The sequence below is a fragment of the Coregonus clupeaformis genome, chromosome 6, assembly GCF_020615455.1.
Source record: "Coregonus clupeaformis isolate EN_2021a chromosome 6, ASM2061545v1, whole genome shotgun sequence".
Taxonomy (NCBI): domain Eukaryota; kingdom Metazoa; phylum Chordata; class Actinopteri; order Salmoniformes; family Salmonidae; genus Coregonus; species Coregonus clupeaformis.
This window is the reverse complement of record NC_059197.1, coordinates 37,048,566-37,191,177: the sequence shown is the minus strand read 5'-3', so window position 1 is coordinate 37,191,177 and position 142,612 is coordinate 37,048,566. Positions and strand designations below refer to the sequence as shown.

General features: G+C 45.0%; 6 protein-coding genes across 13 annotated transcripts; 4 read left to right on the top strand and 2 right to left on the bottom strand.

Moving 5' to 3' along the window:
- The first annotated feature begins 23,456 nt into the window (after positions 1-23,456).
- Positions 23,457-39,036, top strand: LOC121568159 (remodeling and spacing factor 1-like). Its single transcript, XM_045216820.1, has 16 exons — positions 23,457-23,887; positions 25,015-25,106; positions 25,197-25,289; positions 27,148-27,353; positions 28,243-28,415; positions 28,569-30,036; positions 30,341-30,467; positions 30,610-30,813; positions 31,050-31,154; positions 31,250-31,329; positions 31,432-31,480; positions 31,578-31,684; positions 35,470-35,537; positions 36,104-36,278; positions 36,450-36,673; positions 36,833-39,036. Exons 1-16 carry the CDS (start codon positions 23,734-23,736, stop codon positions 37,144-37,146), a joined length of 3,639 nt encoding a protein of 1,212 aa, XP_045072755.1. The 5' UTR covers positions 23,457-23,733; the 3' UTR covers positions 37,147-39,036.
- Positions 39,037-45,983: 6,947 nt separating this feature from the next.
- Positions 45,984-52,543, top strand: LOC121567880 (methylosome subunit pICln). 3 transcript variants are annotated; one of them, XM_041878230.2, is made up of 8 exons: positions 45,987-46,701; positions 47,190-47,326; positions 47,414-47,518; positions 48,072-48,182; positions 48,361-48,366; positions 48,469-48,642; positions 52,081-52,183; positions 52,308-52,543. In XM_041878230.2, the coding sequence occupies exons 1-7, from the start codon at positions 46,583-46,585 to the stop codon at positions 52,146-52,148; spliced, it is 720 nt and encodes a 239-aa protein (XP_041734164.2). In that variant the 5' UTR covers positions 45,987-46,582; the 3' UTR covers positions 52,149-52,183; positions 52,308-52,543. The 3 variants fall into 3 exon arrangements, with proteins under 3 accessions (XP_045076916.1, XP_041734164.2, XP_045076915.1); XM_045220980.1 differs by having other exon boundaries at positions 45,988-46,701; positions 52,081-52,147; XM_045220981.1 differs by lacking the exon at positions 48,469-48,642 and having other exon boundaries at positions 45,984-46,701.
- A 1,906-nt stretch (positions 52,544-54,449) lies between these two features.
- Positions 54,450-57,590, bottom strand: LOC121567879 (aquaporin-11). Its single transcript, XM_041878229.2, has 4 exons — positions 57,041-57,590; positions 56,420-56,730; positions 56,195-56,311; positions 54,450-55,948 (listed from the first exon to the last, which is right to left on the bottom strand). Exons 1-4 carry the CDS (start codon positions 57,361-57,363, stop codon positions 55,860-55,862), a joined length of 840 nt encoding a protein of 279 aa, XP_041734163.2. The 5' UTR covers positions 57,364-57,590; the 3' UTR covers positions 54,450-55,859.
- Positions 57,591-58,308: 718 nt separating this feature from the next.
- On the top strand, positions 58,309-80,580 carry LOC121567877 (serine/threonine-protein kinase PAK 1). Of its 5 annotated transcripts, XM_045220353.1 has the most exons (15): positions 58,309-58,459; positions 64,428-64,476; positions 72,512-72,721; positions 73,030-73,124; positions 74,592-74,739; positions 74,889-74,926; positions 75,523-75,636; positions 76,165-76,381; positions 77,008-77,071; positions 77,187-77,348; positions 79,212-79,329; positions 79,446-79,545; positions 79,769-79,965; positions 80,055-80,192; positions 80,402-80,580. In XM_045220353.1, the coding sequence occupies exons 3-15, from the start codon at positions 72,535-72,537 to the stop codon at positions 80,486-80,488; spliced, it is 1,665 nt and encodes a 554-aa protein (XP_045076288.1). In that variant the 5' UTR covers positions 58,309-58,459; positions 64,428-64,476; positions 72,512-72,534; the 3' UTR covers positions 80,489-80,580. The 5 variants fall into 5 exon arrangements, with proteins under 5 accessions (XP_045076288.1, XP_041734160.2, XP_045076283.1 ...); XM_041878226.2 differs by lacking the exon at positions 64,428-64,476; XM_045220348.1 differs by lacking the exon at positions 64,428-64,476 and having other exon boundaries at positions 72,509-72,721.
- A 1,987-nt stretch (positions 80,581-82,567) lies between these two features.
- Positions 82,568-106,306, top strand: LOC121568158 (glycerophosphodiester phosphodiesterase domain-containing protein 5). Its single transcript, XM_045216814.1, has 17 exons — positions 82,568-82,649; positions 92,084-92,144; positions 92,322-92,427; positions 93,064-93,167; positions 93,274-93,367; positions 93,812-93,871; positions 93,997-94,095; positions 94,247-94,340; positions 101,837-101,982; positions 102,739-102,821; positions 103,475-103,625; positions 104,098-104,316; positions 104,484-104,641; positions 104,723-104,867; positions 105,208-105,290; positions 105,439-105,518; positions 105,894-106,306. The coding sequence occupies exons 1-17, from the start codon at positions 82,568-82,570 to the stop codon at positions 105,986-105,988; spliced, it is 1,860 nt and encodes a 619-aa protein (XP_045072749.1). The 3' UTR covers positions 105,989-106,306.
- Positions 106,307-108,222: 1,916 nt separating this feature from the next.
- On the bottom strand, positions 108,223-141,634 carry LOC121568157 (unconventional myosin-VIIa). 2 transcript variants are annotated; one of them, XM_045220343.1, is made up of 48 exons: positions 141,562-141,634; positions 135,184-135,297; positions 134,843-134,995; positions 133,208-133,392; positions 132,987-133,108; positions 132,731-132,873; positions 132,412-132,525; positions 132,066-132,219; positions 130,268-130,344; positions 129,679-129,798; positions 129,419-129,561; positions 129,089-129,299; positions 128,372-128,507; positions 127,958-128,064; positions 126,613-126,750; positions 126,337-126,495; positions 125,974-126,066; positions 125,138-125,232; positions 124,892-124,976; positions 124,502-124,720; positions 124,286-124,369; positions 123,486-123,719; positions 123,157-123,360; positions 122,645-122,821; positions 120,293-120,382; positions 119,903-120,030; positions 119,686-119,812; positions 119,379-119,498; positions 119,012-119,185; positions 118,604-118,831; positions 117,877-118,044; positions 117,414-117,531; positions 116,891-117,017; positions 116,305-116,474; positions 116,037-116,224; positions 115,768-115,895; positions 115,384-115,541; positions 114,985-115,138; positions 114,691-114,846; positions 112,731-112,836; positions 112,341-112,454; positions 111,985-112,072; positions 111,655-111,761; positions 111,183-111,368; positions 110,861-110,977; positions 110,595-110,678; positions 110,314-110,433; positions 108,223-110,182 (listed from the first exon to the last, which is right to left on the bottom strand). In XM_045220343.1, the coding sequence occupies exons 1-48, from the start codon at positions 141,577-141,579 to the stop codon at positions 110,090-110,092; spliced, it is 6,534 nt and encodes a 2,177-aa protein (XP_045076278.1). In that variant the 5' UTR covers positions 141,580-141,634; the 3' UTR covers positions 108,223-110,089. The 2 variants fall into 2 exon arrangements, with proteins under 2 accessions (XP_045076278.1, XP_045076277.1); XM_045220342.1 differs by lacking the exon at positions 141,562-141,634 and adding an exon at positions 137,838-138,025.
- Between the last annotated feature and the right edge of the window lie 978 nt (positions 141,635-142,612).

Genomic DNA, 142,612 nt, shown 5'->3' with positions numbered 1-142,612 from the left:
TTTCTGGTTCTTAAATTTGGAGAGACCTACTTTGGTATTTCTTTAGATGTTGCCGAGCCCGGATCGGACCACACAAACGTTATACTATATAAGTAAGAACTTGGCTTACCTTTTAAAAGCGGCCGCTTTTGTTTGTATGGTCTGTCCAAGCCGTTTCACAACTGCAGATGTATACCGTCTCTGATCCCTATTTTTCAACTCCTGGCAAGCTCGCCAAATTATGTCGTGGAAATATTTGACTAAGAGACAATCAACTCAAAAATATCTTCCAAGACACCGGAGCTTGTGAATTCAAGAATTTAGACTTTATTGCATACAAAGCCGAGTTTGGTCCATGGAGCCACAACTGTCTTCCTTTAGCTTAGAGCTCCCTTTTATACACACAAATGCATAATCATGTTACATAGCATATACAGTCCCTCCCCTTAGGGCAAATGATTAACTTATTTTAGTACCACTCTACCTTAGCTTTCAACGTCCAGATGTCACCTGTAATGTACTCCAAAAGGTCATGGGCGCTTTTCCACAGGAAGCCTCTTCCCTAATCGCATTATATTGGTAGCAGACCCTTTCCCTAATCTCATTATATGGTTGCAGACCCCTTCTTTACAAATAATATACGTACATACATTAAGGCATTTATCATTTACCATCCTCCCTGGCCCTTGAGTTTATGTGCATGTGGCCATATGTCAGGTCATAAGGTCATAAGCAAAACAAATGATAACACTAGGTCCATTGTTACTCCAATCTCCACACAGCCATCACGAGGAGTTGTATCTCCATCACATGTCATTGACATGCCCAGATCATCTGCAGGGAGTTTATGATAAACACATAAATGTCTCTGCTTTGACCTCTCCCTACATTTGCCTTAATGATACATAAAATAATACCATACTACCGTACCCTGTTCAAATTCACTTACATATTTTGTCTTGTCTATTCACCCTCTGAATGACACACATACACAATCCATGTCTGAATTGTCTCAAGGCTTAAAAATCCTTCTTTAACCTGTCTCCTCCCCTTCATCTACACTGATTGAAGTGGATTTAACAAGTGACATCAATAAGGGATCGTAGCTTTCAGCTGGATTTACCTGGTCAGTCTATGTCATGGAAAGAACAAGTGTTCATAATGTTTTGTACACCAGTGTACATGTAAGGTGATATGCTGCCTGGTTGTATAGTGTTTTAGGAGGGTTAGATTTGTCAGGTCTGAAGAGAGTCTGGTTTAGATTTGTCAGGTCTGAAGAGATCATTGGTTAGATTTGTCAAGTCTGATGAGAGTATGGGTTTGATTTGTTAGGACTGTTACGATTTCCAAACCATCTGTTTGCCTGATGATGTCTAAGATGTTCTGGACTGTCTCTGGCATGTTTCCCTGTACTCAACAGGAGTTTAAAAAGAACACACTACCTCAAATAGCCCTGCTGTATACCATTTCGATAACTTTTTAAAACTGTATTAAACCTTTATTTAACCAGAAAGTCCAATTGAGATCAGAATACATCTTTCACGAGGGAGACCTGGCCAGACAGAATGTATATAATGTTGTTGTATTATGCACCATGATTATTTATTGGTCCACTTCTACAGGTTTGCCCTGCAGGCCTGGCGATGCTTACAGGCCTTTGATTCTCCTATAAGGCTTATATTACTGTCATAAGCATGATTCCTATCCTATAACCAGCTGTAACCGAAATTCAATTGGTTATTCAAAACTGCTTGAAATATCATCACCCACACCATCAAATTGATAGCTTTTCAGTGGCGCAGCTGGCTAAGGTTTTGCCAAGCATGCGGTCATGTGTGTTTGCGAGAAATAGGTTCCAGTGTAGGCTTGTGAGGAAGGAAGAACTACTGTTAAGCAGCAGCATGACGCCTCTTACACAGCCTTATCACCATAACATATAACTACCATGAAACTATGAGAATGAGACACCCAACCCTGTGTTCATGTTTCTGGCCTCCAACCAACGTCCCCTGCTATTAGGATACCTTGGGAATCTTGGTAATGACACCTGCACATTGGTGTACTTTCCAACACAGTCTTTGTCTGTGTCCAAAATGGCACCCTATTCTACTACTTTTGACCAGAGCCCTGTGGGTCAAAGGGGACTGAATGTAGCAGACATGAGTCGTTCATGGTCATGTGATGAGGTTGCCCCGCCTGCGAACCTCAAAACCAGTGTCTGCCCTCTGCCCATTCGCTCTTGGCCCAAAAGGGGATTTTTCCTCATGGTCTAAGATGTTTTTTGCTCCCGTGGGAGACCCGGGTTCATATCCTGCGTGTTACACAACCACATGTGGCTCATCCTCTCTGTTCTATGCTAGTTTTGTGATGAATAGTCCAGCTACGACCATCACCACTGGACAGGAACTAGAGCCGCACTGTGGGATGAATAAGAACACTCACACATCATTCAAAAGCTCAGAGGTTGTCAATCCATGCTGAGACAGTGTTCTGTATCAACTTCCGTCCTAAATGGCAACCTATTCCCTATATAATGAACTACTTTTTACCAGGGCCCATATGGCTCTGGGCAAAAGTAGTGCACTATGTAGGGAATAGGGTGCCATTTGGGGCACAAAATCAGTCACTAGCCTGCTTTATTGGGTAGAAATAGCTGCTACACAACATCACAGGGGGGATGTGATTAATAATATAACAAAACAATCACCACAATTATCACAACACTGTTTAGATTTCCCAAGGGGAAGCAGGGTTAATGATGTGGTTTTAGCCTCTGGTTAGGATGGAGGAGGAGGAGCAGGAGGAGGAGAAAGAGGGGAAGGATGAGAAGGAGGAGGAAGAGGAGGAGGAGGGCCAGATGTCTGGCCACTGTGACTTCCTACCATTTGTTTTGTGCATTTCCCGCTCTGTCTGGCAGGAGCCCATACACACGTGCTGCTATCAGGCAGGTTCACACACACACACACACACACACACACACACACACACTTACATTTTACATTTACGTCATTTAGCAGACGCTCTTATCCAGAGCGTCTTACAAATAGGTGCATTCACCTTATAGCCAGTGGGATAACCACTTTACAATGTTTGATTTTTTTTTTTTTTTTGGGGGGGGGGTTGGAGTAAAGGGAGGGGGGGTAGAAGGATTACTTTATCCTATCCCAGGTATTCCTTAAAGAGGTAGGGTTTCAAATGTCTCCGGAAGGTGGTGAGTGACTCCGCTGTCCTGGCGTCGTGAGGGAGCTTGTTCCACCATTGGGGTGCCAGAGCAGCGAACAGTTTTGACTGGGCTGAGCGGGAACTATGCTTCCGCAGAGGTAGGGGAGCCAGCAGGCCAGAGGTGGATGAACGCAGTGCCCTCGTTTGGGTGTAGGGACTGATCAGAGCCTGAAGGTACGGAGGTGCCGTTCCCCTCACAGCTCCGTAGGCAAGCACCATGGTCTTGTAGCAGATGCGAGCTTCAACTGGAAGCCAGTGGAGTGTGCGGAGGAGCGGGGTGACGTGAGAGAACTTGGGAAGGTTGAACACCAGACGGGCTGCGGCATTCTGGATGAGTTGTAGGGGTTTAATGGCACAGGCAGGGAGCCCAGCCAACAGCGAGTTGCAGTAATCCAGACGGGAGATGACAAGTGCCTGGATTAGGACCTGTGCCGCTTCCTGTGTAAGGCAGGGTCGTACTCTCCGAATGTTGTAGAGCATGAACCTAGAGGATCGGGTCACCGCCTTGATGTTAGCGGAGAATGACAGGGTGTTGTCCAGGGTCACGCCAAGGCTCTTCGCACTCTGGGAGGAGGACACAACGGAGTTGTCAACCGAGATGGCGAGATCATGGAACGGGCAGTCCTTCCCCGGGAGGAAGAGCAGCTCCGTCTTGCCGAGGTTCAGCTTGAGGTGGTGATCCGTAATCCATACTGATATGTCTGCCAGACATGCAGAGATGCGATTCGCCACCTGGTTATCAGAAGGGGGAAAGGAGAAGATTAGTTGTGTGTCGTCAGCGTAGCAATGATAGGAGAGGCCATGTGAGGATATGACAGAGCCAAGTGACTTGGTGTATAGCGAGAATAGGAGAGGGCCTAGAACTGAGCCCTGGGGGACACCAGTGGTGAGAGCACGTGGTGCGGAGACAGCTTCTCGCCACACCACTTGGTAGGAGCGACCGGTCAGGTAGGACGCAATCCAAGAGTGAGCCGCGCCGGAGATGCCCAGCTCGGAGAGGGTGGAGAGGAGGATCTGATGGTTCACAGTATCAAAGGCAGCAGACAGGTCTAGAAGGACAAGAGCAGAGGAGAGAGAGTTAGCTTTAGCAGTGCGGAGAGCCTCTGTGACACAGAGAAGAGCAGTCTCAGTTGAATGACCAGTCTTGAAACCTGACTGGTTTGGATCAAGAAGGTCATTCTGAGAGAGATAGCAAGAGAGTTGGCTAAAGACGGCACGCTCAATAGTTTTGGAGAGAAAAGAAAGAAGGGATACTGGTCTGTAGTTGTTGACATCAGAGGGATCGAGTGTTGGTTTTTTGAGAAGGGGTGCAACTCTCGCTCTCTTGAAGATGGAAGGGACATAGCCAGCGGTCAAGGATGAGTTGATCAGCGAGGTGAGGTAAGGGAGAAGGTCACCGGAGATGGTCTGGAGAAGAGAGGAGGGGATAGGGTCAAGCGGGCAGGTTGTTGGGCGGCCTGCCGTCACAAGTCGCAAGATTTTATCTGGAGAGAGAGGGGAGAAAGAAGTCAAAGCATAGGGTAGGGCAGTGTGAGCAGGACCAGCAGTGTCATTTGACTTAACAAACGAGGATCGGATGTCGTCAACCTTCTTTTCAAAATGGTTGACGAAGTCATCCACAGAGAGGGAGGAGGGGGGGTGGATTCAGCAGGGAGGAGAATGTGGCAAAGAGCTTCCTAGGGTTAGAGGCGGATGCTTGGAATTTAGAGTGGTAGAAAGTGGCCTTCGCAGCAGAAACAGATGAAGAAAATGTAGAGAGGAGGGAGTGAAAAGATGCCAGGTCTGCAGGGAGTCTAGTTTTCTTCCATTTCCGCTCAGCTGCCCGGAGCTCTGTTCTGTGAGCTCGCAATGAGTCATCAAGCCACGGAGCTGGAGGGGAGGACCGGGCCGGCCGGGAGGATAGAGGACATAGAGAGTCAAAGGATGCAGAAAGGGAGGAGAGGAGGGTTGAGGAGGCAGAATCAGGAGATTGGAGGGAGAAGGATTGAGCAGAGGGAAGAGATGATAGGATGGAAGAGGAGAGAGTAGCGGGAGAGAGAGAGCGAAGGTTGCGACGGCGCATTACCATCTGTGTAGGGGCAGAGTGAGCACGGCGCTTGTAACGCCAGGGTAGTGGGTTCGATCCCCGGGACCACCCATACACAAAAATGTATGCACGCATCACTGTAAGTCGCTTTGGATAAAAGCGTCTGCTAAATGGCATATTATTTTTATTATTTATATTATTAGAAAAGGATACAAAGTAGTGGTCGGAGACTTGGAGGGGAGTTGCAGTGAGATTAGTAGAAGAACAGCATCTAGTAAAGATGAGGTCAAGCGTATTGCCTGCCTTGTGAGTAGGGGGGGACGGTGAGAGGGTGAGGTCAAAAGAGGAGAGGAGTGGAAAGAAGGAGGCAGAGAGAAATGAGTCAAATGTAGACGTAGGGAGGTTGAAATCCCCCAGAACTGTGAGGGGTGAGCCATCCTCAGGAAAGGAACTTATCAAGGCGTCAAGCTTATTGATGAACTCTCCAAGGGAACCTGGAGGGTGATAGATGACAAGGATATTAAGCTTAAATGGGCTAGTGACTGTGACAGCATGGAATTCAAATGAGGAGATAGACAGATGGGGACAGATGGGTCAGGGGAAAAATTGAGAATGTCCACTTGGGAGAGATGAGGATTCCTGTGCCACCACCCCGCTGACCAGATGCTCTCGGGGTATGCGAGAACACATGGTCAGACGAGGAGAGAGCAGCAGGAGTAGCAGTGTTTTCAGTGGTAATCCATGTTTCCGTCAGCGCCAAGAAGTCGAGGGACTGGAGGGTAGCATAGGCTGGGATGAAGTCTGCCTTGTTGGCAGCAGAACGGCAGTTCCAGAGGCTGCCTGAGACCTGGAACTCCACGTGGGTCGTGCGTGCAGGGACCACCAGGTTAGAGAGGCAGCAGCCACGCGGTGTGAGGCGTTTGTGTAGCCTGTGCGGAGAGGAGAGAACAGGGATAGGCAGAGGCATAGTTGACAGGCTGCAGCAGATGGCTACAATAATGCAGAGGAGATCGGAATAAAATGAACTAAACATCTGGGAAAGGAGAGAGCGGGGCCTCCCTCACCACAACTCCCAAATATAACTCTCCCAACTTCCACCTCAGAAACTATAATTGTTGTAAACTACAGCGGTTCAATGTTTTCTAGGAATAGACTAACCTAGTTTATTCAGCTAGCTAACTAGGTGCAGTATTATTCCGTGAAAAACGTCCGGGCACCTCGTCATAAGACGCCACAGCCAGCTAGCATGCCGGTCTCCAACAGCAGGGTTTAGCGCCAATACTCAGCCACAACAACCACCAGTGTATCAACATGCAAGCAGATCGTTCGTGTCTGTGTCTAACGTTGTGGGTTAGTCCCGACAGCTTGAGCGAGTCCGTCGTCAACTTATTCAGCCAGTTAGTTAGCTAGAATAGTTAGCAAACTAGCTAGCCATTGCTTTCAGACAAAGAAGAACCCCTACTTTCACGGCACGAACACACAGAGAGAGCCAAACTAACGTTAACTAGTCACCCATGTCCCGAATTCCTTGAGCGACTCGGGCTATCAATATGTAAAAACAAAACACAAGTGTAGGTTATGACTTACCCCTAGCAGCTACTGTTAGCTAGCCAAGTGCAAAGCTAGCCACTGAATTGACTCAGCCAGTTCGCGTCTGTTCGCTCGGTCGTTCCAGCTATTGTTTACAAGTAGCTACCCAGGTTGCAACAAGCTTGCTAATTTTCAAGCACAGTAGCACAGTAGCCACTTGCTACCTAACGTTAACACACACACACACACACACACACACACACACACACACACGACACACACACACAGGCCAAATCTACACTGGAGTTGCTTACCAAGAAGACATTGAATGTTCCTGAGTGGCTGAGTTACAGTTTTGACCTAAATCTGATTGAAAATGGCTGTCTAGCCATGACGCCCAACACCTTGGCAGAGCTTGAATAATTTTGAAAATAATTATTTTTAAAGAAATGTTCTATTTGTTTTTTTAAATGTCAATGAAATCCCTTTTAATCCCACTTTGTAACACAATAAAATTTGAAGAAATCCAAAGGGGGTGAATACTTATGATACCCACTGTAGATGTAGGCTTGCATTTTCTTGAAGGATCCCCTAATTTGTGTTTGTGTGCTATATGATACAGTGTTGAAAAACTTACTTAGGAGCTCATCGCTCCTTTGGGAGCATAGGCCATCGACAACTCTTCTCCATCACTCTCTGTTCTGGGCAGTCTTCTCCAGCTCGTTCCACCCCATGCCTCTTCTCCATCACTCTCTGTTCTGGGCAGTCTTCTCCAGCTCGTTCCACCCCGTGCCAGATGGTTTTGAAAAAGGGCAGTCATCTGTGACTAGTACAGCAGAGGCATGCATGACTAATGTTAATTCCTCAGTGTCCAACTGCTTTTACCACAGACACAATTATCCTTATGAAGAGAGATTTAACGAACTCAAACAGATGCCTTCTACTGCAGCGGTGGACCAATAACAGAGCATGACCTCTGATTTGACCCTTGAACCTTTTCCTATATAGTGCACTTCTTTTGACCAGGGCCCTTGGACTCTGGTCAAACGTAGTGTACTATACAGGGAATAGGGTGCCATGCCCCTACGGGCTCTGGTCAGCAGTAGAGCACTATATAAGGAATAGGGTGACATGCCCCTATGGGCTCTTGTCAAAAGTAGTGTACTTTAATAGGAAATAGGGTGCCATTTGGGACGCAGCAATTTTCTTCTCACTGATGATGATGTAGTACCTTCTGCTTTACATTCAAATCCATCACATGTTTTTTTGTCCAGACTGTGAAGTTGTCTGACTCTGGTCATGTCCTTTCTCCATTTCTCCTTAAATTCATCTGTTTGATTCATGGGAAAAGGGGCTTTCCAACAGTGATACAAAATGAATGACTGGCTTTTTATGGCCCACTGGTGCCCTCTGAAGGAGAAAGAAGTGTTTTTGAAGACTGGGTAGAAGAAGAGGAAGAATGGAGGACAGTGCCATATTCTTCATTACAGATGTTCTTAACACAGAAACGTCAGAGAGAGAGAGAGAGAGAGAGAGAGAGAGAGAGAGAGAGAGAGAGAGAGAGAGAGAGAGAGAGAGAGAGAGAGAGAAATGTCAGTTCACATAGAAATGTCAGTTCACATAGAAACGTCAGTTCAACATGTTGATATCCATCCCAAATGAAAAGGGTCAGGGCAGTGACAATAAATGGGGAGGAGCTTCATATGCTCTGTTGGGTATAACTGTGGTCTGTGGACTAACTTAAACTAGAATCCAATGATAGGGCTTATGCAGGAAAAACTCCCATGAGAACCAACTGATGGTTAACAGGTGTTGGAGCACAAAAAAAAACCAGCAGATAAATATCTTCTCACGCTCAGGCGCCATCTCTTGCTCATCATGGTATAAATCCTGAGCTTTATTATATACATCTCTCTCTGTTTTTGAGTGTTCCAACAACACAAATTATAACTTTTTGAAGTGTGTCCTGGGTACGCTCTATCATTGGATTCCAGTCCCTATCGTTGAGCGCCCTGTTCCCGATTAGCTGTTCCCTAGTACATATTTACCACATATTTACACACAGCTTCAGTTGTTAATAAGAGAGCAGAGATGTCCTCCAGCGTATCATGGGTTGCGTCCCAAATGGCACCCTATTCCTTACGTAGTGCACTACTTTCGACCGGGGCCCGGTTTCACCTCCGCTCTGCTGCTCTGTTCTGATCCTTTACACTGTGTCAGTTTCCTGGAGGCAGAAGAGAAAACAACAGATCAGACTATTAATCATCTCTCACAGAGTGATAGCTTTATAAGACTGCTGCTGCTGCTGCTCAGTTCTCTCTCACACACACACACACACACACACACACACACACACACACACACACACACACACACACACACACTACACACACACACACATACACACACACACACACACACACATACAGATAACTGCCTAAATAAAGGAAACACCAACATAAAGTGTCTTAATAGGGCTTTGGGCCAGCACGAGCCGCCAGAACAGCTTAAATTTCACCTTGGCATAGATCTACGTGTTCTAAGTGTCTGGAACTCTATTGGAGGGATGCGACACCATTCTTCCACGAGAAATTCCATTGTTGATGGTGGTGGAAAACACTGTTTCTGGCGCCGCTCCAGAATCTCCCATAAGTGTTCAATTGGGTTGAGATCTGGTGACTGAGACACACACACACACAACACACACACACACACATATACACACACACACACACATACCCTATGCTCCTTTGAGACCCCTCTTTCAAAATCACTGAGATCTCTTCTTCTAGCCATGGTAGCCAGTGTTCTTTAAGGAATTCATGGATTAATATGTGTAATGAACATATGGAAAAGTAGTACAGTATAGATTAACTAGTCTTCAAATGGCTTTGATCATGTCTTCCTCTTCAGACCTAAAGACAGTAAAAGTAATTAGAAATACAGGACTGAACACATAAATAGCCAAGCCTCTTGTTCCCTGGCTGATAGAATGCATTATTTAATTATGACCACACATACAGTAGTGTTTTGGCAGTCTTTGCTTATAGGCCTACTTCTTGAACTTGCAACTGTCTTGCTTGACCACGTGTAACCAGGCCACACCAGGACCTCCACATCCGGCTTCTTTACCTATGGGATCATCTGAGACCAGCCACCCAGACAGCTGATGAAACTGTGGGATTGCACAACCGAAGAATTTCTGCACAAACTGTCAGAAACCGTCTCAGGGAAGCTCATCTGTGTGCTCGTCCTCACCAGGGTCTTGAGCTGACTGCAGTTCGGCGTCGTAACTGACTTCAGTGGGAAAATGCTCAACTTCGATGGCCACTAGCACGCTAGAGAGTTTGCTTTTCACAGATGAATCCTGGTTTCAACTGTACCGGGCAGATGGCAGATGGCAGATGGCAGACAGCGTGTATGGCGTCGTGTCGGCGAGCGGTTTGCTGATGTCAACGTTTTGAACAGAGTGCCCCATGGTGGTGGTGGGGTTATGGTATGGGCAGGCATATGCTACGGACAACGAACACAATTGCATTTTATCGATGGCAATTTGAAGGCACAGAGATACCGTGATGAGATCCTGATGCCCATTGTTGTGCCATTCATCCGCAGCCATCACCTCATGTTTCAGCATGATGCATGGCCCCATGTCGCAAGGATCTGTACACAATTCCTGGAAGCTGAAAATGTCCCAGTTCTTCCATGGCCTGCATACTCACTAGACATGAGCTTGTTTGGGGTGCTCTCAATCGATGTATACGACCGCATGTTCCAGTTCCCACCAATCTCCAGCAACTTCGCACAGCCATTGAAGAGGAGTGGGACAACATTCCACAGGCCACAATCAACATGCCTGACCAACTCTCAACTCTAAAGCACTGCATGATGCAAATGGCGGTCACACCAGATAATGACTGGTTTTCTGATTCATGCCCCTACTTTTTTTTTCAAGGTATCTGTGACCAACAGATGCATATCTGTATTCCAGTTATGTGAAATCCATAGATTAGGGCCTAATTTATTTATTTAAATTGACAAATGTCCTTCTATGAACTGTAACTCAGTAAAATCTTTGAAATTGTTGCATGTTGCATTTATATTTTTGTTCAGTGTAGATAAGAGTTTGAGAGTGTCTTCTTCAACAAACCCTTCAGTCATACACTACATGCAAGAACAAGTTGAAGAGGTAGAATCTTTTCCCCAAGAGGCAACAGCGATTCCATGATGAGGTGTGAGCCCTAGGTACCTGAGGATACTGGCAGCATCAGCATTTTTCTCTATATAGAGAAAAGGCAGGGGAGAACGATTGCCCCCTCTCATTGAAGCCACAGAACGACTGCCCCCTCTCATTGAAGCCACAGAACGACTGCCCCCTCTCATTGAAGACACGGAAGTTCAAGCCCAACCGCCGTACTGCAAGCATTGTTAGCAGAAAACAGGATCCCCATTATAGTGAATGGAAAAATGTCAATCTTCATGGTCAATCTTCGTGTAAATATAAAAAAGAAAATCCAAGACAATCATGGTACCCATAATTGCTTCTAATACACCAGATGTATGTCCTTGGAACAAATTATTTTTAAATCACACATTTTGTTGGTAATGGCAGCCTGCAGTACCCCAGTCGGCCTTCAACTTAAGTTAAGGCGTCCACTTGCTTCCCATCCGAAACAGTTCAGAACAGTTCGTGCATATATTATGATTACATTTTGTGACGTTTTTGTTCGTTTTGGCCTTCGGCAAGGTTTTTTTGGTCTATTCGTGCACACCCAAAACATTATTGAGGCAAGCCGAAATCTACGCCCCTTCGTCTGTGATTGGTCAACAGTAGGGATTCTTCAAATGAAGTGTTTGTTAATAATATAATAATATGCCGTTTAGCAGACACTTTTATCCAAAGCGACTTACAGTCATGCGTGCATACATTTTCGTGTATGGGTGGTCCCGGGGATTGAACCCACTACCTTGGCGTTACAAGCGCCATGCTCTACCAGCTGAGCTACAGAGGACCACCCATCGTTCAACGATAGACAACTCGTTTTCATTCACATTTTTCATTGAGAAATACTGCACCAAACATCTTAGTTTGATGTCAAATTGCGCGACTAAGATCTCCTCGGCAAAAATGTAAAACGTATGACAGATTTTTTGATTTATCTTAGATAATCTTAAATGTTTATTCCCCTATTCCCTATATAGTGCACAACTTTTGACCAGGACCCATAGGGCTCTGGTCAAAAGTAGTGCACTGGGTTGGCTGCCATTTGGGAAGCGGCCACTTTTTAGACAGCTGACTGAAGACCATAACGCTAAACAAGCTCCCAAACGGACCGTCTTTCCCAAACTCATCTGTATCCCTCTCACTACTTCAACCTCTGGACACCACAGAGATGTATGACTGCAGTCATCACCTTGGAATGTACTGTATGTCAGAGAGAGGGTGGGGAGAGAGAGGGGCAGTGTCTTTCTGGGCTACAGTTATTACCTTTTTACTACAAGTCTACAGCACAGATTCAAGCACAATATCATAAAACAAGTAATTAACATTCAAGAAAATACTTCAGCTGTGCTTCAGTCCATGTCCCCTGATGGTTGCAAGTATAGGTCAACTTTATTGTTATTATGGTATTGGTGAAGAGAATTTATGACATAACAGTAAATGGATGCTTTATAGAAAGTAATTTCCTGCTCTTCAATCTTCCCCATTTATAATTTGAAAAATAAGTATTGTTATTTTTCATAAAGGCATTCAACTAGCAAGCATGTAGTTTGAGATCTCGTAGAGTGGTCTTCAAAAAACTGCAAACTGAGGTGTATCAATGTGCTTATAATGGTTATGATGCTCTGTTTCCCATTTCTGAAGAAAATAGTCGCACTTTAATGGTTCAATGAAATATTACTTTTGATAATCACATCTACAGTGGGTATCATAGTATTCACCCCCTTGGATCTTTTCACATATTGTTGAGTTACAAAGTGGGATTGAAATGGATTTAATTGTGTGTTTTTTTTCTTCATTGATTTACACAAAATACTCCATAATGTCAAAGTGAAAAGAAAATTCTACAAATGTTTACAAATTTAAAAAATGTAATAACTAAAATATAGTCGTTGCATAAGTATTCACCCCCTTTGTTTGGGCAAGCTTAAATTAGTTCAGGAGTAGAAATATTCTTAACAAATCACATAATAAGTTACAGACTCACTCTGTGTGAAATAATAGGGATTGACATGTTTTTTGAATGATTTTCAACAATTCTAGGGAGGGAGAACGTTTTTGTAACGTTACCCGTGACGTTCCCCTAATGTTTGAGTGTCCATTTTTCCATTAGTTAGGGGAACATTCTACGTATATTAGCAAAAACCTTCTGAGAACCTTTTTTAGCATGTTTTGTCATTAGAGTTAGGAGAACATTCCCTTAATGTCAAACAGAACATAGCCAGAATATGGTTACCATGTTCTCAGAATATACCATATTAACGTTCTAGACACTATTCATGGAATGTTGCAAGAACATTAATGTGTCCAGTTTTCTGAGGGTCAGGAGAATATTCCATCAACGTCCCACCAAACATAGACAGAACATGGCTGCTATGTTCTCAGAATATAAGATATTAATGTTCTAGACACATTTCATGGGAACGTTGCAAAAACATTGTGACCATCCATATATTTATATATTCTTATTCCATTCCTTTACTTAGATTGTGTGTATTAGGTTTTTGTTGTGGAACTGTTAAATATTGCTGCACTGTCGGAACTAGATTGTGAAGCATGATTCATCACTGCAGAGAACACGTCTCCACTGTTCCAGAGTCAAATGGCTGTGAGCTTTACACCACTCCAGCCGATGCTTGGCATTGCGCATGGTGATCTTAGGCTTGTGTGCGGCTGCTCGGCCATGGAAACCCATTTCATGAAGCTCCCGACGAATAGTTATTTTGCTGACGTTGCTTCCAGAGGCAGTTTGGAACTCGGTAGTGAGTGTTGCAACCGAGGACAGACGATTTTTACGTGCTACAAGCTTCACTCGGCAGTTCCGTTCTGTGAGCTTGTGTGGCCTACCACTTCGCGGTTGAGCCATTGTTCCACTTCACAATAACAGCACTTACAGATGACCGGCGCAGCTCTAGCAGGGCAGAAATTTTACGAACTGACTTGTTGGAAAGGTGGCATCCTATGACAGTGCCACGTTGAAAGTCACTGAGCTCTTCAGTAAGGCCATTCTACTGCCAATGTTTGTCTATGGAGATTGCGTGGCTGTGTGCTTGATTTTATACACCTGTCAGCAACGGGTGTGACTGAAATTTGAAGGGGTGTCCACATACTTTTGTATATATAGTGTACATAAATATTGCACATTCCAGGTGTGCAAAGCTCTTAGAGACTAACCCAAGAAGCATCACAGCTGTAATTGCTGCCAAAGGTGTTTCTAACATGTATTGGCTCAGGGGGGTGAATACTTATCTAATCAATGTACAGTATATTGTTTCATTTTTTATTATTGTTTAGGAAATGTTAGATTTTTTCCCCCACTGTGACGTTACAGAGTATTTTGTGTAGATCTTTTACAAAAAATGACAATTCAATCCAAATTGTAATCCCACTTTGTAACAAAATAAAATGTGAATTGAAATCCAAGGGGGTGAATACTTATGATACCCACTGCATAACCAATGATCACTGAGTCTATAACCAAGATGACTGGTTTGCTCATTGGTCTGTGCCATGATAATGTGTCTGTGAAGTATGTTTGCAGCCAGTTGGTCAGATGGTGGTGAAACTAATGTCAAACATATGTCCCTCCTAGGTTCACACATACATTTAAAATGATACAGACACTAAAGATGAGAACTCTCGCTCTCGCTTTTACAGTGGCTTACGAGTATTCACCCCCCTTGGCATTTTTCCTATTTTGTTGCCTTACAACCTGGAATTAAAATTGATTTTTTGGGAGTTTGTATCATTTGATTTACACAACATGCCTACCACTTTAAAGATGCAAAATATTTTTTATTGTGAAACAAACAAGAAATAAGACAAAAAAACAGAAAACTTGAGCGTGCATAACTATTCACCCCCCCCCCAATACTTTGTAGAGCCATCTTTTGCAGCAATTACAGCTGCAAGTCTCTTGGGGTATGTCTCTATAAGCTTGGCACATCTAGCCACTGGGATTTTTGCCCATTCTTCAAGGCAAAACTACTCCAGCTCCTTCAAGTTGGATGGGTTCCGCTGGAGTACAGCAATCTTTAAGTCATACCACAGATTCTCAATTGGATTGAGGTCTGGGCTTTGACTAGGCCATTCCAAGATATTCAAATGTTTCCCCTTAAACCACTCGAGTGTTGCTTTAGCAGTATGCTTAGGGTCATTGTCCTGCTGGAAGGTGAACCTCCGTCCCAGTCTCAAATCTCTGGAAGACTGAAACAGGTTTCCCTCAAGAGTTTCCCTGTATTTAGCACCATCCATAATTCCTTCAATTCTGACCAGTTTCCCAGTCTGTTCTGAAAGAGCAGAAAAATCTGGACCCCTACAAATCAGCTGGGCTAGACAATCTGGACCCTTTCTTTCTAAAATTAGCCGCCGAAATTGTCGCAACCCCTATTACTAGCCTGTTCAACCTCTCTTTCGTAACGTCTGAGATCCCCAAAGATTGGAAAGCTGCCGCGGTCATCCCCCTCTTCAAAGGGGGTGACACTCTAGATCCAAACTGTTACAGACCTATATCCATCCTGCCCTGCCTTTCAAAAGTATTTGAAAGCCAAGTTAACAAACAGATCACCGACCATTTCGAATTCCACTGTACCTTCTCCGCTATGCAATCCGGTTTCCGAGCTGGTCATGGGTGCACCTCAGCCACGGTCAAGGTCCTAAACGATATTATAACCGCGATCGATAAAAGACAGTACTGCGCAGACGTCTTCATCGACCTGGCCAAGGCTTTCGACTCTGTCAACCACCGCATTCTTATTGGCAGACTAAATAGTATTGGTTTCTCTAATGACTGCCTCGCCTGGTTCACCAACTACTTCTCAGATAGAGTTCAATGTGTCAAATCGGAGGGCCTGTTGTCTGGACCTCTGGCCGTCTCTATGGGGGTGCCACAGGGTTCAATTCTTGGGCCGACTCTATTCTCTGTATATATATCAATGATGTCGCTCTTGCTGCTGGTGACGCTCGGATCCACCACTATGCGGACGACACCATTTGGTATACATCTGGCCCTTCATTGGACACTGTGTTAACAAACCTCCAAACGAGCTTCAACGCCATACAACACTCCTTCCGTAGCCTCCAACTGCTCTTAAACACTAGTAAAACTAAATGCATGCTCTTCAACCGAACGCTGCTTGCACCCGCCCACCCGACTAGAATCACTACTCTCGGCGGGTCTGACCTAGAGTATGTGGACAACTACAAATACCTAGGTGTCTGGTTAGACTGTAAACTCTCCTTCCAGACTCACATTAAGCATCTCCAATCAAAAGTTAGATCTAGAATCAGCTTCCTATTTCGCAACAAAGCCTCCTTCACTCATGCTGCCAAACATGCCCTCGTAAAACTGACTATCCTACCAATCTTTGACTTCGGCGATGTCATTTACAAAATAGCCTCCAACACTCTACTCAGCAAATTGGATGTAGTCTATCACAGTGCCATCCGTTTTGTCACCAAAGCCCCATATACTACCCACCATTGTGACCTGTACGCTCTTGTTGGCTGGCCCTCACTACATATTCGTCACCAAACCCACTGGCTCCAGGTCATCTATAAATCACTGCTAGGCAAATCCCTGTCTTATCTTAGCTCACTGGTCACCATAGCAACACCCACCCATAGTCTGCGCTCCAGCAGGTATATCTCACTGGTCATCCCCAAAGCCAACACCTCCTTTGGCCGCCATTCCTTCCAGTTCTCTGCTGCCAATGACTGGAACGAACTGCAAAAATCTCTGAAGCTGGAGACTCTCATCTCCCTCACTAACTTTAAGCGTCAGTTGTCAGAGCAGCTTACCGATCACTGCACCTGTACACAGCCATTCTGAAATTAGTCCACCCAACTACCTCATCCCCATATTGTTATTTATTTTGCTAATTTGCACCCCAGTATCTCTATTTGCACATCATCTTTTGCACATCTATCATTCCAGTGTTAATACAACATTTTAACTATTTTGCACTATGGCCTATTTATTGCCTTACCTCCATAACTTACTACATTCGCACACACTGTATATATATTTTCTGTTGTATTTTTGACTTTATGTTTTGTTTACCCCATATGTAACTCTGTGTTGTTGTTTTTATCGCACTGCTTTGCTTTAACTTGGCCAGGTTGCAGTTGTAAATGAGAACTTGTTCTTAACTGGCTTACCTGGTTAAATAAAGGTGAAATAAAAAAAATAAAAAAAAGTCCCTGCCGATGACAAACATCCCCACAGCATGATGCTGCCACCACCATGCTTCACTGTGGGGATGGTGTTCTCAGGGTGATGAGAGATGTTGGGTTTGTGCCAGACATAGCGTTTTCCTTGATGACCAAAATGCTCAATTTTAGTCTCATCTGACCAGAGTACCTTTTTCCATATGTTTGGGGAGTCTCCCACATGCCTTTTGGCGAACACCAAACGTGTTTGCTTATTCTTTTCTTTAAGCAATGGCTTTTTTCTGGCCACTCTTTCGTAAAGCCCAGCTCTGTGGAGAGTACGGCTTAAAGTGGTCCTATGGACAGATACTCCAATCTCCGCTGTGGAGCTTTGCAGCTCCTTCAGGGTTCTCTTTGGTCTCTTTGTTGCCTCTCTGATTAATGCCCTCCTTGCCTGGTCCGTGAGTTTTGGTGGGCGGCCCTCTCTTGGCAGGTTTGTTGTGGTGCCATATTCTTTCCATTTTTTTATAATGGATTTAATGGTGCTCCGTGGGATGTTCAAAGTTTCTGATATTTTTTTATAACCCAACCCTGATCTGTTCTTCTCCACAACTTTGTCCCTGTCCTGTTTGGAGAGCTCCTTGGTCTTCATGGTGCTGCTTGCTTGGTGATGCCCCTTGCTTAGTGGTGTTGCAGACTCTGGGGCCTTTCAGAACAGGTGTATATATACTGAGATCATGTGACAGATCATGTGACACATGTGGACTTTATTTAACTCATTATGTGACTTATGAAGGTAATTGGTTGCACCAGATCTTATTTAGGGGTTTCATAGCAAAGGGGGTAAATACATATGCACGCACCACTTTTCCATTATTTATTTTTTAGCATTTTTTTAAACAAGTTATTTTTTTCATTTCACTTCACCAATTTGGACTATTTTGTGTATGTCCATTACATGAAATAATTAAAAAAATCCATTTAAATTACAGGTTGTAACGCAACAAAATAGGAAAAACGGCAAGGGGGATGAATACTTTTGCAAGGCACTGTACTTCCTCTTTCAACACAGAATGTAAGGGGAAAAAGGTGGTATGTTGATTTTGTACATTGAAATCATGTTGAATGACTGTCCTTTCCTGTGGAATGCTCCCTACATACTTTCATTCACATCTCCCTATGCTAGACTCTGTAGTAACAGAACACAACTTTTGAACAGAACCTTTTCTTAGCCCTTTAGAAGTTAACTTTGACATTTACAGAGGTGAAAATTCAGAGGATCTGATAGGCCTGTACATATAACGTAATGCCACATAACATTCCCTTTTATCCAAGACAATTTACATTACAATGAGAGCATACATTTTGCGTATTTGTGTGATCCCTGTATAAGTGTTTTCCCTGTGTTGCTGCTAAGTCCTCTGTCGATGCATTTCAACAGCTTTCCCCTCCTCTCCTCCATGGAGACATCAGCTGAACCTCCAGGTTTATGTCCAAAATGGCACCCTATTCCCTCCCTATATAATGTACTACTTTCAACCAGGGACCTGGTCAAAAGTAGTGCACTAAATAGGGAAAAGTGTGTCATTTGGACAAACTCAGCATGACCTGCAGAACAGAGGGACACAGCGCCCTCTACTGGACATGACTGGAGAACGTGTTCTGACAACTTTATCCCAATATAAAACTTCAAAGTCATTTCAAATAAAATAACATCATACTTTATTTGTCACATGCGCAGAATTCCACAGGTGTAGAACTTACTGTGAAATGCTTACTTACAAGACCTTAACCAACAATGCAGTAAATATTTACCAAATAAACTAAAGTAAAAAATAATAAAAAGTAACACAATAAAATAACAATAACGAGGCTATATACAGGGGGCACCGGTACTGAGTCAATGTGTGGGGGCACAGGTTAGTCAAGGTAATTTGTACATGTAGGTAGGGGTAAAGTGACTATGCATAGATAATAGACAGCGGGTGGCAATTCGATTAATTGCTCAGCAGTCTTATGGCTTGGGGGTAGAAGCTGTTAAGGAGCCTTTTGTTCCTAGACTTGGCGCTCCGGTTCAGCTTGCCGTGCGGTAGCAGAGAGAACAATCTATGACTTGGGTGACTGGAGTCTTTGACAATTTTTTGGGCCTTCCTCTGACACCGCCTAGTACATAGGTCCTAGACGGCAGGAAGCTTGGCCCCAGTGATGTACTGGGCCGTACGCACTACCCTCTGTAGCGCCTTACAGTCAGATGCCGAGCAGTTGCCATTCCAGGCGGTGATGCAACCGGTCAGGATGCTCTCGATGGTGCAGCTGTAGAACTCTTTGAGGATCTGGGGACCCATGCCAAATATTTTCAGTCTCCTGGGGGGGAAAAGGTGTTGTCGTGCCCTCTTCACAACTGTCTAGGTGTGTTTGGACCATGATAGTTTGTTGGTGATGTCGACACCAAGGAACTTGAAACTCTTGACCCGCTCCACTGCAGCCCCGTCGATGCTCACATTGAGGGAGAGGTTGTTGTCCTGGCACCACACTGCCAGGTCTCTGACCTCCTCCCTATAGACTGTCTCATCGTTGTCGGTGATCAGGCCTACCACTGTTGTATCGTCAGCAAACTTAATGATGGTGTTGGAGTCGTGTTTGGCCACGCAGTCGTGGGTGAACAGGGAGTACAGGAGGGGACTAAGCACTGTTTCCAGCCTGTTCCTGCTGCTAATATCATCATCAGCTGCTGCTGCTAATATAATCATCAGCTATACAGAGCTCATGAGATTTGCTTTTGTTTTGTGAACATATTGAAGGAGAGATCTGTTGTGCAAATTCTGTCTCTGTGTCTGTCTGTCCTTCAGCATTCTTCAGAACTGAGCTGGGTTTCCCAAAAGCATCGTAGCACTAAGAAAATATTTCATCCATTTAATTTAAATGGAATTAAGATGATCTTAGTGCTACGGTGCTTTTGGGAAACCCAGCCCTAGACTATTGGTTGCGGTCTACAGTCCAAATACATGAATCTACATTTGGCTGAAGTATGTACAACCCATAACACTGACTATCAAAATGTCATAACGTGATTTAAGGTTTGAGATGGGATTTGAGGTTTGAGGAAGAGCTTGGCTTGAAAGTCTGATTGTGATCTGACTTTCAGGTTTACAGGGTATGTCTGCTCTCTGAGTAGGGTTATAATAGAGATGAATGGCCATAGGTCAGCCTGATCTGATAAACGTACAGTCTGCTGGTTTACTGCTAACAGATGTGCCATAGACATATAGCAAGTAGCCTCCTGCTGCCAGCTAACAATGTAGGCTAATCAGGTTAGCTGTGCCCATAGAGCAGACTGTGGTTGAGATGGTTCTATAATGTATGTGTTCCAAATGGCACCCTAGTCCCTATGTGCTGTAGTGCACTACTTTTGATTGGGGCCCATAGGGCTCTGGTCAAAGGTAGTGCACTATGTAGGGTCTAGGGTGCCATTTAGGATGCAAATCAGGTTTTGGCTGTGGTGGTGAGGAACAGAAGGCTGTGGTTGGCTATGGTAGAGGTAGAGGATGCTTGTGGTTGACATGGTCTATAACGTTGTAACCGGAATTTGGCTGTGGTTGATGAATTGATCAGGCTGGAAGAGGCTGACGACAGTCTGGTCAGAAATAGCCTTGGACGCCCTTCAACAAGATGAGATTTGGAAAGATTAGGCAGTCAGACTAGAGTAGAAACACCCCTCTGACAACAGCATTGATTTATGGACAACAGCCATGTGAGTCCCATCCCAGACACAGTGCTAACCAGGTCAGATGATGTTGGGTAGTTGTAGTGGAGATTTGTTTTCCATCTAGCCTGATCTAACAGTCCACACATCAGTAAAATGGTTTCACCTGCTGGACTTTAGGCATCACTACAACCCCATATAGCCACTGCCAAGTCTAGGACCACTCCATTAGCCTGGTTAATCAGACTGATCGTAGCGCTCACGTTTAGTTTTGAGTGAAACATATTGTGTGCTATTGCGAGATCAAGCTGGTTTCCTTAAGGCTGCCTTTCCTGGCTCAGTTTAAGGAAAGAAGGAGCAGGGCCTGTGAGTAGGGTAGACTAGGCCTACATAGAAAGCTGATCTCAATTTGCTCCCTACCCTTCCCCTTGGCCCCACTAACCCTTTGATGTTTGTAGTTTTGAAGGGTCTGGAATCTGGATAGCTATAAGCAGAGGGTTAGTGTTTAGTTGCCCCTGTATGTTCTAGCCTACATATTGACATCAGTATCACCATATATACTGAACAAAAATATAAATGCAACATGCAACAATTTCAAAGATTTACAGTTCATATAAGGAAATCATTCAATTGAAATAAATGAATTAGGCCCTAATCTATGGATTTCACATGACTCTGCAGGGGCACAGCCATGGGTGAGCCTGGGAGGGCATAGGCCCACCCACTTGGGAGCCAGGCCGACCCACTGGGGCGCCAGGCCCAGCCAATCAGAATGAGTTTTTCCTCAAAAAATAACTTTATTACAGACAGAAATACTTTATTAAATGTTTTTAATGTAGAAGTTTCTGGTAGGAAACATTGTAGCTTACAGTGCCTGCAGAAAGTATTCACAACCCTTGACTTTTCCCACATTTTGTTGTGTTAGAAATTGTCATTTTTTGGGGGTCACTGGCCTAAAACACAATGCCCCATAATGTCAAAGTGGAATTATGTTTTTAGAAATGTTTACTAATTAATTAAAAATGAAAAGCTGAAATGTCTTGAGTCAATAAGTATTCAACCCCTTTGTTATGGCTTGCCTAAATAAGTTCAGGAGTAACAATTTGATTAACAAGTCACATAATTAGTTGCATGGACTCACTCCATGTGCAATAATAGTGTTTAACATGACTTTGTTAAACACTCAATCGAGCAGTGAATTTCAAACACAGATTCAACCACAAAGACCAGGGAGGTTTTCCAATGCCTCGCAAAGAAGGGCACCTATTGGTAGATGGGAAAAAATAAAAAATAAAGCAGACATTGAATTTCACTTTGAGCATGATGAAGTTATTAATTACACTTTGGATGGTGTATCAATACACCCAGTCACTACAACAATACAGGTGTCCTTCCTAACTCAGTTGCCGGAGAGGAAGGAAACCACTCAGGGATTTCACCATGAGGCCAATGGTGACTTTAAAACTGTTACAGAGTTTAATGGCTGTGATAGGAGTAAAATTGATAGAGTGAAATGAAGGAAGCCTGTACAGAATAAAAATATTCCAAAACATGCATTCTGTTTGCAACAAGGCACTAAAGTAATACTGCAAAATGTGGCAAAGCAATTGACATTTTTGTCCTGAATACATAGTGTTATGTGTGGGGCAAATCCAATACAACACATTACTGAGTACCACTCTCCATATTTTCAAGCATAGTGTTGGTTGCATCATTGTTAAGGGTATGCTTGTCATCGTTAAGGATTGGGGAGTTTTTCGGGATAAAAAAGAAACGGAATGGAGCTAAGCACAGGCAAATTCTAGAGGAAAACCTGGTTCCGTCTGCTTTCCACTGGGAAATGAATTCAACTTTCAGCAGGACAATAACCTAAAACACAAGGCCAAATGTACACTGGAGTTGCTTACCAAGAAGACAGTGAATATTCCTGAGTGGCCGAGTTACAGTTTTCACTTAAATGTACTTGTAAATCTATGGCAAGACCTGAAAATGGTTGTCTAGCAATGATCAACAATCAATTTGACAGAGCTTGAAGAATTGTGAAAAGAATAATAGGCAAATATTTCACAATCTAGGTGTGGAAAGCTCTTAGAGACATACCCAGAAAGACTCACTGCTGTAATCGCTGCCAAATGTGCTTCTACAAAGTATTGACTCAGGGTTGTGAATACTTATGTAAATGAGATATTTCTGTATTTCATTTTCAATAAATTTGCAAAAATGTCTAAAAACATCATTATTGGTTGACTTTTTGTTTATTTTTTATCATTTTGAATTCAGGCTGTAACACAACAAAATGTGCAATAAGTCAAGGTATTTACTTTCTTAAGGCACTGTATGTAGATACAGAGTTGCCTACCCTCCCTCTAGCGTCTGTACACGCCCTCCTCCGGCAAATATTATATCCAATCACAGGCCACATTTTCACCGGTGGTGCGCAAGATCCGCATCCAAACGGTGCTGGTCCTCCTGTCTTTTTCCACAAATCACATTTCTATTTTACATAAACGGGTGATGTTACATTGGACATTGCTGTGAATAATGTAACCACTGACGTAATTCGCCAACTACCGTAGCTATGTAAAATAAAAAACTAGCTATATTATGCACGATGGCCGCAACGTTATAATTTATAGACTGTAGAGCACCTAAAATATGCCTGCTAGCTACATGACGCATTGTCCTACCAGGAAATGAAATGTTTAGTAATCGTTTGGGCCTAGATAATAAACCACAACAAGAACATTATTGATGTTTGAAACTTGCGTCCCTTGGGGGATAGTGGTAGGGGGACTACCTGGTCACAGAGCCACCCACGATGCGATGTTGGCGCGCTGAATTCTGGGCTCTTTTCTGTCCTCCCAACTCCGTTCATTCTCATCCTACTCCCCGGCTGGAAAAATGGCTGCTTCAGCGGCAGCGCAGGGCTCAAACCCCGGTCTCTGCCCCAGTTTCGCAGTGGTCTGCTCGTTCCTGGAGCGCTACGGACAAGCCCTGGACCTCCCCGAACTCACATTTCCGCAGATGGAGAGGTATCTCCGGGACACATCGACAGGTGGGAAGGGAGAGGAAGAGGGTCTCAGCATCATCATCACTGACTTGTTAGCTAGCTGGGTGGTCAGGGGGGAGCCAGTACAGCTAGCTAGTGACACTGTGACATGTGCCTGGGTATAACTGGCTAACGTTACTGATTGATGTAGCTAGATAGCTAGATGTACCGTTACTTAGCTATTTGATAAGTAGCTAACTAGCCATTCCTGTTTGAATTACCAAACTAGCTAGTTAGCTTCATTTTGTTAGCTAGCTAGCTATCAGGTGTACTTTTCCATCATGTTTGCCTATCCATACTAGTGCAAGAAAAGTATAAAACTCAGCCCCAGTTGTGTATGAGTAAATACAGTTTGAATACAATCGATCTCGTATTCTGGCAAATCGTGTCGTAAACAGTTGTCAAAATAGTCCGATAAAAACACTACTTGGCAAGTAGGGTTGCTGACTGTCAATTTCGCGCAGGCGCAATGCGTGATGTAGCCGAGCTAGCCAACTTCACGCTAAACCAAGCTAACGTTAGTTGTGTTGGTGGCTATCAATTCATTAAAATAAAATACCGCTGATTTCAAATTCCTCAGACTTTACATTTGCCACAGTTTCTAACTATTTCAATCATCTTTAGAGACAATGGTAGCTACTGAGGTTTTCTTGTCACGATTTAGCTAGCTATCTGGCTAGCTGTGTGTGGCGTACCTAGCTAGCTATTAACGTTACAGTATCTGCAGGAAATATGTTGTTACTAGCTAGCTAGTTAGTTAACTGTATGTAGACTGCCGTGATAACGTTGTTAGCTTTTTCCACATTTCCTCCCTTGTTCACCAAACACATCGTCGTGTTTTTTTTATTAATGCAAAAAATGACAATCAATCACAGTTGTTGTTGATCTTACCTCCACCTGTGCCACTGTTAGCTAGATCTTTGAGAATAATTCTAAGAAAGTGTGAATCAATGTGAATTACACAGACATTCAGAATAAATGAAGAGAATGTTGATTTTTTTTATTCCCATAGCACATGTGTTGTAATAAGTGTTTAGTGTTATACTAGCTGGTGTTATGACAGTGTGTTTAGTTTTATAACAAACAAATGTATTAACTCATGTATTATCTCTCTCTGTGTGTATCTCTCTCAGTTCCCACGCCACTGGTGGAGCTGCACATCAAGCTTTTGAGGAAGCTTGGCAAGTCTGTGTCTGCAGACAAGTGGGAGAGGTACCTGGCAAAGGTGAGCTGTGCTTGGTGTGTGTGTGTGACTGTGTGTGTGTGACTGTGTGTGTGTGTGTACACCTGTAATGAATGTATATTTATCACCCAGGTATGCCAGGACATCAACAGTAGCTGGGCATGGGAGCTGGAACACAAAGGCTACCAAGACATGAGCATGGAGTGCAAAACCAGCATCCTCAAAGTAAGACACACACACCTTGTGCAGACTATCACACTAAGATACCAGTCTACCTCTTTACCTCCGTTGTGATATCTACTCTATGTATGAAGAGTATTGATAATATACAGTGCCTTCAGAAAGTATTCACACCCCTCAACTTTTTCCACATTTTGTGTTACAGCCTGAATTTAAAATGTATTACATTTAGATGTTGTGTCACTGATCTACACACAATACCCCATAATGTCAAAGTGGAAAAATGTTTTTAGAAATCTTTACAAATTAATACATTTAAAGCTGAAATATCTTGAGTCAATAAGTATTCAACCCCTTTGTTATGGCAAGCCTAAATAACTTCAGTAGTAGAAATGTACTTAACAAGTCAGATAAGTTGCATGGACTAACTCTGTGTGCAACAATAGTGTTTAACATGATTTTTGAATGACTATCTCATCTCCATACCCCACACATACAATTATCTATAAGGTCCCTCAGTCGAGCAGTGAATTTCAAGCACAGATTCAACAAAGAAAACTGCAAAGAAGAGCACCTATTGGTAGATAGACCCATGGGGCGGCACACAATTGGCCCAGTGTCGTCCAGGGTAGGGGAGGGAATGGCCGGCAGGGATGTAGCTCTGTTGGTAGAGCATGGCGTTTGCAACGCCAGGGTTGTGGGTTTGATTCCCATGGGGGGCCAGTATGATTTTTAAAATTTTTATAATAATGTATGCACTCACTAACTGTAAGTCGCTCTGGATAAGAGCGTCTGCTAAATGACTCAAATGTAAATGTTGATGGGTAAAAAATCAAAATAAAGCAGACACTGAATATCCCTTTGAACATTGGGAAAGCTATTAATTACACTTTGGATGGTGTATCAATACGCCCAGTTACTACAAAGATACAGGCGTTCTTCCTAACTCAGTTGACGGAGCGGAAGGAAACCACTCAGGGATTTCACCATGAGGCCAATGGTGATTTTAAACCTGTTACAGAGTTAAATGGCTGTGATAGGACAAAAAACTGAGGATGGATCAACAACATTGTAGTTACTCCACAATACAAACCTAAATGACAGCGTGAAAAGAAGGAAGCCTGTACAGAATACAAATATTCCAAAACATGCATCCTGTTTGCAAAAGGCACTAAAGTAATACTGCAAAAAATGTGGCAAAGACATGAACTTTTTGTCCGGAATACAAAGCATTATGTTTGGGGCAAATCCAACACATCACTGTGTACCACTCTTCATATTTTCAAGCATGGTGGTTGCTGCATCATTTATGGGTATGCTTGTCATCGGCAAGGACAAGTGAGTTTTTTAGGATGAAAAGAAAAGGCATAGAGCTAAGCATAGGCAAAGTCCTAGAGGAAAACCTGGTTCAGTCTGCTTTCCAACAGACACTGGGAGATAAATCCACCTTTCAGCCGGACAATAACCTAAAACGCAAGGCCAACACTGGAGTTACTTACCAAGACGACATTGAATGTTCCTGACTGGCCTAGTTAAATTTTTTACTTAAATCTGGCTGAAAATATATGGCAAGACTTGAAAATGGCTGTCTAGCAATGATCAACAACCAACCTGACAGAGCTTGAAGAATTTTAAAAAGAATAATAGGCAAATATTGTACAATCCAGGTTTGCAAAGCTCTTAGAGACTTACCCAGAAAGATCCACAGCTGTAATTGCTGTCGAAGGTGATTCTAACATGTATTTCTGTTTCATGAATCTTTTTTTTTGTGTAGATCTTTGACAAAAAATGACAATTAAATGTGGAAAAAGTTAAGGGGTGTGAATACTTTCTGAAGGCACTGTACTGTTTTCTTCTCTCTGTCTGACCCTAACCCCCTCGTCTCTCTAACCCCTGACCCCAGTACCTGTGTGAGATCCAGTTTGATGACAACCTGAAGTTCAAGACGTTGGTGAACGAGGAGGAGGCGGAGGCGATGAGGCTGCAGCCATTGGGCAGAGACAGACAAGGCCTGATGTACTGGCTGCAGATTGACGCCCAACACAACATTCGCCTGTACACAGAGGAACAGGACGACTGGGACGGATCCACCTGGAGATGTATCGTCAGGTAACGATGGATGGATCTTTTATAATATATATTTTTTGCAACCCTAGTTGGAGCATCTGAGGAGAGAGAAAGGGTGAAAAATAATTTGCCCCCTTGCTAATTTTCTCTACTTTTGCATATTTATGATACTGAATGTTATCAGATCTTCAACCTAAACCTAATAATAGATAAAGGGAGCCTGAGTGAACAAATAACACAACAATTACATACTTATTTCATAAACAAAGTTATGCAGCACCCAATGCCCCTTTGTGAAAAAGTAATTGCCCCCTTACACTCAATAACTGGTTGTGGCATCTTTAGCTGCAATGACTCTAACCAAACGCTTCCTGCTTTAACTCAGCGACATTTGTGGGTTTTCAAGCATGAACTGCTCATTTCAAGTCCTTCCACAACATCTCAATTGGGATTAGGTCTGGACTTTGACTAGGCCATTCCAAAACGTCTGTGAGCTAAAGCACAGCTGTGTCATGCAGCAAGACAATGGTCCAAAACACACAATCAAGTCTACATGAAAATGGTTAGAAAGCAACACATTTGACGTTTTAGAATTGCCTAGTCAGTCCAGACCTAATCCCAATTGGGATGTTGTGGCAGGACTTGAAACGAGCAGTTCATGCTTCAAAACCCACAAATGTCGCTGAGTTAAAGCAGTTCTGCATGCAAGAGTGGGCCAAAATTCCTCCACAACCATGTGAGAGACTGATCAACAATTACAGGAAGCATTTGGTTGCAGTCATTACAGCTAAAGGTGGCACAACCAGTTATTGAGTGTAAGTGGGCAATTACATTTTCAGACAGGGGAATTATGCAAAAATAGAGAAAATCACAAAGGGGGCAAATACGTTTTCACGGCACTGTATGTTCAGAATATTCTGTTTGTCCTCAGAACCCGGAACGACTTGGCCGATGCTCTAGACCTCCTGAAGACCCAGCTGGACCCAGAACACAAGGAGAAAGAGGAGGGAGAGACGGAGAGAGAGAAAGAGATGGACAGAGAGAAGGAGGGAGGATCCAACTGTGCCAAACCTGTGGAGAGGGGGAGAAGACACAAGGAGGAGGGTAAGGGTTCTGTTGCTACTTGTAATATGATGGTGTAGTTACTAGTAAATTATTGTGTTGTTACTACTGATAAATTATAATTGTGTTATTATAAATGAATGTTGGAACCAGAGCTGCAATATAATATGTCATCATGTGTGGTGATTTTTCAAGGCGAGGCTGGAGGAGAGGAAGAGGAGGAGGAGGAAAGACGGAAGAGGAAGGCTGAGGAAGACAAGAACAAGAGTAAAGAGAGAGAGGAGGAGGATAAGCGAGAGAAGAGTAGATCATCTCCCTACCCAGAATCCACTAGTACGGATGACAACACGGCGTCTTTAGCAGAGAAGGAAAACCCAACCAAGCTTGAACCGGTAGTCTCAGTGAAGGAGGAAAACATTGCAGTTGAGATGAAGGAAGAAAAGGAAATAAAAAAACGTGGTGAGAAAGAAGAGGGAGAGACACAGAGTGTGAGGAAGGAGGAGAGGTCAGAAGTGATTGACAACAGAGTGAGCACCATCACTGCGCTCGTCAAAGAGGAGCCCCAAACGCTTAGCAACTCCCCTAGCAACGCTGTCTCCGTTGTCATGGTGCCCATCTCAGCAACGACAAAACTGGAAATTCCTCCTGTGAAGGAGGAAACGGAACGGGCCCTGAGGACCGACCAGCAGGCCAAGATACCACTGAAGAAGAGAGAGCTCTTTGGTGCCAACCGTCACCATAGCAATACGCATCATAACAACAATAGCCATAGCAGCAGTACTAGCAGTAGCATCATCGTCCGTAACCCTTCAGTAACACATACCAAGGAGGAGCAGCTGGGGAGGCAGTCAGCGCCACCTGTGGGCCTGGCTGTCCCACTGCCAGAGGAGCTGACCAATGGGGGGGCTCCCCTAAACGGGCTTGGAGGGCTCACAGGGGGTATAGGTCATGTGGGGGTCATCTGCAGGTCGGCCTCGCAGCAACAAGATGGCGGATCGGTCTGTACGGAGAGAACCAGACCAGGGGCAGAGGAGGGGGAGGAGAGGAGCAGGCAGTCAGTCCTGGTGAGGAAGAGCCCTGGCTGGGGAGAGACTGGAGCCCCAACACCCCTGGAGCCTAGAGGACAGGAGAGACAGGCAGGAGGAGAGGAGAGAGAGAGGGAAAGGAATGAGAAAGGAGAGAGATCGAGGGAGAGGTTAGGAGAGGATGGAAGAGAGAACGCGAGGGAGAGGTTAGATGGAGACCAGTCTGGAGAGAGGGATGACAACCCAAAAGAGAAAGAAGAGAAAAAGACCACCCTCCATATGGAGAAAAGCGAGGGATGCCATGGAACAGAGGAAGAAGAGAAGAAGAAGAGTACCTCAGGAGAGAAGGAGCAGGGGTCCGAGAGCAGCCAGACTGTTGAAGGACAGAGGGACCAGGAGGACCAGGGAGAGGCCCTCAGCACAGACACACCAGCCCATGCCGGGGTGAGTGGAGCTGGGCATGGAGCAGCAGACCGGCCGGGTCCCCTGGAGGCCTCCTCTGAGCTGCAGAAAGAAGGGATCAGGCTGAAGATAAAGATCCCTCCCAACCAGAGGATAGAGAACGTGAGAGAGGAGGAGGAGAAGGGGGAGGAGCAGGGAGATGGGAGGTCTCTGCGGAGATCGGCTCGGATCTGCAGGTAAGGTCCATGATGGAATCTCTTCCCATCACAATGTCTCAATGATTATTACCATAATATAACTTCTTTCATCACAATAACTGAGGTGACAATTTATCATGTAGAGCTGAACAATGGATACAATATTCTGCTGTAACTCACTCATCCCCGTCGTGCCGACTAGCTTATAGGGCAGCAACAAAGGCTCTCCACTTCTGACTGTCTTTGGCTATCTTCTCCAACTGTGCCCCAGCTCTGCTGGTGTTGTTGGAGCTGTCTCCATTGTTCTGTAAATTGATATTTTACTGATCAACCCTACCTACAGACCCAGCCCAAACAAGGTGGAGAGCCAAGACGCACCCCCGAGAGTGAGGGAGGAAGAAGAGGAGGGGAAGACTGCTCAATGGCAAAAGAAGAGAGCAAACCCTGAGGGACAAAGCAGGACTGTAAAGGTAACTACTTTGTTTTAAAAGTTAATTTACTTATTTATAAGTGATGTAGGAATAAGGCTTTGTATGAATACCAAAATGATCATAGCCAAGAAATTGTTGGTTGTCAATGTGTTTGATTGTAACCATGTGTTTGTGTCTACAGAGCAGACGAAGACAACGAGGCGCCCGCTGGTCAAACACTCGAGCGAAGAGATGCAAACCGAACGAGGGAGGAGAGGAGAGAGGGAGGGAGGAGGAGAGAGGGAGGGAGGGAAGTATTTGTGACTCAGATGACTCTAGCCAATCAGAAGAGACGCCTAATGAAGATCCCTGCAGCCACTGTGGACTCCCCAACCACCCCGAACTGGTGAGAAGAGAGAGTGTGTGGAGGAGAATGTGTTTCTTGTTTCTTTACATCTCGGCATCTGTATGACTTATGAAGTGTTGTGTGTGCTTTACTGTGAAGCCAGAAACACTGTGTGTTTAAACTGTTTCCCTTCTGCAGATCACTATCTATTCTTGATTTCATGAGTTTATTTGTACCCAGCACCTGAATGCGCGTACACTCCGTTTGAAACCAACCTGTGTGTTTCTCTGCTGCAGATCCTGCTGTGTGATTCATGTGATAGTGGTTACCACACCGCCTGTCTCAGACCCCCTCTCATGGTCATACCTGAGGGAGAATGGTTCTGCCCGCCCTGCCAACACGTAAGTGAGAGAGAGAGAGAGAGAGAGAGAGAGAGAGAGAGAGAGAGAGAGGTGTGTGTGTGTATGTGTGTTAACACTGTCCCTGGTCTCTGTAGAAGCTGCTGTGTGACAGACTAGAGGAGCAGCTGCAGAATCTGGATTGCGCTCTGAAGAAAAGAGACCGAGCTGAGAGGAGGTACCACACACATACACACACACAGTCTCACACACAGTCTCACTCACACACACACCTTACACACTGAAATGGTTGTGTAATTCCTGTGTGTTTTGTCTCTAGGAGGGAGCGTCTGGTGTATGTGGGAATCAGTGTGGAGAACATCATTCCTGTAAGTACACGCACACACAATTAGGCTATCAGGCAAAATGAGTCTAGAAGGCCAAATCAATGATCATAATCTGAATGTGTGTGTTATGTGTTTCTAGCAGGAAGGGGAGGAAGAAGAGGAGAAACAGGCGAAGAAGAAAGATGCAAAAAAGACCAAAAACCTGGGAAGGAGGTCTACCAGAACCAGGAAGTGTATCAGCTACAGGTGTGTGTGTGTGTGTGTGTGTGTGAGAGAAATAGAAGCGACAGCACAGCTCAAATAAAATGGGTAAGTCACATGTTGTCATGGTGACACTCCCGTCTCATAGTGTGCGTGTGCCAGGGTTTCTGTTAGCTAGTAATTGCCGGCTTTTGGCAGAGGAAAAATAATCCCATTGCAAAATGTAGTTGAATTCATTGATGGAAATATCAGTCGATGGAAATACATTTGACGGTCATGCTTATCGGTCTATAGGTTAATTTGCTACATTTAGTGGAACTAAATTGGGGCGTGTGTATTTTCATTAGTCGTCATGCATCTTATTTATCACAAGCATACAGAGCCTATTGCTGCTGGAGTGAAACATGTCATTGCGCAACAATTCTAAATGCAATTGCATGTTAAAAACAGTTTTGTTGGCCACGATTGTAAAGAGCTACTATATATTTTTTCCTCAACTGGTAATTGAAGCGCGCCTCCCATTCGCCATTCAAGTGCGTAGGCTATGGTAGGCAGGCTATCAGCGAGTCACCCACTACTTTGCAGTGTGAGCTGGAGGCAGTATACATTTTGAAAACAAATACTTAATTATTTGAAACCTGAATGTTTTACCTTGCTTCAAAGTAGCCTAGGCAAAATCTGACCATAGAAACGTGGAGGCAATTATTTTATAAAGACTTCCTCATATTCCATTGAAACCAGCTATTGGTTTTCATATCAACTTTATTTCGTTGTCCGGAAGCCAAAGGCACAATTTTAGAGACCCATCCTAGTTGTATCTTTAGATTCTCCTTCATTCTAAGCTTCTAACAGAGATTTTCATCTCTGTCACATATGGAACCGCTTGCATCAGGTGTGCTGTATACAATAGCGTTACCCTTAGTCTACTATAGCACGAGTCGGCTTGGTTGGTTGCTGTCTCTCCCTGTGTCACTCGCTTACAGTAAGGCCCCTCCCCTGTCTGCTAGAGCAGCTTCGGTTAATAAAGTAGCTAAAAAAATGCCTTTTCTGCTGCTTCCCTCACTCAGATCGGACCAGGTCTGGATCCGACCAGGTCTTTACGGAACGGGTCTAGTTGTCCTCGGGTCCGTACAGAACGGGTCTTTTATATTAAAACATTTTTTTTATGCATATCGGGTACAGGCTAGGCTCTGAGGCAACTCAGGGCTGGGGAGGGGGATGACTTAAACTGCTGAGGGTTTACTATAAAGTACACAATGGACTGTGTAGGCTGGAAAATATTAACAGTATTAACTATCTGTTTGGAAATTGTTAAATGAACTGAAGTTGTTAAAAATAGTTATGTTTGATTTTCATTGGAGGTAAAACTAGCTGGCATTTAAAATAACGTGGCTTCTATGGTATGCAACTAAACAATCAACACAAAATGGCTGATGTGGGTGTAATGAGGCAGTCTGGCTCTAATCTACTGTATCTTTCAATTTGACTATTTGATTACAAGTGGAGGATTTAAATCTGCTCTCTGACTGCCAATAGCCTTCCCAAGCGCTGCATCATTCATCATTGTCTTATGGAGAAGAAAACAAATGGTCAGGTCCATTTTGGAATGGGTTCAACTTTTTGGACCCGTCAAGAAATCTAGTTTGAGCTACTCCAGGAAGTGATGTTGCAGGCTAGCTCAGTGCTGCCTCCTCTCATTGAGTAACTCAAATTGAAGGCCAACCGGGATACTGCAGGCAGTCATTAGCAACTAAATTATCCTTCGAACTTCTTCTGTGCGCAGTTTTAAAACATAGGTATAAGGACATACAGTGCCTTCGGAAAGTATTCAGACCATTTGACTTTTTCCACATTTTGTTATGTTACAGCCTTATTCATAAATTGATTAAATTGTTTTTTCCCCTCATCAATCTACACACAATACCCCATAATGCCAAAGCAAAAAAAGGTTTTTATAAATTTTAGCAAATGTATTACAAATAAAAAACTGAAATATCACATTTTACATAAGTATTCAGACCCTTTACTCAGTACTTTGTTGAAGCACCTTTGGCAGCGATTACATCATCGAGTCTTCTTGAGTATGACGCTAAAAGCGTGGCACACCTATATTTGGGGAGCTTCTCCCATTCTTCTCTGCAGATCCTCTCAAGCCTGTCAGGTTGGATGGGGACCGTTGCTGCACAGCTATTTTCAGGTCTCTCCAGAGATGTTCGATCGGGTTCAAGTCCGGGCTCTTGCTGGGCCACTCAAGGACATTCAGAGACTTGTCCTGAAGCCACTCCGGGTTGTCTTGGCTGTGTGCTTAGGGTCATTGTCTTGTTGCAAGGTGAACCTTCGCCCCAGTCTGAGTTCCTTAGCACTCTGGAGCAGGTTTTCATCAAGGATCTCTCTGTACTTTGCTCCGTTTATCTTTGCCTCAATCCTGACTAGTCTCCCAGTCCCTGCCTCTGAAAAACATCCCCACAGCATGATGCCACCACCACCATGCTTCACCGTAGGGATGGTGCCAGGTTTCCTCCAGACGTGACGCTTGGCATTCAGGCCAAAGAGTTCAATCTTGGTTTCATCAGACCAGAGAATCTTGTTTCTCATGGTCTGAGAGTCTTAAGGTGCCTTTTGGCAAACTCCAAGCAGGCTTTCATGTGCCTTTTACTGAGGAGTGGCTTCCGTCTGGCCACTCTGCCATAAAGGCCTGATTGGTAGAGTACTGCAGAGATGGGAGAAACTTCCAGAAGGACAACCATCTCCACAGAGGAACTCTAGAGCTCTGTCAGAGTGACCATCGGGTTCTTGGTCACCTCCCTGACCAAGGCCCTTCTCCCCCGATTGCTCAGTTTGGCCGGGCGGCTAGCTCTAGGAAGAGTCTTGGTGGTTCCAAATGGAGGCCACTGTGTTCTTGGGGACATTCAATGCTGCAGAACTTTTTTGGTACCCTTCCCCAGATCTGTGCCTCGACACAATCCTGTCTCGGAGCTCTACAGACAATTCCTTCGACCTCATGGCTTGGTCAACTGTGGGACCTTATATAGACAGGTGTGTGCCTTTCCAAATCATGTCCAATCATTTGAATTTACCATAGGTGGACTCCAATCAAGTTGTAGAAACATCTCAAGGATGATCAATGGAAACAGCATGCAGCTGAGCTCAATTTCGAGTCTCATAGCAAAGGGTCTGAATACTTATGTAAATAAGGTATCAGTTTTTTGTTTTTTTATACATTTGCAAAACAATCTAAAAACCTGTTTTCGCTTTGTCATTATGGGGTATTGTGTGTAGATTTTAGAATAAGGCTGTAATGTAACAAAGTGGAAAAAGTGAAGGGGTCTGAATACTTTCCGAAGGTATTGATGTATTAGAAGCAATTATTGGTACCGTGATTGTCTAAAAAAACTAAAAAACATTTACATGAAGATTGAACACGAAGATTGCCATTTTTCCATTTACTAAAATGGGGATCCTGTTTTCTACTAACAATGCTTGCAGTACCATTACATTATTTTATTTTATTTATTTTTTCACCTTTATTTAACCAGGTAAGCCAGTTGAGAACAAGTTCTCATTTACAACTGCGACCTGGCCAAGATAAAGCATAGTAGTGCGATAAAAACAATAACACAGAGTTACATATGGGGTAAAAAACATAAAGTCAAAAAATACAACAGAAAATATATATACAGTGTGTGCAAATGTAGCAAGTTATGGAGGTAAGGCAATAAATTACATTACATTTTAGTACCGCGGTCAGCCTTGAACATCCGTGGCTACCCTGTGTTGTCCGACTCCACATTTTCCTAATGTAAACCCTGGTGTGTGTGTGTGTGTTCCAGGTTTGATGACTTTGATGACGCCATTGATGAAGCGATAGAGGAGGACGTCAGAGATGCGGATGGAGGAGGTGAGAAATAGAGAGGAGAGATAAAGGAGAGAGCGAAAGGGAGTGAGTGTGTAGACTGAGGACTGAATGGCTGTCTCAAATGGCACCGTATTCCCTATATCAGGGATCATCAACTAGATTCAGCCGCGGGACGATTTTTTTACTTGAGCGGATGGTCGAGAGGCCGGAACATAATTACAAATAATTTGTAGACTGCAAATTACCCGCAAGAAGCCCAAACAGATATAATGTTTGACTAAAACATAATTTCAAACCTTGCTTACATTTGTATACGATCACGTGTCTCTCTATTATGCGTGGGAATACTTGGGAACAGATTATTTTTTGGCTCAGAAAACTTGGGGGGCCAAATAAAACCAAATTCGTCCCTCGGGACGCCAGTTTGAGAACCCTGCCCTATATAGCCCTAAGGGCACTGGTCAATAGTAGTGCACTATAAAGTGAATATGGTGTCATTTTGGACGCATTCAATATGAGGAACAAGATGCAACCGAGGGTTTAGATGACAGAATAGTGGCCTGCCTGTGTTCGTGTTGTTGTGTGTAACCCTGTGGTCCTGTGTGTAGGAGTAGGGCAGGGTAAGGACATGGCCACCATCCTATCAGAAGAGGGGAAGGAGAAACGAGGACCAACCACAGCTCAGGCCCCTCCCACCAGGAGCAGGAAGAGGCGGAGACTCAACGACCTGGAGAGCGACAGCACGGCTGCAGAGAGCGAGGAGGAGTTTCAGCTCAGCGCCAGGTGTGTTTGTGCCTGACTGGCCTTAAGTCAGTTCAAGTAATTCCGTGGATATGTGTGTGTGTGTGGGTGCTACGCATTGGAGCTACACCCCATATTGTAAAGTAATTTTTAGTTTGAGCACTATAAATGCAAACTTTTAACGTGTGTGTGTGTGTGTGTGTGTGTGTGTAGTACGGAGGAGGAGGAGTTTGTAGCGTCAGGTGATGAGGAAGCAGCCAGTGATGTGGACAGCTTTGCCAGCGACCCAGGCTTCGTAAGCCAGTCCACACGGGCACAGAGACGGGCACCTAAACAGAGAACCACCAGGACCTCCAGGACTGCAGCAAAGTGCAAGAAACGCCCACGCAGACAGAGGAGAGGATGGGGGGAGGAGGAGGAGAGTGAAGAGGAGATAGGTGAGTAAGGCTTGGAATATGAGTTGGGAAAAAATGACACACAAACAGAAATCCAGAGGTTTGGTGCTGGAGGTTAAATAACAGTTGAAAGTAAAAGAAAATTCTCTCCCTCCCTCTCTCTGTCCCTCTGCTTCTCTCTCTCTCTCTCTCTCTATGTAGAGACCAGTGATTTGAGTGACAGCGATGGGGACAGGAAGAGGTGTGGTTTAAGGCGGGGCCGGAAGTGGGAGGTGAACTACCGCGAGACGTCAGAATCCGAGGGTTCCCAGACAACCACCAATAAGGACAAGGCCAAACCCCGCCGCCGTCGTCTCTCCAGCTCAAACAGCGATGGTCAGTTACTATGGTTACCATCCCTGCCCCCAATTAGGGAGGTCCATGTGGAACTTGACAGGCTGTCATTTAGTGAATGTAAACAACTCATAACCAACCTGCATTCAGACACTAGCGGAAAAAAACGCTTCTGCAAGTGAAAGCGTGCCGATAACGTTCCACCCCTCCCCCTCCTAAATTTAAACCAATCTAAACCGACCCACTGTCCCTAAACCAACATTTCCTGGTTGGCTGGATGAAGCGGAAAACACGTCACCAGACGCAGAGAAAATAGAGCCATCGATTCCATTGCGTCAGGCAAAGGAACGTTTTTGCCGCTAGTGTCTGAATGCGGGGTTAACTCCTGCTGCTGTCTGAATCCGCCGCTCGCTCCCTCTATTTCAGAATCCTCCCATTCCAGAGAGTCTGAGGAGGAAGAAGAACAGAAGAGAATGAGGGGAAAGAGGCGGAGAGAAGAGGTGGAGGAGAGTAGAACAAGGGGAAAGAAGAGGGGAGGAGAGAAGATGGGCAGAGGGAAGCGGAGGGAGGTGTTGATAGAACAGCGGAGGAAGAAAAGCAGACCCTCCACTAAAGATGATAATGATGAAGGGGAATCGGAGTCGTCATCCGAGGAAGATCGTCCTATCCGAAAACGACTTAACCGCATCGACTCTGATGAAGAGGAGGAGAAAGAGGGAAAAAATAAGGAGGAGGACAAGGAAGAAGAGGAGGAGAAGAAGCTGAGAAAGCCGTTGTCAAAAGACAAGGAATCAAACAGCCCTAACGGACAGCAGGCCTCTAGAGGCTCAACAAAGCCTGGGGCTGAGAGCGCAGCCTTACCCAGGGACAGAGCAGCCAGAGCTGGGCAGAACAGGTCTAACAGTCCCTCACCTCCTGACCAGTCAGACGCATGATGACATACAGACTTTTACTTTTAGTTATATATTTTTTACTTTCTTGCCTTTCAACAACAACCTTTCAACTGGACCTCTCATTACCTCATCATCCCTCCTCCCCTTTCTCCTTCCCTTCCTCTAAACAGGATGAATAACTACTGGACCAAACACACTAGAACCATCCAACACACAGACACACAACACAATACACAGCCAGAGGGTGAAGGACTGTCCTGACCTCCACCAGACAGACACCCTCCTTAGACTGTACATAGATACTCTCTCTGCTCGGCTGCTGATCCTGTAAAATACTAGATGTTCCCTTCTCTCTTCTCTGTCTCCCTGTAAAATAGTGTTCTATATACCATGAAGGAGAGAGCAAATGGACTAGAGCGTTTAATTATCCCAAAAAAGAGAGAGTTGGATGTTTTAAACCAATGGAAGAGCTACTCCTGTTGTTCTGTTGTGAACCAGGAAGATAACTACCAGAAAGAGATTCATACAGGCTGATTCATCTCAAATGGCACTTTGCAGATTTGACCACAGTTCTGGATACAGTTGTAGTTATAGCTACAGTACACTGGGGGCTGCCAGATGGACACTGGCAAACGATCTAACTAGCTATGTTCAATAAATCAATTCACTGTTGGCTTTGTGTTAGTTGAAGTGTTCCTTCTCTCGCTCAGTGAGGAGTGAATCATTTCTCCACAGTAGTCTACTACTCTCCAGTCCAGTCTATACATTCTACATCCTACTACTATTTGAGAAGATGGGGTCATATTCATTAGTCAGAAAAAGGACTGAAACAGGGAGGGCCTACCTGAACTTGCAAAATGTTTGCTGCTGTGTGCCGTAATGAATATGGCCCCAGGTGTGAATGCTGTATCTGGCCCTCAGTCCACTGTCTGTTCTGTTTTCATCATCACAGAGTTCCATCTGAACCGCTTGTAGATTCTATCATTCTAGCTCACTGTTCTTATGTTGGTTTCTCTCTCTCCCCACCCCCAAATATCAAATATTTTGAAATGTTCAGTCTGAAAAAAAAACAAGAAATCACCCTGTTATTCATCCACAGTGTATGTACAGTATGTTTATAGTTGATGCTGTAACATAGGTGTTTTATAAGTTATTAAAAACCAATCTTCAAGCATCTCACAAATGCACCTTGTCGTCTGCTTTTGAAATCTTTTATCTTTTACTTTACTATACAAAGATTGACTACACAGTGAACCAATGCAATGGGAGGACATGTTCATTGACTGACACAATTGGCGTGTTTTTGTTTGCTGTTATACCAATATAACCACATTCATTGAGTACTTCCTACGGCAGGGTTCCCCAACTGGCAGCCCATGGGCCAAATGGTGGTTTTATTTGTCCCCCCAATCAGCTCCAAATGACTTTCATTTTGGAAATCTGTTCCCAAGTATCGTATACAAATGTAAGCAAGGTTTGAAATGATTGTTTTAGTCATATTATATATATATATATATATACACATGTTTGGGCTTCTTGCGGTCTACAAATTATTTGTAATTGTTCTAGTTGATTTTTACATTTTAGTCATTTAGCAGACACTCTTATCCAGAGCGACTTACAGGAGCAATTGGGGTTAAGTGCCTTGCTCAAGGGAACATCGACATATTTAACCTAGTCGGCTTAGGGATTTGAATCAGCGTCATTTTGGTTACTGGCCCAACGCTCTTAACCACTAGGCTACCTGCCCTACAGTAATTATTTTAATGTTATGCTTTTTAAAGATGTTGTTGAAACATTTTAATGATAATGCCGTATCAGATAAAGACTACAGTGTGTGTAATATACAGTGGGGAAAATAAGTATTTAGTCAGCCACCAATTGTGCAAGTTCTCCCACTTAAAAAGATGAGAGAGGCCTGTAATTTTCATCATAGGTACACGTCAACTATGACAGACAAATTGAGGAAAAAAAATCCAGAAAATCACATTGTAGGATTTTTAATGAATTTATTTGCAAATTATGGTGGAAAATAAGTATTTGGTCACCTACAAACAAGCAAGATTTCTGGCTCTCACAGACCTGTAACTTCTTCTTTAAGAGGCTCCTCTGTCCTCCACTCGTTACCTGTATTAATGGCACCTGTTTCAACTTGTTATCAGTATAAAAGACACCTGTCCACAACCTCAAACAGTCACACTCCAAACTCCACTATGGCCAAGACCAAAGAGCTGTCAAAGGACACCAGAAACAAAATTGTAGACCTGCACCAGGCTGGGAAGACTGAATCTGCAATAGGTAAGCAGCTTGGTTTGAAGAAATCAACTGTGGGAGCAATTATTAGGAAATGGAAGACATACAAGACCACTGATAATCTCCCTCGATCTGGGGCTCCACGCAAGATCTCACCCCGTGGGGTCAAAATGATCACAAGAACGGTGAGCAAAAATCCCAGAACCACACGGGGGACCTAGTGAATGACCTGCAGAGAGCTGGGACCAAAATAACAAAGCCTACCATCAGTAACACACTACGCCGCCAGGGACTCAAATCCTGCAGTGCAAGACGTGTCCCCCTGCTTAAGCCAGTACATGTCCAGGCCCGTCTGAAGTTTCCTAGAGTGCATTTGGATGATCCAGAAGAGGATTGGGAGAATGTCATATGGTCAAAATATAACTTTTTGGTAAAAACTCAACTCGTCGTGTTTGGAGGACAAAGAATGCTGAGTTGCATCCAAAGAACACCATACCTACTGTGAAGCATGGGGGTGGAAACATCATGCTTTGGGGCTGTTTTTCTGCAAAGGGACCAGGACGAATGATCCGTTTAAAGGAAATAATTAATGGGGCCATGTATCGTGAGATTTTGAGTGAAAACCTCCTTCCATCAGCAAGGGCATTGAAGATGAAACGTGGCTGGGTCTTTCAGCATGACAATGATCCCAAACACACCGCCCGGGCAACGAAGGAGTGGCTTCGGAAGAAACATTTCAAGGTCCTGGAGTGGCCTAGCCAGTCTCCAGATCTTAACCCCATAGAAAATCTTTGGAGGGAGTTGAAAGTCTGTGTTGCCCAGCGACAGCCCCAAAACATCACTGCTCTAGAGGAGATCTGCATGGAGGAATGGGCCAAAATACCAGCAACAGTGTGTGAAAACCTTGTGAAGACTTACAGAAAACGTTTGACCTGTGTCATTGCCAACAAAGGGTATATAACAAAGTATTGAGAAACTTTTGTTATTGACCAAATACTTATTTTCCACCATAATTTGCAAATAAATTCATTAAAAATCCTACAATGTGATTTTCTGGATTTTTTTTTCTCATTTTGTCTGTCATAGTTGACATGTACCTATGATGAAAATTACAGGCCTCTCTCATCTTTTTAAGCGGGAGAACTTGCACAATTGGTGGCTGACTAAATACTTTTTTTCCCCACTGTATATATATATATATATATATTCTGTGATGTCACGAGAGGCTACACAGCTTTCAGCGGGATTGCTCAAGTAGTGCAAGGAGACCAGGTTCAATCAAAACAAGGATTTTATTAAAGGTCTTGGGAAACTAACGAAAGTATAACACAATTCTGTTCTCTGGTGGCTCTTTAAGGGTTAACAGTTCAGGGATGTCTCTTCCACATCCAAAATCATAACTCTCACTCGCTCAAATAACTTTTCCCCAGTCTTACTGTATTCCACGTTGCAGCTAGTGGCCAACCCAGCAAAACGTCCTTCCAAATGTCCCACACGTATTTCCACAGGTGCAGATATCCAAAGGTGAGTATTTCCCAAAGGTAAGTATCTCCAAATCCTTATATTCCTCATGGAAGTGGACGTGCAGCACTCTTGTCCTCCAGAGAGCCCCGGTTGGAGACTGTGTTTCTTCACCCCCCACACACTCCCTCAGTGTGTCTCTTCCCTTCCCCAACCTTCAGCTCATCAGCTCCTGATTGGTTTCAGCTGCGTGGGAAGATTGGCCATAGAGGGTTGGAGTTCCCGACCATACCAGCAGATGGAGCCATAGCTGTCTGGGTTTGCAGCCATCTCAGGGGGATGTAACGTCCCTCCAGGACACAGCCTCTCGTGACATCACAATATATATATATATATATATATCAATCAGGAGTCCAGTAGGTCTGCTGCCATCTCCTTGGCTCAACATAAGTCTTTGTATATGCCTCAAAATGGCACCCTATTCCCTATAGTAGGGCTCTGGCCAAAAGTAGTGCACTATATAGGGAATATAAGTGCCTTTACCTTCCTGGTTTAAGATCTCCTCAGGTGTTGAACATGCAGCTTGCTTTTGTGTGCAGATCTACTGTTGTGTTGCTGTGTAGGAGTGGTTGTCTCAGTGGTCTGGCAGGACTGTGTTGCGGTTACCATGGCCATAGGTAGTGGTACTGTCTAAGTTTCCTGGGTTCTATACTTTGCTCTGGTGCATATTTGACTTAACGGCCTGTCCATCTAGTGCCATTTTGTAAATCTAGAATAAGAATGTGCAAATATTAGTAAATGAACAGAAGGTTGAGAAATGGTATGGGGCCCATGGTAAATAGCCTGCATAGTAATACAGTGAGGGAAAAAAGTATTTGATCCCCTGCTGATTTTGTACGTTTGCCCACTGACAAAGAAATGATCAGTCTATAATTTTAATGGTAGGTTTATTTGAACAGTGAGAGACAGAATAACAACAAAGAAATCCAGAAAAACGCATGTCAAAAATGTTATAAATTTATTTGCATTTTAAATGAGGGAAATAAGTATTTGACCCCCTCTCAATCAGAAAGATTTCTGGCTCCCAGGTGTCTTTTATACAGGTAATGAGCTGAGATTAGGAGCACACTCTTAAAGGGAGTGATCCTAATCTCAGTTTGTTACCTGTATAAAAGACACCTGTCCACAGAAGCAATCAATCAATCAGATTCCAAACTCTCCAACATGGCCAAGACCAAAGAGCTCTCCAAGGATGTCAGGGACAAGATTGTAGACCTACACAAGGCTGGAATGGGCTACAAGACCATCGCCAAGCAGCTTGGTGAGAAGGTGACAACAGTTGGTGCGATTATTCGCAAATGGAAGAAACAATTGGAAACACATTGGAAACACATTACGCCGTGAAGGACTGAAATCCTGCAGCGCCCGCAAGGTCCCCCTGCTCAATAAAGCACATATACAGGGCTGTCTGAAGTTTGCCAATGAACATCTGAATGATTCAGAGGAGAACTGGGTGAAAGTGTTGTGGTCAGATGAGACCAAAATCGTGCTCTTTAGCATCAACTCAACTCGCCGTGTTTGGAGGAGGAGGAATGCTGCCTATGACCCCAAGAACACCATCCCCACCGTCAAACATGGAGGTGGAAACATTATGCTTTGGGGGTGTTTTTCTGCTAAGGGGACAGGACAACTTCACTGCATCAAAGGGACGATGGACGGGGCCATGTACCGTCAAATCTCGGGTGAGAACCTCCTTCCCTCAGCCAGAGCATTGAAAATGGGTCGTGGATGGGTATTCCAGCATGACAATGACCCAAAACACACGGCCAAGGCAACAAAGGAGTGGCTCAAGAAGAAGCACATTAAGGTCCTGGAGTGGCCTAGCCAGTCTCCCATAGAAAATCTGTGGAGGGAGCTGAAGGTTCGTGTTGCCAAACGTCAGCCTCGAAACCTTAATGACTTGGAGAAGATCTGCAAAGAGGAGTGGAACAAAATCCCTCCTGAGATGTGTGCAAACCTGGTGGCCAACTACAAGAAACGTCTGACGTCTGTGATTGCCAACAAGGGTTTTGCCACCAAGTACTAAGTAATGTTTTGCAGAGGGGTCAAATACTTATTTCCCTCATTAAAATGCAAATCAATTTGCAACATTTTTGACATGCGTTTTTCTGGATTTTTTTATTGTTATTTTGTCTCTCACTGTTCAAATAAACCTACCATTAAAATTATAGACTGATCATGTCTTTGTCAGTGGGAAAACGTACAAAATCAGCAGGGGATCAAATACTTTTTTCCCTCACTGTAAATAGGAGCTAGGAAGTAGCCTACTATTGTAGACACTCCACTAATGTAGACTACTCTCATGGCAGACAACATACAGTACCTCCAATTTGAGCCTTTTCTCAATGGCCCCAGATTTTCTTGGGCTCTTTGGAGTTTTATTAAATACACGAATACGGAAAGCCACTCCTCAGTAAAAGGCACATGACAGCCCGCTTGGAGTTTGCCAAGAGGCACCTAAAGGACTCTGACCGTGAGAAACAAGATTCTCTGGTCTGATGAAACCAAGATTGAACTCTTTGGCCTGAATGCCAAGCGTCACGTCTGGAGGAAACCTGGCCCCATCCCAACGGTAAAGCATGGTGGTGGCAGCATCATGCTGTGGGGATGTTTTTCAGCGGCATGGACTGGGAGACTAGTCAGGATCGAGGAAAAGATGAACGGAGCAAAGTACAGAGAGATCCTTGATGAAAACCTGCTCTAGAGTGCTCAGGACATCAGACTGGGGCGACGGTTTACCTTCCAACTGGACAAAACCCTAAGGACACAGCCAAGACAACGCAGGAGTGGCGGAGAGACCTGAAAATAGCTCGGCAGCGACACTCCCCATCCAACTTGACAGAGCTTGAGAGGATCTGCAGAGAAGAATGGGAGAAGCTCCCCAAATACAGGTGTGCCAAGCTTGTAGCGTCATACCCAAGAAGACTCAAGGCTAATCACTGCCAAAGATGCTTCAACAAACTACTGAGTAAAGGGTCAGAATACTTATGTAAATTTCAGTTTTTTATTTTTAATACATTTGCAAACATTTCTAAAAACATGCTTTTGCTTTGTCATTATGGGGTATTGTGTTTAGATTGATGAGGGGGGAGGAAAAAAAATCAATTTTACAATAAGGCTGTAATGTAACAAAATGTGGAAAATGTCAAGGGGTCTGAATACTTTGCGAATGCACTGTATGTGGACACCGCTTCAAATTAGTGGATTCAGTTATTTCAGCCACACCCGTTGCTGACAGGTGTATAAAATCAAGCACACAGCAATGCAATCTCCATAGACAAACATTGGCAGTAGAATGGCCTTACTGAAGAACTCAGTGACTTTCAACATCCACCTTTCCTATAAGTCAACGCTGAAGCGCGTAAAAATAGTCTGTCCTCGGTTGCAACACTCACTACCGAGTTCCAAACTGCCTCTGGAAGCAACATCAGCACGAAAACTGTTAGTCGGGAGCTTCATGAAATGAGTTTCCATGGACGAGCATCCGCACAGATGCCTAAAATCACAATGCGCGCAATGCCAAGCGTCGGCTGGAGTGGTGTAAAGCTCGCCGCCATTGGACTCTGGAGCAATCACGATTCACCATCTGGCAGTCCAACAGACAAATCTGGGTTTGGCGGGTGCCAGGAGAACGCTACCTGCCCCATTGCATAGTGCCAACTGTGAAGTTTGGTGGAGGAGGAATAATGATCTGGGGCTGTTTTTCATGGTTCGGGCTAGGCCCTTAGTTCCAGTGAAGGGAAATCTTAACGCTACAGCATACAATGACATTCTAGACGATTCTGTGCTTCCATCTTTGTCACAACAGTTTGGGGAAGGCCCTTTCCTGTTTCAGCATAACAATACCCCCGTGCACAAAGCGAGGTCCATACAGAAATGGTTTGTCGAGATCGGTGTGGAAGAACTTGACTGGCCTGCACAGAGCCCTGACCTCAACCCCATCGAACACCTTTGGGATGAATTGGAACGCCAACTGCAACCCAGACCTAATCGCCCAACATCAGTGCCCTACCTCACTAATGTTCTTGTGGCTGAATGGAAGCAAGTCCCCACAGCAATGTTCCAACATCTAGTGGAAAGCCTTCCCAGAAGAGTGGAGGCTGTTATAGAAGCAAAGGGGGGACCAACTCCATATTAATGCCCATGATTTTAGAATGAGATCCTTCGACGAGCAGATGTCCACATACTTTTGGACATGTAGTGTATGTTGTTGTTTAACTTTTCGCGCGGCTAGTAGGAAGACGTAAATAATCACTTCCTCGTACACCCCCCGACCTGTAGTTGGCGGTAATGTTTTCTTGCCGTCGCTGTTCCTTCTCCCTCTCCTTTCTCTAATATCTCTGCCTCTACTCCTAGTCGTCACTAGTTACCACTGCCACAAAGTCATAAACCTCGCCTATTTCTACAATATATCTTATTAAAATTTGATTTGAAACCTTACCTTAACATTATGCCTAACCCTAACTCTGAGCTATAATAAAGAACCCTAACCTTAATTTAAGACCAATAAGCACTTCTATTTTTTACGAGCCATTTTTTCCGTTGTGGCTGTGGTAACTAGTGGAAACGTATTTTCTTGGCGGGGATGTGGATTCGGAGTAGTACCACTGAGGATAATAAGAACGGTAACGTTAGCTACTAGCTAGCAGTGAAAGCAGCTGGGTCGAGTAAATACTACCGAGCAAGCTTGTGGCACTAACGTTTCTGGGGAACGTAGACTACATAAATATTTTGACTAACGTTAACTCTTTAGGCTATCGATACCTAGTTGACTAGCTATATCGTCTTCGTGTTTGTCTTGCCTGAACAGACATCTAGCTATCCGCTTCTGTTCAGCAGAGTTAAATAGGCAGCTTTGGGAAACGAAATAGCTAGCCAGCCAGCCAGGTCACAGAAGTGCAGTGTTGTTGACAGCTCCGGACCGTGCCGTCATCTCCGTCAGTTTCCGAGGATGGTTATGTTAAGGAGTGTCCCTCCACCTAGCGAGGGTGTCCGGCATGAACAAGCCGAGACCACAGCGGTGTTGGACGGGAAGGGTCTCGGCGCAGGGACTCTCTACGTTGCTGAAACGTATGTGATGGTGTGGTGGCTAGCAAGCTAGCTAGCATTGTTAGCCAGTTGACATTTGCTAGTTAGCATGCTAGCTAATTTCTTTAAAGTCTTTAAATCAGGAAGTTTAAATACTTACATGTTTCCTTAGTTTTTTGGCTTTGAAAATATCAACTTTTTTTTACATTGTTTTTAGTCATTTAGCAGACGCTCTTATCCAGAGCGACTTACAACTTCAACTTGAGCACCATGAACTTGAATTTTGCATCACGTTCCATGTTAGCTAGCTAACTAGTCAATGACTTGGTGTGGATCTCAATTGTATTTAATTGATTAATCACATCTCCTTACCTCACATCCTCTCTCCTTCTCAAAGCACATTGGCGGGGAAGATCTGAGGTTCCTCCGTTTTGAGGAGGCAAGGAAGGAGGACACGATGAACCAAGGAAATACAATGAGTTTTCACCCTATGACTAGTAGTCACAATGTTGCTTTCCTGTGTTTTCCAGGCGGTTGTCGTGGTTTGACGGGTCAGGGATGGGCTTCTCTCTGGAGTACCCCACTATCAGCCTGCACGCCATCTCACGAGACCTCAGCGCCTACCCACAGGAACATCTATACGTCATGGTCAACGCCAAACTCAACGGTGAGTCACACACCTGTCAATATCAAACTCACAGTGAAACGCAAACTTGTGATCGAGTAAGAAGATCTTAAAGTGTGTGTTCCCCAGATGAGATGCAGGAGAATGCCCATGATGATGAGGATAAGAGCAGTGAGGAAGATGAGTCTGAGGGGATCACAGAGATCCGCTTCGTCCCTAGCAACAAGGCAGCATGTAAGTCTGAGGGGAGAAGGATGTCTAGTAGGGTAGGGCTAAATTAAATTCATCTTTATTAAGCAGGTCACAGATAATAACATCTTCCACATATAATACAACAAGTGCTGTACAATAGCCAATAACAAGCTACACACATGCATTAGGGATGTCTAAAGCTTTTGGCTTTCCAGTTCTTTGACATGCAGCTCTAGTTTGGAATCAAATCAAATCAAATCAAATCAAATTTTATTGGTCACATGCGCCGAATACAACAAGTGCAGACATTACAGTGAAATGCTTACTTACAGCCCTTAACCAACAGTGCGTTTATTTTAAACAAAAAAAGTAAGAATAAAACAACAACAAAAAAAGTGTTGAGAAAAACAAAGAGCAGAAGTAAAATAAAGTGACAGTAGGGAGGCTATATATACAGGGGGGTACCGGTGCAGAGTCAATGTGCGGGGGCACCGGCTAGTTGAGGTAGTTGAGGTAATATGTACATGTGGGTAGAGTTAAAGTGCTGTATCACAATGCTAGCTAGGATTTCCCTAACGTGTGTGCGTGTGTCCAGTGGAGTCTATGTTTTCAGCGATGTGTGAGTGTCAGGCCCTGCACCCAGACCCAGATGACGAAGACTCCGACGGGGACTTTGACGGAGATGAGTACGATGTGGAGGAGGCAGGTGTGTAACTCACACTCATTTATACAAGCACACAGACACACACACACTTCTACAAACAGTACACACACACACACACACACTTTTACATACAGTTCACAAACTCCCATAGATGGAGTAATCAAGAAGATGATAATACTAACATTGTATCTCCACCTTCTTTCTCCCTTCAACGGAAAAGAGGCAGGTAAGAAGCCTAACAACTACGCACTCACTCTATCAGCTGCTACTACTACACACACAGGTATGCACACGCACTCACAGGTGGTATTCTCTCTCTGTCCTCCAGAGCATGGTCAGGGTGATATCCCGTCATTCTGTACATATGAGGAGGGTGTGTCGGGGCTGACGTCTGAAGGCCAGGCCACTCTACAGAGACTGGAGGGCATGTTAGCTCAGTCTGTCGCAAACACCTTTCACATGGCTGGTGTCCGCACTGATGAGGCCAATGGAGAGTTTGATGGTGGGTCACACACACATTGTACAAGGATAGGTCACACACATAGTCAAATACAGGATCCGAGGGTAGGTCACACACACACACTGAAATAGTATTTTATAGAATCCCAAAGGCAGAATGTCATGATCGGGATGTAAATAATACACAGCGGAGGTTCTTGACACTGAGATTCTCAGCTCTGCTTGTTAGTGGTGGTGTGTATTGTAACAACCACCCGATGGCGCCATTAGGACAGAGTAACAATGATCCTACTCTACATAGTCATTACAGCAGCAAGTACCTAACAAAGAGAACATAACATAATACAATAAAAGATACATACAAAAACATTGATATAAGCTAAAACTACTAGTGAAAGATTGGTAAAAAAAAAAAAAAAAAAACATTACCAGGCTAGCTCCTTGGGCTCAGAATATCCTGACTGGCTTGTATGGAACGAGCAAGTCTGTCAGATGAGAGGGAGCTTAGCCATGGAGTCCTCTAGAAGTTAAAATAAGAGCATTGAAGTCAGCCTGATACTGGCAACTAAGAAGGCAGTACAGTTAGTCCTTCTCTTGAGCACCGGATGGTTCTCCAACTTCTGCACCTGCCGCTGACTTATCTCCAGGCACTACAAAACAGAGTGAAAAAACACTCAATTTCTGTGGTTAAATGTTTTTCTGAGGAGGATAATTTTTTTAAACCTAAAGATGCCATTCTAACATCAACCTGAACACTAAATAAAAATATAATTCACCCTTGTCCTTTAACTTGGTGGGGCACCTTGGGCATGATGCGGTAGAAGACCCTGCATAAATATATGATGGTTATGAGGTGCACTCACTTTGATTTGGCTCCTCCGTCTTCTTTTCACCGGCGGCATCTCTTCTCTCTCTCCCAGCACCTTTTATCTCTCTCCCTCCATTTCTCCTCTCATCTCTCTCCCTCCATTTCTCCTCTCATCTCTCTCCCTCCATTTCTCCTCTCTTCTACCATTTCTTCATAACTTTCTCATATCTTTTCCCTATCTGCTAGAATCTCTTCCTCCTTTCGTACCATCATTTTTATCTTCTGTAGTAGCTCCTTCACCTTGTCTGTCTCTTTTTCCATGTTGTTGATGACATGGTACCTGTTCCCACACTTTTCTAAGAGCCATCTGAGCTCTGGCCCGGCCGCCTGAATGTGTTCTTCTATCGTGGTCCCCCTACTGGCTAGCCAGTCTCCTCTGGAGAACAGAACCATGGTGCAACTCCACACCACCTCTCCTGCTCCCAGCAGCACTAGGTGTTTCTCCACAGCCACCTTGTGTCTCCTGACAAAGGGCGACCCCAGGGGGTAGACCAATTGGAAGGCAAGGAGTCCACCCCCCTCGGCCAGGGTCACAAGCCCCTTCAGTTGACTTTTAACCTTGTCTGAGGTGTCCTCAGCAGGGACCCACATCCAGCTCGTCGTGTCGATCACATTCACCAGAGTACCGTCTTAGTTTCCTTCATGATACATGTGTTGGTCTGTTTTCCCACGTTGAACCCCCCCCAGTAGCGCTGTCTAGTCCCAGGAGGCTGTTGCCACTGGAACTCTTCCCAGCGAATCTCCCACCTAGCAACACCACCACCACACGCTCCACTACCGATGCCACCATTTTTCATTTTTTTATATAAACACATTCAGACCGCTTGACTTTTTCCACATTTTGTTAAGTTACAGCCTTATTGTAACATTTATTAAATAGTTTTCCCCCTCATCAATCTACACACAATACACCATAATGTTTGCACATTTATTAAAATAAAAAACTGATATCACATTTACATAAGTATTCAGACCCTTTACTCAGTACTTTGTTGAAGCACCTTTGGCAGCGATTACAGCTATGAGTCTTCGTGGGTATGATGCTACAAGCTTGGCACACCTGTATTTGGGGAGTTTCTCCCATTCTTCTCTGCAGATCCTCTCAAGCTCTGTCAGGTTGGATGGGGAGCGTCGCTGCAAAGCTATTTTCAGGTCACTCTAGAGATGTTCGATCGGGTTCAAGTCCGGGCTCTGGATGGGCCACTCAAGGACATTCAGAGACTTGACCGAAGCCACTCCTGCGTTGTTTTGGCTGTGTGCTTAGGGTCATTGTCCTGTCTGAGGTCCTGAGCGCTCTGGAGCAGGTTTTCATCAAGGATCTCTCTGTACTTTACTCTGTTAATCTTTCCCTCGATCCTGACCAGTCTCTCAGTCCCTGCCGCTGAAAAACATCCCCACAGCATGATGCTGCCACCACCATGCTTCACCATAGGGATGGTGCCAGCTTTCCTCCAGACGTGGCGCTTGACATTCAGGCCAAAGAGTTCAATTTTGGTTTCATCAGACCAGATAATCTTGTTTCTCATGGTCTGAGAGTCCTTTAGGTGCCTTTTGGCAAACTCCAAGTGGGCTGTCGTGCCTTTTACTGAGGAGTGGCTTCCGTCTGGCCACTCTACCATAAAGGCCTGATTTGGTGGAGTGCTGCAGAGATGGTTGTCCTTCTGGACGGTTCTCCCATCTCCACAGAGAAGCTCTGTCAGAGTGAGCATTGGGTTCTTGGTCACCTCCCTGACCAAGGCCCTTCTCCCCCAATTGCTCAGTTTGGCCGGGTGGCCAGCTCTAGGAAGAGTCTTGGTGGTTTCACACTACTTCTTCAATGCTGCAGAAATGTTTTGGTACCCTTCCCCAGATCTGTGCCTCGACACAATCCTGTCTCGGCGCTCTACGGACAATTGCTTCGACCTCATGGCTTGGTTTTTCCTCTGATGTGCACTGTCAACTGTGTGACTTTATATAGACAGGTGTGTGCCATTCCAAATCATGTCCAATCAATTGAATTTACCACAGGTGGACTCCAATCAAGTTGATCAATGGAAACAGGATGCACCTGAGCTCAATTTCGAGTCTCATAGCAAAGGGTCTGAATACTTATGTAAATAAGGTATTTTTTTAAAATTATTTGCTAAAATGTCTAAACCTGTTTTTGCTTTGACATTATGGGGTATTGTGTGTAGATTGACGAAGGGGGGAAAAAAACAATTGAGTCAATTTTAGAATAAGGCTGTAACGTAACAAAATGTGGAAAAAGTCAAGGGGTCTGAATACTTTCCGAATGCACTGTAAGTCAATATAACTCCGTATAGTAAATCAATCTGGCCAGGTTTGTTTCACACACACTGCTGGAATTTTCAGTATGAATGGCTTTTTCCTGTGTGACTTGGTCACATTTACTTTGTCATTCAAGGCGTTCAGAGCATCTTCCTCTATCTTGGAAAAAAACCCCACTCACTTTCTTCTCACTGATTGACTGTATGTAGTACTGAGCATAGCCCACGCATATTATGGACACGTGAGCATGAAGAAAGCAGTATGTGTTTAATGATAATCAGTGTATTGGCTGATGAGTCTGCTTTGTCTGTTCTAGTCATTCTATTTCTATGTCTCTCTTTGCAGATGGGATGGAGGTGGATGCAGGGTCGACGGTGGCCGGACAGTTTGAAGATGCAGACGTAGACCACTAGTAATAGCATATCATAATACTACGTTGTAATTATCAGTACGTTTGTGTGATGTTTTGTGTGATCACCTTTAAATCCACATCCTGCTGTCAACCTTATGGACCTGCTTACAATACTGTAGTTAAGTCTCTCACTCTGTCTTTCTCTCTCTCCCTCTCTTAGATGGAACTCAACTCTACTGCCAGTCAAAGCGCTTGTGGTGCATTGTGGGATAGGAGGAGACTACAACCTCTCCACTTCCTGTCCCCATCGCATCATTTTCTGTTCATTTCCACACACACACATATTCCTCTCTTGTGTTTTTTACCTGAAGAGCAGTTGTACTGAGTTTTCCCCAACAGGGAGCAGTGTTGTCTTTGTATGAAATCGCTTCAATAAATAAATAGTTTTTGTATGAATAACAGTGTGTTTGTGTTCGGTGCACATTCCAGAGGAGTAACATAGGAGCTACACTGGGGTGTCAGGGAACTATATTTTTGAAAAGTTATTTTAATATTTTTAAAGTCTTTGTTTTAAATGTACTCTTGAAATGTTTAATAGCAGAATGCACAAGGCGCAATTTCAAAATTGGGTAGTATATCATCAGTTCCTTTGTTCCTTTTTTTTTATTTAGATTTTTTAGCCCATAGTTATTGTTGTAATGTTTGTGAAAAAGTTTGGAAACCCCTGCACTAGACCACCCGTGGCAACAGAAAACAAGGTTTCTTATTTGCTACACTTAGCTTTTAGGCAGCGCGAGCAGAGCGAGAGCCACTTAAAACTATTGGTCTTGGGAGCGAGCTGTGTCAATCTTGAAAATTTAGCCAGAGTGTAATTTTACGCAAGCCTCTCACCGCGTTTACGTCCATGTTTCATTTAAATAAATAGGAGCAACTCTTGCTCTCCTAAAGTTATGCGTCTGGTGTAGCAGACCATTTACCCACCGGAGCTACACACACTCACACCTTAATGATTGGAAAAGCAACTCAACTCCGATCATTTCAACTGTTTATTTCAACAATGTAATGCATCAAAACTATTGTCAGAGCACCTTTTATCATTCACCTAGGTCTGACCCAGTTTGTGTACATTTACATTACATTTTTGTCATTTAGCAGACGCTCTTATCCAGAGCGATTTATAGTTAGTGCATTAATTTTAAGATGGCTAGGTGGGACAACCACATATCACAGTCATAGCTAGTATGTTTTTCCTCAAAGTAGCTTTCAGCAAAGTCAGAGCTAGTAAAGAGTGGGAAAGTCAAGTGCTAGTTCATGAAAGGCCCCCTACAGGAGCTGCCCTCCCGTAGGGTTGGGAGGGTCAAGAGACCAGAGGTGGCAGAACAGAGTGCTCGTGTTGGGGTGTAAGGTTTGAGCATAGCCTGAAGGTAGGGAGGAGGGGCAGTTCCTCTTACTATTCCGTAGGCAAGTACCATGGTCTTGTAGGGGATGTGAGCTTTGACTGGAAGCCAGTGGAGTGGGCGGACTGCGGAGGTGCGGGGTGATTTGGGAAGGTTGACAATACTCCTCAGGTTGGCCATAGGCATCATACCTATTGTAGAACTGTACATAAATTACTATCTCAAAGTTTTATAAAGATGCTACTAACGCTACTAACTACATAAATCTACTTTTTACATCAATGCTACACAAATCCAGAGGAGGCTGGTGAGGGGAAGACAGCTCATAAAAATGTATGGAATAGAGTGAATGAAATGGTATCAAACACGTTTGATACCATTACGTTGCAGCCCGATTTTTAAGTGCCACCAGCCACCATTGCACAAATCATATTAGGTTAAAAAACATCTCAATATACAGTGCTGCTTGAAAGTATGTGAACCATTATTTTGCTACAAAATAAACAAAAAATCCTTATCTAAACCCCAATTCGTAATAAAGACATTCCAAGTAAATGACAGAAACAATTATTTTCATTGTTTATTTACCAGAAGTGGTTTATTTAACAGAAACTCAGATTTGATGTGTGCAAAAATATGTTAACCTCTTCAGTCAATAGCTTGTGGCACCTCCATTAGCAGCGATAACATGGACTAAATGTCTCCTATAGCCAGTAATCAGTCTCTGACATCTGTTTTGAGGGATTTTTGCCCACTCCTCCTTACAGAACTCAGACAATTGAGTGAGGTTTGAGGAGTGTCTGGCATGAACTGCCCGCTTCAGGTCCTGCCACAGCATCTCAATTGGATTTAGGTCAGGACTTTTTTTTTTTTTTTTCACCTTTATTTAACCAGGTAAGCCAGTTGAGAACAGGTTCTCATTTACAACTGCGACCTGACTTTGACTTGGCCAATCCAAAACACATCTTTCTCCTGAGCCATTCTTTGGTAGATTTGCTTGAATGCTTTGGGTCATTGTCTTGTTGGAAGACCCATTTTTGGCCCAGGTTTAGCTCCTTGACTGATGGCCTGACATTCTGTTCAAGAATCTCCTGGTATACCTCAGAATTCATGTTTCTCTTAAAGATGTGAAGTCATCCAGGTCCAGAGGAGGAAAAGCAGCCCCAGATCTTGACATGCCCACCACCATGCTTGACTGTTGGGATAAGGTTATTTTGGTGGAAGGCAGTGTTGGGTTTTCACCAAACATAGCAGTGTTGATAGTGACCAAAAAGGTCAATTTTGGACTCATCGGTCCAGAGAATGGACTTCTAGAAACCGTCAGGTTTGTCCAGGTGGTCTCTGGCAAAGTTAAGATGGGCAGTTTGGTTATTTTTTGACAGCAGAGGCTTCTTCCTAGCAACCCTCCCATTAATGACATTTTGATTCAGTGTTCTTCTTATTGTTGAAGCATGCACAGTTACCTGAGATGCAGCAAGGGAGGTCTGCAAATCTCTAGATGTTATGTTTGGGTTGGCTTTTACCTGATTTATTATTGTTCTTGTGGCTCTTGGGGATATTTTGGAAGGGTGTCCACTTCTAGGCCGAGTTGCTGTCATGTTAAATGCTCTCCATTTGTAAATGATTTGCCTCACAGTGGACTGATGGATCTCAAATATTTTTGAGATGATTTTATAGCCTTCCCCAGACTGATGTGCTCTCACTACCCTCGTCCTGATGTCCTCTGAGATCTCCTTTCCTCTCAGCATGGTGTGCTTTGCATTCACCTGGATGGGTAACACCAAGTTAACTAGATTTCTTATCTATATTTATCAGAGTCCCACCCAAACTCTTTCCTAACGATCTCTCCTTTGATTGGTTCATTTGGTAGCTAATTATTTACCCACCTGATTCTACTTACCTACTTGATTTAACCAATGCAACTTGGGGTTTACTTGTTTTTGCACCTGCACTAATTCCTTTTTAATTTTGTTGTTCTACTACCCACATGATTTCCTCTACACCAACATATGGTATTGGTAAATGTAAACCTGTTATGTCAGATCAAAAAGACTGGTTCTGATTAAATTAAGATTTCATGGTAAAAACTGAAAAAATCTGTAATTACACAAGGGGTTCACATACTTTCAAGCAGCACTGTACAGTCTTTTTTTGTTTGAATGTGCATAGTTCTAAAGAGGTCACTATGCATCAGGGTCTTCAGTTCATAGGGATGGATGGTGAGTCCAGGGCCGTAGACACCAAACAGAAGAAAACTAACCGAAAAGGGGAGGAATTACCTGAACTTGGCTAATAAGAAACTTGTTTTTGTTGTTAAATGTTTTCTGTTGCAAAACAGTTTTGCTACGGTGTGCACTAATGAATATGACCCAGGGTCATTTCCTCTTGTTAGCCAGAAGGGGGCGGTAGGGAGAAGCTCTACCAGACAACATCTGATCAAACAACAGGACCGAACACATCATACCTGCAGGAGAGAGAGAGGATGGGAAGAGGAGAGCGAGATGAGGCAGAAAAATAGAAAAGGGAAGAGGAGAAAGAATTGGAGGAGTGACAAGGAGAGAGAGAGAGAGAGAGCGAGAGAGAGAGAGAGAGAGAGAGAGAGAGGGAATGGGAGGTGGGAAGAGGCAGAAAAGAGAGGAGGAGAGTGGGAGTAATGTCAGAAAAAGTAAAGAAAGTGGACCCCATAGTGTGTGTGTGTGTGTGTTAGTACCTAGTAGAGGAGCCAGCCAGTAGACCAGGCAGTAATCCAGAAAGGAGTGTCCACTGCAGGGGAACTGTGTGGAGAGGGCCAACGCAGGGTTAAACACAGCCCCCGTCATCTTGCCACCTGCAACACACACACACAAACACAAAGGGTTAAACACTGCTCCTATCACACTGCCACCTGCAACAATAACACACACACACACACACAGGGTTAAACACGGTAACCCACCTGCGTAGGTCAGGGTAGCGGTGAGTGCTGCTATGGCATGTACCCGGTACCTCTGGTCCATAGTGTGTGTGTGTGTGAAGGCGGTCTGCATGGCAAAGGCCCCTGCCAGCTCCACGGCTGCTGCGGTGACCAGAGGGCCGGGGAGCACCAGGCTGGTGTCTGTGTCTGTGTGGATGGGGCTAATGCATTGGAAGCCCTGGAGTGTGTGTCTCAGGTGCAGGTCAGAGAGACCAAGGGCCCACAGCCCCTGTAGCATGGTACGAGCCACGCTAGCTGCCATGAACTGGCACACCATCCTCAGCACGCCGCTCCTAAATAGAATAGAATAGAATAGAATATGTATCCATTATCCATATAATACATATCCATTATAGAAAGACAGCAATAGAATACAATAGAATGTCATTATACATAGAATAGAATATGTACCCATAGAATACAATATAATATACATTTTACATAGAATAGAATAGATTATTCATCCATATAAAAAAGAAGGCAATACTAATCATTATACAGAATAGACTAAAATAGGTATCCATTACATAGAATCAACAATAGAATAGATAATGTATCCATTACATAGAGACAACAATAGAATACAATAGAATAGAATAGAACCTGGCAGTGAGGCGTCCCCGGTAGGTGTGTTCCAGCGTGCTACAGGGGTTCCCCAGGGCTCCATGGAAGGTGAGGCCATGGACCACAGATGCCAGGTATGTGAGGCTGAGACAGAACTGAGGCTGCAGCCGGCCCACCTCCCCCAACAGACGCAGCTCTAGGTTGCAGATACACAGCTGCAGCGTAGACACCAGCTCCACAGCGTAAACAGCAGACAGACACAGCCCCCTGGGAGCTAGTAGCTTGGTTAAGATTCTCCTGCTCAGCTCACACAGCAGCACAAAGACCACTAGCACACACAGAGACAACACAACGCCTGACATCTCTATCTGCAGATGTCTGCCTCTCTCCTCAGTCTCGGTCTCTCCTCCTCTCTCTCTCCCTCTCTCCCTGTATGTGTCTTCTTGCGTGCTCCTCTGGCTCTGTTTTCTTATGGCTGCAGCAGGCTACCGTGTGTGTGCATGTGTGTGTATGTGTGCGTGTGATCAGAGATGCGCTCTGCTGTAGATGATGATGATGAGCTTGAGCTCATAGGGTGTGGAAGTGGCTGCCTCCCTCCCTCCTCTCTCGTCTCTCTCCCTCCCTCCTCCCCTCTGTCTCTCCCTACACTGCACTGCTACACCCATGCCTATTGCTGCTATAACGTGGCCAGGCTGTGTGGTGTGATCCCCCCACCCACCACCAGAGAGCACAATACAGATTCAATGATGTCATACCATATACATGTATACCATATACAAGTCCCAAATTGCACCCTATTCCCTAGGTCCCTATATAGGGCACTTCTTTTGACCAGAGCCCTATGGGCCCGGGTTAAAAGTAGTACACTACAAACAGAATAGAGTGCCATTTGAGACAGGCCTATGTCTATGCCCATCACCCTCACTCAATTACACACACTTTTCTCTCCTCCTTTCCTTATATGCTCTCCTTCAGCAGATGCTGTGATTAGTCTGATGATAAATGATGCTGATGATATATCTGAATAAGGCTAATGTAAAATCCGGCCCAGTGATTGACCTCTGCACCTGTCAAGTCTGTAGCCTACAGATGGATAAAGTGGGCACAAGGAGAGAAGGACTCAAGGATAGGAAGCGATATAAACATTAACCATGGTGAGACCCACCCCACCTCCCAGTGAAACAAACAGCCAGACAGACCAATAAGCACACGACTGAGCTTCAGCCTGACCACTGGCATACCAGAAACGAGTGTAGTGGGCGGGCGTTGCTATGTAGCAGGGTGGGGTGTGTCTGACAATAGCCAGGGATTGGCAGAGCCTGGGCAGAGCGATAGAAGAAGGGTTTGGCAAATTGGGCAGAAAGAGAAAACTGAAGTGACTTGTGCGAATGCATGTGTGTGAGTGCTGGCAAAGAGAACGGATCGCCATCAATAATTTTTCAAAAGACACGGCGAGAGGTGAGTTTCTCCTATTCCTTTATCCACAGACAGAACCGGGCATGACAGTCTTTTCAGTTGTACCTTCCTTTACCGGTACATTACAGGACTGTTACCGCCAGACAGACAAGAGGAGCGTGCTCACGGCGCAACACTGTACGGCAAGGGACCGTACATACAGTAGCTATATCAGTGGTTGGACTTAGGGCCGCGACGCAGATTTATCGTTACACCGATTTTGTCCCTGGAAGAAAGGAACAAGGTGCTTTATGTGTGTGGTGGTGTTGAGCAGTGGTGGAGCTCCAGACATTATTTGTGTGTGTGTGTGTGTGTGTGTGTGTGTGTGTGTGTGTGTGTGTGTGTGTGTGTGTGTGTGTGTGTGGACCAGTTGTCTGTCGCTTCAGGGTCGACCGGTATGAATGAAACATTTGGGAATATACAGTTATCATTTGAATTAAATAAACTCCGTGTGATGGTCGCCTGAATGAAAATGTCATGGATAACATTTTCTGATCTCATGTATAGTCTAGGCTAGATATTACAGAGTATATACCTTTTAATACAGACATGTTCATTTATTTAATGTCTTTAGGAGAAAGATGTGAAACTAATCATTATGCGTCATAGACAGAGAGAGGGGAGGGGGTCCTTGCGATCCTTCTGGTGTCCCTACCCCATTGAAGTTGACATTTGAAATGGTTAGGGTTGGGTAAGGGGTATGGTAAAGGTAGGGGTTAAGATGAGGGTTTAGGGTAGGTACGTCCCAAGGATCCCGGATAGCACTAACTGGGGAGCGAGACAGACCGACAGACAGACAGACAGAAACACACACATACAGAGACACAGCCACACACACAGACAGAGAATAGAGAGACAGAGAGGGTAGAAAAGAGCGAGTGAGGGAGAGACCGACAGACAGAAAGAGAAAAAGACAGGAAGAAATAGAGAGAGAAGGGGTAGGCTAGATAAGCGTGGCTGTAGCTGTCTGATTAGTGACACAGTGCTCCACAGCCTTCACTCAGTCTGACTTGGCACTTTTGAATAAATGACACATCAGGAATAACAAGCTAACAAAGAAAACTAGGCTAATCTGGGTTGGGGAAACAACACAGTTTACGTCCCAAATGGCACCCTTTTTCCTATGTTGGGGGCTCTGGTCAAAGGTAGTGCACTATATAGGGAATAGTGTTCTATTTGGGATCTAGCCCCATCTTAGTGTCGTCTCTATCAGCACTGGTCTTGTCTCCGTTCTGTTAATGAGACTGAGTCAACATTGACCTTCATGCCCCATAAAAGTTTAATGGCATCAATATGTAGAGGAATAAGTGAGATGTGATTGGCTGACTGGACACCTGTCTGTCTGCATGGGAGGAAAGGGGGTGGGCGCATGTTATGTACAAGTGTAAAAACAGTGTAATAATATTATGATTAGCCTATTCAATGTGATATGAAGAGACGTTGTAGGATGTGGGGGTGTGAAGGGGGTAAGAAAAAGTGTGTGTGGTCTTTCTGGCTGCCTTGTCTCTCACCTGGCACCAGCCAGGTATTTATACCCTGCAGACTGTTTAGGGTTGGACACTTTAGCCAGTCCAAGGTTTAATCATGTCTGCAAGGTGTGTGTGTGTGTGTGTGTGTTTGCTCTCTCTATTTACACTCTCACACACACACACACACACACACACACACACACACACACACACACACACACACACACACACAGAGGGAGTGATTATTTCTGTTAAACAAAATCTACCCTGTGCTCTCTCCTTCTAGTGTAGTACTGTAGAGAACAGAATGCTGGCATCAGAGCTAACCTGTCCACTGAAGGAATACTAATACTATCAACTATAAATCTGTCTGTCTGTCTGTCTGTCTGTCTGTCTGTCTGTCTGTCTGTCTGTCTGTCTGTCTGTCTGTCTGTGTCTGTCTGTCTGTCTGTCTGTCTGTCTCTCTCTCACTGTCTGTCTGTCTGTCTGTGTCTTTCTCTCTCTCACTGTCTGTCTGTGTCTCCCCACTCTCTTTTTCCCTCTACACACACACACAGACACACACATAGACATATACACACACACACATACACATAGACATACACACACACACACACACACACACATACACACCCACCCAGTGACTGGTAGTGCTGCATTAGCACTAATCACTGATTTAAATCACCTTTAAATTCACATCCTGCTGCTGACCATATGGACCTGTAGTTAAGTCCTCTCGCGCTCTCTCTTTCTCTCTTTTTTTCTCACTTAGAGTGTGAATGTGTGAACAGCTGCAGTAAATCTCACCACCTCTCTATATGTGGTGGTCCTCTGTAGCTCAGCTGGTAGAGCACGGCGCTTGTAACGCCAAGGTAGTGGGTTCGATCCCCGGGACCACCCGTACACCAAAAAAATGTATGCACGCATGACTGTAAGTCGCTTTGGATAAAAGCGTCTGCTAAATGGCATATTATTATTATTATTATTATTATATTAATGTAGCTGTTTTCTCTACCTCAGATGACCTCCATTGATAGCCGTTATCCTCTCAAATACACACACACACACCCTGCTGGTTTGGCATCTGGTCGGCTGGCGGTGTGGTGGCATGTCTGTCTGGAGTCTGAGGAGTATGATAGTTTGGTGTTAAAGGGATAGTTTGGGTGTTAAATAGATAGGTTGTGTTCCCCTGCTCAGACGTTGCTGACTCATGCCAGATCTTACAAGGCCTGGGTAGGTATTTTACGTATCAGCTAACCACATCATATGTTATAGCAATCTGGTGCCTGACTGCACAGTCGATGACGTGGCACGCAACCATTGGTTGATGCATGCAACGTCTGAGCAGGGGAACACAAACTGTATGGAGTAGGATCGTTTGCCGTTAAAGGGATATTTTGGGTGTTAGTTTAGTGTTAAAGGGATAGTGTTTTGTTAAAGGGATAGTTTGGTGGCAAAAAGGTAGTTTGCTACAGTCAGTTAGAATGTGGAAGAAGTCCTTATTTGATCTCTCTTTGGCTATCATGCTAGCTGGATAATTGGTGATCATGCTAGATGGGAATGTGTCTATATCAGGCTAATTGGCAATGAAGCTAACTGGCTATCATGCTAGCTGGCTAACTGGTTAGCTGGCTACACCAATGTGTTGAAAGACTAGCCAGCAGGTTAGTGACAGGCTAAAGGTTTAAGTGCGTCTGAGAGAGTTGCTGGCTATTTTACACCTCTCTGTCTCTCTGTCTCTCTGTCTCTCTGTCTCTCTGTCTCTCTCTCTCTCTCTCTCTCTCTCTCTCTCTCTCTCTCTCTCTCTCTCTCTCTCTCTCTCTCTCTGTGTGTGTGACAGGAGATCTGCTAACAATCACAGACAGCTCTGCAGCTAACAATACTCAGTGAAGACACACATATACACACACGTGTGCATACAATGCATTTATAAAACCATAACAATGCTTGGAGTTTAAATATTTACCAGTTGACTAGTTAAGGGCCTCCTGCTACCATGCTGAACTTTTGTTTTGTTCTCTCTCACTCACACACACACACACACACACACACACACGTCTAGTTATATCATTCGTTTTCTCGGGGGTGGAGCAGCCTGGGCTCCCAGCAGGCTTTGCAACATGCATTATTTATGGTGTTGCCTTGGTGATTGGCTTGGTGGGCGGGGCCAGACAGCTGGTGGGCAGAGACCCTCATACCTGTATGTGTGTGTGTCTGGTCTAGCTCTGTGTTTAATAGTTATCATATGAGGAGTGAGTAGTTCAGTGGTGAGGTCACTGACCAGCCCTCTCCCTGTAGTTTACTCTTGACAGGCACGGAGAGGGGGAGAAGGAGAGAGAGTTTATGTGTGGGGTACTTAGACTAGTCAAAGTGGCTCACAGCTCTCTTTCAATTCTCTCTCTCTCACACACCCTTCCCTTTTTTCTCAGAGAAAAATAAATAGGGAGAGGAAGAGAGAGAAGGAAAGAGGGCAAGGGGTAGAGGGGGTAAAATAGGGATCAGCTTCAAACAGTTTCTTGTGAATAATGGAGCTCCTAGTATTCCTCAGGACAGGCATTGTTCTCATTCTCTCTGCTTCACTCCCTTGCTTTCTACTCCTCTATCCATCTCACCCCCCTTCCCTCCTCAACGTGCATACACACAAATCTTCAGTGGTAAAGGAGAACTCGGTCAGTGTGAGCATCTCTCTAGGCACGGTTAAACGAATGGACAGCAGATGAAAAGGGAGCGATGCAAAGGGAGACAGAAAGAAAGAGAGAAAGAAGATGGATCTTTTTCCTCTTTGTGATTCAAACAATCGCCTGGTGGAACTCATAATGATGTCATGGTGATGGAGTGTCAAGGACGAGAGGAAAAGGGGGAGCCACAACATAATGTTGGGATGCACCCCACCCTAAGAATCTGCTGGCGACTAGATTCCTGTGATATCATCTCTAGGCACCCATGGAGAGCCGGGACACACACACACACACACACACACACACACACACACACACACACACACACACACACACACACACACACAGTGCATTGATGAAAGGTGGGGAAGGCTAGTCATAAACTTGAACCTACACAAACATGCACTAGGATATGCCCTATGAGCACACTAGGAATCTTGACTGTTGTCATCATCAATTCCAAAACACACACACACATAGCCAGGGTGTATGTTAAAATGTATCTAAAAGCCTCCTCAGGTCGACATTTTTAAGATGCCAACACACACTGATTTATCAACACTGGCTGCTGTGTGTTTCTCTTAAGCTGACATTAAGCTCACTTAGAGTTATTAGGAGGACAGACCTCTCACAGTGCCGGGCTCCAAAGCATCTTGGGATTGAAAGCACTTAATGTCCTCCAGTGAAATAAAATAAGTACATCTATTTGACAATCACCTCTTAGTTTCTTCTCTGTCTCTGCTTCCCTCCATCCCTCACTCTCTTTCCACCCACTTAGTTATTGAAGGAATAATCAACAACTGTTTGGACAATATGTGTTAGTCCAGTTCGGTCATGGTAATGATGGTGATGTAGTTGGTCGGTCATGGTGATGATGGTGATATAGTTGGTCGTCATGGTGATCTGCACTGAACAAAAATATAAACGCAACATGTAAAGTGCTGGTCCCATGTTTCATGAGCTGAAATAAAAGATCCCAGATATTTTCCATACGCACAAAAAGCTTATTTCTCTCAAATTTTGTGTACCAATTTGTTTAAATCCTTGTTAGTGAGCATTTCTCCTTTACCAAGATAATCCATCCAACTGACAGGTGTGGCATATCAATAAGATGATTAAACAGCATGATCATTACACAGGTGCACCTTGTGCTGGGGACAATGAAAGGTCACAATGCCACAGATGTCTCAAGTTTTGAGAGAGCGTGAAATTGGCATGCTGACTGCAGGAATGTCCACCAGAGCTGTTGCCAGAGAATTGAATGTTAATTTCTCTACCATAAGCCGCCTCCAACATCGTTTTAGAGAATTTGTCAGTACGTCCAACCGGCCTCACGACCACAGACCTGGTGTATAGCGTCGTGTGGGCAAGCGGTTTGCTGATGTCAACGTTGTGAACAGAGTGCCCCATGGTGCCGGTGGGGTTATGGTATGGGCAGGCATAAACTACAGACAACGAACACAATTGCATTTTATCGATGGCAATTTGAATGCACAGAAATACCATGACGAGATCCTGAGGCCCATTGTGAGGCCCATTTTTTTTTTATGCATCTGTGACCAACAGATGCATATCTGCATTCCCAGTCATGTGAAATCCATAGATTATATTCATATTTCCTTATATGAACTGTAAAATTGTTGAAATTGTTGCATGTTGCATTTATATTTTTGTTCAGTATAGTTTGTCGGTCATGGTGATGATGGTGGGGTGGTTGGTTGTCATGGTGATGTTGTTGGTCGTGATGATGGTGATGTAGTCGGTCGGTCATGGTTGAGAGAGGGTTGTTGATTTTCTCTGTTTGGCTTCATTTCCTGCTCTTAGGCTTGAGAGAACATGCAGTATCATAGACCAGCTGGTACACACACACAAGGTATGTCTCTTGGAATCAATTGTCATCCGTTCTGCATGGTGGAGTGCCTGTAGTGAGACGAGGTGACGTGTGTGAGAGAGCGAGGGGGGAGGGAAAGAGAAGGAGAGAGAGCAAGAGCTCTCGGGTTTTGTTCTGTGTGAGTTGGGTAATTTGAATTGTGTGTGTATGTGAATAGAGTGTCTTCCTGACACTGTCCATCCATCAACACTGTAACCCCAGGCAACCAGAGGGGGCAGGACAGTGCGCTATGGCAGGACCATAACCTATTTTTTTTCTCTCTATACCTTCTCACTCACCTCTCTCAACATCTCGCTGTCTCTAACTGCATGTCCAGTTCAGGCTTGGCTTGTTTCTCACTCATGCGAAAAAGTACCCCCCCCCCCCCCCCCCAGCCAGCCAGCAGGTGCTATGCTGCTCTCTCTCTCGCTCTCTCTCTCTCTCTAATTGTGTGTTTGGCCGTGTCCTCTCTGCCATCTGCTTGGGCCTGTTGTGGGACTCCTGGGAGTGGGAGTTTCAAATAATAAGCATTCTGTCCTCATACATATTATTCATACAGTCATTATAATAATGATAATAATTTATTTGTATAGCGCTTTTCAATAGAAGTAACAAAGTGCTTTTCATCATAAAATAATAAAATAAAAGTACTAACAAAGAAACAAAGACAGGAGGAAGGAGAATGGAAAAAAAGAAAGCTAATTAAAAGCATATATTGAAGTCATACAATAAAAGCATCTTTATAAACGTGTGTTTTCAGCAGGGATTTAAAAAGAGGCACTGAATCTGCAAGCCTGATCTCCTCTGGCAGACCATTCCAAAGTCTAGGGGCCCTAATGGCAAATGCCTGGTCTCCTTTAATTTTCAACCTAGACTTTGGAATGGTCAACAGTGCCCTGCCAGAGGATCTCAGGCTGATATATAGGATGGGGGCTAAACCGAGCCTAGCCTTAAACGTGATTAATAAAGTGTTAAAATCTCAAATCAAATCAAATTGTATTTGTCACATGCGCCAAATACAACACCTTACCGTGAAACGCTTACTTACAAGCCCTTAACCAACAATGCAGTTTTAAAGAGTTAAGAAAAATATTTACTAAATAAACTAAAAAAAGAAAAGAGCAACAATAAAATAACAATAACGAGGCTATATACAGGGGTTACCGGTACCGAGTCAATGTGTGGGGGTACAGGTTAGTCGAGGTAATTGAGGTAATATGTACACCACCGTTCAAATGTTTGGGGTCACTTAGAAATGTTCTTGTTTTCCATGAAAACATACATGAAATGAGTTTGAATAGGAAATATAGCAAAATGCATAGGAAATGTAGTCATTGAGAAATAATGATTTTTAATAGAAATAATAATTGTGTCCTTCAAACTTTGCTTTCATCAAAGAATCCTCCATTTGCAGCAATTACAGCCTTGCAGACCTTTGGCATTCTAGTTGTCAATTTGTTGAGGTAATCTGAAGAGATTTCACCCCATGCTTCCTGAAGCACCTCCCACAACTTGGATTGGCTTGATGGGCACTTCTTACGTACCATACGGTCAAGCTGCTCCCACAACAGCTCAATAATGTTGAGATCCGGTGACTGTGCTGGCTACTCCATTATAGACAGAATACCAGCTGACTGCTTCTTCCCTAAATAGTTATTGCATAGTTTGAAGCTGTGATTTGGATCATTGTCCTGTTGTAGGAGGAAATTGGCTCCAATCAAGCGCCGTTCACAGGGTATGGCATGGCGTTGCAAAATGGAGTGATAGCCTTCCTTCTTCAAGATCCCTTTTACCCTGTACAAATCTCCCACTTTACCACCACCAAAGCACCCCCAGACCATCACATTGCGTCCACCATGCTTGACAGATGGCATCAAGCACTCCTCCACCATCTTTTCATTTGGTCTGCGTCTCACAAATGTTCTTCTTTGTGATCCGAACTCCTCAAACTTCGATTCGTCTGTCCATAACACTTTTTTCCAATCTTCCTCTGTCCAGTGTCTGTGTTCTTTTGCCCATCTTAATCTTTTCTTTTTATTGGCCAGTCTGAGATATGTCTTTTTCTTTGCAAATCTGCCTAGAAGGTCAGCATGCCGGAGTCGCCTCCTTCACTGTTGATGTTGAGACTGGTGTTTTGCGGGTACTATTTAATGAAGCTGCCAGTTGAGGACCTGTGAGGCGTCTGTTTCTCAAACTAGACACTCTAATGTATTTGTCCTCTTGCTCAGTTGTGCACTGGGGCCTCCCACTCCTCTTTCTATTCTGGTTAGAGCCAGTTTGCGCTGTTCTGTGAAGGGAGTAGTACACAGCGTTGTACAAGATCTTCAGTTTCTTGGCAATTTCTCGCATGGAATAGCCTTCATTTCTCAGAACAAGAATAGACTGAACTTTCAGAAGAAAGTTATTTGTTTCTGGCCATTTTGATCCTGTAATGGAACCCACAATTGCTGATGCTCCAGATACTCAACTAGTCTCAAAAAGGCCAGTTTGATTGCTTCTTTAAACAGCACAACAGTTTTCAGCTGTGCTAACATAATTGCAAAAGGGTTTTCTAATGATCAATTAGCCTTTTAAAATTATAAACTTGGATTAGCAAACACAACGTGCCATTGGAACACAGGACTGTTGGTTGCTGATAATGGGCCTATGTAGATATTCCATTACAAGCCATTTACAACATTAACAATGTCTACACTGTATTTCTGGTCAATTTGATGTTATTTTAATGGACAAAATAATTACTTTTCTATCGAAAACGAGGAAATGTCTAAGTGACCCCAAACTTTTGAACGGTAGTGTACATGTAGGTAGGGGTAAAGTGACTATGCATAGATAATAAACAGCGAGTAGCAGCAGCGTAAAAAAAAAAGGTTGGGGGGTCAATTTGGACCTAGACTTGGCGCTCCGGTACAGCTTGCCGTGCGGTAGCAGAGAGAACAGTCTATGACTAGGGTGTCTGGAGTCTTTTTTTTAGGGCCTTCCTCTGACACCGCCTGGTATAGAGGTCCTGGATGGCAGGAAGCTTGGCCCCAGTGATGTACTAGGTCGTACGCACTACCCTCTGTAGCGCCTTGCGGTCGGAGGCCGAGCAGTTGCCATACCAGACAGTGATGCAACCAGTCAGGATGGTGCAGCTGTATAACTCTTTGAGGATCTGAGGACCCATGCCAAATCTTTTTAGTCTACTGAGGGGGAATGGGCGTTGTCGTGCCCTCTTCACGACTGTCTTGGTGTGTTTGGACCATGATAGTTTGTTGGTGATGTGGACACCAAGGAACTTGAAGCTCTCAACCTGCTCCACTACAGCCCCGTCAATGAGAATGGGGGCGTGCTCGGCCCTCCTTTTCCTGTAGTCCACAATCATCTCCTTTGTCTTGATCACGTTGAGGGAGAGGTTGTTGTCCTGGCACCACACTTCCAGGTCTCTGACCTCCTCCCTATAGGCTGTCTCATCGTTGTCGGTGATCAGGCCTACCACCGTTGTGTCGTCTGCAAACTTAATGATGGTGTTGGAGTCGTGCTTGCCCACGCAGTCATGGGTGAACAGGGAGTATAGGAGGGGACTAAGTACGCTCCCCTGAGGGGCCCCTGTGTTGAGGATCAGCGTGGCAGATGTGTTGTTGCCTACCCTTACCACCTGGGGGCGGCCCGTCAGGAAGTCCAGGATCCAGTCAGTTGCAGAGGGAGGTGTTTAGTCCCAGGGTCCTTAGCTTAGTGATGAGCTTTGAGGGCATTATGGTGTTGAACGCTGAGCTGTAGTCAATTAACAACATTCTCACGTAGGTGTTCCTTTTGTCCAGGTCGGAAAGGGCGGTGTTGAGTGCAATAGAGATTGCATAATCTGTGGATCTGTTGGGGCGGTGTGCAAAATGGAGAGGGTCTAGGGTTTCTAGGATGATGGTGTTGATGTGAGCCATGACCAGCCTTTCAAAGCACATCATGGCTACAGATGTGAGTGCTACGGGTCGGTAGTCATTTAGGAAGGTTACCTTGGTGTTCTTGGGCACAGGGACTATGGTGGTCTGCTTGAAACATGTAGGTATTACAGACTCGGCCAGGGACAGGTTGAAAAATGTCAGTGAAGACACTTGCCAGTTGGTCAGAGCATGCTCGGAGTACACGTCCTGGTAATCCGTCTGGCCCTGCAGCCTTGTGAATGTTGACCTGTTTAAAGATCTTACTCACATCGGCTATGGTGAGCGTGATCACACAGTCGTCCGGAACAGCTGGTGCTCTCATGCATGCTTCAGTGTTGCTTGCCTCGAAGCGCGCATAGAAGTCGTTTAGCTCGTCTGGTAGGATTGTGTCACTGGGCAGCTCGCAGCAGGGCTTCCCTTTGTAGTACGTAATAGTTTGCAAACCCTGCCACATCCAACGAGCATCAGAGCTGGTGTAGTACGATTCAATCTTAGTCCTGTATTTACGCTTTGCCTGTTTGATGGTTCGTCTGAGGGCATAGCGGGATTTCTTGTAAGCGTCCGGGTTAGAGTCCCGCTCCTTGAAAGCGGCAGCTCTACCCTTTTAGCTCAGTGCGGATGTTGCATGTATTCCATGGCTTCTGGTTGGGGTATGTACGTACGGTCACTGTGGGGACAACGTACTGATGTGGTATACTCCTCAATGCCATCGGATGAGTCCTGGAACATATTCCAGTCTGCTAGCAAAACAGTCCTGTAGCTTAGCATCTGCGTCATCTGACCACTTCCGTATTGAGCGTGTCACTGGTACTTCCTGCTTTAGTGTTTGCTTGTAAGCAGGAATCAGGAGGATATAATTATGGTCAGATTTGCCAAATGGAGGGCGAGAGAGAGCTTTGTACGCGTCTCTGTGTGTGGAGTAATGGTGGTCTAGAGTTTATTTTTATTTTTTATGTTTGCACATGTAACATGCTGGTAGAAATTCAGTAAAACGGATTTAAGTTTCCCTGCATTCAAGTCCCCGGCCACTAGGAGCGCCGCCTCTATTCTAAAAGTGACTGGTAGCCAGAGAAGCTGACATGGTTACATTTTCTAGTGCCTGTTAAAAGCTGAGCGAGCAGCAGCATTTTGAACTAACTGTAGACAATGGAGTGATTGATTGACAAAGAGTGTATACAAAGAGTTACAGTAATCTAGGCGTTAGGAAACAAAAGCATGTATAATTTTCTCCAGATCAGTGACTTGAAATAAGACTTGACTTTAGCTATATTTCTTAGATGATAAAAGCATGATTACGTTGTGATTAAGTTGTGATTACATTGATATCTTTTCATGACAATTATGATAATTCCAATCTGTGTTCCACTTTGTTTGAGAATTTAAATAAACCAAGAAGCTAATGTATCAGAGAGAATAGTCTGCTCTCATCTACTTGAAAGACTGAAACCTGGTGTGTGTGTGTGTGTGAGACATTAAAATATGGTAAAATATACATTTGAAGTCTGTCTCTCTCTGCCCTGGGGGCTGGCTCATTAACATGGTGGGACAGGAATACTATTTTATCTCTTTCTTTCCCCCCATCTTTCTCGCTTTCTTGCTTCCTTTCTTTCTTTTTTCTCTTTCTATTGTTCTTTCTTTTGTTAAAAATAATTGTATCTCACACAAACACACACACACACACACACACACACACACACACACACACACACAAAATGATGAGTGAACAGTCGTGTAGGCTCGATCTGTATAGTCATTAGCTCCACCAGGAGGGGGTCTCTGTTTCCTGAACTTCCCAGGGATGGTGAGGTCTTCTGGGCTTGGTGTATAGAGGCCTCCCCTCCCCTGCAGGCTTTGGAGGTTTAGCTAATTCGGATGATCAGCAGGGAGGAACACCAACAGGCTAACCCACTGTAGCTCTCTGTCAGACAACAAAACAATGCGTGTGTGTTTTGTACTTTCTAAAATTAGTCACAAAATAACATAATTTGTCAGACGGGGGTGAGGGGTGAGACAGGGTTGTAATCTGAATCCAACCTTGTTTGATATCTATAGCGTCAGCTCAGTCAGGGGAAAGCACCAGAGATGCATCTCAAGTGGCACCCTATTCCCTACATAGTGTACTACTTTTGACTGGAGCTCTATGGGCCCTGGTCAAAAGTTGTGCACTCTAAAGGGAATAGGGTGCCATTTGGGTCGTAGCTCAGGTTGTACCTTTTATTAGTCACTTTCCCAGAGCTCTTCTGCTCAATGTGTGTGTTGTGGTGTGTGTTAGTAGGGTGATGTGTGATGACAGGGTTGTGTGTGTAAACTGACAGTGGAGTCTGAAATGTGAGACCTCCCTTGTGTCTGCTCGACAGAGGAGGAATTGGGTGGGGTGGGGGGGGTGAGACAGGGGAGGATGTGTTTGATGTCTGTCTGAAGGAGGGAGGGAGGATGGAAAGAAGGGAGGAGGTGACGAAGGTGCTCTAGAATTCCAGAACCCTATGAAGTGTGTGTGTGATCCCACCTTGTGGCCAGCTGCTCTCTTCGTCACCAGAGCTATGTATGTGAAGAGGTGTGTGTGATTGTATAGTGTTTGTGTGACAAATATACTGTAGTTTCACACTTCCATGACATGTGTGTGTGAGCCACAAACCCCACCTCCTACCCCATGACTCGTTCTGACATCACAGGCTGTGACCTCATTATGACTAAAAAGGCAGCAGAGCAGAACTCAAGTCCAAACACTTCGGCACGGAACCTCACACACACATACTCACATTCTTTCACACACACAAACTCTCTCCCCCACACACTGCATGGTATTTGGACTTGGACTAGCTGTTGCAGTTAGAGGAACACTGAGGAGACAGAAGCAGAATCCAAGATCAGAGTTCCAGCCTGACAGACAGACAGATCGAGGTAAGGCCAGACAGAACCTAGCCACTGCTAATGTAACACAGGCGTCACTGTGCCTGCTTAGAAGTATACTGTAGCTTCCTTCATTGTCCCAGTCCTCTTACTGGGCTCCAACAAGTGGTTCGCAAACGAGAGACCGCCCGCCTGATAACGGCTTAGCCAGCTACACCAACGAAAAGCTAGCAAATCAGCGGCACGAAGGGAGACATTTCAAGCTGTTGAGTTACGGTATACGATCTTAACTCTGTTACACTAACCCTGAGGTATGATGAGGTCAGTGTACCAGATGTAAATGTCACATTACTTACCGTGTGGACTGTATGATTCATTCCTGCATTGAGACGACATGAACTCTGTTCTTCTCCTGTAGAATGGATTAAAGTGAGCAAAAATAAGTAAATCTGAGTTTTTTTTGTTTAGTTCACCAACTTTCTACCTTGAATTAGTCCTTTTGGATGTTTTTCCTGGTAAGCTATATATATATATATATATATATATATACACACACACACACACACACACACAGTCAGTCAGTCAGTCAGTCAGTCAGTCAGTCAGTCAGTCAGTCAGTCAGTCAGTCAGTCAGTCAGTCAGTCAGTCAGTCAGTCAGTCAGTCAGTCAGTCAGTCAGTCAGTCAGTCTGTCTTCCCTCCCTTTGGTAGAGTGTGTCCACCAGCGCATTCACTATAGCAGGTTAGCTATGTCAATGACTTCATGTGTGTGCCATTTTTGTGCTACAACCAGTCATTAGCTTCTTCCTTTCTCTCCTCAGTTCAATGCCTCTTATAATGAGTGTGTGAGCAGAGGCAGCAGGGTAGTGTGTGTCTTTCTCTTCCTGGATTGTGACTCAGTGTTTGCAGCGTGCACACACACACTCTGTTTCTGGGAAACTGGCCTGTAAATCATGTGTGTGTTTGCAGATCAAACAGAATGCCAGCTAGTGAACTATGGACTGGTAGCTCTCCTACCTGTGTCCTGTTAGCTGATAGGCTAGTCGACTAATGCTCTCTCAGCTGATGGGCTAGTGGAATAATGTTCTGTCAGCTAATTGGCTAGAGTACTAATGTTCTGTCAGCTGACAGGCTAGTGGACTGGTGTTGTCCTGTCAGCTGATAGGCTAAATGTTTTGTCAGTTGATTGGCTAGTGGACAAATGTCATGTTAGTTGATAGGCTGGTAGACTGGTAATGTTCTGTGACCTAATGTTGATTGGTTGTTCCAGCAGCAGCCGGTGTGTGATTGGTGAAGATGTCTGATAATGGGGACATTGAGGACAAGCCCCCAGCCCCACCCATGAGGAACACCAGCACTCTGATTGGCTCCTGCATCAAAGATCCCGCCCCCCATGGCTCCAAGCCCCTCCCCCCCAACCCAGAGGACAGGAAGAAGAAAGATCGTTCCATCAGGTCCATCCTGACAGGAGGAGGAGACAAGAGTGAGTCCTGTATGTGTGCAACTGTGCAAGACTGTGCGTGTGTGCAACGAAGGGAGGTAACAAGGGGGAATATGACAGACATCCAAATCCCCCAGGATACCTTGCGGTAGCTTGCATGGTTAGCCTTCCCATGAGCCTCGGGGGGTGTCTCTCGAGACTCTGCTGCTGCCTCTAACAATATGCTCCCTCTTTCTCTCCTCTCTCCATTTCTCTCCTAATTTTATCTCTTTCTCTCACTCTCACTCTCTCTCTCTCTCTCTCTCTCTCTCTCTCCCTCTTTATCTCTCTCTCCCCCTTCTCTCTCTCAGCCAACAAGAAGAAGGAGCGTCCGGAGATCTCTCTGCCTTCTGATTTTGAACACACCATCCACGTGGGCTTCGATGCAGTCACTGGAGAGTTCACAGTGAGTCTATGTGCTCTACATCTATGCTCTACTAGGGTCTGTCTATGTGCTCTAGATCTAGGGTCTGTATCTGGAAGTGCTCTAGATCTAGGGTCTGTATCTAGTAGGGTGTTTAACTATGATTCAGCTGATCAACTATGGCCTGTGTAGGACAGTGGAGGCTCCTCATTGGAGGGAATTTCATTAATAAATATATATATTTTTTAGATAAAACTATACTAAATATAATCATGTCACCAAATAATTGATTAAAACACACTATTTTGCAAAGAAGGTCTACAGTAGCCTCAACAGCACTCTGTAGGGTAGCACCATGGTGTAGCCGGAGGACAGCTAGCTTCCGTCCTCCTCTGAGTACATTGACTTCAATACAAAACCTAGGAGGCTCATAGTTCTCACCCCCTTCCATAGATTTACACAGTAATTATGACAACTTCCAGAGGACGTCCTCCAACCAATCAGAGCTGTTGCAGCATGGACTGCCATGTTGTCCATCCAATCAAAGGATCAGAGAATTAATCTAGTACTGAAAGCATAAGCTACAGCTAGCTAGCACTGCAGTGCATAAAATGTGGCGAGTAGTTGACTCAAAGAGAGAGAAAGAAAATAGTTGAACAGTTTTAAACAAAACATTTTTTTTCAGTTTCACTTACTTAGCTAGCAAATGCAGCTAGCTATTTTAGCCTACTGAAACACCCTGCTCAAACAAAGGGATGCTATGTTAGCTAGCTGGCTATGACTATCCAACACAACACTGGAACTCTTCCAAGTCAAGGTAAGCTTTTGGTTTAACTAATTTATTGCCACCGGGGCCCGCCAGTGTACCTGCTTACTGACTATATACACTGTAATGTTACTGCATGATTGTAGCGTGTTTACTAACGTGTTAGTTCTATTAGCTATGTTGACTAGGACGTAACTTTAGCTAATATGGTGACAACGATGTAGGCTGTGTGTAGCGGTTTGGCTTGGAGAAAAAGAAAACAAATTGTCCTCCCTTATCTGAAACGGAGCAGACCGCCACTGGTGTAGGAGTATCTGTTCTCGGGTACTATAACTGAGTTAGAGCAGGAATGACTTTAGCCTGTTTTCTTCACTCTAAAGCTAACTAGTTACAGCACAATACTTCCACTTACTCCTAATATCTCTCTGCTGCATCCCAAATGGCACCCTAATACCTATGTGTGCACTGTATAGGGAATATGGAACCATTTCAGACGCATCCTCTCTATTTCACTATTACCCACCGTCATTGCCTCTTTCTCCCTCTCTGTCTGTCTGTAATAGGGGGAGATCTTAGGCGAATGGAGTGAGTGAGTAGAGGGAGAGAGATGCAGAGGAGAATGAGAGGTAGAGGAATGAGAGAGGCAGAGAGGGGGAGATACTGTAGGATGGAGATATGACCCAGTTCTCTGACCACTGCAGACATGACATCTCTGTCTTGTTACTAACCGTGTGTGTGTGTAGGGCATGCCGGAGCAATGGGCTCGGTTGCTCCAGACCTCTAACATCACTAAGCTGGAACAGAAGAAGAATCCTCAGGCTGTCCTTGACGTTCTCAAATTCTACGACTCCAAGGAGACCAACAACAGCCAGAAATACATGAGCTTTACAGGTACACACACACACACACGCACACAAATGCTCGCACACACTAGCATGTATACGCACACACAAAAACACAAACACACACATTCACATGTAAACACACACACTATTTGTCAGAACTTGATCTCTTCATCCTGTTTTCCTTCTCCTCTACAGACAAGAGTTCAGACAACTACAGCTGTTCCAACACTGCCGTAAGTCTCCTGACACATCTCTGCTTTAGTCCCAAATGGCATCCTATTCCATATATAGTGCACAACTTTTGATCAGGGTCCATCACCACAATTCTGCCCTATGAGCCATGGTCAAAAGTAGTGTACTATATAGGGTGCATTTTGATACGAACATATCTGTTTGTTTACTCAGCTATCAATGTGTGTTTAGGGCATCTGCATTTAGATGAAGAATGGCAAATATGATTGGAGGGATAGAGAGAAACGGGGGATAAACGGAGAGAATGAGAGGATAAGAGATGGTTGAAGAGAGAGCAGAGGAAGACATGGAGAGGTGTGCCGGTCAACAGTCTGTGAGACGCACTCTTCCCTGGCTCTACTTCTCTCTCCCTCTTTCTGCACTGTCTGTGAATCAGGATATTTCCCCCATTTCATTCACGCTCACTATCTGCCTGGCTGTCCTGCAGTCATAGTCAGTCAGGGGGAGAGAGAGGGGGAGAGAGGGGGAGGAAGGTAGGGAGAAGAAAGGGGGAGAAGGAGAGGGAGGGAGGGAAAGGGAGTATTAACAACAGGAAAAGGAAGTGAGCTAACTGGAAGTGATGTCACATCCTCCTCAGAGCTCCAAGGCTGTGTCAGAGACGCCCGCCATAGCAACCGTATCGGAAGACGAGGATGAAGATGAGGCCACGCCCCCTCCTGTTGTCGCTCCCCGACCAGAACACACCAAATCAGTAAGACACACACACACACACATACACACACACATACACTCAGCCCCCTGGCTCCAGACAGGGTAAATAAAGTAACACTCTCCTCGTGCTGCTCCTCACTAACAGACTCAGCATTGTGTGTGTGTGTGTGACGATCATGGGCGGCAGCAGGAGGCTGAATTGAGATACTAAACTCACACTGTCTCTCTGTTCACTCTGTTGTCACAGAAAACACACACACATACACACATACACACACCAGAGAAATCCCGTAGAGAAGTCTGTTCTCTGATTGGCTGTGAGGGGTCTTTTCTTTCGGTCCGAACTGAAGTGGCGTCTCAGACAGGGCTACTGCCATGGCGCCACTGTTGCCACAGTGATTTAGCAGCTCAGCGCACCTGACTGGGACACACAGACACCGTAACATAAGGAACAGGAACTGAGCTATAGCTCAGAAGGCTAACAGTCCTTATCTCTCCGTTCCCTCTCCCTCCCTTTTATCTCCTTCTCTCCTCCTCTCTTTCTCTCCCCCCCTCTCTTTTGCCTCAGATATACACTCGTTCTGTGATAGATCCCCTCCCATCCCCTCCCACCAGAGACGTTGCCACATCGCCTATCTCCCCCCCACCTCCGGAGGGCGCCACCTCTGCCATCACGCCCCCCACTAGCCCCACCCCTAGTCCTGCCCCTGGCCCCTCTGTGCCACGCCCCGCAGACAAAACACGCAAGAAGAAGATGTCTGATGAAGAGATACTGGAGAAACTACGTAAGTAACACACACACAGACACACACACAGGTGGTCTGAAAGTTGCAATAGAAGTGAACTGCGCTGGCTGCTGGTTTCAGATCCCAGGCACCATCTCCTGTCATTGTGCCGTAAGGTACTCTGTAGTGATGAATGGTGTGTATACTCTAATCCACTGGGGAAGGGGTGTGTGTGTGTGTGTGTGTGTGTGTGTGTGTGTGTGTGTATAACTAGTTCAACTATATCATCCTGTGACACTCCATGCCACAGATGTACTCAGGTCTCCCTCTACTGGTAAGAAACAAAACTGTCACTCAGACATATCCTCCCGCCCTCCTGTCCAACCCTGGCATCTGATTGGTCCTCTTCTCTCTCTACCACCCAATCTCCTGGAGTTACCGAGTGATTCTGTGAAATTTCGTATCTGACAGTCTCATCTCCTCCTGTCTACTCAACAAGATGTTCTGTCTGTTACTGTCTCTCTTCTCTCACTCTATCTTTCTCTTGCTCGCTCTCACACTCTCACACTCTCTCTCTCTCTCTCTCTCTCTCTCTCTCTGTGTGTGTGTTTGACTCTTCACTCTGTCTTTCTGTTTCATTTATTAACCTCACTTCTCTCCCTTCTTCCCTACTTCCCTCCTCTCAGGGAGTATAGTCAGTGTGGGAGACCCCAAGAAGAAATACACGCGCTTCGAGAAGATTGGACAGGGGTGAGTCTACACTACACACACACACACACACACACACACACACACACTTCTTAACTTTGAAATGAAAGAAGTCTCTCTCTCCCCTCCTCTCTTTCCTTCTCCCTCCCCCCTCCAGTGCGTCAGGTACAGTATATACAGCCATAGACATCGCTACAGGCCAGGAGGTGGCCATTAAACAGATGAACCTGCAGCAGCAGCCCAAGAAGGAGCTCATCATCAACGAGATACTGGTCATGAGGGAAAACAAGAACCCCAACATTGTTAACTACCTGGACAGGTGAGACACACACCCCAACATTGTTTACTAGACAGGTGAGACACGCATACAAACACACACACACTTTCAGATGTAAACACACACACATTAGTTGTGAGAGCTACAGTGGGGAGAACAAGTATTTGATACACTGCCGATTTTGCAGGTTTTCCTACTTACAAAGCATGTAGAGGTCTGTAATTTTTATCATGGGTACACTTCAACTGTGAGAGACGGAAATCCAGAAAATCACATTGTATGATTTTTAAGTAATTAATTTGCATTTTATTGCATGACATAAGTATTTGATCACCTACCAACCAGTAAGAATTCCGGCTCTCACAGACCTGTTCGTTTTTCTTTAAGAAGCCCTCCTGTTCTCCACTCATTACCTGTATTAACCGCACCTGTTTGAACTTGTTACCTGTATACAAGACACCTTTCCACACACTCAATCAAACAGACTCCAACCTCTCCACACTGGCCAAGACCAGAGAGCTGTGTAAGGACATCAGGGATAAAATTGTAGACCTGCACAAGGCTAGGATGGGCTACAGGACAATAGGCAAGCAGCTTGATGAGAAGGCAACAACTGTTGGCGCAATTATTAGAAAATAGAAGAAGTTCAAGATGACGGTCAATCACCCTCGGTCTGGGGCTCCATGCAAGATCTCACCTCGTGGGGCATCAATGATCATGAGGAAGGTGAGGGATCAGCCCAGAACTACACGGCAGGACCTGGTCAATGACCTGAAGAGAGCTGGGACCACAGTCTCAAAGAAAACCATTAGTAACATACTACGCCGTCATGGATTAAAATCCTGCAGCGCACGCAAGGTCCCCCTGCTCAAGCCAGCGCATGTCCAGGCCCCTCTGAAGTTTGCCAATGACCATCTGGATGATCCAGAGGAGGAATGGGAGAAGGTCATGTGGTCTGATGAGACAAAAATAGAGCTTTTGGTCTAAACTCCACTCGCCGTGTTTGGAGGAAGAAGAAGGATGAGTACAACCCAAAGAACACCATCCCAACCGTGAAGCATGGAGGTGGAAACATCATTCTTTGGGGATGCTTTTCTGCAAAGGGGACAGGACGACTGCACCGTATTGAGGGGAGGATGGATGGGGCCATGTATCGCGAGATCTTGGCCAACAACCTCCTTCCCTCAGTAAGAGCATTGAAGATGGGTCGTGGCTGGGTCTTCCAGCATGACAACAACCCCGAAACACACAGCCAGGGCAACTAAGGAGTGGCTCCATAAGAAGCATCTCAAGGTCCTGGAGTGGCCTAGCCAGTCTCCAGACCTGAACCCAATAGAACATCTTTGGAGGGAGCTGAAGGTCCGTATTGCCCAGTGACAGCCCCGAAACCTGAAGGATCTGGAGAAGGTCTGTATGGAGGAGTGGGCCAAAATCCCTGCTGCAATGTGTGCAAACCTGGTCAAGACCTACAGGAAACGTATGATCTCTGTAATTGCAAACAAAGGTTTCTGTACCAAATATTAAGTTCTGTTTTTTTGATGTATCAAATACTTATGTCATGCAATAAAATGCAAATTAATTACTTAAAAATCATTCAATGTGATTTTCTGGATTTTTGTTTTAGATTCCGTCTCTCACAGTTGAAGTGTACCTATGATAAAAATTACAGACCTCTACATGCTTTGTAAGTAGGAAAACCTGCAAAATCGGCAGTGTATCAAATACTTGTTCTCCTCACTGTAGATATCTTCATCTTGTCTTTCGGCTCCTTCTTTTTCACACACAGACACAACCTAACCGTCCCTCACACCCTCTCATATCTTCCCCTTACCATTGAGGAACTGGTACAGTGGTGATATTTGATGTTACCATGGTAACATGGGTGTGGTTGTTGTGTTTATGTAGTTACCTGGTGGGAGAGGAGCTGTGGGTGGTGATGGAGTATCTGGCTGGAGGTTCTCTGACTGACGTCGTCACTGAAACCTGTATGGACGAGGCTCAGATCGCTGCTGTGTGTCGGGAGGTCAGTGCTGCTGCGTGTGTGTGTGTGTGTGTGTACCTGGCTTGTCGGCCTGCTTGCTAATTCAGAAAGTGATGCCTTGAGCACTTTTGTACATCTCTCTCTCTCTCGCTCTCCAGTGTCTGCAGGCCTTGGAGTTCCTCCATTCTAACCAGGTGATCCATCGCGATATCAAGAGTGACAACATCCTTCTGGGAATGGACGGATCAGTGAAACTCAGTATGTAACACACACACACTTGGGGTTGGAGATGTAACACACACACACTTGGGGTTGGAGATGGGGGCATTAATGGGCAGTGTCTCCATTTGACCAGCAGAGGGAGCTCATAGTCTGTGTTCTAATGTAGCACTACCACTGTGCCATTTCATATATTTAGCCTTATATAGTGCATTTGAGTGCAATGTCCTATTCTAACATGTGTTCTCTCTCTCCTCTCTAGCTGACTTTGGGTTCTGTGCCCAGATCACTCCAGAGCAGAGTAAGAGGAGCACCATGGTGGGGACTCCCTATTGGATGGCTCCAGAGGTGGTGACCAGGAAGGCTTACGGTCCTAAAGTTGACATCTGGTCTCTAGGCATCATGGCTATAGAGATGGTGGAGGGAGAACCCCCTTACCTCAATGAGAACCCACTAAGGGTAAGCGAGAGAGAGAGCGAGAGTGTGTGTGCGTGTCCCTGTCTGTGTGTGTCTATAACGGCCCCTGTCTGTCCTGTCATATCTCCTAGGCATTGTATCTGATTGCGACCAACGGGACTCCAGAGCTTCAGAACCCAGAGAAACTGTCCTCAGTCTTCAGAGACTTCCTCACTTGCTGCCTGGAGATGGATGTGGAGAAGAGAGGGAGCGCTAAAGACCTACTACAGGTAGAGAGGGAGGAATAGAGGGAGGAATAGAGGGAGGGAGAGAGGGAGGAATAGAGGGAGGGAGAGAGGGAGGAAGAGCGGGAGGTTGGATAGGGGAAGTGTGTGTGTGGTGCATAAGGTTGGTTTGAGCATCAAACCACATTACTAGTTTTACCAGTAATAAAACTAAACCCATCTCTCCTCTCTTCCTCCTCTTCACTCCTCCACAGCACCAGTTCCTGAAGGTGGCCAAGCCTTTATCCAGTCTGACTCCTCTCATCCTGGCAGCCAAAGAAGCAGCCAAGGCTAACCGCTAACCTGCTAGATGCTAGCACCACAGATCACTCCTTTTCCTCTCTCCTCTCTCTCTCTCTCTCTCTCTCTCTCTCTCTCTCTCTCTCTCTCTCTCTCTCTCTCTCTCTCTCTCTCTCTCTCTCTCTCTCTCTCTCTCTCTCGCTCTCTCTCCCCCCGCTCTCTCTTGCTCTCTCTTCCCCCCTTGGGGCAAACCAGACAGGGGTGTTTCAGGAGGTCCCATCCCCCTCAAACCCTTGACCTATCATGGTGAGTGTGGGAAGGACGCTCTTACTGATGTCATCGCTGGTACAAATACACTCATCGGATTGGAGGAGTGCTCCAGGCCCAAAGACTCATGGGAGTTGTAGTTTCAGCAGGACAGTGGCTGAACTCTCTACGGACAGTGGCTCTGGACTGGATCTGATCTGACCTTTTGAACTGTTTGTTTGTTTATGTCTGAGTTATTTTCATGTGTTGAAAAAGTGCATTTTAGTTTGATATTTTCTTAGGTGTTTTGTTTTGGGGAGAAGGGTTTGGTTGATTACAGTGTAATGAAGAGACACAAGGTGGTACTGTTGATATTGGCTGAGTCCCAAATGGCACCCTATTCCCTACACAGTGCACTACTTTTGTCAAAAATGGGGTGCCATTTGTGACACAATCTTAGTCTGATCAAACATTGTAACTCTATCACCTTATCTCTACTCCACTCTCTCTCTCTCTCTCTCTCTCTCTCTGTGTCTGGCTGAGTGAGATGACACGCATGACACCTTTTTTATGGAACGTCTAAAATCATAATAATAATACAATTGTGATGATGATAATGATGGTACATGAAGGATGCCTGTGTACGATATAGTATAGAAGAACATATCTAAATCCTATTTTTTCAGTACAATCGTTACGGTACAATTTTGGACTGATCCTAGTCCCAACCCTCTGAAGATAGTATGTACATTACATGTGAAAAAACTGCTAAAAAAAACAAAAAACTACCAGAAAAATATTGTCTGCATTCTTTGTTTAGCAACGTGTTTTCTTTATTCAGATGGAGCTGAAGAATACCAAGGTACCAATAAGAAGTATACTTTCTACCAGGAGGTTTGGCTTTGTTCTGTTTTTAAAATGTAGCGTTAAAACTGCCTTTGGCCTTAAACTGTCTCACAGATGGAAGACTTCTAACAGACAGTTGGACAACCTCTAGTCTCGCTCACCACTCTGAGTGCTCTGCACGCTCCTGCGGCTGTGAGAAGAGACAACCTCCAAATCTTTTCAATTCCCCAGACTACTGTAGTCCAGGTTAGACCGGTTTAGAACTAGGATAGACTGGGTTGAACTGGTTCAAACGGCCTCAAACTGGTTTAGACTGTTTTGGGAGTGGTTCAGACCAGTTCAGATAAGGGTGGTGATAGTTATTGAAGTCTTCTCTTCCTGTGTATTGGAGCCATAATTATGATGTTTATAAAAGTATTGGATTATTTTGAATGAGACAAATAAATCTCTATGCTGGCGAGAGAGTCTGGCTGTCGTTCTGTCTGTCTGTCTCGGTCTGTTGGGTGTACCCCTGGTTAGGTCTGTTTATATAAAGTGTTATTGTAAGTGTGTCTGCTCCTCTGGGTGGGGTTCTTATCTGAATGGGAAATTAGACTCAAGTCACTGATTAAACTGGTAATTACTGTTGCCACAGTCTTAATCTGCCTGGCTAGACAAAGGGCATGTGTTCGTCTGTGTCACAACCCACCACCTCTTTATTTCTCTCCCTTTTTTTTCTCTCACTGCCTCCATTTATCTGTCTGTGTCTAGCCCTCCTGTCTCTCTCCATCTCTGGGCGAATCTCAATTGCATACTCCTTGCATCCTCTCTCCTCGCCTCCTACTTAAAACCCATTGGATGAGAAAGCCAGAGGTTCCTCCCCTCCAATGGGTTTTGAGAAGGAGGCAAGGAGAGAGGACATGAGTATGCATTTGTGATTCTCCCTGTCTATTCTCTCCCCCTCTCTCCCTTGTACATTCTTTCCCATCCAGGGCTGGTAGAATGATGATGTTCATTCTTGCTGAATCAGCACTGGAGAGAGATTATGGAGAGAGAGGAGATGTGGAGTAATGCCAGAGTGTGACATCAGTGACAAAGGCAACCAACTGCAGGAGCAGAGGAGAGAGAAAGTGATCAAGATGCATTCTCAGAGTTTGTGGCTCTGCTCAAGTGTGGGTGTGTGCTCCATATAATAATGTGTGTGGGCATCTCTACTCTCCTTAATATAATAATGCTTTTGGCCATCCAGAGGTTTCAGTAAGAGCTTTTACTAGCTGAGGGTTGTCCAAGTTCATTCTGTCTGCTTGGTAATGTACTATTGTCATTACATGAATGTGTTACAGATTACAGACACACACTTAAGCCTCGGCTACTAAAAAATGATAAACTAGACTATGACACTTTGTCTCAGTCGGTGTGGTTAAATCCGTTATGTACCTTCACTCTAGTCTGAGCTTCAAACAACAACCTTTTCATTCGCTGCCAAAGAACGAGCGTAATAGTTTCAGCCCATTTGGATAATTATTCCTTACTGTGTAATTATAGACGCATTTACTGTTAGCAACAGGTGGGAGTGGCCGTCTCGCTCTATCTCTATGGCGTGTGCTGCTGTTCTTTCTGTGGCGCGAGACAGACGCGGCTGTTATTATACCACCACCAGACTGCAGGAGGCTGCGGCAACACAGATCGCGTACTTTTTTTTCTAAACGAATAAACAGACAGAGAGAATAATAACAACGGACGACTAGCTATTATAATCACCGACCGGTAAGTCTGGAATATATTGTAGCCCGGTAAACGAAGGTAATATGAATCTACCGTTGTGTATTTTCTTGTTTTATTATTGGTTAACGAGTCCCATGCATATAAAGGCGGTTCATCCTCTCTTGCGCTATAGACAACCTACGGCAACACTGTCACGGAAAAACAGTAGTTTACTGGGCTATTCTATAAATATATAAATAAACGATGACTGAGTATTCGTTAGTATTCATTAGTAGGCTGTGGGTTGACCATTGAACACTCTGATCATAACAGTTGATTGAATAAAGATTGATAGATTGCGTCTTCTGGCTGCTGCTGTGTAGAGCGGTCATTGCCTCCGTGGTGACCGACACACCGAGGGAATGACCAGGCGGTTCTGTTGGGGATCCGGAGATTTCTAGATTTACAAGATCTATCTAATGGTCTGTTTGTTTCGGGGTCCGCTCTGTTTTTATTCTGTTGTGTATGTGACAGTCCGGGAATATGAGGGTATAAGCATATCATATATCTCTCTCTCTCGCTCTCTCGCTCTCTCTCTCTCCCTCGTCCCTTCCTCTGTCCATGAATAGCCAGGTTGCTGTGTTAGGTTAGGTATTGCATTGGTGCTGTGTTAGGTCTTGGTGCTGGGGTAGGTCAACTGCTTCTGGGATGGGTGCTGGTGTATTGGGGTGAACATTTGTATTGGTGCCTGGTGTATTGGTGCTCAGCTTGGATGGGAAGACTATTGGTGCTGGGGTATAGAGGGGGATGATGATGGGGTGATGCTGGGAGAGAATGAATGAACAACAGAGACAACAGAGAGTCACTGTTAAGTTTAACACTGTTTATTTATAGACACACACACACTGTCTGTAGCCCTGGCCTAAGGTCATTGTTAAGCCTACTGTACAGGGCAGATAGCAGATGGTGTATAGTAGGCCATATAATAATAAGAAAGAACGGGAATCCCCTTTCAATGTCAGGCATTGTGAGTGTACTGATGAGTTTACCAGTCATTGACAAGGTCAGGGGTTCCATGTTGTGCTACTCAGTCTAATTCTATGGTTTAGGCTACGCTACAGCATACAGAATCATTCTACTTCTACTAGTCGACTAGCATACAGTGCCTTGCAAAAGTATTCATCCCCCTTGGCGTTTTTCCTATTTTGTTGCATTACAACCTGTAATTTAAATGGACATACACAAAATTGTCCAAATTGGTGAAGTGAAAAAAAAAAAATTACTTGTTTCAAAAAATTCTAAAAAATTAATAACGGAAAAGTGGTGCATGCATATGTATTTACCCCCTTTGCTATGAAGCCCCTAAATAAGATCTGGTGCAACCAATTACCTTCAGAAGTCACATAATTTGTTAAATAAAGTCCACCTGTGTGCAATCTAAGTGTCACATGATCTGTCACATGATCTCAGTATATATACACCTGTTCTGAAAGGCCCCAGAGACTGCAACATCACTTAGCAAGGGGCACCACCAAGCAAGCGGCACCATGAAGACCAAGGAGCTCTCCAAACAGGTCAGGGACAAAGTTGTGGAGAAGTACAGATCAGGGTTGGGTTATAAAAAAATATCAGAAAGTTTGAACATCCCACTGAGCACCATTAAATCCATTATTAAAAAATGGAAATAATATGGCACTACAACAAACCTGCCAAGAGAGGGCCACCCACCAAGACCAGGCAAGGAGGGCATTAATCAGAGAGGCAACAAAGAGACCAAAGATAACCCTGAAGGAGCTGCAAAGCTCCACAGCGGAGATTGGAGTATCTGTCCATAGGACCACTTTAAGCCGTACACTCCACAGAGCTGGGCTTTATGGAAGAGTTGCCAGAAAAAAAGCCATTGCTTACAGAAAAAAATAAGCAAACACATTTGGTGTTTGCCAAAAGGCATGTGGGAGACTCCCCAAACATATGGAAGAAGGTACTCTGGTCAGATGAGACTAAAATTGAGCTTTTTGGCCATCAAGGAAAACGCAATGTCTGGCTCAAACCCAACACCTCTCATCACCCCGAGAACACCATCCCCACAGTGAAGCATGGTGGTGGCAGCATCATGCTGTGGGGATGTTTTTCATCGGCAGGGACTGGGAAACTGGTCAGAATTGAAGGAATGATGGATGGTGCTAAATACAGGGAAATTCTTGAGGGAAACCTGTTTCAGTCTTCTAGAGATTTGAGACTGGGACGGAGGTTCACCTTCCAGCAGGACAATGACCCTAAGCATACTGCTAAAGCAACACTCGAGTGGTTTAAGGGGAAACATTTAAATGTCTTGGAATGGCCTAGTAAAAGCCCAGACCTCAATCAAATTGAGAATCGTGTAGCTCAGTTGGTAGAGCATGGCACTTGCAATGCCAGGGTTGTGGGTTCGTTTCCCACGGGGGACCAGTATGAAAAAATTTATGCACTCACTAACCGTAAGTCGCTCTGGATAAGAGCGTCTGCTAAATGACTCAAATGTAAATATAAAAATGTATGACTTAAAGATTGCTGTACAGCAGCAGAACACATCCAACTTGAAGGAGCTGAAGCAGTTTTGCCTTGAAGAATGGGCAAAAATCCCAGTGGCTAGATGTGCCAAGCTTATAGAGACATACCCCAAGAGACTTGCAGCTGTAATTGCTGCAAAAGGTGGCTCATCTGGTGAATAGTTATGCACACTCAAGTTTTCTGTTTTTTTGTCTTATTTCTTTTATTTTTATTTTTTTATATCTTTTTTTTTAGGGGGTAGATCAGCTTTAATATTGCAGATAGATTGTAACTTCCATCAATGTAATTGTCTACATCACTTCCAATCCCCCATATGTTTTTTTCTTCTTTTTTCCCCCGCATATATATATATATATACATACAGTGGGGAAAAAAAGTATTTAGTCAGCCACCAATTGTGCAAGTTCTCCCACTTAAAAAGATGAGAGAGGCCTGTAATTTTCATCATAGGTACACGTCAACTATGACAGACAAAATGAGAAAAAAATCCAGAAAATCACATTGTAGGATTTTTAATGAATTTATTTGCAAATTATGGTGGAAAATAAGTATTTGGTCACCTACAAACAAGCAAGATTTCTGGCTCTCACAGACCTGTAACTTCTTCTTTAAGAGGCTCCTCTGTCCTCCACTCGTTACCTGTATTAATGGCACCTGTTTGAACTTGTTATCAGTATAAAAGACACCTGTCCACAACCTCAAACAGTCACACTCCAAACTCCACTATGGCCAAGACCAAAGAGCTGTCAAAGGACACCAGAAACAAAATTGTAGACCTGCACCAGGCTGGGAAGACTGAATCTGCAATAGGGAAGCAGCTTGGTTTGAAGAAATCAACTGTGGGAGCAATTATTAGGAAATGGAAGACATACAAGACCACTGATAATCTCCCTCGATCTGGGGCTCCACGCAAGATCTCACCCTGTGGGGTCAAAATGATCACAAGAAAGGTGAGCAAAAATCCCTTGAACCACACGGGGGGACCTAGTGAATGACCTGCAGAGAGCTGGGACCAAAGTAACAAAGCCTACCATCAGTAACACACTACGCCGCCAGGGACTCAAATCCTGCAGTGCCAGACGTGTCCCCCTGCTTAAGCCAGTACATGTCCAGGCCCGTCTGAAGTTTGCTAGAGTGCATTTGGATGATCCAGAAGAGGATTGGGAGAATGTCATATGGTCAGATGAAACCAAAATAGAACTTTTTGGTAAAAACTCAACTCGTCGTGTTTGGAGGACAAAGAATGCTGAGTTGCATCCAAAGAACACCATACCTACTGTGAAGCATGGGGGTGGAAACATCATGCTTTGGGGCTGTTTTTCTGCAAAGGGACCAGGACGACTGATCCGTGTAAAGGAAAGAATGAATGGGGCCATGTATCGTGAGATTTTGAGTGAAAACCTCCTTCCATCAGCAAGGGCATTGAAGATGAAACGTGGCTGGGTCTTTCAGCATGACAATGATCCTAAACACACCGCCCGGGCAACGAAGGAGTGGCTTTGTAAGAAGCATTTCAAGGTCCTGGAGTGGCCTAGCCAGTCTCCAGATCTCAACCCCATAGAAAATCTTTGGAGGGGAGTTGAAAGTCTGTGTTGCCCAGCGACAGCCCCAAAACATCACTGCTCTAGAGGAGATCTGCATGGAGGAATGGGCCAAAATACCAGCAACAGTGTGTGAAAACCTTGTGAAGACTTACAGAAAACGTTTGACCTGTGTCATTGCCAACAAAGGGTATATAACAAAGTATTGAGAAACTTTTGTTATTGACCAAATACTTATTTTCCACCATAATTTGCAAATAAATTCATTAAAAAATCCTACAATGTGATTTTCTGGATTTTCTTTTCTCATTTTGTCTGTCATAGTTAACGTGTACCTATGATGAAAATTACAGGCCTCTCTCATCTTTTTAAGTGGGAGAACTTGCACAATTGGTGGCTGACTAAATACTTTTTTTTCCCCCACTGTATATATATATATATATATATATATATATACGCATATACATACATACATATATATATATATATATATATATATATATATATATATATATATATATATATACATACACATCCTTTAAAAATATATATATTTCCCTTTATTACTTTCCAACCACACCATCCCTTCCCTAATTGGAGTAAACTAGTGAGCAACAATGCTTAGGCCTCTACTTCATGCTTACACATACTATACACATTTTATGGACACAGTCAATAATTATATTTTGTTTGTTTTTACTCCTTAACTTCCTCCGATCATTTTCATGATGTCCATCTCGTATGCTTCTATATGCCATATCTTTCTAACTGTGCTCTTTCACAAAAGCTCACAGTATATAACCTATATACTTATTATGGACATAGCATGTCTTACACTAGTTATCTTGTTGTTATTAGTTGTTGTTATTAGTCTAATCCTTCAGCTCCATTCAACACCTCCCATCTATCTCTTAACACCATCCATATTGGATTTCTATTTGCCATATATTTTTCAACTGTACTGTGATGTTTTACAAAAGTTCTGAACCTTTCTATTCTCATTGTTTCTACAGTTTGTGAATTGAAAATAAACATTTTTGCTAAAAGTATTATTATATTATTGATCGATTGACTATGACTTTTCAGATCACCCAGTAGTGCTATCTGCAGGGTCAGCTCCATGCAAATATTGCAATCCTTCAGCCATTCCTGGACCTTTGTCCAGAAACAAGCTACAAATGGACAGTACCAAAACAAATGATGTAATGATTCTGTCTCTTCACAGCCAAATCTGCAGAGCTGGGAAGATTGTATCCCCCATACAAATAACATTCTATTGGTAGCAAATTAAACTGGTAAACTTTTTTATTTATCACAATTTTTTTTAACCAATTATGTTCGTTAATGCAAGGCCGACAGACAAGTTCCTTACTTTTTCCTCCTTCCACTTTCCTCTTCCATTTTTGCTGTAATGCTGCAATTATTTGGTTGTAATTTCGGGTACAGCAGACATTTCCATATGTTTTTGTTAGCAGCATGTGCGACATAACTCCACCAGTCCTACCAATAATATCATTTACGAAGATTATACCTTTAAACATTTTTTTTTAAACATGTCTTATTTCTTGTTTGTTTCACAAAAAATATATTTTGCTTCTTCAAAGTGGTAGGCATGTTGTGTAAATCAAATGATACAAACCCCCCCAAAATCAATTTTCATTCCAGGTTGTTAGGCAACAAAATAGGAATAATGCCAAGGGGGGTGAATACTTTTGCAAGCCACTGTAATTGATGATGATATGATACATTAATAGAAACATCATCCACTGTCTCCATGCAGACGATGACCAAAACATCACGTCTTCCTTCATATCTCTTTTCAAGCTATCTCTGTCTTCTCTGGGTTAGTGGTTTTATTGGTCCAGTTCTCTCAGGGTTCTATTGACCCTGCATCCTACAGCTGCTGGTACAACACCAGCCCATCCTACCATTTACAGTATGTCTGACTGTATGCTGCTGTTTGTTTCCTGCTGTGTTTCTACGTGGTTTGTGTAGTGTAATGTGTGAACTGTAAGAATGTCCTCTTGTAGGACAATACACGTCAATCTAATCAATCTAATCTTTACCTGAACCTTCAGCTTAGTCACTGTCTCTTTCTCTCCTTCAGAATTGACCTCAAATCTTTTTTACCATAGAGAGCATTACTCCATTGACCTGGTATGGCACCGCCACCATAACACGACTGTTAAAGACATGCTGTGCCAGGTCACTGTAGGTCTGTCCTGTGAAAGAGATATGATCAGTGTATGGGATTAACCTGGATTAATGGTGTTTCAGATTATTTGGCATGTCAGATGTGGGTTAGTGTTACAGTACAGATGAGGTAGGCCTTTTTAATCCTATATAGATGTGTGTACATTAGTTCAATCGAGTACAGGCTTAACTGAATTAACAACAAAGACGGAATGCAATATGATATTTTATTAAATAGTTTGGGGAATGGCTTCGTCTTCGAGGGAAGATCCTCGGAGCCAGATGATGTGATTGCAGGTAGCCCCATGCGGGACTGCTGGCATCGAAACCCCCCCTCTCTCCCTTCCTCCTTCCCCCACCCCTCTCTCTCTAACTACCTTCAGGTCTTAGGTCAGTGTACATGATGGCGTGTTAGGTCAGTGGAGAGTGTAGAGTGCTGTAGATGGAGTGTTAGGTCAGTGGAGAGTGTAGAGTGCTGTAGATGGAGTGTTAGGTCAGTGGAGAGTGTAGAGTGCTGTAGATGGAGTGTTAGGTCAGTGGAGACAGTGTAAAGTGCTGTAGATGGAGTGTTAGGTCAGTGGAGACAGTGTAGAGTGCTGTAGATGGAGTGTTAGGTCAGTGGAGACAGTGTAGAGTGCTGTAGATGGAGTGTTAGGTCAGTGGAGACAGTGTAAAGTGCTGTAGATGGAGTGTTAGGTCAGTGGAGACAGTGTGGAGTGCTGTAGATGGAGTGTTAGGTCAGTGGAGACAGTGTAGAGTGTTGTAGATGGAGTGTTAGGTCAGTGGAGACAGTGTAGAGTGCTGTAGATGGAGTGTTAGGTCAGTGGAGACAGTGTAGAGTGCTGTAGATGGAGTGTTAGGTCAGTGGAGACAGTGTGGAGTGTTGTAGATGGAGTGAGGTCAGTGGAGACAGTGTAGAGTGCTGTAGCTGGAGTGTTAGGTCAGTGGAGACAGTGTGGAGTGCTGTAGATGGAGTGAGGTCAGTGGAGACAGTGTAGAGTGCTGTAGATGGATTGTTAGGTCAGTGGAGACAGTGTAGTGCTGTAGATGGAGTGTTAGGTCAGTGGAGACAGTGTAGAGTGCTGTAGATGGAGTGAGGTCAGTGGAGACAGTGTAGAGTGCTGTAGATGGAGTGAGGTCAGTGGAGACAGTGTAGAGTGCTGTAGATGGAGTGAGGTCAGTGGAGACAGTGTAGAGTGCTGTAGATGGAGTGAGGTCAGTGGAGACAGTGTAGAGTGCTGTAGATGGAGTGAGGTCAGTGGAGACAGTGTAGAGTGCTGTAGATGGAGTGTTAGGTCAGTGAAAACAGTGTAGAGTGCTGTAGATTGAGTGTTAGGTCAGTGGAGACAGTGTAGAGTGATGTAGATGGAGTGTTAGGTCAGTGGAGACAGTGTAGAGTGCTGTAGATGGAGTGAGGTCAGTGGAGACAGTGTAGAGTGCTGTAGATGGAGTGTTAGGTCAGTGGAGACAGTGTAGAGTGATGTAGCTGGAGTGTTAGGTCAGTGGAGACAGTGTAGAGTGCTGTAGATCGAGTGTTAGGTCAGTGGAGACAGTGTAGAGTGCTGTAGATGGAGTGAGGTCAGTGGAGACAGTGTAGAGTGCTGTAGATGGAGTGTTAGGTCAGTGGAGACAGTGTAGAGTGCTGTAGATGGAGTGTTAGGTCAGTGGAGACAGTGTAGAGTGCTGTAGATGGTTGTTAGGTGACCTGGTTTTAAGTAGACTAGATACAGTATGTTAGTGTTTAAAATGGAGCTGGATGCAGCTCAGTGTTGATGGATGGAGCTCAGGGCTGGAGAAGGGAGGCCATTTTGGATGTGTCTAAAGATACAGTAGGGCCTAGATTCAAATCGGACCGTGGAAGATCCGCGTTATAGTGTGATTTGACATTTAAAGGTAATTCATTTCCAATTGAGCCAGCATATGCAGCTTGTACTGTGAATGCGTTTTTCCAAACGCGGAAACATTGCCTTTAAAAGGTTCATAGTCGAAAAGGGGATTGAATCTAGCCCTAGGTCTACTAGCTTCCCTCTGGTAAATCCTGGTCTGTTGGTAAACTTATGTATTGCCTGAATCATCTACTAAAGTCTCTCTAAACTTATATATTGGGTTGTGATGGGGTACAACAGTTGAATTAAACTCATAAGGCATTTATAAATTCTTCAATAAATAAATGGGTAAATATCATACATTTTAATGTCCAAAAATCACAGATTGCCCCTTTAAGCTTCTCTCTCTCTCTCTCTCTCTCTCTCTCTCTCTCTCTCTCTCTCTCTCTCTCTCTCTCTCTCTCTCTCTCTCTCTCTCTCTCTCTCTCTCTCTCTCTCTCTCTCTCTCTCTCTCTCTCTCTCTCTCTCTCTCTCTCTCTCTCTCTCTCTCTCTCTCTCTCTCTCTCTCTCTCTCTCTCTCTCTCTCTCTCTCTCTCTCTCTCTCTCTCTCTCTCTCTCTCTCTCTCATTCCACAGCTGTCCTCCAATACCGAATAAACTACGGGACCAAAGATAGTCTCCGTTCCATCTTTCCCGTCTGTCTCTCTGTCCTTCTCTTCCTCTCTCTCCTCCCTCCTTCCCTTCTCTCTCTGTGATGCGGGGCTGTGGGTGAGGGTCCGTGTCCAGTCTGAAGCTGGGGAAGCTAAAGGTGGTGCGGCGGCAGCTGCTGCAGAGGTAAATTACAAGTGTGCAAAAGATTCCATTCTAACTGATAGATGATACAGTACTATAGTATTACCTGTCGTTAACAGGTATAATAGTATCGTTATAGTGTGTTGTTCCCAGGTGAAATTATTGTATTATATTCTTGTATATTGCATTATATTTTAGTATTATTGTGTTTTTATCCAGGTATGAGCACCAGCCGTTTGTGTCGTGTCTGGCTGGTCTGTACGGCTGTCAATGGAGACGCTACCAGAGGGCCAAGTCACAGCCTGGGGAGTGCTGCTGCAGCAGGGTAGGCTATACACACACAGGCACACACGCAGAAGCACGCTTGCACACACACACACACACATTTTATTTTGAGTCTTTTGTTGTTTTAATTTAAAATGTAACATCAAATTTGCTAATTTCGTAAACTCTTGAATCTCAGAAAATACCCCCTTCCCGCTCTTAGAGCGCACTCGTGTCTGACTTGCATGCAGTGGCCACTGTGTGCGGGCGCTGGGTGGGAGACTTGAATACTGTTAAGGAATGGGGCAAAGAATGGGGCAATTCTACTGCCTGTTAGCAAGATGCAGATTTCAGCAGCAGAACAAACTCAAATCAAGTAAAAACAAGTCTGTTTTGACAGCTTAGCTAACTAGCTAGCTAGCATATTTGCATCATCATTCGCTCTGATCAGCTGATAACCACTCTTTTCCCGATGTCAATAATACTTTCTCTGTTGTGTTGGTAATGTTACTGAACTATGTCTTAGGAAAAATGACTCTCTGTCTTTCTCTGACCCCCCCCTCTCCCTCCCTCCCTCCCCCTTTCCCTCCCTCCCTCCACCCCCGTTCCCTCCCTCCACCCCCGTTCCCTCCCTCCCTCCACTCTCCCCTCTCCCCCTTCTCTCTCCCCCCTCTCTTCTCTTCTCTCTCTCCTCCAGGTGGAGTGTGGGAGCGTGGTCCTCCTGGTCCTGACCTTCCTTCTCTCCTCTCTGTTCCTCTACTTCTGGAGCCAGGCTCACAACGATTACAATGAATTTGACTGGTGGGTCACACACACATACACTCGGGCATGACACACAAACACACCACAAACGCACGCGCACACGCACGCATAAACACACTGATTGTACTATATGTATGTATTGCAGGTTTAACTTTGAGACTCTGGGATTCTGGTTCCCCTGGTCTCTGTTGCTGCTGGTTGTTGCTGCTGCTCTGTTCACCTACATCTCTCTGCTGCTGGTGAGAACTAGTAATATTACTATAAATACTTCTATACTTATACTACTGATATTGCTATACTATTACTACTGTTACTACTACTATACTACTACTATACAACTACTGCTGCTCATTTCACCTACATCTCTCTGCTGCTGGGGAGAACTAGTAGTACTACTATAAATACTAATATACTTATACTACTGATATTACTAAACTATTATATAAATACTACTATACTTATTACTACTATTACTATAATATTATTACTACTATACTATTGCTGCTGCTCTGCTGCTGGTGATAACTATAGTACTATCACTATACTACTACTGCTGCTCTCTTCAGTACTACTACATTACTATACAACTGTACTACTGCTGCTCTGTTCAGTACTACTACATTACTATACAACTGTACTACTGCTGCTCTGTTCATCTACATCTCTCTGTTGTTGTCTTGCAGGTACTGGCAGTGTGTTTACTGTCTGAGGGACAGAGGCTGTACCTTCACTGGAGTCACAAGGTATCTCCCATCCTCCATGTAGTACAGCACACATTCACACACTCACATCCATCATCTCTAAGGCAGCACAGACTGATCAGGATGACACATATGTTGATTAGACCGTTGTTCATTTTCTGTGTTAGATGGGGATCGTGGTGACCATGGCGTTCTCTGTCAGTGCCACGGCAGTTCTCTCTGAGGTGTGGAGTAAAGAGTGGAAGACCCTCCTCCTCTCCCTGCAGGTTGGCCAGTCTAGCCGTCACTCACACATACATAGACCAATCACATCAAGCGACCCAAAGTAACAATGTTAAATGTGTATGTTCAGTTGTCAGCATTGTGATATAAACCTTTCTCTCCCTCCCCTTCTCTATCCCCCTCCTGATTGGCTAGGTCACAGCCCCCTTTCTTCATGTAGGCGTGGTTTTATTGATGACTCTCCTGTCCTGGTCAATAGCGCTGCACTTTTTTCGTATGAACAAGAGAGGTAAGCGCTCCGATTGGCTGCTGTAAAACAAGTCCAGGTTCTGGTCGTGTTCCCCTGCTCAGATGTTGCTGACACATGCCAGATTTTTCAAAGCCTGGATAGGTATTTTACGAATCAGCTAACCACATCTATGTTATAGCAACCTAGTGTCCGAATGCACGGTCAATGACGTGGCACGCAACCATTGGTTGATGCATGCAACGTCTGAGCAAAAGAACGCAACCTCTATTGACTGAGACTGAGAGATACCTTTTCAGAGTTATAAAACCTGGCATAGACACTGCCATGACGCACACTCTGTCCTTCACTCTCTCTATTTCTCTTTTCCCCTCTACCTCTCGCTCGTTTCTCTGTCATCTCCATGGTCACTGTTCTGAGTTGTCGCGGTGACGTGAAGCTCTAGGTGGACTAGCTGACTCATGTCTGGCCTCTCTGTGGAGGATAATGACACACACACTTAAGCCCTGTCAGGTGTACAGTAGTCTGATTAAAGGGGCAATCTGCAGTTCACACAATAACAAAGCACCTCCCCGCCATCCATTTTGGTAAACAGCTAAAGGATGGGGCTGGAGAAATGTAATCACTCTCACTACATTCATAGACCCAGCGTTTATAAATTCATGAGGCATTTATAAATTCTTCAAGTAATCAATGGGTAAATATCATACAGTACCAGTCAAAAGTTTGGACACACCTACTCATTCAAGGATTTTTCTTTATTTTTACTATTTTCTACATTGTAGAATAATAGTGAAGACATCAAACTATGAAATAACACATATGGAATCAGGTAGTAACCAAAAAAGTGTTAAACAAATCAAAATATATTTTATATTTGAAATTCTTCAAATTAGCCACCCTTTGCCTTGATGACAGCTTTGCACACTTGGCATTCTCTCAACCGGCTCACCTGGAATGTTTTTCCAACAGTCTTGAATGAGTTCCCACATATGCTGAGCACTTGTTGGCTGCTTGTCTTTCACTCTGCAGTTCAACTCATCCCAAACCAACTCAATTGAGTTGAGGTCGGATGATTGTGGAGGCCAGGTCATCTGATGCAGCACTCCATCACTCTCCTTCTTGGTCAAATAGCCCTTACACAGCCTGGAGGTGTGTTTGGGTCATTGTCCTGTTGAAAAACAAATGATAGTCCCACTAAGCGCAAATCAGATGGGATGGCGTATCGCTGCAGAATGCTGTGGTAGCCATGCTGGTTAAGTGTGCCTTGAATTCTAAATAAATCACTGACAGTGTCACCAGCAAAGCACCCCCACACCATCACACCTCCTCCTCCATGCTTCACGGTGGGAACCACTCATGCAGAGTGTGATGTCACGAGAGGCTACACAGCTTTCAGCGGGATTGCTCAAGTAGTGCAAGGAGACCAGGTTCAACCAAAACAAGGATTTTATTAAAGGTCTTGGGAAACTAACGAAAGTATAACACAATTCTGTTCTCTGGTGGCTCTTTAAGGGTTAACAGTTCAGGGATGTCTCTTCCACATCCAAAATCATAACTCTCCCTCGCTCAAATAACTTTTCCCCAGTCTTACTGTATTCCACGTTGCAGCTAGTGGCCAACCCAGCAAAACGTCCTTCCAAATGTCCCACACGTATTTCCACCGGTGCATATATCCAAAGGTGAGTATTTCCCCAAAGGTAAGTATCTCCAAATCCTTATATTCCTCCTGGAAGTGGACGTGCAGCACTCTTGTCCTCCAGAGAGCCCAGCCTCGAGACTGTGTCTCTTCCCTTCAACAAACCTTCCGCTCATCAGCTCCTGATTGGTTTCAGCTGCGTGGGAAGATTGGCCATAGAGGGTTGGAGTTCCCGACCATACCAGCAGATGGAGCCATAGCTGTCTGGGTTTGCAGCCATCTCAGGGGATGTAACGTCCCTCCAGGACACAGCCTCTCGTGACATCACACATCCCCCTCCTCGGGACCGACGTCTCGTCGGGTAAAGGCAGCGAAGAAGGCATCACGCCGGGAGAGGGCGTCCGCATTGCCGTGGTGCTTGCCAGACTGCTCTCTCTTCAACTCCTCCAACTCTAGGACCAGGGACTCAGCCTCCTGTTGTCTCTCCTTGAGTTTCTTACTGAACGCATCAGCCTTGGTTTTAGCAGAGTTTAGCTTCTGTTGAGCAGCTTTCAGTTCCTTCTCTCTCTCTGCCTCCGCATTCTTCATCTTGTTCTCCAACACCTTGTACTTCTCCTCTGCCTTCTTCTGGACCTCCTTACTACTGCGCAGGGTCTCCTCACACTCCTCGATGGTCCTGCGCAGCCTCTCCAGCTCCTCCTGTTGCTTAGGGAAGGAGCTCTGTTGGAGTTTAGCCTGGAGGATATCTAACTCTTCTGTCTTCATGTCTAACTGTTGCTTTAACAAACGATACCTCTCAGCGGTCCCCCTTCAGACCAGACAGTTCTTTGTCCAGATTCTGTAGCTCCGTCTCTGTGTCGGTCTGGGCACCTGCCATCCCTATCAGAGCCCGGGCGGGAGTGAGTAACTCGGAGGATTGCACCGGAGCCTTCCCAGGATGAGTCTTGCCTCTCCGTTTCCGAGGTATTCGGGTTATCCTCTCCTGAGACTCTCTCCAGAGTGGGTAAAAGGCTGGGCAGTCTCGTCCAATTAGGACAGGGACGGGGAGGGAATCAACCACCCCCGCCGTCGTGTGTATGGTTCCCCGTGTGCTGGTCATTGTAAGTTCAGTAATGGGGTATTCTCTGGTGTCCCCATGGACACAGGAAACTGGGAGGACTTTCCCCGGGGTCAGACACGTTGGGCCCACCAAATCCTTACGCACCAGGGTGGCCCGGCTACCAGAATCCAGTAAGGCCTCCACATCATGGTGATTCACAGTTACCGGGCAGGTGGGGGGTCGATCTGGGCCGCCATCTCGACTCCCAAGAGCGAGGCAAAACGGTGTGTGGGTGCTGAGCTGGAGGACTCCGCAGTGGGCATAGGTTCATCGGCTGGTTTCCCACACTGCCAGGAGATATGTCCCATCTCCCCACACCGGTTACACTGTCGAGTTTCCCCCTCCTGGTGTACTCTTCTTGGACCCGCCTGGTTTCTGGCTCCCCTGGAGCCGGGATAAGTCCTGACGCGGCTGGGTTCGAGACCTTGGGGTCCTTTGGACGGGTTTTCCCCATTTGTGGTGGGGCCGCACTCCTGGGGTCTTTTCGAAGCATTCAGCATCTCCGCTGTGGCCTGGTACTTTTCCACAGCTTCCACGGTCAGATCAGCCGTGGTCAAGGCCTGTTGACTGATGAACCGTTTTGCCTCATAAGGCAGGGCGCGTAGGTAACGATCCACCACAACGGCCTCCACCACCGCCGCTGCTGTATTCCTCTGCGGATCCAGCCATTTCCTTGCGATTCGGACAAGTTCATGCATCTGCGCCCGAGGAGGTTGGTCTGGTTGGAAGGTCCAACTGTGAAAGCGCTGGGCCATACCAAACTTTGTGAGTCCATATCTGCTGAGGATCTCAGACTTCAGGGCATCATAGTCAGTAACCTGGTCAGGGCCCAGGTCCCGGACAGCATTCAGCGCTTCCCCGGTTAGAAAGGGGGCTAACAGACCAACCCACTGTTGCTTGGGCCAGGCTTCCCTAGTGGCCGTGGCCTCAAATGCATGCAGGTATGCCTCAATGTCATCGGTAGCTCCCATCTTAGATATAAAGTCACTTGCCTTTATTGGGCGGGTATTTTGGACCACCCTCTGTCTCTGCAACTGCAATTCCTCTGCCTTCAGAAGGTTGGCTTTCTTTTGCTCCTCCAAGAGAGCCACGTTTGCTTGCATCTGGGCTTGCTGGCCAGCAACAAGGGCTTTCAATATGTCCTCCATTTCAGTCGGCGGGGAGCCTACGGCCAACTTGGAAAACTGGGTGATCAAACCTTCGGTATCCTCCTCTGACATGCACTATTAACGCTTGAGCGTGCCCGTATTCTCCACCATCTGTGATGTCACGAGAGGCTACACAGCTTTCAGCGGGATTGCTCAAGTAGTGCAAGGAGACCAGGTTCAACCAAAACAAGGATTTTATTAAAGGTCTTGGGAAACTAACGAAAGTATAACACAATTCTGTTCTCTGGTGGCTCTTTAAGGGTTAACAGTTCAGGGATGTCTCTTCCACATCCAAAATCATAACTCTCCCTCGCTCAAATAACTTTTCCCCAGTCTTACTGTATTCCACGTTGCAGCTAGTGGCCAACCCAGCAAAACGTCCTTCCAAATGTCCCACACGTATTTCCACCGGTGCATATATCCAAAGGTGAGTATTTCCCCAAAGGTAAGTATCTCCAAATCCTTATATTCCTCCTGGAAGTGGACGTGCAGCACTCTTGTCCTCCAGAGAGCCCAGCCTCGAGACTGTGTCTCTTCCCTTCAACAAACCTTCCGCTCATCAGCTCCTGATTGGTTTCAGCTGCGTGGGAAGATTGGCCATAGAGGGTTGGAGTTCCCGACCATACCAGCAGATGGAGCCATAGCTGTCTGGGTTTGCAGCCATCTCAGGGGGATGTAACGTCCCTCCAGGACACAGCCTCTCGTGACATCACAAGAGATCTACTCTGCGTCTCACAAAGACACGGCGGTTGGAACCAAAAACCTCAAATTTGGACTCATCAGACCAAAGGAGATTTCCACCGGTCGAATGTCCATTGCTCGTGTTTCTTGGCCCAAGCAAGTCTCTTCTTCTTATTGGTGTCCTTTAGTAGTGGTTTCTTTGCAGCAATTTGACCATGAAGGCCTGATTCACGCAGTCTCCTCTGAACAGTTGATGTTGAGATGTGTCTGTTACTTGATATCTGTGAAGTATTTATTTGGGCTGCAATCTGAGGGGCAGTTAACTGCTGATTTCTGAGGCTGGTAACTCTAATGAACTTATCCTCTGCAGCAGAGGTAACTCTGGGTCTTCCTTTCCTGTGGCGGTCCTCATGAGAGCCAGTTTCATCATAGCGCTTGATGTGTTTTGTGACTGCACTTGAATACATTTTCCGGATTGACTGACCTTCATGTCTTGAAGTAATGATGGACTGTTGTTTGTCTTTGCTTATTTGAGCTGTTCTTGCCATAATATGGACTTGGTCTTTTACCAAATAGGGCAAACTTCTGTATACCAACCCTACCTTGTCACAACACAACTGATTGGCTCAGATGCATTAAGAAGGAAAGAAATTCCACAAATAAAATTTTAACAAGGCACACCTGTTAATTGAAATGCATTCCAGGTGACTACCTCATGAAGCTGGTTAAGAGAATGCCAAGAGTGCGCAAAGCTGTCATCAAGGCAAAGGGTGGCTACTTTGAAGAATCTAAAATATATTTTGATTTGTTTAACACTTTTTTGGTTACTACCTGATTCCATATGTGTTATTTCATAGTTTTGATGTCTTCACTATTATTCTACAATGTAGAAAATAGTAAAAATAAAGAAAAACCTTTAAATGAGTAGGTGTGTCCAAACTTTTGACAGGTGCTGTACAAAATAAATATGGACGTAACAATCACAGATTGCCCCTTTAAACTCTGATTTAATTTGATTTTTTTTTATCAGTAAGACTTGTATAACTCTAGAATTAGAACACTGGTCCTGCTAGACCTGTTCCAGTATGAGGTTGTTTTGAAATATGGTCTCTCTCTCTCTCTCAATTCAATTTTCAATTCAATAGACTTTATTGACATGGCAAGTTAAATTACTTACATTGTCAAAGTAAACATAAACTCAGCAAAAAAAGAAACGTCCCTTTTTCAGGACCCTGTCTTTCAAAGATAATTTGTAAAAAATCCAAATAACTTCACAGATCTTCATTGTAAATGGTTTAAACATTGTTTCCCATGCTTGTTCAATGAACCATAAACAATTAATGAACATGCACCTGTAGAAAAGTCGTTAAGACACTAACACTTACAGACGGTAGGCAATTAAGGTCAAAGTTATGAAAACTTAGGACACTAAAGAGGCCTTTCTACTGACTCTGAAAACACCAAAAGAAAGATGCCCAGGGTCCCTGCTCATCTGCATGAACGTGCCTTAGGCATGCTGCACGGAGGCATGAGGACTGCAGATGTGGCCAGGGCAATAAATTGCAATGTCCGTACTGTGAGACTCCTAAAACAGCGCTACAGGAAGACAGGACGGACAGCTGATCATCTTCGTAGGGGCAGACCACTTGTAACAACACCTGCACAGGATCGGTACATCCGAACATCACACCTGCGGGACAGGTACAGGATGGCAACAACAACTGCCCGAGTTACACCAGGAACGCACAATCCCTCCATCAGTGCTCAGACTGTCCGCAATAGGCTGAGAGAGGCTGGACTGAGGGCTTGTAGGCCTGTTGTAAGGCAGGTCCTCACCAGACATCACCGGCATCAACGTCGCCTATGGGCACAAACCCACCGTCGCTGGACCAGACAGGACTGGCAAAAAGTGCTCTTCACTGACGAGCCGCGGTTTTGTCTCACCAGGGGTGATGGTCGGATTCGCGTTTATCGTCGAAGGAATGAGCATTACACTCTGGAACGGGATCGATTTGGAGGTGGAGGGTCCGTCATGGTCTGGGGCGGTGTGTCACAGCATCATCGGACTGAGCTTGTTGTCATTGCAGGCAATCTCAACGCTGTGCGTTACAGGGAAGACATCCTCCTCCCTCATGTGGTACCCTTCCTGCAGGCTCATCCTGGAATGACCCTCCAGCATGACAACGCCACCAGCCATACTGCTCGTTCTGTGCATGATTTCCTGCAAGACAGGAATGTCAGTGTTCTGCCATGGCCAGTGAAGAGCCCGGATCTCAATCCCATTGAGCACGTCTGGGACCTGTTGGATCGGAAGGTGAGGGCTAGGGCCATTCCCCCCAGAAATGTCAGGGAACTTGCAGGTGCCTTGGTGGAAGAGTGGGGTAACATCTCACAGCAAGAACTGGCAAATCTGGTGCAGTCCATGAGGAGGAGATGCACTGCAGTACTTAATGCAGCTGGTGGCCACAGATACTGACTGTTACTTTTGATTTTGACCCCTCCTTTGTTCAGGGACACATTAATCAATTTCTGTTAGTCACATGTCTGTGGATCTTGTTCAGTTTATGTCTCAGTTGTTGCATCTTGTTATGTTCATACAAATATTTACACATGTTAAGTTTGCTGAAAATAAACACAGTTGAAAGTGAGAGGACGTTTCTTTTTTTGCTGAGTTTATAACAAATATGGTGGGACCAACAGCAAAAATAATAGTAGTAGTGGAAAGGGGATTACCATTAACAGCAACTACAACAACAATATTAATGAGAATAACAATACATTAAAGCAATAGTAGTCGACCAGTCTCAACATGACTGAGAAGCCACATGACATGGTATGAAAGCCAAAACAAAACGGGAAATATTATTGACATTACATTGCACTTTTCACTGGCTGTCCCTCAGGTGGTGGCAGGAGGACACATATTTGGCTGCCAAAACTGCACATTTTTCTCCTTTCTTTCTCTCTCTAGTGGATCAGGTGTGTCTGTTGGGTGTGTACCTGAGTGTATTGTTCAGTCTGTACCTGGTTCCGCTGGCCATGTATTCTCCCTGCATCAGAGACTCTGGAACCCTGGGGCCAAAACCAACACTCCTCGGACACAGAGGAGCTCCCATGGTACGACCAACCTATCATACATCTATCAATAAAGCTTTATACTACTCAATTATTCAGTAACACCCAGAGCAGCATGGTATGACCAATCACACTATCAAACACTATCATTATCAATATTATCCCTATATATCAGTACTACCACTTGCAGTATACATTAGTATGACACAGAGAAGCTCCCATTGTACAACCAGTCATATTATCAATATTATCACTATCTATCAATAACATCATTATCAATATTATCACTATCTATCACTAACATCATTATCAATATTATCACTATCTATCACTAACATCATTATCAATATTATCACTATCTATCAATAACATCATTATCAATATTATCACTATCTATCAATAACATCATTATCAATATTATAAATATCTATCAATAACATCATTATCAGTATTATATTTTCAATAACATTATCAATATTATATCTATCAATAACATCATTATCAATATTATCACAATCTAGCAATAACATCATTATCAATATTATCACTATCTAGCAATATTACCACATACTATATACAGGATGACACAGAGACATTCCCATGGTAAATCCAGTCACATAACTTTAACACAGAGGCTCTGGCCTCATGTTACTTTAGAGAGTCAGAGAGAGAGAGAGTTCCTGATTAGAATAAGGTCTGGCACTGGAAAATGTACTTGGCACCATGCATTGTTGATGCCTTTGTGTTTTTGTGTGTGTGTGTATGTGTTTGTTCGCGTGCATGTCTGTCCTCTAACAGCTTGCTCCAGAGAATACTCTAATGTCCTTTGAGAGCGCAGTGGAGGCTGGAGTGGACGGGTTGGAGACTGACGTCACTATAAGGTACACTCCCCTCTGTCCGTCTGTCTGTCTTGTTTTGTCTTTCTTGTCTTATCTGTCTTGTCTGTCTGTCCCCTTCTGATCCCTGTAATAGCCCTGTGTCCTGGCTAGCCTTGACCCCTGTCCGGCCCTGTCCTGTCATGGCTAACCTTGTAATAATCCTAGAGATCAGACATTAGCGTTAGCGTCCCTCCACTCCTCCCAGTTAATGTGATTGCAGCCTAGCTAATCCAGTTAGCGGTTAATACTCCTGTCCAGGCCTGCTAGCCTGGCGCTGGCTGTGTTCTCTATGTGGCCTTTAGCTTTAGCATGTAGCATGCAGCCCTGGGTTCAAATACTATTTCAAATAATTTCAGATACTTAAGCTGGGCTTGAGAGAAAGAGAAGGGGCCAGGGTTTAATGGAGTTCGCCTGGTGTAGTGGAACCAATAGAATAGTTGCAAAACTGTAAACTCGGCCAATCAGGCACTCCAGGCAGGCTAAAGTAAACGCTCAAAGTATTTGAAAGATTTCAAATGGTATTTGAACCCAGGCCTGGTAGCAGGACTCTAGCCAGCAGACCTAGTGTAGCTTCACCTGAGACCTGCCACACATGTTTGTCTTGACCATGTGAACACCAGGCCCTAATCTCTCCCCTCCCCTTGCCTCTCTGCTAGTGCTGATGGCGTTCCGTTTGTGATGCATGACCTCACCCTGCAGAGGACCACTAACGTAGAAGAGGTGTTTCCTAACAGAACACACACACCTGCTGCCCTATTCACCTGGTCTGATGTACAGCAGCTCAACGCTGGGGCCTGGTTTCTCTCTGTAAGGACACGCGCACACACACACAGTCTTGCGCAGCTAACCTTGTGGGGACATACAATTCAGTCCCATTCAAAATCCTATTTTCCCTAACCCTAAACCTAACCCTAACCCGTACCCATACCCTTACCCTAACCTTAACCCAAAAACCTAACCTTAACCCTAGCTCCTAACCCTATCTCCTAATCCTAAACCTAATTCTAACCCTAACACTAATTCTAACCTTAACCCTAAACCCCCTAGAAATAGCATTTGACCTTGTGGGGACCAACATAATGTCCCCAGTTGATCAAATTTTTATTGGTTTACTATTCTTGTGGGGACTTCTGGTCCCCACAAGTATAGTTAAACACGTCCACACACACACACACACACACACACAGTAGCTGACTTTAGCACCATGGGTTAGTTAGTAACTGTATTACAGACCTCTTTTAACCATCACTCACTCTCTCTCCACCCCCCTCCCTCCCAGTGGGATCCGTTTGGCACGGTGTCCTCTCTGTCTCCAGAGCAGCGAGCGCTAGCTGGCAATCAGACGGTTCCCTCCCTGGCTGAAGTTCTGGACGTAGCAAATCGGGCGGGCAGGACAGTGCTGTTTGACCTGAGACAACCTCCGCCTGGACACCCTTACAGAGACAACTACCTCAACATCACCCTGGACCTCATACACACACACATCAACTCCAGCCAGGCACGTGTGTGGATGGGGGGGAGGGAGGGGAGGGAGGGGGGGGCCACTGTGGTAGTTCCTACCTTCGGCTCAAAGGACTATGTTAGAAAGGCCTGCCGCCATTCAAAGGTGTCTCCCTGCTCTTATAAGGGACAGCCTTTTTTAATATTGCATGTGTGTGTGTGTAGGTGCTGTGGCTGCCATCAGATCAGAGAGAGGAGATACAGCAGGTGGATCCAGAGCTGCAACAGACAGCAGGACAGACTGCCTCTATACAGGAACTACAGAACAACCACATCACTACCCTCAACCTGCACTACAGCACCATGTCTCTACAGCACATCAGGTACACACCCACACACAAATAATGTACTATAAAATGTCTCTCTCCTCACCCACCATGTATGTGTGTTTGTGTGTGTTCCAGTAAGTACAGGTCGGTGAACATCAGTGTGAACCTGTATGTAGTGAACCAGCCGTGGCTTTACTCTCTGGCCTGGTGCAGTGGAGCATCCTCTGTTACCACCAACAACATGCTACTGAGAGATATACACACACCGCTGCTGCTTGTGGTGAGACACACACACACCACAGGAGGTTGGCTGCACCTTATTTGAGGACAGGCTCATAGTAATGGCTGGAACGGAATCAACTGAATGGTATCGAGCTCATCAAGCACGTTTTCCTTGTTTTTAGTACCGTTCTATTCACTCCATTCCAGCCGTTATTATGAGCTGTCCTCCCCTCAGCAGCCTCCTGTAACACACACACACACATTTACTCCTTATGGTGACACACACACATCACTGTTCATCATGGTGAGACACACACACACACACACATATCGCTTCTCCATATGGTGAGACACACAAACACACACTAATGTCTTTACGTGTTTCCCAACCCCTACAGACTCCAGAGCAGTACAGTGTGATGTGGGTTCTGACTGACCTGGTCTCTGCTGCTCTCATCGTCTGTGTCTTCATATTCCACTGGTGAGTTCACACATTTCTACATACATGTCAAAGGTGTGTGACTGAGGTGATTACAGTGGAAAATATAATGGGTTAGTTAGGTAAAGGTGTGTCTGTAAGGTGAAAGTGTGTGTAAAGTGAAGGTGTGCTATTTCTCATTGTCCTACAGGTGGCGTGAGCGAGGCCTACACTTCTGGTCAGGCAGTCGACAGACACATGAGACCGGGCCTTATAGCAAGTTCAGGACCGGTAAGGACAACAATGTCATACTTCATACTGTACATCAGTATGGCCCTCTCCCATTGGACTAATCTCCTACTTGTGTGAAACACACAGGCGCGTATGTTTAAAAGTGTTCCAACATTTTAATCTCTTGCATAACTGTACAGTTTATGAGCTGGATTAGCTGTTTGTTTCAAATTCAAAAATAATCTCTGCTCAATGCCAGTGGTGTTTTAACCCTCTAGTTTATTGGACTCATAACATTAAAAAGCCTGCTTCATCAGAGGCAGTATGTTAGTGCATTTTTAAGGCAGTGTACATCCATGCACCTTGGGATGATTTGAGTTTTTACTCGGAATGCCGGCGTACCATAAATTATTCTGTGTTCCGTCTGTGCCTCAGATCCAATGGAATCAGGGTGGGGTCGATGGAATCCCTTCCACTCAGAGTCTCCCACTAGAACTCTCATCTCCCTCCCAATGGGCCTCAACCCATGAACCACTCAACTCGTGAACCCTGCATGAACCAATGAACCTCCCATGAACCCACAAACCCTCTGGTTCTCAACCCTTGAAACCTGCATGAACCACTGAACCTCCCATTAACTATTCCCAAACCCCAAACCTTTGGACCTCAACCCACACATAAACCCTGCACCAACCCCTCACCTGAACTCCAACTACCACACCCCTGACCTCTAACCCCTAACCTTTGCCCAGCAGAGCTCAGCGACGTCTGGTCCATCTCCAGTGGGAATGTCAGAACGGAACTACGGACCCCCAGTACCCTCCACACCATCACAGAGGAGTAACACACACACACAAACACACACAGGCACACACACACACAGACACTCACCCAGTCACATGCACACGAAGTGTGACCGCACAAGAATAAGCAAAGGGAAACGGGGAGGAAAACAAGAGAAGAGGAACTGAATGTGTAAAAAGAGGAAGAGGGTGATGTAATGTGAAAGATAAGCCAGTATTTTAAGACTGTTGTTCCTGTGTCCTCACCTGACCAGCTCATTCACTCCCCCTATGGTGACCACTGGAACTGCAGAACTGAATTGCTAAAATATGAAATATACACTGAACAAAAATATAAACGCAACATGTAAAGTGTTGGTCCCATCTTTCATGAGCTGAAAATGTTTTTCCTTGAAATTTTCTATATGCACAAAAAGCTTATTTCTCTCAAATTTTGTGGGGGGGTGCTGAGGTGTTTTTATATCTGTAATAAAGACCTTTTTGGGGGAAAACTAATTCTGATTGGCTGGGCCTGGCTCCCCAGTGGGTGGGCCTGGCTGCCAAGTCACCAATGGCTGCACCCCTGCCCAGTCATGTGAAATCCATAGATTAGGGCCTAACGAATTTATTCCAATTGACTGATTTCCTTATATGAACTGTAACTCAGTAAAATCTTTGCATGTTGCGTTTATATTTTGGTTACATTTTAGTCATTTAGCAGACTCTTATCCAGAGCGACTTACAGTTAGTGAGTGCATACATTTTTCATACTGACCCCCTGTGGGAATCGAACCCACAACCCTGGCGTTGCAAGCGCCATGCTCTACCAACTGAGCTACAGGAGGGCCTGGTTTAGTATATATTTTTTATTCTCGTAACTGTAAAGACATCAGCTGCATTAGAGGAATTTATTAATAGTGTCTTATTTTGTGTGTGAGTGAGTGGATGCAGGTGAACACTGACTGTACTGTGGTTTTAGTTTCATAAGGTTTTAATGATCAGGAGTTGCTATTTATATTTGAATGTATGACCAAGCAGTAGCCTAGTGTTTTAGCATGGCAGTGAATACAGCGTCTGCTTCTGCTAACACACATATCTATCTATCATGAGATCTACTCCTAAACCTTAATTATCTATTTTGAGGTTGTAGAAGCTACGTGAGGATGACTTTCAGGTGTTGTGTGGAAAGTTGATGGTTTCAGGTGTTAGTCTGAGGGTTGGTTGGTTGGTAATGGCTCTGTGGACAGTGTTGAGCAGGAGACAGGATATCTAAGTGCCATAGGAGACACACTGTCCACAAGCCTCTGGCCAGCCATACAGAGGAAAGGATAGAGATTTTAAGGTGCTTCTACATAGCTTTTGTAATTATTTGAAGCCTTCTAGAACTCTCCCAAGACATTCTAGAACTATCCCAGGACATTCTCAAACACGCAAAGACATTCTAGAACTGTCCCAATACATTCTAGAACTCTCCAATGACATTCTAGAACTCTCACAAGCCATTCTAGAACTCTCCAAGACAGAATATACATGTTGACAATCTCTATGTTCACAGTAAACCAACTAACAACAGAGCAGTTGATATCCTGATGACCAGAGGGCAAAATAATGCCATTAGTGGAATTGCACTCCACCTTGCTTGCATTAGAGACCGCTAGGCTATACAAATACCATGCTATCATGAATCGAAACCTATATTTGGTCCCAACAATGATTCAAAGGTATCAAACACTCTGAATGTAATTGTTGTTAAATAGCGAAAGGCTACATAGTATTTCTTGTCGTTTTCTGTATAACAGGACGACCATTTTGTTTTAATGTATATGAGCCTTCTCTATGTTATTATTTTACTGTAACTATTTTCTGACTGTAAATGGTATTACCTGATATAAAACATCTTTAAAGGATTGAGTTGGTTGGTGTTTGTATTCATTAATTAACCCATTTGATTCCATGTCCACAGTATAACGCTACTTCTGTTACTCCAGTTGAACAAAAATACATCGGCCCACTGTCTCCATCCAATCATCTTTATTGTTTTTACAAAAACAGACACCCTGGCCGGGATTCAATCTGAGCGCTCTAATAAACAATGCGGCTTTTAAAGGCTATGTTAACTCATTCACGGAGATCGTATTCAAGGTAACTACTGCAGATGTCGGCTCAATTGGAAATTCCCTTTAAATGTCAAGCGCACTACAGTACGGTTTCTGATTTAATCCTGGCCCTCATTGGGGGTGCAGAGGAGGGGCGGGGCAAGGACAACTAGACTAACGGCATCTCTGACAGTAGCTCCACCGTCATCATGTCTTCTATCAGGACAGTGGAGCAACACAGCTGCTGTAGTAATGTTGTAGTAATATCACCCAGACAGACCGGGAACACTGTGCATCCTAAATGGCACCCTATTCCCTAAATAGTGCAATACTTTTGCCCAGAGCCTTATTTTTGACCAGGGCCCATAGGGCTCTGGTTAAAAGTAGTGCACTATATAGGGAATAGGGTGCCATTTGAGACACATCCACAGTGTTATAAAACATACGTTGAGCTGATTAGTGGAAATTCACCCAGAACTCTGTGTTGTTAATGTAAACTAGCGCCTGTAGAATATAGACTGATTCCTCATACAAACCATATTTTCACTACATGGACAGATCCTTTACACAATGTAAATATAAAATAAGTACCAAAAATCTTAAACAAAAACAAACAAATTCAACAGCAGACAGACAGGTTAGTTAGTTGTGGAGGGAAGGAGGTGTTTGTAGTGGTGTCAAGCTCCTCTGTGCAGAACAGGAGAAACAGACAGTAACATCAGCATCCTGCCTGAACAACACACTACTAACACACAGGGTGCGTCCCAAATGACACCCTATTCCCTTTATAGTGCACTACTTTTGACCAGGGAACTATATAGGGAATAGGGTACCATTGGGACGCAAGGTATAGAACTCTTCATGCAGAACTCAGAATCATCCATGGATCAGTTCTTTTCCAGCTGAGTTAGGTCTAGACCTGGTTCTAGTAAGGATTGTAGGGTACTTTGCAACCCTAGTTCTAGTTAGTATGACAAAGGCCATTGGTGAGTTAAACACTAGTCTCATAGAGCTACAGTACATAGATCTGCCAAATACCAACAGATAATGATCCTTTCTGGTCAAACACTAACGCTCTATGTTAAAACTCCACAGCAGGCAAGTCCACCTGAGGCTTACAGCACAGACAGACAGACCTCTGAGCTAAAGCCTAATTATACCATACGCAAGTAGGAAACACAAGAACATAATTGGCGATCTTGCGTTGTTGTGTTGAGTTACAACTTCCGAGGCTGCTGGTTTGCATATTTTTGCTACTCAAGTATTTTACTCAGTAAGTTCACTTAATTCTTATTTTCAGTAACTATTTAATTGTCTAGTTAAAGTACCCAATCACATGGCTTTCCATTCATTCTGTCCATCCAATTGGTTAATAACAAGTCTCCTTGGTAACAGACTGCCAACTCTTCAGTCTGAACACAATGTTCAAAAACACTAATTTAACTGTTTGTGTGTGTGTTTACAACCTTCGTGTTTGTAGTGTGTGTGTGTGTACAGTGTCTTTGGGAGGATAAAGGGGCGGGGCTTAGAGGTAGTCATCCTCAATAGAGGGCTCGTCATCAGGATCGTTGCTATGGTTGTTGCTAGAGACATTGCTAAGGTCGTTGCTATGTGCATAGCTGGAGGCGGTGCTAGAGGAGGGGCTCCGGCTCATCTTCCACACCTGGTTAGAGAAGCTCTGCCCCCAGCTGCAGGGCTGGCAAACAGGGCGCAGTATTCTAATTAGCTCTGCAGCTTCCTGCCAATAGGAAGTTCACTTGCTGTGGCCCCTCCCAGTTCTCTGTTTACTCATGGTGGTCAACATCTGGCTGATGTAGGAAGTCAGGAGGTCATCCATCTTATAGCCCTGAAAACACACACACACACAAATCTGTTTTCATCATGTGCGTGCGCGTGTGTGTGTGTGTGTGTGTGTGTGTGTGTGTGTGTACGTGAGGGCGCGCGTGTGTTTTTTACGTGTGTGTGTGTGTGTCTCACCAGTGAGGTCTCACACAGCAGCTTGCTGCCCCTGACCAGGTTGCCAATGGTGATGTGGAAGTAGGTGTTACCACTGCTCCAGTTGGAGATCTTAGTGAACGGGTGGGTGGTCAGGATGTCCTGTAGTACACACACACACAGACATTAGTGAAATACCAGGTAACACGTTCACACACATACACCTAGAGAAAGAGATGAGACGTCATGTAACACACACACAGGAAATGTACCCTTGGAAATTAATAAAGGACCTATCTACACACACACACATACATACACACCTTGGTCTTTGGGTCTATGAGGCTGACTCCATGCTTGTTGATGGCAATTAGGAGGATCTCTGGGAAGTTGGGCGCTGTGGTTTGCTGAACAGAGAGAATATCGCACTGACTGAGAAGAGGTACACAATACTGGAAAGACCGACCGACAGACAGACAGACAGACCGGCAGGCAGGCAGACATCCCAGACAGACAGACATCCCAGACAGAGACAGTAACGTGACCCCAAGGTGAGATTGAGAATGACATCACTGAACGGCGTGGTTACCTTGACTTCGAAGAAGGCGGATCCGAACGTGGCCCATTTGAAGATGATCTTCAGGAACTGGAGTTTGGCCTCCTCCCTGGACTTACCAGCCTGTTTATTGAAATACGCTACTACAGACTACACACACATACACATATATGTATGCAAAGTTAAACAGACACACAGCCATACACCAAAAAACAGAGAAAAAAAACAATAAAACAGTTGATTAGGTCACAGATACAGATGAATGCAGTAGTCAATCATGAGAAAGACAGCCATTAAGGACATAGCCAGGGCAGCCAATCAGAGCCCAGGAGAGGAGGGAGAAGTCTTGTCTCACCCGTTTCCAGTCATCTGGGGAGAGCTGGCGAATCAGGTCCTGTGGCACCAGCTCCCGCAGGATCTTGGGTATTGAGGGGAAGTGAGACTTGTCGTCTTCGTACTTCACCCTGTAGATCAACGCTCCCAGCTGGAACACCTCGTCACGACTACACTTATGGTAACCACGGAGATACTTGGGCAGCTCCTAGGTAACCGGAGGGCAAAAGTGACCAGTTAATAGTGAACAATAGTCCTGGATTCTATCAGAGGCGCCAAGTGCATTGCACTACAGACAATGTGTATTTTAAAATACATTTCCCCGATATTCCTGGAGAATGCATTCATGGTAAACGCTGTAGGTGTTGGCTCAAGCCATAACAACGAACAACGCACCTTTGATTGAATCCCAGTCTTAGTATATGAACATTGTCAGGCTTTGAATCTTTTAAGTTTACTCAGTACAAGCGGAACCAGTTCCATTACACACACACCTGGTAGTAGTGGAAGATGGAGTCAGCGAAGGAGTCTTTACCAGGAACAGTGTTGGTCCACAGCTTCTTCATGAAGAACACCTGGTAGGTCAAAGACGGTATGATACCTACACACACACACACACACACACACACACACACACACACACACACACACACACACACACACACACACACACACACACACGTTAAAGGGATTAAAGGTATAGTTCATGTTAAAGGGTTAGTTCATGTTAAAGGGATAGTTCATGTTAAATGGATAGTTCATGTTAAAGGGATAGTTCATATTAAAAGGACAGTTCAATCTAAATCCTAGTTTTTATGGAATACCATCTTTAGAGGGCCGAGCCGTCTTGATCCAGTCTGTGAGGTGTCTGACAAAGTCAAAGAAGAAATCGCCCTCTGGTACACTGATCACCTACAAGACACACACACACACACACACACACACACACACACACAAAAAGAGTTGGGGCATGTTCGAGAACATCAAATCTGTGATATATTGTGGGTAAATTGTGATTGCCTGATTGATCTACAAATAATAATTAGTAGTTATTTATGATCCTAGGTGATTTGTAGATCAATCAGTCGGCTGTCGCCTGCAAAATCTGCTGTAATGACGAACAAGTCGTTAGTGTGCGTGTGTGTGTGTGCGTGTGTGCGTGTGGGTGTGTGGCTATCACCTTGTCGGAGATCTTTACGAACAGGCTGAATCCTTCAGGTAATTTGAGCAGCAGGCGAGCAGAGATTGCCAGACAGAAGTCTTTAGCCTTGGTGCTGGACTCCACCTCAAATGCCTGTCAATTACACACACCAGCCAATCACAGCACAGTAAACACCTGTCAATCACACACACCAGCCAATCACAGCACAGTTAACACCTGTTAATCACACACACCAGCCAATGACAGCACAGTAAACAGCTGTCATTCACGAAGAGCAGCCAATCACATCACAGTAAATGCCTGTCAATAACAACCAGAAATACAGTTAGAAAGATAGTTTGTGTGTGTCAGTGTGTGCGTATATGTGTGTTCATGTGTGTGTGTGTGCGTGCGTGCGTGTGTGTGTACCTCATCAGTATTGTCAGGGAAGTAGACCTTGTGGAAGATCTGGGTGGTCTTATGTTGGATGGCCTCTACCTCCACCAGGTGGGGAGGGTACTTCCTCGAGCCATTCCTGTCGCCACAACAACACCAACAATAATAACAACAACACCAACAATAACAATAACAACAACAACAACAATAATAATAACAACAACAACAATAACAGCAACATCAACAAGGTAACGAGATGAAGAGGAGTGTATCATTAACAGAGTGTGTCTGTTGATATGTGAGATGGGTGAGTGTATGTGAGTATGTGCGTGTGCACGTGTGTTTGCGCCCACGTACAGTTGAAGTCGGAAGTTTACATACACTTAGGTTGGAGTCATTAAAACCTGTTTTTCAACCACTCCACACATTTCTTGTTAACAAACTATAGTTTTGGCAAGTCGGTTAGGACATCTACTTTGTGCATGACAAAAGTAATTTTTCCAACAATTGTTTACAGACAGATTATTTCACTTATAATTCACTGTATCACAATTCCAGTGGGTCAGAAGTTTACATACACTAAGTTGACTGTGCCTTTAAACAGCTTGGAAAATTCCAGAAAATGATGTCATGACTTTAGAAGCTTCTGATAGGCTAATTGACATCATTTGAGTCAATTGGAGGTGTACCTGTGGATGTATTTCAAGGCCTACCTTCAAACTCAGTGCCTCTTTGCTTGACATCATGGGGAAATAAAAAAAAATCAGCCAAGACCTCAGAAAAATAATTGTAGACCTCCATAAGTCTGGTTCATCCTTGGGAGCCATTTCCAAACGCCTGAAGGTACCACGTTCATCTGTACAAACAATAGTACGCAAATATAAACACCATGGGACCACGCAGCCGTCATACCGCTCAGGAAGGAGACGCATTCTGTCTCCTAGAGATGAACGTACTTTGGTGCGAAAAATGCAAATCAATCCCAGAACAACAGCAAAGGACCTTATGAAGATGCTGGAGGAAACAGGTACAAAAGTATCTATATCCACAGTAAAACGAGTCCTATATCGACATAACCTGAAAGGCCACTCAGCAAGGAAGAAGCCACTGCTCCAAAACCGCCATAAAAAAGCCAGACTACGGTTTGCAACTGCACATGGGGACAAAGATTGTACTTTTTGGAGAAATGTCCTCTGGTCTGATTAAACAGAAATAGAACTGTTTGGCCATAATGACCATCCATTGTTTGGAGGGAAAAGGGGGTTGCTTGCTAGCCAAAGAACACCATCCCAACCGTGCAGCACGGGGGTGGCAGCATCATGCTGTGGGGGTGCTTTGCTGCACTTCACAAAATAGATGGCATCATGAGGAAGGAAAATTATGTGGATATATTGAAGCAAGACATCAAGACATCAGTCAGGAAGTTAAAGCTTGGTCGCAAATGGGTCTTCCAAATGGACAATGACCCCAAGCATACTTCCAAAGTTGTGGCAAAATGGCTTAAGGACAACAAAGTCAAGGTATTGGAGTGGCCATCACAAAGCCCTGACCTCAATCCTATAGAAAATATGTAGGCAGAACTGAAAAAGCGTGTGCGAGCAAGGAGGCCTACAAACCTGACTCAGTTACACCAGCTCTGTCAGGAGGAATGGGCCAAAATTCACCCAACTTATTGTGGGAAGCTTGTGGAAGGCTACCCGAAACGTTTGACCCAAGTTAAACAATTTAAAGTCAATGCTACCAAATACTAATTGAGTGTATGTAAACTTCTGACCCACTGGGAATGTGATGAAAGAAATAAAAGCTGAAATAAATCATTCTCTCTACTATTATTCTGACATTTCACATTCTTAAAATAAAGTGGTGATCCTAACTGACCTAAGACAGGGAATTTTTACTAGGATTAAATGTCAGGAATTGTGAAAGTTTAAATGTATATGGCTAAGGTGTATGTCAACTTCCGGCTTCAACTGTATGTGTGAGTGTGTGTTACCGTAGGGCCTTCTGTAGTCGTGTCATACAGTCCTGAGCCAGAGGGTGATGTTTCTTGGACTGAAGGAAGCGTTGGACATGAGACAGCAGCATGTTACTGGGAGGGAACAGACCTGTACACAGCCACAGCAACTCCCAGCCCTTCTCCTCACTGTACCTACACACACATACACACACACACACACACACACACACTCTGTGGTCAGGACACAAACCAACAGAGCGGAATCTGCAAGAAGTTTCCCGTGTGTGTGTGTGTGTGTGTGTGTGTGTGTGTGTGTGTGTGTGTTCTTACTTGACGTGGTTGTCTGTGAGTTGTTTGAGTATCTGACAGAAGATCTCATCTTTTAGAGGTTCGGCTTTCAGGGCTCCTTCAAAGATCTGGTCTGTCAGCTCGTTGACCGAACGCGTTCGCTTAGATGGGTAATCCCCCATATACTTCATCATAGGTGGCACGGTCAAGGAGTCAACATATCACACAAATGTCACAGGTGGGATCTGAACCCTCGTCTCCTGGGAAACCAACATCTTAACCATTAGGCAAAGAGGAAATTCCATATCTGGGCCAAGGGTGATTTTAAGTTGCAGGCAGATTTACCTCATCACAAGATCGTAAGTCTGAAACACAAACACGCAGACACACACGCACACACACTACAGACTGTGTTGTTAGCAAGTAGCCAGTAAAGGATATCTATGAAGGCCATACAGGCGTCCTGTGACAGGTCTTCATGGCTGAGGACCTTCTTCAGTAGGGGCTGTTTGATAGGCTCTCTGGTGCAGCTCCACATTGAGGCCTTCCCTCTGTTCTTAGTTATCATCACCCTGCTCAGAGTGTGTTTGGGAGGAGGTCTAGGGTGAGGGAGGAATGGAGAGAGAGAGCGAGAGAGAGAGAGAGAGAGAGAGCGGGTGAGAGAAGGGGGAGGAGAAAGAGAGGGGAGAAAGAGAGGTGTAGTGACAGGAATAGAGAACGTGACATTTTCCTCAGACAGAAAACCCACACAGTTACAAACACTGCAACATGTATTGTGTGTGTGCCTGCATGCATGCGTACGTGCGTGTGTCTGTGTGTGTCTACCTGAAGTGGTCGTAGCTGAACTCTTCCAGTGTGTAAGGTTTAACCCTCTCCTCTCCAGTCTCCGGCAGAACCAGCTGAGACAAACGCACCGTCTCCTGTCTCTGGTCTGGTGTCATGGTAACCAACGCCTAGAGAGAGAGAGAGAGAGATGAGAGAGAGGATTGAGGATCACACAGATAGAGCCATTACAGTGTAGGCTGTGTGTGTGTGTGTGTGTGTGTGTGTGTGTGTGTGTGTGTGTGTGTGTGTGTTTTGTGTATGTGTCTCACCACTACGTCAGCCTGAGGTCTGGTAACAGTGGGCAGGACGTAGACGGCGTCAGCAGGGAAATCTCCTTTTTGATTGGTCCGTTCATTGACCCCGTGGGCCCAGCCTGAGGTCATGACCTGCTGACCTGTCTCCTGGTCCAATAGGATCAGGTCTCCCTTTTGGAACGACAGGAATGTTTCCTCCCCAACTGGAGGGGAAAAGGTACAGTTTGTGTGTGTATGTGTGTGTGTGTGTGTGTGTGTGTGTGTGTGTGTGTACTCTACTCACCAGGGTTAGTGTTGTCCTGCAGAGCCACCACGTACTTGGACCGGTTCCTCAGGCCCTCTAGGAACGTTACCACAAGGTCTCTGATGTCCTCAGAGTTGGTCGACGTGAACGTAAACTCATCGCCCTTCATGGTCGCCAACGTAAAGCTCTGCACCTGCAGCTTACCACCTCTATCGACACACAGAAGAATGCTCAAATAATTGCTTATGCGCGGTGCGGTGTAGCTAGCTAGCAGTCTCAGAAGAAGGGAGAGAGAGACATGAATACAGTTGTTAGCTCGGAAGATCGAGCCCATATCTATTCCCTAACAGTTCAGCTAACCATGGGGGGTTGAGGTGTCCACCAACAAAACAACAAAACAGGGTGGCTAGCCCAAGTAAGGAGGATGGCTAACTAACTATACAAATTTAAAATAATATTATTACAGGCAACATAGTAAGTAGGCTTCTTGAAATTAGTAGCTCAGGAGAAAATATGATAGAAGAAAAGAACAGAAAACAAAAGAAAAATAAACAGAGTCGTCGTTATGTTTATGGTCGAGAGGGCAACAGTGTTAAGGTGGACTCCAAATCCCATCATGCCTCACCTGCAGCTGGAGACTGCAGTGATCTCTGGGAAAGAGAGTTCTAGCAGCACCTGCTCCTGTTCGTCTACAAAGTACACCCCTGTCCAGTTCACCGCCACAATGACATCATTCTTAGGCAGACTTGGACCTGTATGGTGGAGAGAGGGGCGGGATCAGAGTATGGACACGTGACTAGGGCTGTGTCCCGATTCTCCGTCCTTCTCCCGAAGTGTGCACTTTCACACTCCCTGTCATAGATTTAACAATGGTGGAAACTCCCTACAGCGAATGAGTACACCAATCCAATGCTTCTAAATCCATGACGGGTAGGGTGCAAGTGCACACTTTGTGAGGAGTGAGTAAATTAGGACTAAGCCTAGATCACATGTATACCTAGATGCCAGGAACAACCCCCTGCAAGTCAATAATTATTCCTCAGAGATATGACGAGGTACAGCACCAAACAGACTGACTGACAGGTACTAAAGAAGGTAGTTGGTCGAGCAGGTACAGCAGGTACGTTACAGCAGGTAGAGTAACGTACCTGAGAACTTGAAGGCCTCATAGAAGCGTGAGAAGAGGAGCGGCCATTTGTAGCGAGCAAAGTCCACCACTTCCTCCTTCACCTTCTGGGGGTCAAACCTCTGCTGGGTGTAGATGCCCTGGGGCGGAGAGGAGAGGGGGGGACGCACAGTTAGGTTGTCCCAAATGGCCTCCTATTCCCTATATAGTGCAATACCTTTGACCAGGTTCCATAGAGCTCTGGTCAAAAGTAGTGCCCTATGTAGGAAATATGGTGCCATTTGGGACACACACATAGTGACTTACAATCAGTGTATTTAAAAAACTAGGTAAGACAATCACATATTACGATCAAAATAATTGAAAGTAAAACATTCTTCTAAATGGTTTGGTAGTTTACTAGATCAAACATCAGAACCAGTGACATCCAGAGAGAGCCAGTCCCTAGAAGGGAGCCGGGCCAACCGTTCCCCAGCCAGGAGCACCTTTTTGTGGGCAGCCATGATGACGTGGGCCCATTTCTCCATGCTCCGGGAGGAGCTGACCTCTCGGTCGGGGATGTAGGATGGGATCAGGCTCAGCAGACGCTCTGTCAGGATCTCAGAACCATAGTCCACATAATACTGCTGACTGGCTAACTCTGCTAGGTCATCCTGGAGAGAGAGAGGCAGAGAGAGAGAGAGAGGCAGAGAGAGAGAGAGAGGCAGAGAGAGAGAGAGAAAAAGAGAGAGAGAGAGAGAGAGGTTAGAGGTGGAGAGGTTAGAGCTAGGGTCAGAACCGTAGTCAACAAAGTACTGCTGACTGGCTAGCTCTGCCAAGTCACTCTAGAGAGAGAGACAGAGGTTAGGGTCAGGATCTTAGATCCGTAGTCCACATACTATGTGTACATAGTACTGCTGACTGGCTAACTCTGCCAAGTCATCGTATAGAAAGAGAGAGGGAGAGAGAGAGAGAGATGTTTCCCTTGTTTATTTTCCTTTTGTTTATTGTCTATTCAATTTGCTCTGGCAATGTAAACATATGTTTCTCATGCCAATAAAGCCCTTTGACTTAAATTGAGAGAGAGAGAGAGAGAGAGAGAGAGAGAGAGAGAGAGAGCGAGAGAGAGAGACAGAGAGGTTAGGGTTAGTATCTGACTCATAGACTCAGAGGACCATAAAAACAGTGCCACCTTGTAACTGAGAGGTAATTTGGTTTAAGTGTAAAACTCACCCTGTCACAGCGGTACTCTCCAAACTTTACCCCCCGTACAGTCTGTTGGTAGATGAGGTTGGTGGCCACAGCATCGTCTGCAGGGTTGTGCCAGGGCGTGAATATCTCCTTCCTGTAGAACAGTCTCCAGGGGGCGTTCCTCTCCTGGGCACCCTGCTCCTTGGCATACTGCTCACACTGGGACACCGCGTCCATCACATGGTCCTTACCACTGCCTAGGGAGGAGACCTAGAGGTACACACACACAGCTCACACTGGAATACTGCACATGCATGGTGTGTGTGTGTGCGTGTGCCTGTGTACCTGTGTGTGCGTGTGTGTGTGTGTGTGTGTGTGTGTGTGTGTGTGTGTGTGTGTGTGTGTGTGTGTGTGTGTGTGTGTGTGTGTGTGTGCGTGGTTGTGTATTACCTTGTCAAACAGAGCGATGTAGAGAGAGAATCCAAAGCGGTCTCTGAGGCTGATCTTGTCTGCCAGGGCGTTCCACAGCTCCATGGCAGTAGTAGCTGAGTCTGTCAACAACGTCTTAGTGGTCCCATCCATAAAGGTTACTGGCAACATGATGGGCTTTTTAGACTTAGTAGCCTGGGAGAGAAGAAAGAGGAGGAAATTGGGGGAGAGAGAGGGGGAGGAGGAGAGAGAAGGAGGACAGAGGGAGGGGGTGGGGAGAGGAAAGAGGGAGGGGGTCGAAGAAGAGAGGTGGAGAGAGGAGAAGAGAGAAAAAGAGAGGTAAGGGATATGTGTGTGTGTGTGTGTGTGTGTGTGTGTGTGTGGGTACCTGTAGCTCCAGCCAGGATGGGGGTTGTGTCCTGGTACCGTTAACAAACGTGCGTCTGAGTCTCTCCTCGCAGTAAGGGGCGTAGCCAGGAGGACCGCCATGGATGTAGTTACGCAAGTACTGGAGGAGACAGGATGTGATGCATTTATAGAGGAAGTGATGTAATTATAGTGAAAGTATAGAGTCTAACAATGGCTACGTCCCAAATGGCTCTGTGGGCCCTGGTCAAAAGTAGTGGACTATAAAGGGAATAGGGTGTAATTTGGGACATTTGGGACGTAAGCAGAGAGTCTATAGTCTGACTGACCTTGACAAACTTCTCAGAGGGAGCGAAGCAGCCGACACACAGAGAGATGAGGATCCAGCCGCGGGCGTGACTGCTCTTAGACGGGTTCTGGTTCAACTGCTTACAGATCTGGCAGTAGATTTCATCCCTACAGAGTACACACACAGGACAGGTCAGAGTGTGTTTGCGATCATGTTTGTGCGTGTGGGTGTGTGTATGCGTGTGTGGGTGTGTCTACCTCAGGGCAGGTCGAAGTATTCCGTTGCCGATGATGAAGTGGAGTTTCTCCAAGTTAGAGGTGGGCCGGTCCTCCAACATGCTGTTGCCATGGAGACTGATCTCTCCGTCGTTCAGGCGCTTGGTCACCTGATAGAAAACACATCATCAACACTGGACATTCTATCCAATCTACCTACTATCTGGGTCCCAAATGGCACCCTATTCCTATATAGTGCACTACTTTTTACCATGTAGCATAGGGCTCTGGTCAAAAGTAATTTACTATATAGGGAATAGGGTGCCATTTGGGATGCAGACAAAGTACCTAGGCGCTAAGGGCCATTTCATCACTTCTAGAATGCTTTAAACTCTAACACCACCTCCTCCTCCTCCTCCTCCTCTCTCTTACCTCCTCAGTTATCTTGGACTTCTTCTTCAGGGTGAGGGACACTAGTTTGTGTCGGACACTGTTCTTCTTGTTGCTGTCTGAATGGGGGTTCTGTAGGGGAGGGGTTACAGCAGGACACAGCTTATAAATCAGCTAGGAAACGTCTTCTAGGAAGCCCTACTGTACTATACTACCCAGAGCAACACTACAGGTGTATCAGACCATGAGGGTTTAACTCAGCTATAATCTCATTAGGTTCGATGATAACTGAGTGTTACTATCGATTACTCCCCCCTCTTCTTCTTTTAGTCATTTAGCAGATGCTCTTATTCAGAGTGACTTACAGTTAGTGCATTCACAGTCATAGTAAGTACATTTTTCCTCACAGCACAGCAAAACATTTCCTCTAACCTCCTCCTGCAGGGCCTGTAGTTCTCTCTCTCTCCCCTCCCTCCCTCCCCTCACCTCTTCCTCCTCCTGCAGGGCCTGTAGTTCTCTCTCTCTCCCCTCCCTCCCCTCCCTCCCTCCCTCCCCTCACCTCTTCCTCCCCCTGCAGGGCCTGTAGTTCTCTCTCTCTCCCCTCCCTCCCTCCCTCCTCTCACCTCTTCCTCCCCCGGCAGGGCCTGTAGTTCAATTCAATTCAAAGGGCTTTATTGGCATGGGAAACATACAGTTGAAGTCGGAAGTTCACATACACTTAGGTTGGAGTCATTAAAACTCGTTTTTCAACCACTCCACAAATTTTTCCAACAATTGTTTACAGACAGATTATTTCACTTATAATTCACTGTATCACAATTCTAGTGGGTCAGAAGTTTACATACACTAAGTTGACTGTGCCTTTAAACAGCTTGGAAAATTCCAGAAAATGATGTCATGGCTTTAGAAGCTTCTGATAGGCTAATAGACATCATTTGAGTCAATTGGAGGTGTACCTGTGGATGTATTTCAAGGCCTACCTTCAAACTCAGTGCCTCTTTGCTTGACATCATGGGAAAATCTAAAGAAATCAGCCAAGACAAAAAAAAAATTGTAGACCTCCACAAGTCTGGTTCATCCTTGGGAGCAATTTCCAAACGCCTGAAGGTACCACGTTCATCTGTACAAACAATAGTACACAAGTATAAACACCATGGGACCACGCAGCCATCATACCGCTCAGGAAGGAGACGCGTTCTGTCTCCTAGAGATGAACGTACTTTGGTGCGAAAAGTGCAAATCAATCCCAGAACAACAGCAAAGGACCTTGTGAAGATGCTGGAGGAAACAGGTACAAAAGTATCTCTATCCACAGTAAAACAAGTCCTATATCGACATAACCTGAAAGGCTGCTCAGCAAGGAAGAATCCACTGCTCCAAAACCACCATAAAAAAGCCAGATTACGGTTTGCAACTGCACATGGGGACAAAGATCGTACTTTTTGGAGAAATGTCCTCTGGTCTGATGAAACAAAAATAGAACTGTTTGGCTATAATGACCATCGTTATGTTTGGAGGAAAAAGGGGGTCTTGCAAGCCGAAGAACACCATCTCAACCGTGAAGCACGGGGGTGGCAGCATCATGCTGTGGGGGTGCTTTGCTGCAGGTGGGACTGGTGCACTTCACAAAATAGATGGCATCATGAGGAAGGAAAATGTTGTGGATATATTGAAGCAACATCTCAAGACATCAGTCAGGAAGTTAAAGCTTGGTCGCAAATGGGTCTTCCAAATGGACAATGACTCCAAGCATACTTCCAAAGTTGTGGCAAAATGGCTTAAGGACAACAAAGTCAAGGTATTGGAGTGGCCATCACAAAGCCCTGACCTCAATCCTATAGAAAATGTGTGGGCAGAACTGAAAAAGTGTGTGCGAGCAAGGAGGCCTACAAAATTGACTCAGTTACACCAGCTCTGCCAGGAGGAATGGGCCAAAATTCACCCAACTTATTGTGTGAAGCTTGTGGAAGGCTACCCGACACGTTTGACCCAAGTTAAACAATTTAAAGGCAATGGTACAAAATACTAATTGAGTGTATGTAAACTTCTGACCCACTGGGAATGTGATTTAAGAAATAAAAGCTGAAATAAATCATTCTCTCTACTATTATTCTGACATTTCACATTCTTAAAATAAAGTGGTGATCCTAACTGACCTAAAACAGGGAATTTTTACTGGGATTAAATGTCAGGAATTGTGAAAAACTGAGTTTAAATGTATTTGGCTAAGGTGTATGTAAACCTCCGACTTCAACTGTATGTTTACATTGCCAAAGCACATGGAATAGACAATAAACAAAAGTTATCTCCCCTCCCTCCCTCCCTCCCTCCCTCCCTCCCTCCCTCCCCCTGCAGGGCCTGTAGTTCTCTCTCTCCCCTCCCCCCTCCTATCACCTCTCCCTCCCCCTGCAGGGCCTGTAGTTCTCTCTTGTAGGTTTTTTTGCCCAGCGTCTCGTAGATCTTGGTCATCACAGGGATCTTCTCCGAGCCGTCGGTGATGGCCGTGTGGTACTTGGGCTCCGGGAGATCTCCCATGAACCTCAGCACCGTAATCCACACCGCCAACGCCGCCTGGGGGGAGAGAAACCAACAGTGTTAGGGTTGCAAACTTTGCGTTACTTTCCCAAATTTCCCTGGTTTTCTATAAATCCTGGTCTGGATTTCCTGCTTATTCCCTCCTGATTCCAGGAATCTTCCAATCTGGATTCCTGGACAACCGGGGAATGTAGGGAAAAGTTACTGGAATTTTGCAACCCTAAACAGTGTTGTTGCTGTGATTATAAAAAGAGCAGTTGGGTAGAAGGAGGCTGCCTGAAAGGACAGTCTGACAAACACACATGGTCTACTGGGGTTAGAGGTCATGGGTTAGGTGTCAGGGGTCAGAGTTGAGAGGTCATGTGACCTACCAGCTGGTCGCCCTCGTCATCATGGAACAGCAGCGGTTGTTTGAGCGGCCGTCGGATGTAGGTGTGTGTGGTGGTGCCCTGGAAATAGGTGGCAGCGAACTTTGCAAACTTATACTCTGACAGGTCATCCTCCTCATCCTCAGGGAGAGGAAGAACATAGTCTAAATCCTCCTCCTCAAGCTCCTTATGGGCACGCTCCAAGTCCTACAAATAGATGCATGCACACACACACACAAAGACACTCAGTGAACGATTTGAACGTAGCCTAGAGCAGATTGTGTTAACTGTAGCAGTGCATCTGTGTGTCCACCAGGTGGCGACCTCCTCACCTCGAACCCAGCTGGTGGCGCTCCCTCATGTCCAGGGAAGGAGTTTGTTGTTCCCAGGAAGCCAAACATCTTATCCACCATGTCAGAGTCGTTCACCGGCTCATGTCTGGCTTTCTCCATTTGCTCCACCATCTCCTTCTTCCTCTGTACCTCCTCTCTCTCTCTCTTCTCTCTTTCCGCGTCCTCCTTCGCTAGCTGGGCTAGTCTCTGCTGGTGGTTACGTTCTGCTTCTACCTACAGAAGACTGGGTGTTAATAGGTGTGTGTGTGTGTGCAGAGGTGTCATGCCCATAGGGGGCACGTGCCCCCTCAGATTTGTCCTAAAAACAACTGTTGTTTCTCTGTAATACTACTAGCCACATAGTAATTTTATGAATAAGCCATTTCAGGCTATCAATCAGAGTAGCTAGCTTGTCTAACTAGCTTAGCTGGCATGCCTGCTGGCAAGGTTGGTGGACTTTAGAAAAGCAAGCAATAACTAAAATGTACTGAATAAGACTCACAATCCTTTCAATCTTTTACCTAGATTTTAGCAGAGATGCAAGAGAAGCATATTTAGTTTCTTTAAATTTAGAACCACCAGTCAGGAGGATACAGACCGCTCAAGAGGTATGCTTAGATATGCAGAAAAAATGACATATTTTTGACATAGAATTAAGCATAGCGATTATGGCTCTAGATCGCAGGGCCTGGCCCCCCTCCGGACCATCCCTAGCCATCCTCACGTACTTTGTGCCCCCTCAGATTGTTGGGGTGCATGACGCCCGTGTGTGTGTGTGTGTGTGTGTGTGTATGTCAGACCTTGGCCTTCTTAGCGCTCATCTGGTTCATCAGTTTCTCCTCCTCAGCCAGATGCAGCTTCTCTGCCTCCAACCTCCTCCGATACTGAGAGATAGAGAGAGTGAGAGAAAGGGTTAGGATGAGAGAGTGAGAGAAAGGGTTAGGATGAGAAAGTGAGTGAGAGGGACTGAGGCTTTCTCTCAGTCTGCACTGCATGTGTCTGTGTCTCTGTCTCACCTCTCCCTTCAGTCTCTTGTAGAGGCGTCGTGCGATCATGCCCCGTGTGTAAGCCTGGATGGTGATGACGGCCCATAGGCGGTGTCTAAAGGCCCTTCGGACCAGACAGCCTCTACACCTGGCCTGCAGACCCATCACCCTCTGTCTGGCCACGTGGTACGTTACGTACAGCCGCCTGGAGCGGTACAACGCCTGCAGTCTGGCAAACCCTGCCCGCATCTAGAAGGAGGAGGGGAGGAGAGGGGAGGGGAGGGGAGGGGAGGAGAGGAGGAGGGGAGGGGGAGGAGGAGGAGGAGGAGAGGACATGGAGGATAAATTGTCATTTGATTAATGATACAAGGAACAGTTCAGCTCATGTCAACGAGAAGTGATCAAGTTTTTAAAACTCACAGCTCCATAGTTCTTGCGACAGTGGTATCCTCGCCACGTCTTCTGGATCATCATGGCCGACTTCCTTATCTTCAGGAATTTGGACCTGTTGAGACGAAGTGATGCGATTGTTAACTCAAAGATGGTTGCTATGACTAAAGTCTGACCTAGTTGCTTTGCCAACAGTCTAAACTGGTTGTTAGGACTACAGTCTCACCTGGTTGCTATGCCAACAGTCTCACCGGGTTGCTATGACTACGGCCTCACCTGTCCTTGAAGCCTCGTACAACCTTCTGGATAAGGATGACCTTGTCCGTGATGGCCTTGTCTCTCTCTATCTCCAACAGCATGTCATGGTGGTCCTAAACAAACACACGCACACGTACAGACACACACAAACCAGAAGTGATCGTCAATAGATTCCAAACAGACATTCTAAAGACCCTCTGATTTATGTTCATGACATCCCTCTCTTTCTCTCATCTGTCCATTTCATCTCTTCCTTTGATCTGTCTGTTTCCTGTAGGGGAAGTGTGGGCGCTGCCCTGGCTTCAATGCGCTGATTTTACTTCATGTTTTACTTCCTGTCCGACCAGCTGGTCGCTCTGATAACGACCTCAGCTATGATGACCATCACCATGGTAACCAGCCCACCACTGACCACTGACCCCACTCCTAGTGCTGTCCTCATTTAACTGTCAACAGAGGCACAACTGTGGTTGAGTTCCACTGCATAGCAAATTTATCTCCCTCTTATTAACACAGGTTATTGTAGACAACTTGCATATTTCAGATCCAAAAATGCAGAGCTTCTCCCAAATGGCACCCTTTTTCCCTATATAGTGCACTACTTTTGACCATTTACATGTTTTATTTTTATTTGTTGTCATTTAGCAGACACTCTTATCCAGAGCGACTTACAGGAGCAATTAGGGTTGTGCCTTGCTCAAGGGCACATCGGCATATTTTTGGCTCAGGGATTCGAACCAGCAACCTTCCGGTTACTGGTCCAACGATCTTAACCGCTAGGCTACCTACCGCCCACACAGAGATCAGGCACCCTAATAAGGTGCCATTTGGGACTCAGCCCAGGAGTTAGTTACCTTGAGGAAGATCTTGGTCTTTCCCATCTGCCAATCATCATCTCTCCCCAGGACAGCTTCCACTATACGCTGACAAGTTCCCCTCAAGTCCTCCTACACACACACACACACACACACACACACACACACACACACACACACACACACACACACACACACACACACACAAACACAAACACATCGAGATCGGACATCGGTGGGCAGGTAACCATTGACAACGGTCACTGACAAGGCAAGCTTTGGCGAAGACTGATCAAGATCAAAACAGCTTGCATTTTTTGGACTACATGACTTTACCCAGATGAGCCCCCCATAGAAGGCTTTTAGTATGACTGGCACATCTAAACTCTAACGGTCACTTACCTGTTTGTATGCAGGTTTGACTCCTGGCATGAGGACTCTGTACCGGTCCACAAACTCAACAAAGGTGTATCTGATTGGATAACCAGCTTTGCGGATACGAATGGTCTCCATCATGCCTGAATACCTCAGCTGACGAACACACAGCTCCCTGTCAAACAGCTGGGAGAGATAACAGACAGACACACAGAGACAGACAGACACACAACAATTAAATTTTTACACACACACACACACACACACACACACACACACACACACACACACACACACACTCACCATGGGTTTTTTGTACTCATTGGGTTTAATGCAGCGTACAAAGAAGGGCTGACACACACTCAGAGTCCTCATAAGCAGTTCCAGAGAACGCTTGAACTGACTGCTCAGAGTGGGAGAGCGCTTCCTGGTCTCCGTCCCCTAGAACCACACACGCACGCACACACACACAAACACGCACAGACACATCAACACGGGTTAGTAACAATGGATTCTATCCCTTTTCCTCTCACTCTCCTTTTTCCACTCTCTCTCTTTCACTCTGTTAAGTTCCCTTTTATTCCCATACAGGAAAGCAGGCTAAATGTAGCTCATATTGTGACAGATATATTTTGATGTCAAGGTTAGAACTGTTTTAAAGTAATGCCAACAACAGTTCTATCAAAGCTATTGTTCTTCAAAACTCAATGTCTAAATACACTGAGTGTACAAAACATTAAGGACACCTTCCTAATATTGAGTTGCACCCCCCCTTTTCCCCTCAGAACAGCCTCAATTTGTCGGGAAAGCAAGCTCATGCGAGAGAGGGGACACCCACTTATACAGACAAGAAACTTGACAATTTTATAAAATGGTAAATGGCCATTATGCGACATCTTCATTATCCACCATCTTTGCAGAGGTGAGAGAGAACCAGGAAGTAGACAGGAAGGGATGTCACCAAATACCAAGTTTAAGGACAGAGAGAGCGAGAGAGGCTCCACTGAACGATGGACGATATGTCTGCTGTACACAGCCATCGGATGGAGGCAGGGAGGGAGGGATGGAGATTATTTCTCCTCTTTTCGTCTTTTACCTTCAGACCAGTGTCAGGTTGGCCCATATTATCACCCGGCAAGTAGCCAACCAGAGACCAAGGCAGACATACATATGTGTGCATGCACACACGTGTGATACGCAGACACACAGATACAAACACACACACACAGATACAAACACACAGACAGAGGAAAGACAGGAGAGACAGAGTAATGTTAGCATCTTGCCACACATTACTGAAGAGACAGAGGGAGGAGAAGAGTGAAAGCAGCATGCCATGCAGAGAAAACAACCCTTGAGACAACTGCGTCCCAAATGGTACCCTATTCCCTATTTGGTACACTACTTCTGATCAGAGCCCTATGTGCACTATAAGGGAATAGGGTGGCATTTGGGATGCAAACCATGAGACAACCAGAACAGACACAGCCGTCTGTCTGAAACGCTTCATGATGACCACTCAGAGAAACTAGCCAACAGGTAAATGAGTGATCTGTGATGTCATCAAGGTGTAGGGAGGAGTGGTGGGTCGAGTGACTGTGTGGCTGCTAGGGCGAAGGGTTGCTTGGGTGACGGAGGGCCATGTTACCATGGCAACATCGGCCTGGAAGATCTGCTTGATGAACTTGTTCCTGGAGGAGTGAACCAGCTGGATGATGTCACCGTGCAGGGTGTCTCTGTTCTTCTCCAAGAAACCTATTATTGATAAGGCTATTAGTTATTGTTTAGGAAATTGGGTTTAGTGTGTCCTATCCTCTATTAGTCCTGAGAAGAACCCTTTACAGTTACTTTTTCATCGAGGGTGGTCATCACAAAACCCTGATGAAGGCTATGGGCCAAAGCATGTAGGTTTTAACATTAAATAAGCATTTTATCAACTTCCACTGTCCTCCAAGAGTTGCTGATTTTGGTCATCATGTTTTATGTGATAATCAGTCAGTCAGTATGTGATAATCAGTCAGTCAGTATGTGATAATCATGTTGCCATAATGTTGTCACGTACCTCGTGTCTCGTAGTAGACCACCCCAGCAAAGTGCTGGATGCCAAACTGGGTCTCATAAGTGTGCTTAGGAGGGATGTAGTTGGTGTTCAATTTATGCTGAGAGTTCAACTTATTCAACATAGTGGTGTCTGTACCCTGAGACAGAGAGAGAGAGAGAGAGAGAAAGGTGAGAGGGATGGGTTAGGGAGATATGATCTAACTAAGTACCCTGGGAACTGATAGAGTAGGTTTACACAAATATTTGATTACACATTCGTCCTCCTCTCTCCCTCTCTCCTCTTCCTTTTACTTTAGGGAACTACAGATGTAGGATCTTAATTTGAGCCAGTTTGCTACAGCAGGAAAATAGTCCTGCAGCAACAGGAAATGTGAATTATTATGTGGATTATAATTAATTTACATTTTTGTAGGGGTTGATACATTTTTCGTAAGGTGAAATCAAGTCTGAAATGTCTAAATGGAAATTACAAACTTCAGAAGCCTTTTTAAAACTCAAATACACTACAAATTTGACATTTCCTGATCAAATTAAGGTCCTACATCTGTATATGTACTGTATATATCTATAATGTAGTTACATTGGGGAACTTGCTCTCCTCGTCTATGAGGCTGATGATGATCATGGGTTTGATACGATCATGTCTCTCATCCCTTTCTCCCCCACCCCCTATCCTCCTCTCCTCTCCTCTACCTCTGTGTTATACTGTCATCATTACCTTGGGGAACTTGCTCTCCTCGTCTATGAGGCTGATGATGTTCATGGGTTTGATAGCGATCATATCCAGGGCGTCCTGGTTGTCTGTGAACTCGATGTGTTGCCAGTTGATGTGTTCCAGGTTGTATTCCTCCTGCTCCAACTTGAACACATGTCTCACAAAGAACTGCTGCAGGTTCTCGTTGGCAAAGTTAATGCACAGCTGCTCAAAACTGTTGATGGGGAGACACACACACACACACACACGAACGCAGGGCAGGTAAACCGACAAAAACTGCAGTCAGGTGTGTGTCTCTGTTCTGTTTGTGTGTGTGTGTGTGTGTGTGTGTACCTGTTGATGGTGAAGTTTTCGAAGCCAAAGATGTCTAGTAGACCTATAGAGCGTCTGAGGGCTTTGGGCTCGTGGGACGGAGGCTTGTAGATCGCTGCATTGATCTTCTCTACAATCCACACAAACAGACGACCGTAGATCCCCTACACACACACACACACATGCACGCACGCACACAATATACATATGCCAGAGAGTGTGTGAAAAAGTGTGTCACACACCAGAAAGCATGTTAATGTTAATGTGTGTGTATGTGTTACCTTGACGAATGCGTCCCGTACGTCCAGAGCCTGCTCTATACTGAGGGGAGTGGAGACTGTTTCTCCTCTAGTGATCAGAGTCCTACTGGTCAGACAGTTCATCAGGTCTTTACAGTTCACCTACACACACACACACACACACACACCGCGTGTGCATCGCACGTGAACACACACGATGGACACAGGCAGGCAGGCGCACGCGTGCACACACAGCAACGTTAAGTTAGAAAACACACTTCTTTCACACCATCAACCAATGTTGACAACAGTCCAGGTTTGTGTGTTTCACCAGTTTGCAACTTGGAGGTGATCACTGCCATGTTATTCACTAAACACTGTTAGCTCTCTCCCCCTCTCTCCCTCCTCCTCTCTCCCTCCCTCCCTCCCTCCTCCTTCCCTGTCTTTCCCTCCACCTCCCTATTTCCCTCCCTCCCTCCCCTAGTGGTCTAGGACCCACCTGTAGCTCTCCAGCAGCTATGACATAACTAGTTCAGGTTACAGGTTACTGCTGTACAACCACTCAGTGGATAGAGTAGGTGTGTATGTACAGTAGGATCATGGGTACAGTGTGTGTGTGTGCGTGTGTTACCTCCAGAAGTGTAGCAGCAGAAGTCAGGTCTACGCTGCGGACCACCTCACAGGCATCCAGGTTGTCATAGGTACGAGCTAGGGGTCAGGGGTCAGGGGTTGGAGGTAGGTGACAGTGAAGTCAGCATGATGTCATTCAAATATGTACAGTTGAAGTCGGAAGTTTACATACACCTTAGCCAAATACATTTAAACTCCGTTTTTCACAATTCCTGACTCTTAATCCTAGTAAAAAGTCCCTGTCTTAGGTCAGTTAGGATCACCACTTTATTTTAAGAATGCGAAATATCAGAATAATAGTAGAGAGAATGATTTACTTCAGCTTTTATTTCTTTCATCACATTCCCAGTGGGTCAGAAGTTTACTTATACTCAATTAGTATTTGGTAGCATTGCCTTGAAATTGTTTAACTTGGGTCAAATGATTCTGGTAGCCTTCCACAAGCTTCCCACAATAAGTTGGGTGAATTTTGGCCCATTCCTCCTGACAGAGCTCGTGTAACTGAGTCAGGTTTGTAGGCCTCCTTGCTCGCACACGCTTTTTCAGTTCTGCCCACAAATGTTCTATAGGATTGAGATCAAGGCTTTGTGATGGCCACTCCAATACGTTGACTTTGTCGCCATTTTGCCACAACTTTGGAAGTATGCTTGGGGTCATTGTCCATTTGGAAGACCCATTTGCGACCAAGCTTTAACTTCCTGACTGATGTCTTGAGATGTTGCTTCAATATATCCACATAATATTCCTTCCTCATGACGCCATCTATTTTGTGAAGTGCACCAGTCCCTCCTGCAGCAAAGCACCCCCACAGCATGATGCTGCCACCCCCGTGCTTCACGGTTGAGATGGTGTTCTTCAGCTTGCAAGACCCCCTTTTTCCTCCAAACATAACGATGGTCATTATAGCCAAACAGTTCTATTTTTGTTTCATCAGACCAGAGGACATTTCTCCAAAAAGTACAATCTTTGTCCCCATGTGCAGTTGCAAACCATAGTCTGGCTTTTTTATGGAGGTTTTGGAGCAGTGGCTTCTTCCTTGCTGAGCGGCCTTTCAGGTTATGTCGATATAGGACTAGTTTTACTGTGGATATAGATACTTTTGTACCCGTTTGCTCCAGCATCTTCACAAGGTCCTTTGCTGTTGTTCTGGGATTGATTTGCACTTTTCGCACCAAAGTACGTTAATCTCTAGAAGACAGAATGCGTCTCCTTCTTGAGCGGTATGATGGCTGCGTGGTCCCATGGTGTTTATACTTGCGTACTATTGTTTGTACACATGAACATGGTACCTTCAGGCGTTTGGAAATTGCTCCCAAGGATGAACCACTGAGTTTGAAGGTAGGCCTTGAAATACATCCACAGGTACACCTCCAATTGACTCAAATTATGTCAATTAGCCTATCAGAAGCTTCTAAAGCCATGATATCATTTTCTGGAATTTTCCAAGCTGTTTAAAGGCACAGTCAACTTAGTGTCTGTAAACTTCTGACCCACTGGAATTGTGATACAGTGAATTATAAGTGAAATAATCTGTCTGTAAACAATTGTTGGAAAAATGACTTGTGTCATGCACAAAGTAGATATCCTAACCGACTTGCCAAAACTATAGTTTGTTAACAAGAAATGTGTGGAGTGGTTGAAAAACAAGTTTTAATGACTCCAATCTAAGTGTATGTAAACTTCCGACTTCAACTGTATGTCTGTGTGTGTATGTGTGAGTGTGTGTGCACGCGCACGGACGCACATGCATGTGTGCATTTGTGCATTAATGCGTGCATTTGTGTGTGTGTACCTATTACCTTCATAACACAGGTTCCCCATATGTAGTATAGAGGCCAATAGTTTGGAGATCATCCAATTCTCAGTGTCAGAGAACATCAACACCTTCATGGCTGATTGGATGTTTGAATACTCCTTCATATCATCACGACCATCACACACAGTACACTTCCCCTGGAGAGGAGAGGAGAGGAGAGGAGAGGAGAGGAGAGGAGAGGAGAGGAGAGGAGAGGAGAGGAGAGGAGAGGAGAGGAGAGGAGAGGAGAGGAGAGGAGAGGAGAGGAGAGGAGAGAACTTTAGTTGAATTATATTTTCTCACTACTGTTATAATAACGTTGTTAAAGTGTTAGCTAAGTGTTGTCCTACTATAGTAAGGTAGCTGTAGTCTGTGGCTTTCCCTAGTCCCAGTTTCTTCTTCTGGTCTGAAGGCATGCCCTTCAACATACAGTAGAAGATATGGTAGTTCCTCTCATCACGAGCCTGCAGGGAGAGAGGGAATAGAGATGACACGATAGTGATCAAAATAACATAGCTCCTAGACTGTATCACAGGATATAGGACAGTTGCTTACTTCAACTAGCTAACACTGCCTGTTGCAAAACGTTTTGCTACATTTTGCTATGGTGTGCACTAATGAATACAACCCTGCCTGCAGAACCTATAACCCCGCCCCCTGAATCCATACCTGTCTGCAGACCCGTGACTTCTCCAGCAGGTACTGTTCTATCTTGGCCCCCTCTATGGCTCCTCTCTTGTTGAAGTGGATGTCAATGTATTTCCCAAAGCGGCTAGAGTTATCATTACGGATCGTCTTAGCGTTACCAAACGCTGCGGACAGACAACACAAAGCCCTCAACACTCACAACTATAAGTAAAATAACTACTATAGGGTTCATTATTGTGAATGTGTGTATGTGTGTATGTGTGTGTGTGTGTCCTACCCTCCAGTATAGGATTAGCCTCCAGGACCTGTTGTTCTATCCAGGAGTGTTGTCCACTGATGGCTGCTAGGAACTGGAGGATCAGCTTAGTGCTCTCTGTCTTTCCTGCTCCAGACTCTCCACTGAGAACACACACACAATGTGATCTGACTTGGTGCTCTCACGCGCTTCTGAGAACACACACACACCCAGACACACACACCCCTCTCCCGCTCACACACCTGATGATGCAGCACTGGTCTCTGTTGTTTCTCTGCATGTTGAAGTAACAGTTATCTGCGATGGCAAAGATGTGTGGAGACATCTCTCCTATCTTCTTATTGGTGTACAGACGGATCTGGTCAGCTGTGTAGATGGGCAGCACCTGGTAGGGGTTTACCGCCACCAGGATAGAGCCTGTATACGTCTGGAGGGGATGGGGGTAGAGGGCAAAGGGCAAAGGTAGGACACCAAATCAAAGATCCTACAAATGGAAAGCTAGGATGGGTCATGCAGTGCTGTGCAGTGTTGTATTAGAGATGAGATGCACGTTAGTACAACAACTCTGCATTCTGTGATCAGTTTAAATGGACAGACAGACAGGCACATCGCAGCAGGACAGTAGTACTTTATAGTTGGCCATTCTCATTTACCTGCCACATGAAAATGAGGGGAGGATGACGTCTGTGTGTACGTGTGTGTTGGGAGCAGAGGTGACGTGGGTTTCGTCTCTCAGTCGGTGCAGTCAGTGAAAATTGAGTATCAGTAACAGTCACTGGAGCACCAACCGCCCGACAGCCATGATTGAAATGGAGTAACACTAGTAGCTCATGCACATATCTACTCTCACACACACTCACAAAGACATACAAACGCTAACACATGCACTCATACACCCACACACTCAGAAAGACAGACACACACACTCATACGAACACTCATACACCCACACACCCAGACAGACAGACACACTGGTGGTGAGTATGTCAGCCATGCATGATGCCCCTGTACTTACTCTCCCACCACAGTTAGTCTACAGAAAGGAAGGAGAAAACAAGAAAGAGAGAGAGGGGGAAGGAGGAAGAGGAGGGACAGAGAGTGAGGGAGGAAGAAGGGAGAGAAAGAGGAAAAAGAATGCAAAAGCACAGGTTGACTGAGGGCAGGAGAGACAAACAGATAGAGGGAAGGAAGAAGTAGGAGGAGAGAGAGAGAGAGAGAGAACAGAGAGAGAGGGAGAGAGAGAGAGAGAGAGAGAGAGAGAACAGAGAGAGAGGGAGAGAGAGAGAGAGAGAGAGAGAGAGAGAGGGGGGAGAGAGAGAGAGAACAGAGAGAGAGAGAGAGAGAGAGAACAGAGAGAGAGAGAGAGAGAGAGAGAGAGAGAGAGAACAGAGAGAGAGGGAGAGTAGAGAGAGAGAGAGAGAGAGAGAGAGAGAGAGAGAGGGAGGGGAGAGAGAGAGAGAGAACAGAGAGAGAGAGAACAGAGAGAGAGAGAGAGAGAGAGAGAGAGAGAGAGAGAGAGAGAGAGAGAGGGGGGGAGAGAGAGAGAGAACAGAGAGAGAGAGAGAGAGAGAGAGAGAGAGAGAGAGAGAGAGAGAGAGGGGAGAGAGAGAGAGAACAGAGAGAGAGAGAGAGAGAGAGAGAACAGAGAGAGAGAGAGAGAGAGAGAGAGAGAGAGAAACAGAGACCTCTGGTCGGGCCTCAAACTGGGTTCTGGATGACAACTACAGCTCCTAGCAGTAGTAGTATAGTAGTAGTACTGCAGTAGTAGTATAGTAGTAGTATAGTAGTAGTACTCACATATATAAGGTGTTCCCTATATCGCATGAGCAGGTTGTAGTACTTCGGTAGTATAGCAGTAGTACAGTAGTAGTACTTACATATATAAGGTGTTCTGTATATCGTATAAGCAGGTTGCGGAGGATGCCGGCCTCATTGAGGTCTCCCAGGCGGATCATGTCCTCCACCCCGTGGATGGAGGTGGGGTGCATGGGCTTAATGTTGGTTGCATTCTGAGGGGATATCCAATGCTCCTGGAGAAAGAAGGGGCTATTTGTGTAGGGCTGGAACAAATCCCTGCATCATTTTGGCCACCCCAAATTATTATTTTGTGTGAATGTTGAGAGAATGCTTTGTAAATGTTGGGTGAATGATGTGAGAACGTTGTAAGAAGGTTGTGTGAATGTTGTATAAATGTGTTCTGTAGATGTTTGAGACTCACGTTTCCCTCATCATCCAGAACCTGTATCTGTCCAGAGTCACAGAGTTTGACCACGGCTCCGATGGGGACGACAAACTCCCGGCCCGTCTTCAGGTCCAACCACACATAGTCCCCCTTGGAGAGGAGAAATACAATAACCCATCAAACCAACACAATACATGGTTTGAGTCCCAAATTGCACTGTAATCCCTATATAGAGCACTAGGTATGTAGGGAATAGTGCACCATTTGGAACGTAGCTAGTATATTTACAGGTCCACATATTGAGAGGGTGAGGGAGAAAGAGAGAGAGAGAGAGGGAGAAAGAGAGAGAGAGGGAGAAAGAGAGAGAAAGAGAGAGAGAGAGGGCAAAGTATTATTAAAGCAGAAGGTGTATTGCAGACATATACAGTGAGGGGAAAAGTATTTGATCCCCTGCTGATTTTGTACGTTTGCCCACTGACAAAGACATGATCAGTCTATAATTTTAATGGTAGGTTTATTTGAACAGTGAGAGACAGAATAACAACAAAAAAATCCGGAAAAACGCATGTCAAAAATGTTATAAATTGATTTGCATTTTAATGAGGGAAATAAGTATTTGACCCCTCTGCATAACATGACTTAGTACTTGGTGGCAAAACCCTTGTTGGCAATCACAGAGGTCAGATGTTTCTTGTAGTTGGCCACCAGGTTTGCACACATCTCAGGAGGGATTTTGTCCCACTCCTCTTTGCAGATCTTCTCCAAGTCATTAGGGTTTCGAGCCTGACGTTTGGCAACTCGAACCTTCAGCTCCCTCCACAGATTTTTTATGGGATTAAGGTCTGGAGACTGGCTAGGCCACTCCAGGACCTTAATGTGCTTCTTCTTGAGCCACTCCTTTGTTGCCTTGGCCGTGTGTTTTGGGTCATTGTCATGCTGGAATACCCATCCACGACCCATTTTCAATGCCCTGGCTGAGGGAAGGAGGTTCTCACCCAAGATTTGACAGTACATGGCCCCGTCCATCGTCCCTTTGATGCGGTGAAGTTGTCCTGTCCCCTTAGCAGAAAAACACCCCCAAAGCATAATGTTTCCACCTCCATGTTTGACGGTGGGGATTGTGTTATTGGGGTCGTAGACAGCATTCCTCCTCCTCCAAACACGGCGAGTTGAGTTGATGCCAAAGAGCTCCATTTTGGTCTCATCTGACCACAACACTTTCACCCAGTTCTCCTCTGAATCATTCAGATGTTCATTGGCAAACTTCAGACGGGCCTGTATATGTGCTTTCTTGAGCAGGGGGACCTTGCGGGCGCTGCAGGATTTCAGTCCTTCACGGCGTAGTGTGTTACCAATTGTTTTCTTGGTGACTATGATTCCAGCTGACTTGAGAACATTGACAAGATCCTCCCGTGTAGTTCTGGGCTGATTCCTCACCGTTCTCATGATCATTGCAACTCCACGAGGTGAGATCTTGCATGGAGCCCCAGGCCGAGGGAGATTGACAGTTATTTTGTGTTTCTTCCATTTGCGAATAATCGCACCAACTGTTGTCACCTTCTCACCAAGCTACTTGGCGATGGTCTTGTAGCCCATTCCAGCCTTGTAGCCCATTCCAGTCTACAATCCTGTCCCTGACATCCTTGGAGAGCTCTTTGGTCTTGGCCATGGTGGAGAGTTTGGAATCTGATTGATTGATTGCTTCTGTGGACAGGTGTCTTTTATACAGGTAACAAGCTGAGATTAGGAGCACTCCCTTTAAGAGTGTGCTCCTAATCTCAGCTCGTTACCTGTATAAAAGACACCTGGGAGCCAGAAATCTTTCTGATTGAGAGGGGGTCAAATACTTATTTCCCTCATTAAAATGCAAATAAATTTATAACATTTTTGACATCCGTTTTTCTGGATTTCTTTGTTGTTATTCTGTCTCTCACTGTTCAAATAAACCTATCATTAAAATTATAGACTGATCATTTCTTTGTCAGTGGGCAAACGTACAAAATCAGCAGGGGATCAAATACTTTTTTCCCTCACTGTAGGAGGTGGTGATATGGTTGATAAAGATGACGTCTTAGAGCAGTACTGACAGGGTTCAGTGTCATAATTAACCAATAAGGCACAAGGAGGTGTGGTATATGGCCAATATACCACGGCTAAGGGCTTGTCTTAAGCAGGACACAACGCAGAGTGCCTGGATACAGCCCTTAGCCATGGTATATTGGCCATATACCACAAACCTTTCAGTGCTCAAACCACCCAGTTTATAATCAACATTATACAATGATGTCATCAGTGTCACACACACACACAGCTGTGCATCAGGCCTAACAACCCCCCCCCCTAACAACCAATGTGATGTATTATTTACAATATACCTCTGCCTCTTGAACCTGATTCCTTTTTCATAAACAGCAGAATGAAGTGTCTAATACAATCTTCCCCTTGGGGACAAAGTTTTATTGTATTGTAAACATGACTTTTATATGGTAAACCAATTATAACACTGCCTAAGCTCCTCTGATAGCGCAACAAGATTACCTGCAATCCATTCCCATTACTAAACACACACACACACACACACACACACACACACACACGCACACAGTACACACACACGCACACAGTACACACACACACACACACACACACACGCACACAGTACACACACACACACAGTGTTGTAGTCCTACCGGTAGCAGTGTAGAGTGCTTGAAGACAGTGTTGACATTACGTACTAGAGCCCATTTAGCCTGGTCTTTCTCATAAAGGTCCACATAGTCACGACGCTTGTACATCACTGTTAGTCCACGCACACACAGACAACCCTCAATGTCTTCCACTGGCCAAACCCTAGTCCTCCAGTACTCTATTCCTCACATATAGACCCCACACACACCTTCTCAAAGTCTTCCACCATCCAATCCTAATTTGCCCAGTAGTCCAGTCCTCAAGTCCTATACACATCCCACTAACTTCACACCAGGTCGCCCACGGTAATGTGATGTCACTTCCTGTCCAGGTGTGTTCTGATATCAAAGATGGTGCAATTAATATTGGCTCCACCTCTTCCTCTCTGGTTCTAAGTTTGAGAGCAGGAACGAGTAATAATAGAAAAATAACAATCCACTGTCCTCCCCGCCTCCGGCCAACACTGCTCCTATACAGAGTTAAAGTCTGTCTGTCTGTCTGTGGAACAGGCTCAGACCCACACAGACAGATAAAAACAACAGCAACAAGAGAGAGAAGGCTGTCTGTGTGACTGTCTAGAGGACCTCCTGAGAGAGACAGCTACAGGATGAAACAAGACCCCTGGGTAGATCTACTCCTCCTCTCCTTCTTCCTTCCTCTCCTCTTTCTGTTCCTCTGCTCCTGGAAACTGAATCTAGGTCCTTGTGCTGTGTGTCCGTCTGCTCTCGTCTTCTTGATTCACTAACACCATCTCTGCTCTCTCCCTTTTCTCTCTCTCTCTGTCCCTCTATCTCTCTCTGTCCCTCTCTCTCGCTCTGTCCCTCTCTCTCGCTCTGTCCCTCTCTCTCGCTCTGTCCCTCTCTCTCGCTCTGTCCCTCTCTCTCGCTCTGTCCCTCTGTCCCTCTCTCTCTCTGTCCCTCTCTCTCTATGTCCCTCTCTCTCTCTGTCCCTCTCTCTCTGTCCCTCTCTCTCTCTGTCCCTCTCTCTCTCTCTGTCCCTCTCTCTCTCTGTCCCGCTCTCTCTCTGTCCCGCTCTCTCTCTGTCCCGCTCTCTTTCTGTCCCTCTCTCTCTCTGTCCCTCTCACTCTCTGTCCCTCTCTCTCTCTGTCCCTCTCTCTCTCTGTCCCTCTCACTCTCTCAGAGAGGAATGGAGGGGAGGAGTGTTGGGTGGAGAGATAGAGAGAGGGATGGGGGCTGAGTGGTAGCATCATTTCCTCTGTGTGTTATATGTCTGTTTAATTAAGTAAATACCCCTCTGGCAAACGACCTGGGACTGGACTAAACACTACACCACAGGACACAGCTGTCACACACACAAGCACAATCACGCAGGCAGGCAGACACACACACACACACACACACACACACACACACACACACACACACACACACACCTGTCACCAGTGCCAAAACCACTATCAGCAACCACAGTCTCAATAATTCATAAAGCCTACCAGATCTGTTGGGTGTCTTGGTATCCCCCTCCATCCTTCTCTAGTCCCCTCTCTCTCTTTGTCTCTCATTAATTTTCTCTCTCTGTCTTTTTCTCTCCCCCCTCTCTCTGTCATTCCTATATGCCTTATCAGATAGGTGTGTCTTCCATGCAGTAGGATAGCAATAGTAATATTAATGTGGGACAATTCTATCCAGCATCAGGGTTGACTTTTTCACTAGCTTTGAGATGGACATTGTAGCGATTGAAGGGGATCAGCCACAACGTCACGAACCAACAATATAAACACACCAAGAGCCTCTGTTGAATTCTATCTTTACCAACTTAACCCCAGAGCACCTGGGAAGCACCTGGGACAGGTATCAGGACTGGACGCGGGTGCGACAGGTGACAAGGGGGCTGTGTGCGGCGTGACGATGATGTAATGTCAGAGTTGACGGTCACACTGTGCGGACAATCACCATCTATTCACACGACGCCAGCGTCCCTCTCTCCTCCTAGTCTGGTAAATAATTCACTGAGAGCTGGCTGCTGTTATCAGAGACACACACTAACCATAACAAACACAGACAAACACACAGGGAGAGGAGACACATAAAAACCCTACCCTACCGCTTACAGACCCACGCTCCAGAGAAGACCAGGTACCATCCTGCCTCCTAGGGGTTTTCAGTAAATATTACACCACAAACCACAGCTCATATGACTACAATAAACAGCACCAGCATAAGCAATTTACTCCAGCATAAGCAATGACCAGATTAACATTGGTCCGAACCACAATATGTATTTTCAGGGCATAAGCTACCAAGCCAAGAGTCACTATCTGCGTCTCAAATGGCCCCTATTCCCTAGTGTACTACTTTTGACCTGGTCCCATACAGGCTCTAGTCAAAATTAGACTAGTGCACAATAAAGGGTATAGGGTGCTATTTGGAACGCAACCCGTGTTACTGGTACCCTGGGCCACAACATCGAGTGATGTCTCAATAATAAGTGATTTACGCAGGCAATGAGACCTCAGTTCATTTGCATTTAGATAGAGTCAAAGGTCACAGCAAAAGGTATTGATTGGCTGATTGAACAGACAATTGACACCAATCAACACTGGTCAATAAAACCAGCCATCCCTCTGCTTTCTGCTTCAATTAACACTGCATATATTATCTAAAAACACTCAACAAGACATCCAACACACACTTCTAACACTGTTATTACTGGTCTAACACACACACCACACACACTCTCTCAATGCAGATACCATCCTCATGTGTAAGCCCCCCAACACTCCCTGTGGAGAGTGATCAGCCACACACAAACATGCACGTACACACAAAACGCACATACACTCCTCCTCCCCCTGTCCTCTCTATTGTGTTTGGTCAGTGAGAGAGATTAATGGATGCCAGTCTCTCATCAGGGAGGAATGTGAGCAGAACACAACAACACCACCACTGAACAGCACACGGTCACCATGGCGACAACACACTGTCACCATAAACTACAATATAAACTACACCTGGAACCAGTTGTGAGTTGTGACTAGCTGAGCTTGGTTTAGCTTGAATAGTCACTAGAGTGCTAAATCTGCCAGTTTCTGATAGTGCTTGACCCAGGTCTGATGGCTACTGTATGCATGGTAACAGTACCTATATGAGGGTAGTTATGGTTACCTGTATGAGGGTGGGGCATATGTAGCTGAGGCAACGGACACTGCTGTCCCAGCCTTCGATTGGCCAAGGCTCTGCTGAAGTCATTGCTAATTTCGCCATGGTAAACTCATATCAGGGTGTGTGTGTGTGTTCAATCTGTTCCTCTCTCAAGACAATTCTCTCTCTCTCTCTCTCTCTCTCTCTCTCTCTCTCTCTCTCTCTCTCTCTCTCTCTCTCTCTCTCTCTCTCTCTCTCTCTCTCTCTCTCTCTCTCTCTCTCTCTCTCTCTCTCTCTCTCTCTCTCTCTCTCTCTCTCTCTCTCTCTCTCTCTCTCTCTCTCTCTCTCTCTCTCTCTCTCTCTCTCTCTCTCTCTCTCTCTCTCTCTCTCTCTCTCTCTGGTGTGTATGTGTAGGGGCCTGTTCAGCTGAAGAGGAGCCATTGTCAGGGGTGATTAGAGGATCAGAAAGGCTGACGAGCCGAACACCACATTTACTGGACATCAAGAAGACCGACACACACAAGCACACCTCGCACCTGACACTCCTGCAATGGAGTGGAAAAGCGTCTGTCTTGTTCGCCTCAGAAATATACCAGAAAGATAGAGCACGAGTGTGTGTGTTCACCTGCTGCAGAATGACCATGACTCTGGTTTCTGAGTTTATTCCTGGACATCAGAAGACTCCACGTGTCCACCCTGAGACAGAGACAGAGGAGAGACAGAAAGCCATACATAGAGAAGGGGAAAGAAAGAGAGAAAAGGATCTTGTTAGCAGCTAGCAACTCAGCCAGACATCAAGTCACAATGACAAAGTGAGTAACAGTGGCCCAAATGGAACCTTAATCCCTATGTAGGCTCTGGTCAAAAGTAGTACACTGTATAAGGAATAGGGTGCCATTTGGGACACAACCAGCCAGTTAGTCGGCTACTCTGGAAAATGACCGACAACATTCTAATTTGCATATTAATTAAGGTTACTGAAACTGCCTTTGTATTGAAGTTGGCCACACACAGAATTCCATGTACATTCTCACTGCCATAAAACACACACACCACCCCCATCCTTCATCCACCTACACACACCCCTCACAGGTCCTCCATGACCGCATGACATGACCAGTGTCACTGTGTTCCCACCTCTGTTCATGTGTTGTAGACGTAGAACAATTATTCACCCACCCTAACTATACTTTAGTTTAAGCTTTTGGCACACCCTTCCTGCTAACCACACAGTAGGAGGAGACAGGGAGTTGGGGGGAGGGATGTTTGGGGGAGACAAAGAGGGTTGTGGGAGAGAGGGCGGTTTAGGAGGAGGGGAGGGGTGAGGCGGCTGAGACGGGAACGGTTTTGTATTTTGTATTTATTAAGGATCCCCATTAGTTCCTGCCAAGGCAGCAGCTACTCTTCCTGGGGTCCAGCAACATTAAGGCAGCTACATACAATTTAAAATATTACATGACATTACATTTCATAACACTTTTAACAACACATTAAGTGTTTTCCCTCAGGCCACTACTCTACTATCACATATCTACAATACAAAATACATGTGTACGTGTGTGTAGAGTGCATGTCTTATCATGTGTCTGTGTGTGTGTCTCTTCACAGTCCCCGCTTTTCCATAAGGTGTATTTCATATTATTATTTTTTAAAATCTGATTCTACAGCTTGCATCA

Excerpts from the sequence above, each read along its gene's own strand:
- LOC121568159 (XM_045216820.1), top strand. The coding sequence starts at position 23,734 with ATGGCTGCTTCAGCGGCAGCGCAGGGCTCAAACCCCGGTCTCTGCCCC. Across the intron at positions 25,290-27,147 it reads GCAAAACCAGCATCCTCAAA|TACCTGTGTGAGATCCAGTT; the intron begins GTAAGACACACA and ends CCCTGACCCCAG. Across the intron at positions 31,330-31,431 it reads AGAGACCGAGCTGAGAGGAG|GAGGGAGCGTCTGGTGTATG; the intron begins GTACCACACACA and ends TTTTGTCTCTAG.
- LOC121567880 (XM_041878230.2), top strand. The coding sequence starts at position 46,583 with ATGGTTATGTTAAGGAGTGTCCCTCCACCTAGCGAGGGTGTCCGGCAT. Across the intron at positions 46,702-47,189 it reads ACTCTCTACGTTGCTGAAAC|GCGGTTGTCGTGGTTTGACG; the intron begins GTATGTGATGGT and ends TGTGTTTTCCAG. Across the intron at positions 48,643-52,080 it reads GGCCAATGGAGAGTTTGATG|ATGGGATGGAGGTGGATGCA; the intron begins GTGGGTCACACA and ends CTCTCTTTGCAG.
- LOC121567879 (XM_041878229.2), bottom strand. The coding sequence starts at position 57,363 with ATGTCAGGCGTTGTGTTGTCTCTGTGTGTGCTAGTGGTCTTTGTGCTG. Across the intron at positions 56,312-56,419 it reads CGCTACCCTGACCTACGCAG|GTGGCAAGATGACGGGGGCT; the intron begins GTGGGTTACCGT and ends TGTGTGTTGCAG. Across the intron at positions 55,949-56,194 it reads CTGGCTGGCTCCTCTACTAG|GTATGATGTGTTCGGTCCTG; the intron begins GTACTAACACAC and ends TCTCTCCTGCAG.
- LOC121567877 (XM_041878226.2), top strand. The coding sequence starts at position 72,535 with ATGTCTGATAATGGGGACATTGAGGACAAGCCCCCAGCCCCACCCATG. Across the intron at positions 73,125-74,591 it reads CAGTCACTGGAGAGTTCACA|GGCATGCCGGAGCAATGGGC; the intron begins GTGAGTCTATGT and ends GTGTGTGTGTAG. Across the intron at positions 77,349-79,211 it reads ATTGTTAACTACCTGGACAG|TTACCTGGTGGGAGAGGAGC; the intron begins GTGAGACACACA and ends GTGTTTATGTAG.
- LOC121568158 (XM_045216814.1), top strand. The coding sequence starts at position 82,568 with ATGCCAGAGTGTGACATCAGTGACAAAGGCAACCAACTGCAGGAGCAG. Across the intron at positions 93,872-93,996 it reads ACCTTCACTGGAGTCACAAG|ATGGGGATCGTGGTGACCAT; the intron begins GTATCTCCCATC and ends TTTCTGTGTTAG. Across the intron at positions 105,519-105,893 it reads TTATAGCAAGTTCAGGACCG|ATCCAATGGAATCAGGGTGG; the intron begins GTAAGGACAACA and ends TCTGTGCCTCAG.
- LOC121568157 (XM_045220342.1), bottom strand. The coding sequence starts at position 137,942 with ATGTACAAGCGTCGTGACTATGTGGACCTTTATGAGAAAGACCAGGCT. Across the intron at positions 135,298-137,837 it reads AGCACTCTACACTGCTACCG|GGGGACTATGTGTGGTTGGA; the intron begins GTAGGACTACAA and ends CTCCTCTCCAAG. Across the intron at positions 110,183-110,313 it reads TGCTGTGTGAGACCTCACTG|GGCTATAAGATGGATGACCT; the intron begins GTGAGACACACA and ends GTGTGTTTTCAG.